We start from the raw sequence: 144,179 nt of genomic DNA on the forward strand, positions 1-144,179 counted from the left end.
CCTGGTGGCCACCCATTTCCCACTGATGTCAAAGTCACCACTGCCCTTAATTTTTTTGCCTTTGGCTCCTTCTAGTGTGTCGCCAGAGATATTTCCTGTTTCTCTCAGTCGGCTACACATAAATGGAAATGGCAGGTCAGGGGTGGGTCATTTACCAGGGCATTGATTTATGTCAATTTTTCTCCGATGCCAATAGCCAGAATGAGCACCTGGTTGCATTCACCATTTCTGGCTTCCCACATGTACATGGTGCCCTCAATGTATGCAAATGGAAACCTGAGGACCACCAAATCAACCAGGAGTTTTTAACAACTGTAAGCGATGTCTTTCCATCAATACACAATTGGTATGCAACCACAAGAAGAGGTTCACGCTGGTCTTCACAGGATTCCCTGGGAACTGTCATGATGCTTTAAAGTCCAAAATTCCAGACGTTCTCATTCCGGGAAACAGACCTAAAGGCTGGTCTGTAGGAGACAAGAGATAACTCCTTCAAATTTGGCTCATGACACCTTTATGGAATCAAATCAATGAGGCAATTTAGGAGTGCTACAATGAGAGTCATGTGACCAATAGGTGAGCAAGCCATGGGCATGTTGATGGTGTGTTTCAGGTGTCTAGATAGATCTGGAGGCACCCTTCAGTATTTGCCTCTGAGGGTGTCCAGAATGATAGTGATGTGCTCTGTCCTACATGGCATAGCACAGCAGGGAAGATTAGATCTGGAGGATGACCAGGGTGCTCATTAAGCATCTTCTGATGGGGAGGAGAACATTGAAGAGGAGGAGAGAGAGGAAGAGGAGGAACAATATAAAGATGAGGCAATCGTTGCTAGGCCAACTGTATGCCTCGCTGCCTGGGATGCCAGGGATTTCCTCAAAGTCCTTAAATCACATCTATCCCCTTCGTACATCTGGGCAGCTGGGGAAAAGTATGTCCCTCCTGCTCCTTCCTGCACCCAGCTGGATTTCAAGAGAAGCATCAACAAGTCTGGGGGCTGAATTTTACGGTCCGTAGGCGAGAGTCCGACCAGAAGTGCGTGGTTCACCCACTCCCACCCACGACTGTCAGCAACGTCCAATAGTACCGTAAGTGGCCAAATAATGGCTGCCATGCAGGTTGTCGGCCAACAGGGTTAGCGCAAGGTGGACTTCTCATCCAATGGGCCATTGAAGGTGGGATGCCCAAGCACTGAGCTGGCAGACTGTGACCTGGAAGGAGGCCACAGCCACTCATTTAAAAGGGCCTCTGTCACAGATCTGTGTCAGGCCCACCAGGAAGAAGATTTTGTTGCCATATATAATTATTTGGAAGCATTGCCGGAGCTGAGTGTAATTTTTTTTTGGCCTGCTTTTACTGAAGGGAAGATTTCTGGAACTTTGGCAAGGAAGAAAAAGCCATGTAATGCAGCTGAAACATAACTCTGTATAGGGAGAGATAGAGTATCAGGCTGTAACCTCTCCTCGTCACTCCACAAATGGCCAAGAGAAGGAAGCCAGGTGATGACCAGGGCAAAAGGACAAGGACAGCCCCAAGGTTCGACGATGACTCCCTGTGAGCTCTCCTCCAGTAAGTGACAGGCGGGAGGTCCTCATGCTGGCTGATGGGAAGAGGAAACCTCATAGACCTGACCAAAGCAACCTGAACAAAGGTCGCAGCAGAAGACAGCAGTCTTGATGTCATCCAAGGAACATGGATTCAGTGCCAAAAATGCCTCAATGACCTTTTAAGAGCTGCCAGAGTGAGTGTGGCTCACCGTGTGGAGGGTGGGGGGGGGAGGCGGTGGCAATGTAACTGGACTAGTAATCCAGAGGCCCAGGCTAATGCTCTGGGGGACATGGGTTCAAATCCCATCATGGCAGCTGGTGGAACTTAAATTCAATTAATAAATATGGAATTAAAAGCTAGTCTCTAGAAATGGTGACCATGAAACCACTGTTGATTGTCTTAAAAATCTACCTGGTCCCTTTTAGGGAAGGAAATCTGCTGTCCTTCCCTGGTCTGGCCTGCATGTGACTCCAGACCCACAGCAATGTGGTTGATTAAATGGCCTCTGAAATGGTCTAGCAAGCCATTCGGTTGTATCAAACCGCAACAAAGTCTAAAAGGAATGAGACCGGACAGACCACTCGGCATCAACCTGGGAAATGACATCGGCATACCCAATCCTGCAAAGTTCCCCTTACTAACATCTGGGAGCTTCTGCCAAAATTGGGAGAGCTGTCCCACAAACTAGTCAAGCAACAGCCTGACATAGTCATACTCATTGAATCATACCTTACAGGCAATGTCCCAGACACCACCATCACCATCGCTGAGTGAATTGAATTGGCTGAAGACTGGCATCACCATAGGTGACATCGCAGTGGTATAGTCGGGAGGAAGTTGCTTGGGAGTCTTCAGCATTGACTCCAGACCCTTGGGGCAGGATTTTCCCCTCGTCGGACGAATGTGGCGGGCGGGCCCGGGAACAACCGGGAAACTGACCAATCGGGCCCCAAGAGCGATTTCACGCTGGCTAGCCAATTAGCAGCCAGCCAACCAGCGTGAAAAGCATGCTGCAGTGCTCAGCGCTGCTGGGGTGGGGGTGGGAGGAGGGCAAGCGTGGAAGTTCACGCATGCGCGAGTGGGCACAATGAAAGCTTCCTGAGGCACAGATCTGCCTCAGGGAGCTGAAAATTTAAAAATTCAAAAATAAAAAAACTTAGCAATATTAAAAACATGTTCCCTCACGTGACTCTGTCACATGAGCAGGGACATGTTATAAATAAAATTTGAACATTTTTATTTAATTTTTAATTGCTCTTGGAAACCGCCCATGGATGAGATTTCCTAAAAAAACCTAAAAGCCGCTTAGCCTTTTTGCCTGCCCACCAACTGTAAGTTTGGATGGGCAGTGAAAAATTTAATTCAATTATAACTTTGATGGCCTTAGTGGGCCTGTTAATTATTGGCGGGCGTGCTGCCCGACTCCCTCACGCGCTCACCGACTGAAATATCTCGTGAGTGCGCCGTGATGTCGGGCGAGTGTCCCGATGTCATCGTGCGTCATTTTACGCTCGAGCAGGTCGGGCGCTTGCCCATCCGCTCAACACAAATTTCTGCCCATGAAGTCTAATGGCATCAGATTAAACAAGGGTGAGGCAACCTCCTGTTGATTACCACCGACTGCTTATCCCCACAACCCCTCAGCTGATAAATCAGTGCTCCTCCATGTTGAACACCAATTGAAAAAAACACTGAGGGTGCAAGGGCAGAGAATATTCTCTGGGTGGGGGACTTCAATGTCCATCACCAAGAGTAGCTTGGTAACAACACATTTGTCCGAGTCCTAAAGGACATAGCTACTAGGCTGGGTCTGTGGTAGGTGGTGAGGGAACCAACAAGAGGGAAAAACCTACTTGACCTCGTGTTCACCAACCTGCCTGCCACAGACGCATTTGTCCATGACATTATCAGTATGAGTGACCGCTGCACAGTCGTTGTGGAGATGATATTCCTCCTTCACACTGAGGATACCCACCATAGTGTTATTTGGCACTACCACCATGCTAGATGGGATAGACTTCGAACAGACCCAGCAACTCAAAACTGGGAATTCATGAGATGCTGTGGGCCATCAGCAGCAGCAATCTGTAATCTCATGGCCCGGCATTTCCCCACTCTACCATTACCATCAAACCAGGGGATCAACCCTGGTTCAATGAATAATGCAGGACAACTTGCCAGGAGCAGTACCAGGCATAACCAAAACTGCAGTGTCAACCTGGTGAAGCTACAACACAGGACTGCTTGCATGCCAAACAACGGAAGCAGCATGCAATAGACAGAGCTAAGTGATTCCACAACTGACTGATCAGATTTAAGCTCTGCAGTCCTGCCACATTCAGTCATGAATGGTGGTGGACAATTAAACCACTAACAGGAGGAGGAGGAGGAGGCTCCAGCAATGTCCCCATCCTCAATTATGTGCAAAAGATAAGGCTGAAGCACTTGCAATAATCTTCAGCCAGAAATGCCAAGTGGATGATCCATCTCAGCCTTCTCCTGAGGTCCCCAGCATCACAGAAGTCAGTCTTCAGCCAATTCAATTCACTCCAGATGATGTCAGGAAACAGCTGAAGGCACTGGTTGCTGCAATGGCTATGGGCCTTGACAAAATTCAGGCAATAGTACTGAAGACTTGTGCTCCAGAACCTGCCGCACCCATAGCCAAACTGTTCCAGTCCAGCTACAACACTGGCACTACCCAACAATGTGGAAAATTGCCCAGGTACGTGCTGTCCACAAAAAGGGCTGAATGGCCTGTTTTCTGTGCTGTAGTGTTCTATGGTTCTATGGTTCTGAATCCAACATGGCTAATTACTGCCCCATCAGTCTACTCTCAATCTTCAGTAAAGTAATGGAAGGTGTCATCAACAGTGCTATCAAGCAGCACTAACACAGCAATAACCTACACACTGACGTTCAGTTTGGGTTCTGCCAGGGTCACTCAGCTCCTGACCTCATTACAGGTTTGGTTCAAACATGGACAAAAGATCTGAACTCCAGTGGTGAGGTGAGAGCGACTGCCCTTCACATCAAGTCAGCATTCGACCGAGTGTGGCATCAAGGAGACCTAGCAAAACTGAAGTCAATGGGAATCAGGGGGAAAACTCTCCACTGATTGGAGTCATACCTAGCACAAAGAAAGATGATTGTGGTTGCTGGAGGTCAATCTTCTCTGCAGGAGACAAAGATAGGTAAGGTTAATTCTATCATCAACCTTTGATGTAAGTAAACAGAGACTAACTTCCGCCTTCACATCATTGTAAACATTGTGAGATATTAATCTGTGCATTCCACAACTTCCAACATGATTCACTCTTTCCTCCCTGATGCATGAGGGCATTCAAAATCAGAGCAGGAATGTGACGCTGCACCCTCTGAGGCTTCCTCTTCCTCTATCTCCTCATCTGAGGAATGGATTGTCTCCCTTGGTTCTTCGTCCGATAGTGAATACCCTCTCAGCAGCACAAGGTTGTGGAGAGCCCAGCAAACAACCAGCATGAGGGACACTCTTGAAGGTGCGTATTGAAGAGATACAGGTCAAGGCATCTGGAACTTATTTTGAGAAGACCTATGGTCTGCTCAATGATGGACCTGGTTGTGCCATGACTTTCATTATCTCGGTGCTCAGGTTGAGTCCTGAAACCTCATGAGCCACTTCTTCAGAGATACCCTTTGCCACCCAGCAGCCATCTTTCAATGCGTCAGGTCCACTAAACTTGCCTAACAACTGCGAGCTCCTCAGGATATGAATCATGGCTGCTTTCTGGGTACCTTCCACACACCTGCATTATACGCTATTGATGGTCACAGACTATCTAGACATTGATTGAGTGGTCACCCTCTCTGTTAATAAAAACCCCTGGCTGCCCTGTTGGTGCCTTGATGGTGACATGGGTGCAATGACACCTTGCACCCGTGGAAAACCTGTCTTGGCTGCAAAGCCTCTGGCTCTTTCCATTTGAAAGTTGTGGTCATTGGTGAAGGCAATGAATTGCTCTGCAGTTGAAACATGGCATCTGGCAACACCTTAATACAGTGGTGTGCTGCAGACTGGGTTACGCCACTCAGGTCTCCACACGCAGGCTGAAATGACCCTGGAGTAAAACGGTTTAATGCCACCATGACTTTCAATGTCGCAGGCATTGGATGCCACACACCCCCACCCCACCCTACCCCCACCCTTCCCCCATGCAGTTGGATGCAGCGAACATGTTACACAAAGATGTCAATGTAGCTTTTGAAAGGTGAAATCTCCTTAGGCACTGGCTCTCAGTCATCTGCAGGTAAGGCATGTGGACGATTGCCAGGATATGGCCTCCGCTTGAGCCTCTGTGCCTGCTGCAGCTTGCCCTCAGCAGCCCCTTGCCCTTCAGCAGGTTGGGCTGCTTTATGTACTTCCTGAAACTCCTGCCCCTGTTCATTTGGCTCCTCCTCCCTCTCTCTCTCCTTCTTCTCCTCCTCCTCCTCCTCTCCTCCTCACTATCTCAAGCAGAATAAACTACGCCCATATTGGACTCAGTAGCAATGCTGTAGTGATGTCATATTACCATGTCTACCAGTTTGAATACAGTGTAATGATCAATACTCCTGATGTACTTCAAGTATTTGCAAGTCAAAAGCCTGACATCAGCCTCTCCTGCTAAAGTCAGGCCTAGATCCAGCTCCAGCCTTTATATCTGCTCTCACAACCAACAGTGGGAAAAAGCAAGGTTCACACCTGGTATGTTTCATGTACTGCAAACCTATTATGGCATCGGGGATGTACTATTGCAGTCAATTAGACTGCTAACAATCTTAAACAATTGTTAATTGCTTTTTTCAAAGTGGCGGACAGGCTCCTGATTTCAGAGCCCACTTGTCCACCGTATTATTGCCAATCCATGTGATGACATTGGGTTTGTGACCACGCCGGTGACATCATCACGCCGGATATTGCGTTGCCGCAGGACTAAAAAGTGTCCCATTTTCAAAATCTGCTGTGTTTTACTCTTTGTGAATCCATCCTAAACATGTTCTGACTCCCCCGAATTCTTAGGCTGTTTTGGGCTATTAAACATTGAACTTGAGCTCATAGACATCAAACTCCCTGTGCAGCTTGGAAACCTGGGAAAATCTAATGATTCAATTAGAGTATCTGACTCACCAACTTTACTAATGGGTTTTGCTCCTACAACTCACTCCCACTGTCACTTAGAACCTGCAATAATATCAGAGCTTAAAAGTCCAGTTTCAAACTTTTTTTTTATTACTCTTCCATTGGATGTGGGCATCACTGGTGAAGCCAGCATTTGTTGCCCATCTCTAATTGCCCTTGAACTCAGTAGCTTGCTAGGCCATTCCAGAGGGCAGTTAGAAGTCAGCCACATTGCTGTGGATCTGGAGTCACATGTAGACCAGGTAAGGATGGTAAATTTCCTTTCCTAAAGAACATTAGTGACCCAGATATGTTTTTATAACAATCGACGATGATTGCGATGGCCACCATTACTGAGACTAGCTTTATAATTCCAGATTTATTAAATTCCACCAGCTGCTGTGGTGGGATTTGAACCCATGTCCCCAGAGCATTAACCTGGGCCTCTGAAGTCTGGTGACATTACCACTACACCAATGCCTCCATCTAAAACAGCTTTACCCCCATCCCCTCCTTTTGTATGGAAATTGAGCAACTTTATCTGGTTTGTCAGGAGTCCAGGCCTAGCCAAATGCACAATGACTATCCTGTGTTCAAGAGTCTCCAAAACTAAGTTAAAATCCAGAGATAGATTTTCTATTTGCTCATTCTGGAGTGTGCACGCTCTCCCTGTAAGCACGGATTGGAAAAAGAGGCCCCAGTTGGGCACAAGAGTACTGCTAAAATTTAATCAGCTAAACTGGTGCAGTATAGCAGCACAGAGCAGCTTCCCACTGCTTGTCTGGCTAAAGCTGTTTGTGCACAGGCTTACAGGATTATGTAAAGCTGAGTGAAAAGCATCTAGGGCTCAGTGATGGGTGTTTGGGTCCCATTAACAAGCAAGTAGGAACTTCAATTATCAATGGTGCCCTGGAATACCAAGGACTTACCTGGTCCCAATACCAAGTCTGCATAAAGAGTTCAAAAGCAAAAATCTGCAGGTGCTGGAATCTGAAATAAAAACAGATAACGTTGGAAGTACTCAGTAGGCCGGGCAGCCTTTGTGGTGAGAGAAACTGAGTTAACGTTTCAGGTTGGTGAGCTTGGGTCATTCAGTTTGAAGACTAAGCCATGTCTGATCAATCGAGTCACGTTTTTTGATGAGATCACTAAGAGGTAGATAGAGGAGTGTTATCTATTTTTCAAATTCCAAGATGCATTTGATAAGGTCATGCACAAAATTATTAGCAACAATGAAAGTGCATGGAATTGGAGGTAACTTTGTGATATGTGTTTGGAGATGGGAGATTAAGGATAAAGGGATTGTTCTCTGATTGGCAGGATGCAACAAATGGTGTTCCCCAGGGCTTTATACTGAGGCCTCAGTTTTTCATCACATATGTTAATGACTTGGATGAAGGAGTTGAGTTGTATTCAAAGTTTGTAGATGACACTATTCTATTAATTGTATCAATTGATGTTACGTGCATACAGATTGAGGGCATTGACTGGATGGTTACTTGCGCAAATATTAAGAGACACTTACCGACACAAGATTCAAGTGAAGTCAGGAGATATATACCCGCAGTTGCTTAGTAATACAGAGCTTGAATATTGCTGAAAAGAGAGACATGTCGCTGAGGTTTTTCATCTTGCACTCATCTGAACAAACACAAGAATGCAAAATTTCAAACAATCAACAACTTATACTATAGGAGAAAAGGTGCTGGTTTTTTGGCAAGCAGCTTACTACCTAGTGCCCTTCATCAGCTGATGAATATTAGTGGGGGATGGTGGCATAATGGTAGACTAACCAGAAATATAAAAACAGATTGTAAGAACTTTTATAAGTATATAAAGAGGAAGAGAGCAGCTGAAGTAAACATTGGCCCCTTAGAAGTAGAGACAGGAGAAATTATCATCGGGAATGAGAAAATGGCAGAGGCATTGAACAAATATTTTGTGTCTGTCTTCACAGTAGAAGACACAAGTTTCATCCCAGAAATAGACGGTAACCTAGAAGCAAAACAGAGTGAGGAAATTAGGGAAATTAATATCAGCAGAGAAAAAGTATTGGCAAAACTTGAGGGACTAAAATCTGACAAATCTCCAGGACCTGATGGCCTACACCCAGGAGCTCTAAAAGAACTGCAGAGTTCGTGGATGTGCTGACTAATGACTTCCTAAAATTCCAAGTTTCAGGAATGATCCTATTAGATCGGAAGTTAGCAAATGTTACACCGCTTTTCAAGGAAGGTGAGAGAGAGAAAACAATGAACTCCAGGCCAGTTAGCCTAACATCAGTTGTTGGGAAAATGCTGTAATTTATTATTAAGGAAGTCTTAACAATGCACTTAGAAAAGCATAGAACAAGTCAATAGCTGGTTTTACTAAAGGAAAACCATGTTTGACAAATTTATTGGCATTTTTTTGAGAATGTAACTACTAGGCTAGGTAAAGGGGAACTAGTAGATGTAGTATTCCTGGATTTCCACGAAACATTTGACAAGGTGCCACACAAAAGGTAATCAGCAAGATAAGGACTCATGGAGTTGGGGGTAATTTTTTAGCATGGGGATAGGATTAGTTAATTGAAAGAAAGCAGAATGGGCATAAACGGGGCTTTTTCAAGTTGGCACGCAGTGAATAGTGGAGTGCTGCATGGATTAGTGCTGGGGCCTTAGCTATTTACCATCTATATTAATGACTTAGATGAAGAGACAGAGAATAATATATCAAAGTTTGTTGATGATACCAAACTAGGTGGGAAGGTAAGCTGTGGGGAAGACACAGAGAGGCTGCAAAGAGATATTGACAGGTTAAGTGAGTGGGCAACCAGATGGCAGATGGAGTATATTGTAGGGAAGTGTGAAGCTGTTCACTTTGGTCATAAGAATAGAAAAGCAGAACATTTTTTAAAAGGTGTGAAACTTGTATGTGTTGATGTTCATGGAGACTTGGGTGTGCTTGTACAAGGAACACAGAAAGTTAGCATGCAGGTGCAGCAAACAATTAGGAGGGCAAATGGCATGTTGGCCTTTATTGCAATGGATTGGAGTACAAGAATAAAGGAGTCTTGCTACAGTTGTATAAGGTTTTGGCGAGACCACATCTGGAATACTTTGTGCAGTTTTGGTCTCTACATTTAAGAAAGGATATACTTGCATTGGAGGTTGTACAGAGAAGGTTCACTAGATTTGTCCCTGGGATGAGGGGGTTGTCTGATGATGAACAGCTAAGTAAATTGGGCTTGTATTTTCTGGAGTTTAGAATAATGAGAGGTGATTTCATAGAAACCTACAAAATCCTGAGGGGGTTTAATAGGTTGGACACAGAGATTGTTTCTGCTGGTCGGGGAATCTAAAACACAGGAGCACAGTCTCAGGATAATGGGTCAATCAGTTAGGACTGAGATGAGGAGAAGTTACTTCACTCAAAGGGTTGTGAATCTTTGAAAGTCTCTACCCCAGAGAGTTGTGGATGCTCCATTGCTGAACACATTTAAGGCTGGGATAGGCAGATTTTTGGTCTCACAGGGAATAAAGGGATATGGGGAGCGGGTGGGAAAATAGAGTTGAAACCCAAGATCAGCCATGATGGTATTGAATGGTGGAGCAGGCTTGATGGGCCATATGGTCTACCCCTGCTCCTATTTCTTGTCTTCTTGTGCTCGATTAGAATGACTGGTTGCATTTAAAATCGATAAGTTACCAGGACTGGGTCAGATGCACCTGAGGATACTGAGGGAGATAAGGATATAGACCATAGTCTTCCAATCTCCCTTAGATACAGAGGGGTGGTTTAACTAATTTGATTCAGTTTTTTGATGAGGCAATAGAGTGGGTTGATGAGGGTAATGCAGTTGATGTGGTGTACATAGACGCCCAAAAGGAAAGGATAAACTGCCACTTAACAGGCTTGATCAATAAGGGACACATGAGGAGACAGGAGAGTACAGCTGAGTGAGACGGAGACTGAGTGAGTAGCAAATTAGGTTCATGTGGTAATTCGGTGCACAGGGGAAAGAGATCTGGTATACATAGGAATTATTCTAAGTTATTTAAAAAGGTAATTAAATTAAGTTAAATAAATAACATAACTAGCAATGGCAGGACATGTGTTATGTTGCAACTGTGGAATGTGGATCCTTTTTGGACACCAAGGCAATCCATGACAAACACATCCGCAGAAAGTGTAAGCAGCTGGAGGAATTCCGGATCAGGATTATTGATCTGGAAGCTGAACTGCAGACACTGCGCAACGTCAGGGAGGGGGAGAAATACCTGGACACTTTGTTCCAGAAGATGGTCACACCCCTTAGAATAGAATTGTCTGTTTTGGTCAGCAGTGAGGGACAAGAGGATGTGACCATGAGTGAGGCAGGTAAAGGGACCGAGCAGACAGGAGAGGAGAAGCCTCAGACTTTGCAATTGTCAAAGAGGTTTGAGGTGCTCGCAACCTGTGTGGACAAAAGTGAGGTCTGCAAGGTGAATGAGCAGGCTGGCCATAACACCATGGTACAGGAAGTCATTCAAGCAGGGGGAGCAAACAGAAATGTAGTGGTAATAGGGGATAGTATATTGGGAGGGATTGACACTATTCTCTGCAGCAAAGAGCGAGAATCCAGAAGGCAGTGTTGCTGCCTGGTACCAGGGTTAGGGTTCATCTGCTCAGGCCTGGAGAGGAACTTGCAGTGAAAGGGGAGGGATCCAGTTGTCACGATCCATGCAGGTATCAAAGACATAGGCAGGACAGGGAAAGAAGTTCTGCATTGTCAGTATAAGGAGGTAGGTACCAAATTAAGAAGCAGAACCTCAAAGGTAATAATCTCTGGATTATTACCTGAGCCATGTGCAAATTGGCATAGAGCAAATAAGGTTAGAGAGATGAATGTGTGGCTCAAAGACTGGTGTGGGAGAAGTGGGCTCAGGTTCATGGGAGACTGGCATCAGTACATCAGCACAGTTTTGGTCCCGTTACTTGAGGAAGGATGTAGTTGCACTGGAGGCAGTTCAGAGGAGGTTCACTAGATTGATTCCAGAGATGCGGGGCTTGTCTTATGAGGAGAGATTGAGCAGTTTAGGCCTATACTCGCTAGAGTTTAGAAGGATGAGAGGAGATCTAATTGAGGTATGTAAGATGCTAAAGGGGATAGACAAAGTAGACATGGAGCAGATGTTTCCCCTTGTGGGGCATTCTAGAAGAAGAGGCCATAGTTTTAGGCTAAGGAGTGGTAGTTTTAAATCAGAGATGAGGAGGAACTACTTTTCTCAAAGGGTGCGAAATTCACTACCTCAGAGTGCAGTGGATGCCGGGACGCTGACTAAATTTAAGGAGGAGATAGACAGATTTTTAATTAGTAAAGGATTGAAAGGTTATGGGGAGAGGGCGGGAAATTGGAGTTGAGGCCGAAATGAGATCAGCCATGATCATATTGAATGGCGGGGCAGGCTCGAGGGGCTGAATTGCCTACTCCTGCTCCTTGTTCTTATGTTCTTATGTACTGGGAAAGTAGGGGCTGTACCATTGGGATGGTCTACACCTGAACCATGCTGGGACCAGCGTTCTGGCGAGCTGCATAACTAGGGAAGTAAAGAGAGCTAAACAATGGGGGGTGAGGGATCAAGCTTGGGTAGATGTAGCAGATTAAGGGGTAGAGTCAAGGCAGGAGAACAAAATAGTGATTTGAGAAATGAGGGTCAGAGAATGGCAGGAAGGGACAGAGAGTGAATACACCAACAAAACTATATGTTACAAAGATTAGAAAAAGACAAAACTAAAGGCTCCGTATATGAATGTGTGTAGCATTCATAACAAAGTAAATGAATTGATAGCTCACATTGAAGTAAATAGATAGCAGTATGAGAGGAAGCTAACTAGAAATGTAAAAATGGACAGCAAGAGTTTCTACAGGTATTTACAAAGGAAATGAGTAAGTAAAGTGAATGTCGGTTCTCTAGAGAGTGAGAATGGGTAGTTAATAGAAGATAATAAGGAAATGGCAGATGAAATGAACAAATATTTTGCCGCTGTCTTCATTTTAGAGGATGCAAAAAGCATTCCAGTAATATCTGTAAATCAGGAGGTGGAAGGGAGAGAGGAACTTGGTGAAATTACAATCACTAGGGAAGCGGTACTAAGCAAACTGATGGAGCTGTGGGCTGACAAGTCTCTGGGTCCTGATGGACTTCATCGTAGGGTCTTAAAAGAGGTGGCTGATGAGGTAGTAGATGCGTTGGTGTTAATTTTCCAAAATTTGCTAGATTCTGGAAAGGTTCCATCAGACTGAAAAGTAGCAAATATAACTCTTCTATTCAAGAAGGGCAAGAGGCAGAAAACAGGAAATTATAGGCCAGTTAGCTTGGCGTCTGTCATGGGTAAGGTGTTAGAGCCGATCATTAAGGAGGTGTCATGACCACAGCCGTTGTTAATAGCTGCACAAACCAAATCCCAGAGGGAAACTTGGCCAATGGGCCTTCTCGTTTTCAAAATGCAAAAAGGGTAAGAAAATGTACTGATCTCAGCAGTAAGAAGTCCAGTAACACTTTTGGAATTTTAAAAATTAAAAGTGAAAGTTTTATTAACAAAAATACAAGAAAACCTAAGCATACAAGATTACAGTTACACAGTTAAAATTAGTCTTATAAAACATTTCCCCAAAAGATGTCTACCTGGTCAGATCCACAAGTAAACCTTCTAGGCAACACTCCCTTATTGAACAAAAACAAAAATACCTGGAAAAACTCAGCAGGTCTGACAGCATCTGTGGAGAGGGACACAGTTGACGTTTTGAGTCTGGATGACCCTTCATATAGACATATAGAAATGAGATGAAATATAAGTTGGAAGAAGTATAACACTCCCTTATAGATGTTTAACTATAAAAATCCTGTAATATTACCCAAGGTAAACTGTTGTAGCTTTAATAAAGGCCTGCCACATAACCTCTTAAACTCTCTCCCACTCTGCTGTGGAAATCCAAGACTTTCGAACAAGACTGCTTTTTTCAGCCTAAGATTTTCCTGGCTTGACTGGGTGACTGATTGAAACTACAACTTCTCCCAGCTGAGAGCTGTTTCCAGAAGATCTTCCTCATATAGCCAATAGCCCACAGTTACAGCTAACAGCCAATCTCTACAGTTACCCTAAGTTCTTCACAGTAACTTTAAAATATCTCACTCCCTTTCATCTCAGGTTCCTTTGTTCTCACACCTCTTTGAAACTTAAATCCTTCCAAATATAAAATCTTCCATGTTTCTATTATGTCTCGGCTTTTGGGTCAATAAAATACACCCTAATACACCCTCTTCTGTTTACCTATGGAACTCCTGCAAGATGCAAACATGTTTCTTGTTACCTCTGACCTCCCTTTGATATTCAAACGAACTCTCAACTTATCTAAAAATGCAAATGTTAGATCCAACCTATTCACTTGTACCTCAAACCTAACACCTCTATCTGTTCATGTTTTAAACCCCCCAGATAATCTGTCTTCTAGTAACTTTCCCCCAGCTTAATTATGCATATGCGCACACACTAACACACACACACACACACTAACACAATATTCCACAAAAATATTAAATCTCACAGAGGTTATAGCTAGGCACTTAGAAAAACTCAAGGTACTCAGGAAGAGTCAACATGATTTTGTGAAAGGGAAATTATATTTAACTAATTTATTGGAGTTTTTTTAAAGAAGTAGCATGTGCTGTGGATAAAGGGAAACCTGTAGACATACTGCACTTGGATTTCCAGAAGGCATTTGATAAGGTGCCACATCAAAGGTTATTGTGGAAAATAAAAGCTCATGATGTAGGGGTAACATATTAGCATGGATAGAGGATTGACTGGCTGGCAGAAAACAGAGTTTGCATAAATTGGGCTTTGTCTAATTGGCAGGTTGTGATGAGTGGAGTCCCACAGGAGCCTGTGCTGGGACCTCGACTTTTTAAAATTTATATCAATGACTTTAGAAGAAGGGCATGAAGGCATGGTAGCTAAATTTGCAGATGACACAGAGAAGGATGTTGTGAAGAGGACATAAGGAGGTTGCAGACAGATATAGATAGGTTGAGTGCATGGGCAAAAATCTGGCAGATGGAATATAATGTGGGAAAATGTGAAGTTGTTCACTTTTGCCTGAAGAATAAAAAGGAAGACTATTACTTAAACAGAGAATGACTGCAGAATTCCGAGGTGCAGGGGGATCTAGGTGTTCTAGTGCATGAGTCACAAAAAGTTAGTATGCAGGTACAGCAAGTAATTAAAAGGGCGAATGGAATGTTTTCCTTTATTACGAAAGGAATTGAACATAAAAATAAGGATAAAAACAAAAAGCTAAAAGCTACTGCGGATGCTGGAAATCCAAAACAAAAACAGAATTACCTGGAAAAACTCAGCAAGTCTGGCAGCATCGGCGGAGAAGAAATCAGTCAACGTTTCGAGCCTTCATGGCCCTTCGGCAGAACTGCAGCATAGTTTCAACAAGGGAGAAATATAAATTGGTTTAAGGTGGGTGGGGGGGGGGGAAGAGACACATTGAGGGTGTGGTGTGAGCAGATAATAATCAAAAGATGTCACAGACAAAAGGGTCAAAGAGGTGTTGAAGGTGGTGGTCTTTGTCTGAGAAAAGTGCTAATTAAGAATGGAAAACAGGATATTCAAAGTACAGCTCTAGTGGGGGTGGGGTGGAAAGACTAAAACCTTTAGTCTTTCTACCCCACCCCCACTAGAGCTGTACTTTGAATATCCTGTTTTCCATTCTTAATTAGCACTTTTCTCAGACAAAGACCACCACCTTCAACACCTCTTTGACCCTTTTGTCTGTGACATCTTTTGATTATTATCTGCTCACGCCACACCCTCAATGTGTCTCTTCCCACCACCCCCCCCCGCCCCCCCACCCACCTTAAACCAATTTATATTTCTCCCTTGTTGAAACTATGCTGCAGTTCTGCCGAAGGGCCATGAAGGCTCGAAACGTTGACTGATTTCTTCTCCGCCGATGCTGCCAGACTTGCTGAGTTTTTCAAGGTAATTCTGTTTTTGTTTTGATAAAAATAAGGATGTTATGCTTCAGTTATACAGGGCATTGTTGAGACCACATCTCGAATACTGTGTGTAGTTTTGGTCTCCTTATTTAGGAAGGATGTAAATGCGTTGGAGGCATCTTCAGAGGAGGTTTACTAGATTGATACCTGGAATGAATGGGTTGTCTTATGAGGAAAGGTTGGACAGGCTGGGCCTGGAGTTTAGAAGTGTGAGGGGTGATTTGATAGAAGTATTTAAGATCCAGAATGGTCTTGACAAGGTGGGTGTGGAAAGGATGTTTCCTCTTGTGGGTGAGTTCAGAACTATGGGGCACTGTTTTAAAATTAGGACAGAGATGAAGAGAATTTTTTTTTCTGAAGGTTGTATGACTTTGGAATTCTCTGCCTCACAAGATGATGGAGGCGGGGTCATTGAATATTTTTAAGGCGAGGTTAGATAAATTCTTCTTAGGCAAGGGAATCAAAGGTTATTGGGGGTAGATGGGAATGTGGAATTCAAAACACAAAAAGATCAGCCATGATCTTATTGAATGGTGGAGCAGACTGGAGGGGCCGAATAGCCTGCTTCTGCTCCTATTTTGTATGTTCATATGTTTGTCAGCAAAGTTGAAGCCCATGGAATAAAAGGGACAGTGGATATGAAATTGGCTGAGTGACAGAAAACAGTGGGTAGGGGTGAATGGTTGTTTTTCAAACTTGAGGATGGTATATAGTGGGGCTCTCCAGGGGTGTGTATTAGGACTCCTGCTTTTCTTCGTCGATAATAATGGTCTAGACTTGGATGCTCAGGGCACAATTTCAAAATTTGCAGATGTGCAAAACTCTGGATACCACATGAGGTAGGAATTAAAAAGGGTGCAGAAAGGATTTACAAGAATGAGGGATGAGGGACTTTGGTTAATCTCTTCGGACTTTTGGGAAACTTGTTCTCCTGGTTTTTGTGACCTCACAGCAATACTCCCCACTACTCCACACCTCCTCCCCCTACCCCACCAATCCACCAACCCCTGCAGTCTCCTCCAAGCTGAAACCCAGTCCCTTGTGCCCATTAACCCTTGCTCACCCTTCCCCCATTGGAGAAACCCCCAGCTGTAGCCAAAGATTGCCAGCTCCCCTTACTTTAAGATGCGGGGAGAGGCATGAGAGGCACATCCACAGGGAAGACGGCTGCTCTGTCACAGGAATTTCCTGGATTGGATACATTGCAATTCCATGGTGTATTTATCTTAAAAATCCCGATTTGGACAAACCCATCTTAACATATTTGTATCTCTACCTCTGTGTGCAGTGGCATGTGTCAATTGTCTGAGAGGGACTGAGTGCATCTTCCCATACTATTATAATAACATTGCAAAAATGGGTTAAAAATGTCCATAGGAAATTGAATGTTGAATGATTTCTAATCATTTGAACCCAAAATGTATTGGGCACAACAGCTGCTCCAGCCTGTAATATCGCACAAGAAACCGAATGAAACCAAGACGAATCACTGAAAATGAAACAAGGGCATGACCCAGTTTCCTGACAAACCAAATCAGATGCTGGATATTGAACAAAAATAGAAATTCTTATATGCACCCAGACAATGTAGTATTCCCACTGTAGAACATCAGTCTCCCAAACCAAACAGTTTTGATGTTTGCATCCACATGATGGACAGACATTTCTGCCCAGTTAAGTTTGTTCTTTCAGTGCAATTCACCCAAAATTGGCCGAACATCGTAAAGATCAAACACTTTCAGGCACCTGTTATGTCCAGCGCAAATCCAGTTTCCGTAATCTTATATGTTTGTTAAGGGAACATCAGGCTGGAAGCCAACCCCACCCACAATACTGGCCACGCATCTCAAAGATTGAATTAACCACCATTGGGAGTTTCCACTAATTGTGGCCGTTTTTAGTCTCTCAATGAGGTTTTAAAAATTAAACTTTGCATTCCAGTATTAGGGCACTAATAGGCAAGTTTTAAAGCTTTTAAATACTTTTTCATTTGATTTACCAAGCAATTGAACACCATAAAGAACCATTTACTAGTTACAGTGGTGTATAATTTTTTAAAAATTGCTTTCAGTTATTTAAAGCCAGGTTACTCACAGGTGTTGGATTAAACAATGGTTAAATGCTTAATTTTTTGTGATAAACATGTTTCCAGCTGTATTAATAGAGCTGCCCCAGACTTTTAAGTATATTAAAGATGATTTTGTAATGCAAAATATCCTTTCAAAAAACTTAAGTTCTAAAATTTTGCTGACTGCACTGGTTCATGGAAGATCTTATGTTTAGAGATATACAAATAAGTTTTCATTCAAACACTTTGTGAAACCAACAGAACTTTGAGTGCAAAATGCACCTGCAGCGCTGAATGTACTGCAAGTGGTTTCAGCATCTCTGCTTTCAATGGTACTGATTTTAAGGTCAGTAGTAAAGAAACAACGCTCATCATTGACCTTCTAGAAAGCTGCCCACAAAAGAGCTAGTGGTGACTCTGGTATGCATACCTCCTTCCCTTAAAGTAGCTTGAATCTGGTGTCAAATAAAGCAGATCACAAGCAGCAATGATGTCATCAAGCAAGGTAAAAAGCCAATCACATTGCAATATACTCACAGACAGCAAACCAGGAAGTAAAATGCATTGATTCTAAAATTTAATTAGAACCAAGGGCAGAGAGATAAATACATTGGGACCCACATTCGGGTTAAGGTAGAGGCTGAAGTATTGTAAACAAAATTCATTTTAAAAAGTGGAGCTTTTTATCCTAATGGGGAATTTTGACATTTTAAAATTACAGAATTATTTTATTAGGGCCAGTGAGGCTGATCAGCAGTAGTTCTGAATGTAGTATGCTGTTAACAAGCCAGTTATACCTCATTCAACAGATGCAATTTTTTCAAGGGTTTTTACTTACGGTGGGGTTAACAGTGTAAAATGGCAAGTTCTCATCAGGTCAGTGATTTCTAATTGATTGTAAAGCATAGTGCAAAGTGTGGAATCACTGATTGCAACTTCTGGACATGTGCATGCTCTGGAAGTTGCTGACAGCTTGCTGTCATCACTCCCACAATATCAGCCATTACAGGTGAGGTCATAATTATTTTTGTCTGAACCACTAGATGGAGCAGTGGGTGATAATGGAGAGCTTCAGTGCAAGGGAGAAGAAAAAATATTGAATTTTAGACACATGAAATTGCTCTATTACATAACTAACAGCAGGATAGGGTGAGATTCAAATTGCATACTTCTGTTAAATAATAGTTTATACGTAGAATATCCAGACCACTGAATGTGATTTTTAATTCAATGAAAAGGCAGGATCTCAAAAGGAAGAATTTGTAAAGTGCAATCAATGATCTCACATTGCTTACCTTTGTCCTTCATTTTAAATTTACATGGGCAGCTGCAGCACGGAGTGGTCATTAATAGATCTATAGCAATAGTTCCCGTAGTTCTTCACAGTGTTACCTCATCATTGTCTAATGGCAGCAGTGTAAAGATACTCGCACCAGAGGCCTTGCCACCAATGGAGGTGGGTACAGACAGTTGTTGTGTGAAGAAGCAAACATGCCATTGCTAAAAAGAAACAAAATAAATCTGCGGCAGCTGGAAAAAGTTTTTTTTTTTAATTGCTGGGTTTATAGCATAGTTATTTATCCTTATCCTTTAATACAAGTTTTGAGAACAGGAAATATTGCGACATCTGATCAACAGCCTTATTGATCCTGTTACAAAGTTGTGCTTACTTCAAATAGTGATTTTTAATCCATTGGCTGGAAACCTGGACTTGAACTTTTAAGAACAGACTTTCTAAAATAACAGGTTAAAAAGGATGACTGGAAATCACAGTCAAAACCTGGCTGCCTCAATTTGAATCACTATGCATTTCACATTCCACTTCATTGGGATGGAGACATTGGGTCTGTGAAGACCCCACCAGAGACAATAAAACCCTAAAGAATGTGAAAGACCTTATCTCCTGTGCCATTAACAAGGCATTAAGACAAGCACCTGAGATTCAACTGTCGGAGATGGGACATTAAATCTAATCACTTGGGCCGTTAGACAATGTCTAAGGTAACTTTGCAGACATGAGCTAATCAAGCTACCTTTTGGAATACATGAACAGCAGCCTTCCCAGGATTCCCCCCTTCGACAGTGAAGAGAGGAAGTGACATGACTAGCTTTTTGCAGAGAATTGTTGCTGAGATGCTGATGAACTGAGGACAAGAGGCTGAAGCTGTTGAGCCTTGCTCTGTCTCTCTCTCCACCCTTCTTTGAACCCTGTTTGCTGATCGAGACCAACCAGAGGCAAACAGGCCAAACAGGCCTACTGCAAACAGAGACCTTTTAAAACCGAGATTCTGCTCAACACCACTGTCTCCAGAGGAACAACCAAATTAGCTGTCTGTAATTTTAAATTGAAACATCAGGGCCCACTGAAGGAGTGTTTGACCAACAGAGTCACCGAGCCACTAACTGTATATTCCTTTTACTTATGGACTCTAAATTGATCCACCTACCTTCGCTCACTCTGTAATCTGTATTTGTGTGTGTGCCTGTGTGTGTGTGAAAGATGGTGCATACTTGATTATTTGACCTAGCTCGGTGGAAGTCCCATAAAACCGACCTCTTCTTTGTTTAACTCAAGAAAACCTGATCATAGTGCATAACAAGTTAAACACTTACAGAATTGGAAAGTAGATCCTTTTAAACTAAAAGACCTTGTTATGATAAAATGAGGAGTGGAGAAAGAGGGGAGTCAATGGACCCTTCTTCACCTGGTCATAACACAAATTTGGGGGCTGCGACCATGATCGAACCCACAGACAAATGAGAGAATTGGAATTGGGAAATCAAATTCATTCCTAGGAGTACTTTTTAAAAGCTTCAATGCAGGCTTTCTTGGGTTTCAGTGCTAAAACTTAAAACATTCATATTTGACGTCCATACCTTCCTAGAATAAAGTGAAGTAACTTCGGACAGTTTAAAAGCCCTATCCCTTGAAGAATTAAAGAGAATAGAGAGGGGATTAGAGTTAGAAATCTGTCCTAAAGCTAGGAAAATGGAAGAGGGGCCATGACGGAGCACGTACCCCAGACCAGACTGTGCTCCAACTGGGACACTAAGTTCCTGTAGACGTACCACTGTGAGTGCAGGAAAGTTTAACAGAATCCCTGAGAGTTAACAGGATTTTGTGTCAAAAGTAGAAGTGATCCCATTCCCCTTGAGTGAGTTAAGTAAGCCCATAGTCATACTTAGGTATCCAGGGGCCACCTAGTCCTTCCTGCTGGGAAAAGGCATGATCTTTCCATCAAAGAGTGCATTGAATGCTGAAATTATAATGTGGTTTCAGGCAAAGCTATTTGCCATACCTTTATATCGGTGCACCTGGATTGTGACCTTATTTAAGGACCGTGGGGGTCGCCCCTAGTTTACCAGTGGATGGGATCAACCTGCTCCTCAGCAATGACCCAGGCAAAGCTGTGGAAAACAGATTTCAATGTCGGCAAATATTAGGACACCCACTTTGGACCTAAAAGACTACATACAAATCAATATTCATTTCACAGCCAAGTGGAGTAAAAAATTTGACAGAATTCATCAATGGAAAAATACATTTTGAACCACAGTCTTGTGCTATTGTAAGTAAATATTTGGCTTACTGCATCTAGTGTACAGAAAGTGTGGGTATTTAGCCTGGACTGAAGATGGAATGTGGGGTTTTAAAAAGAAAAAGAAAGTGAAGTCAACCTTGGGTACTTTTTAAATGGTGAAAAGCTAGAAACAGTGGAGGTCCAAAGAGACTTGGGGATCCAGCTACACACATCATTAAAATGTCAATGAATATAGTAGATACAGAAAATAATCAAAAAAGGTTAATGGAATGATGGCCTTTATGCTAAGAGGACTGGAATAAAGGGGTTAGGATTTATGCTACAGCTATATAAAGCTCTGTATTCTGTGAACAGTTCTGGGCACCACACATTAGGAAGGATATATATTGATCTTGGAGGAAGTGCAATGAAGTTTTACCAGAATAATACCTGATTCCAAGGCTTAAGTTACAATGAGAGATAAGACAAACAGAAATCATTTTCATTACCATTTAGAAGGTAAAGGGGAATTATAGTCTCCCCATATTTCTAGGAAGTTCAAAAAAGGTACAAGGCTTGAACATATTCCTTTTGTCTGCAGAGAATGGGTCCCTAAGTATGAATGTATGTCACTTCTAGCAAGCATAAATGAGCCATGTTATGAGCTTGACTGACAGTTCCCCATTGTTTTCTCCATGGTAATGCCTTGGCCAATCGGAGTCAACTTGCCAACCAATCAGCACCCTTTTCTCCTGTAGTATAAATTGTTGTGATCACTTAAAATTTTACATTCTTGCATTTATCCTGATGAGTGCAAGATGAAAAGCTTCAGCAACATGTCTCTCTTTTCAAGTTCTGTACTACAAAGCAACTGTTACTATTCTTTGGTCATTATTTTATCTGTGAGTGACCATGGCTATCAGTCATCATCTTTACTTCCCTACTGTCCTTCACTATTTATTACAGAGCCTGCCATGTGTCCCCTACAGTCCCCTTCAATACCTACACGAGTTGGCACAATTCCTGCTCATTAAAATGCCCTTCTTACATCTTCCCACGGTCCAGTGCTGACTCCTGCTCGTGTCAGAGCTCATTCTTATTAGGCCCTGCAACACATAGTGCTAGTTTAAAAGAAAGCATGAAAATCAGTAACAGTGCAATCCTGGTCATTATGCTTTCATAAGCTTGTGATATCTAGCATACTTTGCCACACAAGTATCATATACTGCAATTAACTTGTTCATCCCATGAGTGGAGACTGGATGTATATTTTCCTAATAAGTTCAATCAACAATAGGGTATTCACCAATTTTATATGCAGCATTCAATTTCTACACTTATATATGGGATTTGTATGATCAAATTAATCATTAGAAAACTTATGTGCCACAAATGGATCTTTATCAGGGGTGGGAGGGGGAAGGGCAGAATTAAGTGTGTTGTACAAAGTGTAGAGTGAAATGTAGTGATACTGTAGATTGTAGAATACTTAAAAGATAACTGTCAACTGGTACCCAGAGACTTGGGAGTGAGCAAGAGAGAGACCATCATTATTAGGACTTCACTTCAGTAGAAAGGTTGCTTTCCCTTATCATTGTGATATTTGTGGAGATCTTGTAGTGTCCCTACCTCTGTGCCAGGGGTTCTGGTTCAAGTTCCACTTCAGGTCTCGCTAGCCTTGGAAGATGTGTTCATAATGTGACCAAACAGGTTGATTATCAGCCTGTAAATCCTTCCAATATGCCTGATGGAAGGTGGTAAGAGTGGGAGAGTTTCCAGGTCAACCATACTGCAGAAGGCAACTGGAAACTATAATCATGGACCAATCTAATGGAAGTCCATGGTCGCCAATGCTCTCTTAGAGCATGGTACCTGAAGGAGGCAAAGGAATGGTATTTGCAAATTTTAAATTTTTTTTCTTTGATGGGATGTAAATGTTACTGGCAAGGCCAGCATTTGTTGCCCATCCCTAATTGTCCTTGAACTGAGTGGCTTGCTGGGCCATTTCTGAGGGCAGTTAAGAATTAACCACATTTGTGGATCCGTAGTCACATGTAGGACAGGACAGGTAAGGATGATAGATTTTCCTTACCTAAAGGACATTAGTGAACCAAATAGGTTTTTATGATATTTTCATGGTCACCATTACTGAGAATAACTTTCAATTCCAGATTTATTAATTGAATTTAAATTCCACCAGCTGCCGTGGTAGGATTTGAACCCATGGCCCCAGAGCATTTGCCTGGGCCTCTGGGAATATGGGGATGTTCTATTGGGAGAAAGTTCTGATCAGTTTGCCTCATGCTTGTACATGAAATGTAACATTTATTCCACATGAAATCCCAATGTATTCTGTATTATGCATGAATTATTGAACCACCTATTGTATAAATTGCTACATTGGTCATGAGAATGGATACATCAAATTATACCCTGTTGCATCCCCTCTGGGGCCTCATCAGTGGGTAGCACCCCCCACATCACTCCCAAGCCTCCCAAGGGAAACACAATCAAATCCTAATGAGAATTAGGTTCACTGCTGCACTAAACATAGGAACTGGAGGAGGTCATTCAGCCCCTCGAGTATCTTCCGCACCATCCAATCAGATGACGCCTGTTCTATATATTAACTCCATCCCCTTGCTCAGCTCTATATCTTTTTTATACCTTTGTCTAGGACGAATATATCAATCTTAGATTTAAAATTATTAATCGAGCTAGCATCAATTGCCTACTGTGAGAGAGTTCCACAGTCCCGCCACCCTTTGCGTGAAAAAGTGTTTCCTAACTTCTCTCCTGAATGACCTGGCTATGGTCTTAAGTCATGAGACTTAAGTCCGAGACTCGCCACTCCAAGCGGATAAAGTTTCTCTCTAGCTACCCTATCAACACCTTTCAAAGTCCTAAAATTCTCAATCAAGTACCCCTTAATCTCCTATAGTTATACAAACCCAGGGCGGAATTTGATCCAGCCCATTATGGCAGGAAATCTTGGTGCCCAGGCCCAGTTAGTCATGTGTATATATGAACATGGAGCAGGAGTAGGCCATTCAGCCCCTCAAGCCTGCTCCGCTATTTAATAAGATCATGGCTGATCTGATAGTAACCTGAAATCTGCATGCCACCTACCCCCGATAACCTATCACCCCCTTGCTTACCAAGAATCTACCAACCTCTGCTTTAAAAATATTCAAAGACTCTGCTTCCACCGCCTTTTCAGGGAGAGAGTTCCAAAGACCCATGACCCTCGGAGTGAAAAAATTTCACCTCATCTGTGTTTTAAATGGGCGACCCCTTATTTTTAAACAGTGACCCCTAGTTCTAGATTTTTCCACAAGAGGAAACATCCTCTCCACATCCACCCTGTCAAGACCCCTCAGGATATGTTTCAATCAAGTCACCTCTTATTCTTCTAAACTCCAGTGGATACAAGCATAGTCTGTCCAACCTTTCCTCATAAGACAACCCACCCATTCCAGGTATTAGTCTGGTGAACCTTCTCTGAGCTGCTTCCAATGCATTTACACCCTTCCTTAAATAAGGTGACCAATACTGTACACAGTACTACAAATGTGGACTCACTAGTGCCCTGTACAACTGAAGCATAACCTCCCTACTCTTGTATTCAATTCCCATCGCAATAAATGATAACATTGTGTTAGCCTTCCTAATTACTTACTGTAACTGCATACTAGCCTTTTGTGATACATGCACTAGGACACCCAGATCTCTCTGCACCTCCAAGCTCTGCAATCTCTCACCATTTAGATAATATGCTTCTCTTTTATTCTTCCTGCCAAAATGGACAATTTCACATTTTCCCACATTATACTCCATTTGCCAGATCTTTGCTCACTCACTTAACCTATCTATATCTTTTTGCAGCCTCATGTTACCTTCGCAACTCAGTTTCCTGCCTATCTTTGTATCATCAGCAAGTTTGGCAACCATCCCTTTATCCAAGTCATTTATATAAATTGTAAACAGTTGAGGTCCCAGCACTGATCCCTGTGGTGCACCACTCGTTACATCTTGCCGACCTGAAAAATACCCATTATTGAATACTCTCTGCTTCCTGTTAGCTAGCCAATCTTCTACCCATGCCAATATGTTATCCCCCAAACCATGAGCTTTTACTTTCCGCAATAACCTTTGATGTGGCACTTTATCAAATGCCTTCTGGAAATCTAAGTACAATACGTCCACTGGTTCCCCTTTATCCACAGCACATGTTACTTTTTCAAAGAACTCCAACAAGTCGGTTAAACACGATTTCCCTTTCACAAAACCATGTTGACTCTGCCTGAAGACTTTGAGCTCATCTAAGTGCCCTGCTATCATTTCTTTAATAATAGCTCCTAACATTTTCCCTACGACAGATGTTAAGCTAATTGGCCTGTAGTTTCCTGTTTTCTGTCTCCCTCCCTTTTTGAATAAAAGAGTTACATTTGCTATGTTCCAATCTAATGGGACATTCCCTGAATCTAGGGAGTTTTGGAAAATTAAAACCATTGCATCAACTATCTCACTAGACACTTCTTTTAAGACTCTAGGATGAAGTCCATCAAGACTCAGGCACTTGTGGACCTGCAGCTCCAACAATTTACTCAGTACCACTTCTCTGGTGACTGTAATTTTCCTGACTTCCTTCCCCACTCCCATTTCCTGGTTTATAGTGCTTCCGAGATGTTACTTGTATCCTCTATAGTGAGAGAGGTCCCACGTCAGTCTCCCAGTGGCGGAAAAATGTCTCTGATGAAGCCGGAAGGTGGAAGGGGTTTATGCTGGATTCCTGGCTGCTGGCAGTGGAATATCTATTAGGCTCATTATGAGCCAATTAACACCCATTATCTCTGAGCCCACTGCAATTCAGTGGTGGCTCAGGGATTAAATGGGTGCCTCATGGCTTTCCTGTGCCTGCCGAAGGCCACCCAGCAAACAACAGCGGCGATTGACTCTCCTCGGACGATTCAGCGTTTGAAAAATAAACACGGTACTTGAACATTTTGTGCAGCTCGTTTATTTATATTTACACACACAACCTTTTCACAGAATTAAATAACTACATAGACTCTGGATTCAGAACAGACAAAACTCCTGGACATTGAAATTCAAATTAGGTCAGATGGCTCCAGCCGTTGGAGGGCATACATTTTTTTGATCATAAGGAACCTTATCTTCATGGGAGAGTAGGAGCAAACAAATGGTTTGCCAAACACACAATAGAACAACATAAGAGCATAGGGTGTTGTTTACTGGACTAATAATTCAGGGAACATGAGCCCAAATCCCACTCTGACAGTTTAAAAAATTGCATTTGACCAAAAAGTGTGGAAGTTAAAAAGGCTGGTATCAGTGACAGAAGGGTAACAGCTGGTATAAAACAGAAAATATTGGAAATACTCAGGTCTGGCAGCATCTGTGGAGAGAGATACAGATTTAGCGTTCCAACTCGATTACCTTTCGTTAGAACTGACCTGAGTTCTGTGCGTCTCTCTCCCCACAGATTGTACCTGACCCGCTAAATATTTCCAACATTTTCTGTTTTTATATTGGATTCACTAATGGTAAGGAAGGAAATTTGCCATCTTTAATTGGCCTGGCCTAGGTGTGTCTCCCACCCCAACACCAATGTGGGGGACTCTTAACTACCCTCTGAAGTGACTTAGCAAGCAACTCAGTTGTATCAAAACCACTACCAGCGATTCAAGAACAAGGACCATCATTGCCTTCTTAGCGCAACTTGTGAGGAGCAATAAATGGCAACCTTGCCAGTGCCACTCTCATCCCAACATTAACACATAAGAAAATGTATTTAAACTCATATGGAATCATGTGAGAAAGTAGCATAGAACCCTTTTACTGTGCAAAGAAGCGAAAATTGCTACAAAGCGTTTTCTTTACAACATTAACCCATTAACGTTAACAGGAGTACCTCTCATTTGTTCATTATTCATTTATTCCTTAATGCTTTTAAGACTAAGTTGATTTGGAGTAATGCATGTGGGGTAGCTTCTCTGAAAGTTAACCTTTCATTTAAGACACTAAAGCAAGAATTAACTATAATGAAAATAGGAAATGCTTGTAATATTCATCAGGTCAGGACAGTGCTTATGGAACAAGACACAAAATTAACATTTCAGGGCAATAACCTTTGGTCACTGCAAAAACTTAGAGATATAACAGCGTTTAAGCAAGTACAGAGGGAAGGAAAGGGAGAGTGAAGGAATAATGAGGGGCGGCTGTGAGCCCAGAGCAATAAAATAATTAGTTCAGCAGCAGGTTCTGTTTTGACAACTGAAGTGAATTGTTGACTTTACTTGTTTGGCATCTTTTAATGGTTACAAGTTGGTTTTTCTATGTGATCTCTTTTGTCAATGTCTCAATGTTTATTTGGACAAGTTTGAGAGGTGTGAAGTGTCTGAAGCCTCTGTTGTTGACACTTTAATCATCTGTTTAATTGACACTCATTAGGTTGTAGGAACATCAGTTTTTTTCAAAAGAAGGTTTGTGAATTTTTTTTCAACAGTTTCATACTTGCCACAGTTATGATGTGGCTCATCAGTCACACAGGGTGAAAGGACATGGAAAAATCATGAGTTGGTATGGACAATATGAGAGGGCACGGGGAGTGGCTAGGGGCTTGAGTTAGTATGGAACGAACAAGGGGCCACGGGGGTGGATGGGGGTGAGTGGAGTGAGGGCTAGAGGGCCCAAAATCTTCTAACACTACTGGGACAAAGTCCTGGAAAACCGAGATGGGCCTTCTAACCAGCCTGCCTCGGCACTCACCATACCACCTTTCTAGAGCAAGGATTGTGTATCAGGGCACTTTTAACCAAGGCGGGTTTGGTGAGTGGGGAAATTTCCTGACTCGAGCTACCTTCCTCAGTAGCCAAAACCTGGCCCTATATGTCTGTTGTATCAGTAAAAAGCATCCAGGTAGGAAAATCTATGGGTGCTTTCTGGTGCCAAATGTTATAAAAATGGAGAAAGGAAATGACAAATATATTGATCATTTGTGTGTTGAGAGAAGTGTGCTGAAAGGGTCTTATGAGAGGGCAGAAGCCCTCATTGCATTTAAATAGTACTTGAATAGGCAATTTAAGTGCCATAACCTTCAAGGTTACAGGCCAAGAGATGGAAAGTCAGAATTGGGTGAACAGCTCTTTTATGGCCAGCACAGGCATGAAGTGCAGAATGGGCTTTTTCTGTGCTGTAAATTTTCTGTGCTTCTATATTTCTATCTGCTGGTGAGGAGTTTAACTGGCCAAATTAGAATTCCAAATGCTATATACATCACTCCAGGTAGACTTTAGACATTTATCCTTTTACAAGCTTTCAGGAATGATGCCTCAGGAGGTTGTTAGTCACTTGAAGCCTGTACAAAATCCAGAAGCTACACTTACCAGTGTCATCCAAAATCCAAACTGATATAAACTGGGAAAGTGGAGTGTGTTAATCAAGGGAGATGGGGAGCTGATTTTGGTGGCATAACACGAACAGGGCTGAATTAACTGCCCATTATACACTCCACCCACAAAATGTCCCTGGAAAAAAATTAGGCGGGGTGCCCAACGATCCACAGCTGTCAGTTTTCCACCCATAACCTATGTGAAAGTTTAACCACTCATTTTCATGACCCACTCCCATTGCCACCTGAAGGCTGGTCACACAACAGGTCCCTGGGCGAGGTCCCCAATTTGTTAACTTCCCAAACAGGACCCCAATTTTTTATGCTCCCGGGTGAGGAGGAATGAGAAGCTCCCCTTCTTTATTCAACCCCTCGGTTAGACATAACAAGGTTACTTTAAAAGGGATCCCTTCCCCCGTGGATACCTTTTCCCAGTCCAAATGTATTTATTTTTTAGGAATCTATTTAACCAGGCTTTCTTGTGTGAAGTTGGATGTTATTTTTTTAAAATATTTTTGGGAATATGTTGTTCTATAAAGAAGGCTGTGGATGTGTGTCCATGATTAATTAAACTGGGGGTAGGTTAGTAAAGACACCTTGTCTGTGGGAACTGAGTAACAAAAGGTAAAGGAGTGAGATGCATGCATTTGTAACAAGAGGCCATGGTGAAGTTAAATGTTCAAATAAATAGCTTGGGCTTTAACATTTGCGTTGGGTGATAAGTAGGGACTTGACTTTTCAGCTGTTAAATTACAAATGGGAGTTTAGAAGTGACAAGGAACTTTTACAACTTAAAGAGTTCATAAGGGAAGGTTATTATATTTTATTTGACCTGAAAGCAGAGGTAATAGGAAAACATGAAAATTTTTTATACTTTGTAAAAGTGGAGTTCAAAGAGGTGTTTAGGCCAATGGAATCTAAGATGAAATGGGAGAAAGCTATTTAAGGAAAGATGTTGAGCGGAGTTGTGTGGCTGTGGGGAAGGTGTGAAAGTTGTGGATTTGCAGCAGTTATCAATTTTTCAAGCCAGAGAGGTCTTTGTTTTCAGAAAGCAGTCTGTTTCTGAACCTTTCTTTTGGATTTCCACAGCAGAGTGGAAGAGAGCATGAAATCGTGGGGTACACTTTTACTAAAGTAACAGCAGTTTGGCTTGGAATAATATTACTGGATTTTTATGGTTAAAAATCTACAAGGGAGCTGTTGCCAAGTAGTTTACCTGTGCATTCTGACCAAGTGGGTTTTTTGGAGGGGATGTTTTGTGAGACTGTTAACTGTGTATCTTTAATCTTGTGTGCTTAAGCTATTTTTCTTGTGAATAAATCTTTTAATTTTAAAATCTTAAAAGTGCTACTGGGATTCTATGCTTCTGCGAGTAAGAGCACTTTGCATTTTGCTCGATGTCTTTGCTTGTATTTCTTTAAAAATCTTCCTTAAAAAGTTCAATATGTCCATAAGTAATTTGTGGCTGTAGTCTGCTTTTCATAACACTTGGCAGGACAGTACCAGTATGTATTCCTGGATAGATCCTCTAGGATTAGATAATCATCCACATCGAGGTTGCAAGATGTTATATCGTAAGGTATATATCTTGCCATTTAATGCATTCTTGTTAGGTACTGACATTCTATGAGCACTGACTTGAGTTATAATGCAGCCAATTCAAAGTTTAAATTTAAAATCCACGAATTGTGAGCAACAAGCATACTGCTTGGAGATCAGCGTAGATCAAAAGATCAGAGGCATCACTTCAGGGAACTCTCAGGGTAGCGTCTTAGTCTTAATCACCTTCAGCTGCTTCATCAATGACCTTCCCTCTGACAAAGTCAGAAGTGAGGATGTTCGCTGATGATTGCACAATGTTCAGTGTCATTCACGGCTCCTCAGATCCTGAAGCAGTCAGTGTTCATATGCAGCAAGACCTGGACAACATTCAGACTTGGGCTGATGTATAGTGCAAATATTACTTGCCATTTAAGTGCCAGGCACTGACCATCTCCAACAAGAGAAACTAAACATTTCCCCTACACATTCAATGGCATTACTATTGCTGAATCCCTCACCAACAACATCCTGGGGGTTACCATTGACCAGAAACTTACTAGGCCAACCATACAAAAGAGTAGGTCAGAGACTGGGACTTGTGCGGCGAGTAACTCACCTCGACTCCCCAAAGCCTGTCCACCATCTACAAGCCACAAATCAGGAGTCTGATGGAATACTGTCCACTTCCCTGGATGAGTCCAGCTTCAACAACACACAAGAAGCTCAATGCCATCCAGGACAAAACAGCCCACTTGATTGGCACCCCATCCACCACCTTCAACATTCACTCCCTCCACCACCAATGCACAGTGGCAGAAGTGTGCATCATCTACAAGATGCAATGCAGCAACTCACCAAGGCTCCTTCAACAGCCCCTTCCAAACCCACGACCTCTACCACCTAGGAGGACAAGGGCAGCAGATGCACGGGAACACCACTAGCTGCAAGTTCCCCATCAAGCCGTGCACCATACTGACTTGAAACTACGGATGGGATTTTCCGCATCCGCCCACCGCCGGGATTGTCCAGCCCTGCCGCAAGTCAATGGACTTATGGCTGGGGCGCGACCTCACCCATGGCAGGTCCTGCCCACGACAGTGCCAGAAAATCCCAACCAATATCTTTGTCCCTTCACTGTCGCTGGGTCAAAATCCTGGAACTTGCTTCCTAAAAGCACTGACGGTATTTCTACACCAGATGGACCGGCGTTCACCAGCAGGGCAACTAGGGGTCAGAAACAAATGCTGGCCTTGTTAGCGATGCTCACATTAAGAACGAATTTTAAAAAAGCACAAGTCCCAAAATTGTGATAATGTAAAAAAAATTAATTCTCTGGGTATAAGATCGCTAGCAAAGCTGAATTTATTATCTACACCTTGAGTCAACCATGTTGGCATGGGACTGGAGTCTCATCCAGGTAAGGATAGAAAGGACACTGGGCTTTTAAGCATCATTTTACTTCATTCATGTATAATAGTGAGCTATTCGCCCGGATTTTGCATGAACAATAATGTTAAGCACTGTCCTCACCCTTATTACGGAGCAAATCAGGCAGCAACTTGAGGTCCACACATAAGGAGTTAAATTTGTAGATTGCTGTCCAAGTTGTCCCGCTCCTCCATAAGCTTCACTACACAAGATACCTCAGCGAGAGACTCATCATTCACATACATGAAGGCCATGAATACCTTCTAAACCCACATATTAGTAAAAGTTAGAGCTTCTCCATTCAAGTGAAAATGAATTTTTACACAGCCCTGTAAGTCTCAGTTACTGCCAAACAACCTCTCTAGCACTGAACTTGTGCCTGTCCATAGAAAAAAAAGAATGTCATCCCTTCAGACCCTTCAGATTTTAATTATTGTTGGAAATTTTAAAAATGTATTCCTTTTATGTCACTCCCTTTATCTCATCTTAAATTCTGTGCATGATTTTATGTTACATTATATATTCTAACTTGTACTTTCCTGTTTAGGCTCTGTGCTACTCATTCAGAATTTTTCAATCTGATTGGTTAGGAGATATACCATTGCTTGTAATGTTCATTCTGGCCTCACATAGAGGACATCATACCCAAATGGTTCTCTAATCATCAGTCGCAGTGCAAAAACCCACACAGTCTTTAGGCAAGCGGAGGTGTAACGAACAGTAAGCACTGCTTATTTACCACTGACCACAAAATCGAGGCCAATTGCTTTTATTGAAGGGTTAAGGCTTGCTGTTGTGTAGCACCATAGGCTACAAGCGCATTCCAGTACCCCACCTAGATGGCTATTCCATGTCAGAATCTGGACACAGAACACTGATATTAGTAAGCTAGCAAATTATAGGGACTTCAAAACTAAAGTCCAATTTTACTGGGTTTACTGAGTATTGAGTTTTATGACTTCGACAGCAGCCCTGTTCTTTTAAATGGTAGCAACCATTCTTTACAGTGCTGCACAGCAAGATTAACTAGTAGGAGACAGTGACAACTTATTTTTAAACAATTGGTCCTCTTCAGGTCCTTATTTACAACTAAGAAAACTTCTCAATTAACGTAGGAACATAGGAGCAGCAGTAGGTCATTCAGCCCCTTGAACCTGCTCCACCATTCAATACGATCATGGTTGATCATCACTTCAATGCCTTTTTCCCCACATTATCCCCATATTGCTTTACGTCATTGGCATTTAGAAATCTGTCAATCCCTGCTTTAAACATACTCAATGACTGAGCTTCCACAGCACTCTGGGGTAGAGAATTCCAAAGATTCGCAACCCTCTGAATAAAAAAAAAATCTCATCTCACTCTTAAGTGGCTTCCTCCTTATTTTTAAATCGTGTCCCCTGGTTCTAGACTCCCCAACCAGGGGAAACATCTTCCCTGCACCGATCCAGTCTACCCCTTCAAGTATTTTGTAGGTTTCAATGAGATCACCTCTCATTCTTCGAAACTCTGGAAAATACAGGCCCAGTTTCCCCAATTTCTCTTCATAGGACAGTCTTGCCATCCTGGGAACAAGTCTGGTGAATCTTCGTTGCACTCCCTCTATGGCAATAATATCCTTCCTACGGTAAAAGGACTAAAACTGTACACAGTACTCCAAGTGCAGTATCACCAAGGTTCTAAACAATTGAAGCAAGACTTCACTACTCCTGCACTCAAATCCTCTTGCAATTAAGGCCAACATACCATTAGCCTTCCTAATTGTTAGCTTTCTGTGACTAATTGACGAGGACACCCAAGTCCTTTGTATATCTACACTTTCTAATCTTTTACCATTTAAGAAATATTCTGCACATCCGTTCCTCCTACTAGGTCATTTTATTTATATATTCAGTGGATGCAGCAATGTAGTAAGATAGACGAGATGACATTTGTTATCCCAATGTGTCCAATTAAAAAGTCAGCAGCTCAGCAAAAGTTAACAAATTGCAAGAAAGCGCTTGTATTTACATAGCCCTTTTCATAAGCTCAGGACATCCTCATGGATTTTACAGCCAGTTAATTATTTTTGAAGTGCAATCTCTAGGAAGATGCAGGAGTCAATTTGTGCACAACAATAAAGGTAATAACCAGGTAAGCTATTTCTAGTGTTGCTGGTTAAGGCCAATTATTGCCGATGACACTTCCCCTGCTCTTTTTCAAAATGAGCATGGAGACAGAGTTATACAGCACAGAAACAGGCCCTTTGGCCCATTGTGTTGGTGCCAGCAATCAAGCACCATTTTCCAGCACTTGGCCCATATCCCTGTATGCTATGGAATTTCAAGTGGTCATCTAAATACTTCTTGGAATCTTTTGCATTAACCCAGGAGAACAGACAGGGCCTCAGTTCAACATCTCATTCAATCTATGCTGAAGTACTGCTGTAACAATGTGTTCAAGTCTCTGGGATGGAGGTTTGGACCCACAACCTTCAGGCTCAGGGACAAGAGATCTACCACTGAACCAAAATGAAATTTAAATTAGCTACAGGAGCATGTTTGACAAATACAAATACAATTACAAGTTGAAATATACCCACAATTACCAATAAAACATTAGCAATAAAATTGCAAATATTAACTTCACAGTCTGACCTGCAGAGTATACAATTTCCAGGGTTGATAATATGTAACATATACTTAAATCCTCGCCTCAATGTCAATTCATTAAAATACACCATTTCTACTAACTTAAACATGGCACTCCTCATACATTTCTAGGCTGTATTATCCTGGAAATACATCATTAGAAACCTGTTTATTTTTAAAATTCTAATTCTCAACAACTAGTAATTTGCATTTATATAGTACCTTTGGAGTAGTAAAATGTCTCAAGTGTTTTCAGGTGTGCAAAAATACCATAGTTAAAAAACAGGAAGCAAATCAATGGGAATTACATTCTGACTTATAAAAGTTCAGGTCAGAGGCACTGCGACATCCGATCTCACATGTATCCAGGAAGGCATTGCTTTTAATTCATCAAGGAATTCCTCATAGGCACATGGTATTCTCTGTATACATAGTGGAAATTAATGGACTAGGCAAATTCACTGACTTGGAAACATCTAACTGCGCAATCCCTAGTGTCCACATCAACTTTAAAGCATTCGTGGATTGCCTGCCAATGTCAGGAAAATAGTAACAAGTCATGAATAATCGGTAATTCTGAAATATAAACAGACCTTTTAAGATACATTATCTGGCACAGAATGTCATAGAAGTAGATTCATTGATGGACAAAGACTGCAAACAGCACAGCCACTGCCAAAACCTCAAGAAACATTTCTTCATGTTCATCGTCTAGTGGTCAGATGGAGAGATGAGCAGAGGGGAAACTTGCAGTTTGTAGAATAGCTTTTTGCCCAGCACATTACTAATTTTTGAGATTGTTTATGAACATCATTTTGTTTCACGTGTTTTTCCAACTCCGTTGCCCTCACAGTGGTTTATCGTTTAAGTCATCGACATTTAATCTTTCCAAACAAGGCACTGAATCGCCATTCCAAGAATTCTTGATTTCAGGGATAATTTCAAACAACAGAAACACCAACACATTCTGCATACAAACACATGAAAAAACACCTCTGGTTAATCAACAATTTTACAGCAGAAAAGAAATACCATTGTATGAATGTCCCTTTATTTTACTGAGATGTCCTAATTAAAGCATGTTGACTGAGACTGTTCCCTGAAAAAGACCAAAAGTGCTCAAAGCAACTTTAAGATTTTTTTAATAAAAAAAGAATAAATGTTAATGCAATGCTATAATGAATACATCTTGGGAATAGTCAATGGAGCCCAGAGTCTAAATGATGATCACCAGGAACACAGCAGGCTAACAAAAAGGATCCTGGAATCTCAATTGAGTGGAAAAAAAAAACTAAAGATTAAAACCCTTCTCCTATTTGACAGTTGGCTTCCTGTAGTTAAAACAGGACTCCACATGTGCCATAGAACACTTGAATAGGGGTGAGATTTTTGCCATGAGTAAAAGGGCAGACATGTTGGGATCCAACAGTCTTTGCTTTCTAATCATTCTTATATTAACAAGACAAATATTAAACTTTAATTCTGAAGACCAGGTCCAGTCAACACCACTGCTACAGATAGCAGACAGCTATTAATCTCCTGAGAGAATGTTCTTTTTTTTTTATTCCTTCATGGGGTGTTGGCATCACTGACTGGGCCAGCATTTATTGCCCATCCCTAATTGCCCTTGAGGTGTTGGTGAGCTGCCTTTTTCAATTGCTGCAGTCCATGTGGTGTAGGTACATCCACAGTGCTGTTAGGGAGGGAGTTCCAGGGTTTTGACCCAGCGACAGTGAAGGAATGGTGACATATTCCCAAATCAAGATGGTGAGTGATTTGGAGGGGAACTTCTAGGGGGTGATGTTCCCATGTGTCTGCTGCCCTTGTCCTTCTAGATGGTAGCAGTCACGGGTTTGGAAGGTGCTGTCTAAGAAGCCTTAGTGACTTGCTGCAGTGCATCTTGTAGGTGGTAAACATTGCTGCTACTGTGCGTTGGTGGTGGATGGAGTGAATGTCTGTGGATGGGATGCCAATCAAACAGGTGGCTTTGTCCTGGATGGTGTCAAGCTTCTTGAGTGTTGTGGGAGCTGCACTCATCCAGGCAAGTGGGTAGTATTCCATCACACTCCTGACTTGTGCCTTGTAGATGGTGGACAGACTTCGAGGAGTCAGGAGGTGAATTATTTGACACAGGATTCCTAGCCTCTGACCTACTCTTGAAGTCACAGTATTTATATGGCTGGTCCAGTTCAGTTTCTGATTAATGGTAGCCCCCAGAATGTTGATAGTGGGGGATTCAGCGATGGTAATGCCATCAAATGTCATGGGGTGATGGTTAGATTCTTCCTTGATGGAGATGGTCATTGCCTGGCAATTGCATGGCACAAATGTTACTTGCCACTTGTCAACCCAAGCCTGGATATTGTCCAGGTCTTGCTGGATTTGGACATGGACTGCTTCAGTATCTGAGGAGTCACAAACGGTGTTGAACATTGTGCAATCATCAGCGAACATCCCCACTTCTGACCTCCTGATGGAAGGAAGGTCATTGATGAAGCAGTTGAAGATGGTTGGGCCTCAGACACTATCCTGCGGAACTCCTGCAATGATGTCCTGGAGCTGAGATGATTGACTTCCAACAACCACAACCATCTTCTTTGTGCTTTGTATGACTCCAACTAACAGAGTTTTCCCTGATTCCCATTGACTCCAGTTTTGCTAGGGCTCCATGATGTCACACTCCATCAAATGCTGCCTTGATGTCAAGGGTAGTCACTCTCACCTCACCTCGGGAGTTTAGCTTTTTTGTCCATGTTAGAACCAAACCCGTAATGAGGTCAGGAGGTGAGTGACCCTGGCAGAACCCAGACTGAGTGTCAGTGAACAGGTTATTGTTAAGTAAGTGTCGCTTGATAGCACTGTTGATAACTCCTTCCATCACTTTAGTGATTGAGAGTAGACTGATGGGGTGGTAATTGGCCAGGTTGGAGTGTGAATGTGAGTATGTACAGGACATGCCTGAGCAATTTTCTACATTGTTGGGTAGATGCCAGTGTTGTAGCTGTAATGGAACAGCTTGGCTAGGAGCACGGCAAGTTCTGGAGCACAAGTCTTCAGTACTATTGCGAGAATATTGTCAGAGCCCATAGCCGTTTCAGTGTCCAGTGCCTTCGGCTGTTTCTTGATATCATGTGAAGTGAATCAAATTGGTGGGGGTGGTGGGGGGGTGACCTCCAGCAGAGGCTGAAATGGATCATCCACTCAGCACTTCTGGTTGAAGATGCTTGCAAATGCTTCAGACTTATCTTTTGCGCTAATGCGCTGGGCTCCCCCATCATTGATGATGGGGATATCTGTGGAGCCTCCTCCTCCAGAGAGTTGTTTAATTGTTCCCCACCATTCATAACTGGATGTGGCAGGACTGCAGAGCTTAGACCTGATCTGTCAGTTGTGGAATCACTTGCTGCTTATGTTGTTTGGCATGTAAGTAGTCCTGTATCGCAGCTTCATCAGGTTGACACCTCATTTTTAGCTATGCCTGATGCTGCTCCTGGCATGCCCTCCTGCACTCTTCATTGAACCAGGGTTAATCTCTGGCTTGATGGTAATGGTAGAGTGGGGGAATATGCCTGGCCATGTGGCCATGAGATTGTGGTCGAGTACAATTCTGCTGGTGCTGATGTGCCACAACACCTTATGATTGCCGAGTCTTGAGTTGCTGGATCTGTTCAAAAATTAATCCTGTTTAGCACGGTGGTAGTGCCACATAGCACAATGGAAGGTATCCTCAATACGAAGACAGGACTTTGCCTCCTCAATGACTGTGCGCTGGTCACTGCGACCGATATTGTCATGGACAGATGCATCTGCGGCAGGCAGGTTGGTGAGGAGGAGGTCAAGTATGTTTGCCCCTCCTTGTTGGTTCCCTCACCACCTGCCCAGTGACACCATCACCTGCCCCTGCACAAATACTTCCAAATCCAAGCAAATGATCATGTTAAAATTTCATGATACTCATTCCATTCCTACATCTCAGGCTTGGGCTACTGACCACCTTAACAGTGTTCCCAATCTCCTCCCCACCCCGCAACCCACAAGTGGCACTCAGCACTTCCGGCCGAAGATTCTTGCAAATGCTTCAACTTCAGTTACCCCTTTCAATCTACTTTATTTGAGCCATATTTTAAAGGACTGCAGGGTTGTGGAAATTAATCTTAGTTACACTCCACACTACCCTCAGTATAATTGGGTCACTGATTTTCAAATCAAGAATACAGCAAATTTTTGAATCGAAAGAGAAATGACCACAAAGGAAAATGGATTAGATGGTGTCATTTGAAGAAAGGGCGTGCATTTCCATAGCACATTTCATGACCTAAGTGCATCTAAAAGTGCTTCATAGCCCATTAATTAATTACTTTCGAAGCCACTGTTAAGGGGATTCAGCAACCAATTTGCAGACAGCAAGGACTTTCAAACAGCACTGAGATAATAACCAGGTAACCTGTTTTAGTGATAAATGTCAGCCAGGACACCAGAACTCCCTTGCATTTCTTTACAATAGCACCATAGGATCTTTTACATCCACCTGAGGGGGCAGATGTAGCCTAGGTTTAATGTTTCATCTGAATGACTCCCTTAGGACTGCACTGGAGTGTCGACCTGGTATTATTTTGTCTCTGGAGTTGAGCTTAAACCCACAACTGAATCCAATTTAGTGAGAAACAACATTTTGAAGCTGTCCCAGTCATAAACTGTGGGCTGAATTTTACAGGGCCCCATGGTCCCTGCCAGCCAACTAAAATGTAAGGGTGGAGCCACCCAGCATCCCAATGGCTGCTCTGCAGCAATTTAACTTTGAGAGCAGCGTTATTGCTTTAAGGCGACACTTATGCCCCTAACATGGAGAAGTCTGGCCTTAGAGAGCTGCTGCCAATCAGATGGCCGGCAGCTCTGTACTCCCAGCAGCAGCTGACAAATGTGGTGGCCACCGCTGGGACTACAGGGAGTCCTACCACATTGAGGAACCCAGTTAAGTCTGGGGTTAGCAGTCTCAGTAAGGGGGAGGGGGTCCAGGTTCAAGCAGCCAGTGGGGAAGGTTAAGGGGGTGGGGATGACCTGGTAGGGGTCGCCTCACACCCCCCCCTCCCCCCGCCACTGCACTCCTTGCTTAAGAGCAGCCTGCACAGATAAAAGCTGCCAGGCTTCTCACTGAGCATGGGCTTCCCCCAGATGTGGTGGGGGAATTGGCCACTTAAGGGCTTTAGTAGGCCCAAGAGCAGTTGAGCCACCCAACGGTTCCCCTGTGCCCCCAACCAATAAAATTCCAGACAGTTCAGGGGCAGGCAGGATTTCACAAGCCCCTCCTCGTCTTCAAACCCACCAGCAGAGGGCGCAAAATCCAGCCCTGTATGTTGTAAAACAACCTGAAGAACATTTTGTGGTACTTACATATACAAGTCTCTTATTCATTTCTGCATCTTGAAACATGGATAACAAAATTTTCATATGTTCCTTACAATGTAAAGCACGGAGTTTTGAAGCTGAAATTAAGGAAGACATGCTCAGTTTCCACCGGTTATTCCAAACTCAATAAGAAAAAGGTCATAACGAAATCAAATCTTCATTTTGATTAACATGGTGCAGAGTTACTTCAAGTATTTTTGTTAATAAAAGCATATACACTTTAGCAATTTAAATGGACCAGTTAAGGCCATACAATAAGACCATAGCTGAGAAAGGAAATAATAAGGGTTAGTAAACAGATTGAGACCATAGTAATGACCAATCACTCTAAATCGACAGAATGGGCTGAATCTTAATGCCCAATAAACATTAGATATTAAAACTTTGAAAATGAGTTGCTTGGTAGTATAGGACTTGTTGAACAGAGAGACATGTTGTTGGAGCTTTTCATCTTTCACTCATTAGGACAAACACAAGAATGCTAAATTTCAATGATCATAGCAATTTATGCCGCAGGAGAAAAGGGTGCTGATTGTTGCCATGTTGACACTGATTGGTCAAGGTGTTGCCATGGAGAAAGCAACAGGGAGCTTGTAGTTCCCCATAGCAACGCCTGGCCAGAGTCGAGTTGCTAACCAATCGGCACCCTTTTCTCCTGTGGTATAAATTGCTGTGATCATTGAAATTTGGCATTCTTGTATTTGTCCTAATGAATGCGAGACGTCCCAAACCCAACCTTAACCCATCTACTTCTGGGTTTAACAAAGGTGGGGCAAGGAGCCAGCAACCAACTCAGAGGCGGCTGGTTGGCCAATTAATTATCTTAATGAAACAGGTAGCCTCAGGATTTAACCTGCTTTGCAAGTTTACCCCTAGCTGGGTGGCTTGACCAGGCCTCAGGAAACCCGACAACTGAAGGATGGAGAGGACAGCTTTATGGTAAACGCTTTCCCCTAGCCTTGCAAGCTCCTACCATAAACCCACTCACCACCCCCAAAACCACCTCAAGTCGGCGATTGAATTGGGTGGGGAATTTGACCCCCCCCGCCCCACCAACTATGCTCTCACTAGCAGCAGCACCCAGACCTTAGGCTTGTGGTTCCCTCCCTGACTGGGAGCCAATTCTGTCAATCAGCAATCAGACTAAAACAAAAACAGAAATACCTGGAAAAACTCAGCAGGTCTGGCAGCATCGGCAGAGTAGAACAAAGTTGACGTTTCGAGTCCTCATGACCCTTCAACAGAACTAAGTAAAAATAGGAGAGGGGTGAAATATAAGCTGGTTTAAGATGGGGGGGTGGGGGGGAGAAGTGGGGACCTTAAACCAGCTTATATTTCACCCCTCTCCTATTTTTACTTAGTTCTGTTGAAGGGTCATGAGGACTCGAAACGTCAACTCTTTTCTTCTCCGCCGATGCTGCCAGACCTGCTGAGTTTTTCCAGGTATTTCTGTTTTTGTTTTGGATTTCCAGCATCCGCAGTTTTTTGTTTTTATCTCTGCAATCAGACTAACCTCTGGGTGGGAAATTTGTCAAAGCAGAGCTGCGCACGAGAGTCAGAATCCGAACACTTGTGTTTCCCGAAGCAATCATGGACACTCCTATCCAATCTATCCCACCACATGTTGTCCACTCCTGTCAGCATTCAGCCTAGTGTCTCTGAAAATCATGCTTCACTTGAAATATTCAGCAAAAATTTAACTCTCCAAGAACTGAATATCCTCCCTTCCAGGGGTCAAAATTCAGATTTTGTCACACAGTGCCATCTTAATTTCTATAAATTCATGCTCTCAAAGGTCTGATAATAATGGGTGACTTTTGGAGGGGTTTGCAAAAGGCTATGGTGTGGGGGGGGGGTGGCGAGGTTGAGAATTTTGGCTGATATTGTAGAATATTTCTCTCCCGCTAATTAGGCTGTTCACTGGCATCATCCAGCGCTCTGAGGTAGGCCAGAAACCAGTCAGTTCCCTTCAGACTGCCCTGACTAAGGCGTCTCAGCTCCAACCCTCAGGTCAGTGTATCCTGACCATTCTAAACAAGACTGCAACTTTTTCACCCATTAGGTGACCAACACAGACCAATTGGGCTGAATGGCCTGTTTCTGTGCTGTAGATTCTATTTAACGATGGTTTGTGCTCACTGCACGGAACTAAATAGGAACTCAATACACCTAATAATTCCCTTCCAGTCAACAGAGCTTTTCTGGGCCGATTTTGAGCCTAGGCTGCAAAAGTTCCCCAGTTAGTAGAATAAAAGCATAATACCACTGAGACTCTCAACTACAACCGTCCAGAGCAACTGGGCAACAGAGTTATTCCCTGCTGAAAAGAACTGGAAAATGATAAACTGATCATCCTTATGATAACTCACTGAAAAACATTTAGCTGCCTTCTGTCAATTTTCAACTATCCCTGCACATTCAATTCTTCCTAGACAGAGGGAGCAATATGCGGAAGACCGAGGGAAGAACTTGCATCCTACCACTCAAGCAAAGCCATGGGTCCATCTAACAATCAGGCACCATTGTGCTACACTAACAATTTAAGCTTTTTAAACAAGAAACGGATGTCTGGCCTACTCCAATGGTTAAGTCAGTGAACACATGATGAAAATGGTCCATGCTGAATTTTTCACGTGTGTCCAGCTTCCCCTCCCCAGTTGCTCAAAATCTGTCCACTAGATCACATTGTTCTCTTGTTACTTGTTCATGATCAATGTTATGATTTGATTTAAACAGCAAGATTGGTAGAGTCTTGGGATAATAGACATGGGCTTGTTCTCTTGGTGGAGTATAGAATAGAAGGATTTAAAAAATAGGTAGGTTGGAGGAGGCAAAGAGAAGAAAATAAAATTCTGCATCGTTGACCTTTACCTGAAAGCTTTTTCTGTAGTAATTCTTCAGCTCTTTCTCTAGCAAAGGTTTTTGCTTCATTTGATCTTTCTGGAGGTGGCTCTGCAGGATTTCCATTGGGCCATAAAGTCTCCCTTAGACAATCTATGTACGCAATCATCTGTTCTTTACTGAAGAACTGATCTAGCTTTTTCTGAAGATGTCTAAGAAATACAATTTGATGGCATCAACTTAACTCACCCAAAATAAGTCATCACTCAAAGGATATATCACAACTATAGTTTAGAAATCAACAAAAGAGCAGATAAAGTGTGGAAAAGCATAGTTCATTATTTCAGTTGTCATGTGCATACAGAGACTTGCATATTTTGCACATTTTAGTTAGCTTTTGCCCCTACATATTTAGGATACAGTGTTTTACTTGCTCTATTATAGAAGCTTCCACTAGTTAGGAAATAGATATTTTTGTATATACATTTATATACAAATGATCTTAGCATCATTTCAAATACACCACCCACAACTGGAGATTATTTAATTCAAGAATCCCCAAAAATAATTTCCAACATATTTAAAGCTGCATAACAGAACTGATTTTTTTTTAAACTAAGGATACAGGTGTTCATTTTTTATTTTGAACAGAATGAAATTAAGTTTGATAATTTTGCCACAAAAATAAAATAGTCATGAATAATGTAATGTTAAAATGCAACAATTACTCAAATATAGACCATCACAACTAGAGTAGGACTTCAACTTCACTGCTTCAATATCTATTCCAGTTATTGGAACAGTGTTATAAAAGTAAGTGTATGATTTTAATCCAAACAATTTCGGTCATGGAACTGCATTTGAAAATAGAATTAAATTGTTGTGTTTTAAGGTCAGGGGCTTTTTTTTGGTTGCAATTTCCATGGTCATTTTTCATTTTATCCTCCTGAAAGTTGATGTGGAGAATGACTTAGTGAATGGTCCTTTGATTTTCCTTTCTCCCTCTATGAGGAAGTATCCAGCCTCCTTTGGAGCCTCACATGACAGCGTGGGCACATTAAAGGATTTGCAAGCACAAACATTGTGGGTCACAATTTGCTGTCAATTTAACAGTGAGGCTAATGGCACTTGCTGTTATTTACATGCAACTGCTACACTGTCTTCAGGCATGGGCAAATGTGCAATGAAATGCAGAAATCTAAAATTGGTGTCCAAGATGCACTCTTCCGCCATTAGCTTTGCACTGTCTGCCTCACCATGGAGAGATATGATATGTATTTGCACAAACTAAACTCATGACAGAAAAATTACAGCTGGTCTGAAGTGATGCCAGGAGCCTGTCTTTGAGCCATTTAAGATCCATGTATATTTTATTATGAACAAAAACAGAAATACCTGGAAAAACTCAGCAGGCCTGGCAGCATCGGCGGAGAAGAGCAAAGTTGACGTTTCGAGTCCTCATGACCCTTCAACTCGAAACGTCAACTTTGCTCTTCTCCGCCGATGCTGCCAGACCTGCTGAGTTTTTCCAGGTATTTCTGTTTTTGTTCTGGATTTCCAGCATCCGCAGTTTTTTGTTTTTATCTCTATATTTTATTATGCCTGGATTAGCTGTCAAAATTCTTTTCAGTGTGTTAAATGTTGATCACTGCCAATGATCTCCTTGGCATCGAAAATTAACTCTACAATTGTGGAGTCCCATTCCTTTAGGTATTACTTGTAAATTTTTTAAAAATTAAATTTTAAAAACTTCTGTTTCTCTATGTCTTTTCACTTAGTCCAAACTTTCTTTTCCTCTCTTTATTTCTCTTCTGTACCTGATTGGACATTGAATTCAGCTACTCTAATTTACACTTCCTTCTCAGTCCCTGTCCTGTTAATTTCATAACCCTACAATCCAATTGTTCACGTTACACAGCTACTTGCCCAGTTCACTCAGGTCTGTCACTGCCATGTTATCAGCTCACATTTATAGCAACTTGCAGCCTAAAATATCATTGCGATTAAACAGGCAAGGAGCAAGTTTGTCTAACGGCGGATGAGGTTCGTTGCCCTCCTACAGCAACTCACGGCCCTATATCAGGCCTTGCGCATTGGATCACCGACTCACACAACAGAGGCCCACTTGGACCATATTTTACATAGAATGTGCAGCACCAGCAGGCCATTTGGCCCAACTGGTCCATGCCGGTGTTTGTGCTCCACAAAAGTCTCCACCCATCCCTCTTCATCTAACCCTATCAGCTGTACCGGGCCTTACCAGTCATAACGTTGTTCACCATTGGTGGCAGACATAATGTGGCTCTCTCAATACCAGCTCAATAGGGGGAATGCCTAGTTCTAACTAATCTTAGGTTTTCTGCCCCTCTGTCCCAGTTAAAAGGGAACCCAGAGTAGTGACACTGATGAGGGATGGTCAATTTGGAGAAACAAGCAAATTACTCAATAATTAAGTGGAATGTAGGGATTATTTGTTTTCAAGTTAAGTCTGTTCTGTGCTCCAGAATTTAGTGAACTATAGATGTCCCGCATTGAGATGTTTTGTTTGCATCAGTATTGGATTAGAACCTACTGCTGGCCAACTTTTCAATACATTAATTATAAGCCACTTACTTCTTTATCCAAGGCAGGACATACTTTAGTGCAAATAGACATGCTTTGGAACTAAAACACTCTGCAACAAAAAGATACATTTATCACTAAAACAACAGAGAATTCCCATCATGCAATATCACAATAGGCTGATATGTTAAGTGTAGTTAAATCATAGAAGTGCACAAGACCAAAGGAGGCCATTTGGACCATTGCTGTGCTAACTCTTGAGAGCTAACAAACTAGTCTTATCCCCTTGCTCTTGCAAGTTTTTCCTTTCCAAGTAAATATCCAATTCCTTCCTGAAAGTTACTATTTCTTCCACCAGCCTTTCAGGCAGTACATTCCTGATCAAATGTTGCTGAAAACCTTACTCTTCTATCATAAGTAAGGGAACAATGTTAATTGTAACCTGTTTCCATATTCAAAAAAGAGTACAGAGGCACTGGAGAAGATGCAAAAAAGACTTACAAAGATGATACCAGAATGGAGAAGTTATAACTATCAGGAGGGACCGAATAATCTAGGGCTGGAATTTTCCACTCCCGTTGGCACGAGCAAGTTTGGCCAATATGGAGAGAAGGCCAAAAGTCGGTTTTGCACCGTTGTGAAACCAGTTTGAGATTGTCTGCTCTGCCTGTTAACGGCGGCCGCGTTTCCTGCTGCCACACGTCGAGAACCTAATTTCAATACTTTAGCATCTCATTATAAGCCCTGCTCACCGGAATCATCCCCTCACACTGGATCATCCGGGCATGTTGGTGTGATTGTATGCTGGCGTGCTTCACAACTGTACACATGTGATGTGCAGCTGGCAAGCTGCACTTCACTCGGACTTCGGGGTTTGTTTATCTACCTTGCTTCGGGCAGCGCTCGCAGTCATCAGCGCCAGGCTTCACAGGCAGCACCACATCACTTTCAGGAGGGCTCACGGGCAGGTCTCTACCTACCAGACCAGCCGTAAGGTGGGGTTGGCTTTTCAATAGCTGCAGGGCTAGGGTTTGCTTGGGGAAGGGGCAGAAGTGGCCTCAGGCAAGGGAAGAGGCTGCGGGATGAGGGCTGCAAGGGGAAATGGGTATCCCAGGGTGTGTGTGGGAGGCACATGATCTGTGCAAGTGGCCTCAAGATGGTGAGGGCTGAGGAGGCAGTCGCCAGAGGATGAAGCCAGATGGAGATGTGAGGGTGTGTGTGAGGTAGAGAGTGATGTCCCTTGAGCTGGCAGTGAGTGAGATGCCAGTGAATGTGTGATGGTCTTGAGTGTGAGAGAGTTTAGAGTGATGAGATAGTTGCCTTACCCTGGTGGCACGGATGAGATCATTCATCTGCGTTGGATGGCCAACCTCTTCTGTGCAACATTGGTACTGACCACCACATGCCACAGCAGAGCACTGACAGAAATTATTAATTGGGTGTTTCATTGCTTTCAGGTGATGGGTATTAACTGGGATTTACTCATGCTGCTATAGATAGGAGCAGATTGAAACTGTGCTTGCTGAGTTTGGAGGTGCAGGTTTGTCATGTGTCTCAGTAAATAAAAGGCTGTAAGTATGTAGAGTCTGGACTCTAGTTCCATCCTTCACCCTTGGCTATCTGAAACTTGCAAAAGAATGAAATGCAGGTTCAGTTCAACTGCACCTGTACTTTCATTTAAAAGATGCTGTTGGAGGGGCTGAGCACAGAGGGGAAAAAAAAGTAGCTAGCATTGGCTGACATGGTCTATCTGAACAATAGCACTAAAAGTAAGAACACCCACCCATTCCCAGAGTTGTAGGGGTGCTGGTGAGACCGCTACAGAGAAGGAAGGAGTGTGAGATTGCATACCTTCAACTAAATAAAACCAACTAGAGTACAGCAATTTGATAAAACTGAGTTTGCATTGTACACAACTTGCCACATTCTCCCTGTGTAGGTACAGTTACATTAATCGGGAGAAACATTCAATTTACACATTAAGGGTTAGTTAAAATGGCAGCCAGCTAAATGTGGCACCCTGGGATACTCCAAGGGAGTGCCTTATTCTGGAATAGTTCTTTAAGAAAAGAGGATCAAACCAGATTTCCGGATCGCTATTGATACCTATTGGAGAATGTATGTGTGAGCATCAGACGAAGGCAGGATCAGGTGTGGCTCTGATGCCCTCAACAGCTGTTGCACGCATGCACACACTATCTTTGCTCATGCATAGAGCCACCTCTTGATACAGGAGGCTCACTGCTGCCCAAATACTAGTCCACCACCAGGCAGCATCTTTGGGACAGAAAAGAAGGTCAGTTGCCATCTCATGGAATTTGTTGCAGGAACATAACAGTGAGCAAACTGCAGGACAGTCACAATAGTGAATCTGAAACAGTGCCGAGGAATCTTTCTCAGCGCTAAGGAACTGCAACACAGATGTTACAATACAAACACAACAACTACTCTGATTCTTCATCCTAGTTGTGGAACTGGTTTTACTAGTACATGATTCAAGTAGAGGACCCAGTTATTAGCTGCAGGTTGGGTCATAACACAAAATTTTAAAGTTATGCCATTGAGGAATTTTTGGCCCCTGGGCATTAGCTCCTCCATTAAAACTTCACCAGGCTTTTCTCTACAAAGCTACTTTTGATTGATCATAAGAAAGTTTTGCATTTATAAAATCACCCTTCTCTAGCCCAAAAGCTATTTACAGCCAATGAACTACTTTTGATGTGTAGTCCCTGTTGTAACATAGAAAATGTTGAAGCCAATTTATGTACAGCAAGCCCCACAAACAGCAATTGAATAATGACCAGATCATCTGTTTTAGTGATGTTGGTTGAGGGCTAAATATTGGCCAGGAGACCCAGTAGAACTCCACTGCACTTCCTCGAATGGTGCCATGGGATCTTTTGCATTCACCTGAGGGGCAGATGAGGCCTTGGTTTAACATCTCGCCTGAAAGATGTTTTTTAGGCTTACCTGATACCAAGTGGCCAATGACCCCCTCAGTCACCGGAGAGTCAATGCTGGAGAAATCAATTAAAGAGCCTTATCTTTGCACATGCTCACTTGGTCACTAACAAGCAGGAGCATCCAACTCTTGGGGAAAGCTTACTTAACAACATACACCCTGTTAACTTTTAAATACAGGCATGTAGAAACTGCAGAGATAAAATTGAATTGACAGGTGTTTACACAGTTTTAAACGAAATGCTAACCTTAAAGGATGTATTTGATTGGTTAGACTCTCTAAGGTCAGGATTTAATCTTCATCAGCTAAAGGGTTTAAATGGGAGGTTGTGCCATTCCAATTTATAATAATTGGGGAGCGTTTTAGATGTGTGAATAATGTTTTGAATATATTCAAAGGTAAAAGTGAATCGTAAAAGTGTGTAGTTAAGGTAGTAGTCCGGTCCTTGTTCAAACAATGTATTGTACTGAAACATAATATATTTTTTTTAAGTCAGGGGAATCCAACTTAGCGCACATCCTAAACCAGTTTAAGAATAATGAAGCAGTAGAGGTTTATGTAAGGCATTGGTTAGATGTTAGAAAAAGGTAACTGCTGACATACCAGATGGAAAGAAACATCTGCGGGTGGCTCTGCAGACTCATCCCTGAGGCAGGCACTTGAGCACCACACAGAGGCATTAACTTCAATGCTGCAGCCAATGGTCCATGGGGTTTACATATCATCATATAATCATGATGCAAACTATAGACTTAATATTGAAAAGACATGGGTGCTTCCTTTTAACGCACTGCACAAACTTCCGCTCATGAGAAATCTTTGTATTACCCATTTACTGACAAATATCCAATCAGTAAAATATACCTTATTATTCCTGTTTAAGGTGTTACATTTTCAGCCAACCTGTGCAGAGAATGGCCTCTTCCAAAATGCACAAAGGTCTGCTCTCCTACTGCACAACTTAATGTCACAGTAAAATCCATTGTGACAGGTACATGCACCGTGTGTGCTTCATTTCTTCCATATGAATTATAGCACTCAAATTTTTAAAATTGCTGTCCTTGTCCAATATTTAGGATTTTCTACATTCTTCCATTGAGCAGTAATGGGTGGAAGAGGAATAAAACTCAGGATGCTTTGGAAATAAGCTAACTGTCTACAACCCTTAAAGGAAGGTGCAAGCCAGACATAAAACTTTCTAATGGCTATGTCTTTAGCCTGATGTTAAAATAAAATTCATATAGTGCCTCTAATTACCTCAGGGTCTACCACTTTACAGCCACTTTGAACTTAGGTAGTGCAGTCACTTCATAATGTCAGAAAACAGCAGTCAACTTGTGCACAGCTAGTCCCACAAACAGCAATGTGATAACAAGCAGTGAATACATTGTTAGTGGTGTTGGTTGAGGAACAAATATTGACCAGGACTTCACTGATCTTCTTTGAAATAGCACCATGGGATCTTTTACCTGAGAGGGCTGACACAGCTTCCTTTTGAACATCTCCAACCAAAAGGCCACACCTCTGACAAAGCAGCACTACCACTATACTACACTGAAGTGTCAGTCTAGACCTCTGGTACGAGACCTGAACCCAGGCTGACTGGCTCAGAGCTGAGACTGCTACCCACTGAGTCACGACTGACCAATGGCATCTGAATGCCGGGAGTTGTCTCCCACCTCTTAACCATATTTTTATTCATTCATGGGATGTGGGCAAGGCCAGCATTTATTGCCCTCGAGAAGGTGGTGGTGAGCTGCCTTCTTGAACCACTGCAGTCCATGTGGCATAGTCCACTGTGCTGTTAGGGAGAGAGTGCCAGGATTTTGCGTGATTGACAGTAAAGGAACGGCGATATATTTCCAAGTCAGGACAGTGGATGGCTCTGGAATGACAACATCGATTGAGGGGAGAAAGAAAAATTGGGTCTTCTTCAAAGAAACTGGTTTACTCAGTAGGGGAGTACAAGCAGTTCACCGAAATGGTATAATTACCACTGTCTTCGGTTAATTCAGTTCCACCATATTTTGGGGCAATTGAATGAAACTTCAGAGACATATCCTTATTTATGAAGCTCATCAAAAGAGCCAGCTTCAAACAGCCTAATCAAAAACAAATATAGTGTATGGAGGGAAGACCCTAAATAGTAACACCACTAGTTTTATTTTGAAAATTAATGCAATTCCGCTTCAATAGAGAGAAAAAAAGTGTTCACCTGTACAAAATAATTCTCCCAAGAGTTCATGAAGCTGGCTTGTGATGCATTCTGGCTGTTCTGTGGTTCTTTTAACCTTTTTCTTAGACATTCTTTTTTTTCTTTTTCTGCAGTCATTGTCGACTGTATCTGCATCTTTAGTTTCAGAAGTGTCTGGCATGCACCTGAAGCCACAAGCTGCCTCCGAGTTTTCATGAAATATTTCGGAGTTCTGAGTCTCCTCGTCTTCTGGATCTGTTTCCAAAGGTTCAACTTCCCCTACAACCGTGTCACATGGGCCTTCTGAAGTCTCACTGCTGGCATCAGTTTCCTATGACATACAGATATGTGAAAAATGTGAAATTGTCATCCACAGTCTAAGGAAGGTTTTACACTTCCTTTTACAGAAATATTGAATAGCAAGTTAAGCAGAAATATCAAGCTCTGCAGCAAAGGCCTTACTTTGTCTTTTCTTATCTATCTCCTCCCTTCCAACCCTATAAAACTCCTCAATCTCAGTGTTCCCACCTCTTTTCTCCCCGATCTTCATCGCTCCAACAATCGTGGCAATGCCTTCATCTACCCAGGCCCTAAACTCTGGAATTCCCTCCTTAAACCTCTCCACTTTTCTAAATCTCTCCCTTCCTTTAAGACAGCACCTAAAAATCTACCTCTTTGACTAATCTTTTGGCTACTTGCCCCAGTGTCTACTTATGTGGCCCAGTGTCAAACTTTGTTCACATTGAGTGAAGTGCCTTGAGATGTTTTACTTTACATGAAAATGACCTTCACCAGCCCTTCAACCCACATCCCCGAAACAGATCCTTCAATTCTGATCTCTTTTGCATCCCCCATCCATTGACAACTGTACCTTCAACTACCTGTGTCTCTGTGCTCTAGGATTTCCCATCTAAATCCCTCTGCCTCTTCACCACAGCCCCCACCCCATCCCACCTTCCTTTACCACTTTTGCTATAACCCAGCTCTTTTGGCTCAGCATACACTTCTGCCTGATTTTTAAAAATTCATTCATGGGACATGGGTGTCACCACATAATAATGGCAAGGCCGACAATTATTACCCCTGAGGTGGTGAGAGCCACCATCTTGACTACAATGGCTTGGTAGGCCATTTCAGAGAGCAGTTAAAATTGAGCCACATTGCTGTGTGCCTAAAGATTTGTATAGCCAGGCTAGGAAAGGACAGCAGATCCTGTTAGTGAACCTGATGGATTTCTACCACAATCTGGAGTTTCAAGGTCACCATTACTGACACTACCTTTTCATTCCAGATTTATTTAATTCATTAATAATAAATTCCCCATCTACTGCAGTGGGATTTGAACTCATTTCATTGGATCATTACTCCCATCCTCTGGATTACTAGCCAGTAACATAACCACTATGCTAGAATGCCCCCAGTTTGGGGCATTATTATGTAGTGAAGTTGCCACATAAACTTGTTATTGTTTTGATTGTTGTTGTTGTTCTGTATTTAGGTTAAGTGACTAAGCTGAATGGAGTCAGTTCCAGTCACTGAGACAAATAGGAAGTATTCTAGTGCTAGAGGGTTAGTGCAGGGGAAAAGCCTGAATGACAGTGTCAAAAGGTCTCAATGATGAAGAATAACTGGAAAGAAACAAGCTTTTCATTCTTACAATATATGGCCAAATAACTATGACGGTCAATTTTTTATTCATGGGACGTGGGCATCGCTGGCTAGGCCAACATTTACTGCCCATCCCTAATTGCCATTGACAAGGTGGTGAACTGCCCTCTTGAACCTCTGCAGTCCATGTGCTGTAGGTATGCGCAGAGTGCTGTTAGGGAGGGAGTTTACGATTATGACCCAGCGATCGTGAAGGAACAGTGATATAGTTCCAAGTTAGGACGGTGTATGGCTTGGAGGGGAACTTCCAGGTGGTGGTATTCACATGCATCTGCTGCCCTTGTCCTTCTAGATGGTGACGATTTTGGGTTTGGAAGGTGCTGTCTGATTGCGTGAGTATGACTATATCTTGACTTGTCTGTGAGACAGCCCCAAGATGTTAGTAAGGAGGACTTTGCAGAGGGCAGTTAAGAGTCAACCACATTGCTGTGGGTCTGGACATAGGCCAGACTAGGCAAGGATGGCAGATTTCCTTCCCTGAAGGACATTAGTGAACCAGATGGGTTTTTACGACAATCAACAATGGTTTCATGGTCATCATTAGGCTTTTAATTCCATATTTTTATTGATCAAATTCAAATCCCACCCACCTGCCATGGTGGGTTTCGAACCCAGGTTCCCAGATTACTAGTCTGGATCACTGGCCTAGTGACATTACCACTACAAAAAACACTGATTGTAAGAGTGACAGTGATAAACACAAAGTCAGGGCTATTGATTTTCACTGTGCACAAATAAGAACTTCAGCTGCAGTTTCTTTTTTTCAAAATGAAACTCATTTCACTTGTTTGAACCGGTTCGGACCATAAACCAAAACAAACAGCCACATCGTTGGCACTTACCTCATCTTCCTCCATGAACAGAGATGTTAACAGTCCCCAGAACTCTCGAATCTGATCATTAGCTGAGAAGAAGTTAAGCGTTCTTTCATCATACAAAATAGACTCTTCGGACACCAGCTTCTGCAAGAGAAGATGCAATAGGTTTTAATTGTGTATTTTAAGTATTATTTTTACCTATAGGGGGGCTTCCTAAGATGGATCGCCTTCCATAATGTAGAGCTTAAGTGGCCATGTGGAAGCAGCTCACATCGTGATTCACTTGTTCCTACAGGGCAGCCTTCATGTGAAAGAGGAGGGAAAGAAAAGAGAAGTCCTGTTACTTGGCTGGCATAAGCCACTTGCCTATAGGTCTAAATGAATGGTTTTGCGTCTAAACAAACTGGCATCAAACTGCTCCGTGGGGTCTTTGCTACTCTGCACCCCAAGGCAGTCTGCCTTATTGTCCCTAACTCCATGAAAACTTGTTATTGGGCGTCTCCACCCTGACTTTGTTTAAAGTTGTTACTCTATTTAAGGAGGAGTGAACTCTTGCACCCTGTCATTATGCAATGGACATGAATTCTAATTATGACCAGATCAGGAATGAGTGTACCCAGCATCAGGAGGCCTGCTTATTCCTGGAACAACTTGCATTTAAAATAGCACCAGTAGTGTAGTAAAATGATTCAATGCAGGTGCACATGAGCAAAAACAGACAAACTTTGACACTGAGCTTCATAAGAGTGATATTAGGGCAGGTGATCAAGAGCTTGGTCAAATAAGGTAGTTTTAAGAAGCGTCAGGCAGAAGCTGGGACCAGCAAAAGAAAGCAAAGATCAACTTTTTCATAGGTCTATGATCCTGCCTTTGAGTAAAGGCATCTTGATTAGAAATGCAAGCTCTGGAGCTGGGCATGCAGATGTCATTTTCCATGATCAGAACTACAGAAATGTTAAATGTAAAAGCAATGTAAGCATTTAAAAAAAAAAATAATTGCCACTGTTGTAATTCAGATTTCGGGAGAGCAGCATACATTAGAAGCTCAGCATTCACACTGCTCAACCTGTTTCCCTTGTCCCCAGTTGTTGGAGGTCTATAGGCCTACCACCAGGATAAAAGAGTTGACTTAAAGGCATCAATCTCTCAGAAAACAAATTAAAATGGTGGCAATAAAAAAAAAACAGCTTTACCTTGCTAACTGAGGGCAAAAGATGGTGAGTGGCATCAGCTGGAGATTTAAAATGTGAAAAGCATCTCAACATTTGAGTCTGTTGCAATTCATTTATTTAACATTAATCATGCAATTATTTCAATACATCTTTACCACCTCAAGTAAGCTATTTATGATAGAGTTCAGCTTTTGGTAGTAATGTTAAAGATTCATAATTGTAGGCCTGGGGCCTGCAATTTAATTTTTGCAATTTTATATTTTTGCATTTTGCTTCTGCTTTGCTTTTGATTTTAAGAGAACCTATACTGAATTTTTAATTTGTAGACCATGATAAAAGTTAGTTTTGAGGTGTGATTTTGCTTTAAGTCAAATAATTAAATCAATAGTAATCAGTGCTGATTTTGTTAACTGTGGACTTGTTTTTTTGTCCAGGCTTTGTTTACTGGTCAGGCCATGTTCACAGCTGTTGTCTTGTCTAAACTACTGTTTTTCCTTTTCATGCCAGATTTGCTAAAATAAAAGTCGTTTTCTATTGTTTAACAGGAATCAATTCTTACTGCATTCGATAGCCCTTGATCTACAAGCCAAGACAATGGATAACCTTGCATATGGGGTGGTCATCTATGGTATAGAATCAGGAGATGGAGTTTGATTGATGGACAGCTTAACCTAATTGATGGAAGGTGGGAGGTGCCATCAAAGCGATGTGCAACTAGCCTGAGTACTGCTGAATCCTACGAAGTCTACAAGCCTTGCAGTACCTGTGAGAAGAATTGATATTTATAATATGTTTGATATTTATAATATATATAAATAAACATATATAAACACACATATGCAGTTTTTTTCTTCCTTTCTTTATAAAGAAGTTCTTTTTTTTAAATCACTAATTACTATTTAATAAAATGGTTGTTTTCACACATTTGGCATTGAAGCACTCATCCCTGTTCTCTCAGAGCATAAGTGAGACTCCGCAAGGGATTCTCACCCCTACAAACAGTCTAGAAAAAAAAAAGTCAAAAAAACATTTGTGCATCAGACAGGCTGTTCATACCCGATATTCATTTAAACAATCTGCATCATACACAGAATTACTGAATTATATTTGGTCCTTCTAACCTCTAAAAACTTATTCAGTTGACGTTTAAAGTCTTCCTTGAATTCATTGTTGATCTCATCAGGTGACATAGAATTGACTGATGGGAGCTTTGTTTCAACAAAAGAGCTGAATGTCTGAAAAATAAGAACAATAGATTTGGTGGGATAATGGATCAGAACATCATCTTTTTTTGATTCTGCAAACTGGGTTCAATTGCAGCCCAAACCTAAATGAAACTCTCTGACAATGCATACAGTACCCTCAGCTTTATTAATAGGGGAATAGAGAACAAGAGCAAGGAGGTTATGTTGAACTTGTATAAGTCACCAGTTTGGCCTCAGCTAGAATATTGCGTCCAGTTCTGGGCGCCAGACTTTAGAAAGCTTGTGAAGGCATTAGAGAGGGTGCAGAAAAGATTCACGAGAATGGTTCCAGGGGTAAGGAACTTCAATTTTGTAGATAGATTGGAGAAGTTAGGACTGTTTCCTTTGAGAAAAAGGTGGTTGAGAGAAGATTTGATAGAGGCATTCAAAATCATGAGGGGTGTGGACAAAGTAGATAGGGAGAAACTGTTCCCACTTGTGAAAGGATCAAGAACAAGAGGGCACAGATTTTATGTAAAAGAAGCAAAAAAAAAGATAGGAGAAACTTTTATTACACAGCAAGTGGTTAGGGTCTGGAATGCGCTGCCTGAGAATATGGTGGAGGCAGGTTCAACTGAAGCATTCAAAAGGAAATTAGACTAGTAACTGAAAAAGAAGAATGTGTGTGGTTATGGAGAGAAGGCAGGGAAATGGCACAAGGTGAGTTGCTCATTTGGAGAGCTGGTGAAGACACAATGGGCCAAATGGCCTCCTTCTGGGCCATAACCAATTGTTAAGAATAGAATCGAGTGAGCAATTGGTCCACAACAAAGGTTGGCGTGGGAATTAAATTCATAGTGGCACAACAGGGGAGCTCTTCTGAATCTTGACTCAAGCCACAATATTGGGGGATTAGGATTCCACACTCACTGCATGTTCTAAATTTTCACTGACACTAGAATAGGTGGTAATTTTGCTGCCCATTGTAGGGCTTGTCGATATTCCATTCCGTATGTGTGGAGTATCAGATCAATCAATTACCATATGCCAAAGAGAAATGCCTAGCTCCATGGAGTTTGTCAGTGTGAAGATGAAACCATGATGCTAGAGGACAATTTGAACCAAACTGACAGACAAGGCCACATGGGGTATCCCACTCTGCTGTTAGATCATTCACTGATTTCACTTTCAAACTGCAGTCACATTTTAGCTGGAGTACCACCAAAACCACTTGCAATTGTAATGTGAATGCACCTACCTATCTTCACCTGGACTATTATGTTCTCCTGGAGAGGCTTATAACAAGTTTCACTTTGGTGAGCACAAAAAGTATAATTATGGAGAAAGAGCACAACTTAGGGCAGAATGACTGAAAAATCCTGAACTACTTAAGCAGCTTTATTATTAATAAAAACTTTTTGCTTAACCATTCAAAGAACACATACTCTCTCCACAAATGCTGTCAGACCTGCAGAGCTTTTCTACCACTCTGTTTTTATTTCAGATCTCCAGCATCTGCAGTATTTTGCTTTTGATTGGTCTCCTGCTGTGCAATATCATACCATGATATTTTATAGCTAGTGGCTAGCATATTGGACAATGGTCTACATGGTTTTGGAAGCTAGCACTGTGGCTGTGTCAAGCCAGTCAAATGTAGACATTGACCTCTGCCCTCCATCCTTTGACCATGGCTCTTAAGACCATAATAATGTAGGAGCAGAAGTAGGCCATTCAGCCCATTGAGTCTGCTCCACCATTCAATGAGATCATGGCCGATCTGATAATCCTCAACTCCACTTTCCTGCCTTTTCCCCATAACCTTGATTTCCTTATTGATTAAAAATCTGTCTATCTCAACCTGGAATATACCTAATGACCCAGCCTCTACAGCCCTCTGCGATAAAGAATTCCACAGATTCACTACCCTCAGAAGAAGTTCCTCCTCATCTGTTTTAAATGGGTGCCCCCTTACTCTGAGGTTATGCCCTCTGGTCCTAGACTCTCCCACAAGGGGTAACAACCTCTCAGCATCTTCCCTGTCAAGCCCCCCTAAGAATCTTATATGTTTCAATAAGGTTGCCTCTCATTCTTCTAAACTCCAATGAGTACAGGCCCAACCGACTCAACCTCTCCTCATAAGAAAATCCCTCCATCCCCAGGATCAACCTAGTCAACCTTCTCTGGACAGCCTCCCATGCCAGTATATCTTTCCTTAGATAAGGGGACCAAAACTGTTCACAGTATTCTAGATGTGGTCTAACTAGTGCCTTGTATAGTTTTAACAAGACTTCCCTATTTTTATACTCCATTCCTTTTGAAATAAAAGGCCAACATTCCATTTGTTTTACCTATTACCTGCTGAACTTGTATGCTTGCTTTTTGGGATTCATGCAGGAGGACCCCCAAAATCCCTCTGCTTTCTTCAGTCTTTCGCCATTTAAATAATATTCAGCTCCTCTATTCTTCCTGCCAAAGTGCATAACTTCACACTTTCCCACATTATATTCCATCTGCCACTCACTTTTGCCCACTCACTTAACCTGCCTTTCTCCCCCTCCAGGCTCTTCCCTGTAATCTGCCAGCATTAACCATCTCTGCTCACGAGATTGGCTGGAGACGATGGCCAGAGGAAACGCTAGATGCGGCTACCAGTATTCATGGAATTGTAGCTCTGCACAAAGTTAGTGCCCTCAGGAGAAAATGGGGAGCAAAGATTGAATTTTTAAAAAGCAGAGCAATGATCAGAGGAAGATTAAACACATCGATACAGTGAAGCTTCGATTCTTCACTCCAAAACAGCAACTCATCCTACACCGGTTAAGTTGAAATTTCTAGACTGGCCAGGGTTGTGAAGCTTTATTTACCAATATTACAACACTTCCAAGTTTTAAGATGGTCTTCACTTAGAGCTCTCTTGACTTTTGTACTCAAGAAGCTGGTTACCTTACTAAGCTGTTTTTGAAGTTCCTCAAATTCATGGTATTTTCTACAAACAGACCAGCAGTCCTCTACAGCTTTATGGTTTTCTATGTCTATTACACAAGATGGATCATCTATTTCATCCCAAGATACCTGCAAAAGGTGCAAAATTATCGTCACAAACATTCCTTCACCCATTGCAAAAGAAATCAGCCAGGGCAGCAACTCTTCAATGGGAATTTCCCCCCCTTTATTCTTTCATGAGATGTGGGTGTCACTGGCAAGGCCAGTATTGGATGCTCATCCCTAATTGCCCTTAAACTGAGGGCAGTTAACAGTCAACCACATTACTGTGGGTCTGGATTTACATGTATGCCTGACCAGGTAAGGATAGCAGGTTTACAAGAATGTTGCCAGGGTTAGAAAAGTGTAGCTACGAGGAGAGATTGGATAGGTTGGGGTTATTTTCCTTAGAACAAAGAAGACTGAGAAGTGAATTGATTGAGGGGTACAAAATTATGAGGGGAATAGATAGACTGGACAGGATAAAATTGTTTCCCTTGATGGAGAATTCTAGAACCAGGGGACATAGATTCAAGATAAGTGACAGAAGGTGTAGGGGGCACATGAGGAAGAACATTTTTTTTACGCAGAGGGTAGTGGGTGTGGGGAATTCACTGCCCAAGCTGGTGGTAGAGGCAGAAACTTTAAACTCTTAAAAAGTACCTGGTTCTGCACCTAAAATGCTGTAAGCTGCAGGGCTATGGGCCAGGTGCAGGAAGGTGGGATTAGAAAGGGCACCCGGGTGTCCTCGGGCTGGCATGGACAAGATGGGCCGAATGGCCTCCTTCTGTGCTGTAACTTTTCTATGGTTCTATGGTTTCCTTCCCTAAAGAAAATGAGTGAGCCAGACGGGTCTTTAAGACAAATTGATAATAGTTTCATGATCATTATGGAGAATAGTTTCCTGATCATTATGGAGAATAGTTTCATGATTATTATGGAGACTAGTTTATATTTCAGATTTATTAATTGAATTGAAATTGAACCAGCTGTCCTGGTGGGACTTGAACCCCTGTCCCCAGAGCATCTGATTACTAATCCAATGACATAACCAATAGGGGAGATAGTGGCAGCGATAAAGGACAGGTTTGGCTCGGCTGTGATCTCTGCACAAATAACCTGCAGACACGCACTGTCTAGACCCATAGCGAAAATAGCCACTTAAATGAAGGGCAAAGTGCTGAGGCCAGCTGACTCTTTATATATTTCAGTCAGCACTTCTCTACAACTCTTTAAAAAGTATGGAGACATGCAGTGAAATTATACAGTACAATCAAGGCAGCTTTTCAATACAACAACTTACATTTATACAGCACCTTTAACATAGTAAAGCATCCTAAAGTACTTCACAGGAATTTGACACTAAGGCACACTGACATGCTAAGGCAGGTCATCAAATGCTTGGTCAAAAAGATAGGTCTAAAGGAGTGTCTTTAAGAAGTAAAGAGAGGTACAGATTTCGAGAGGCTTAGGGAGGGAAATCCAGAGCTTAGGCCCACAGCAGGTGAAGGCACGGCCGCCAATAGTGGAAATGATTAAAATTGGGGATGTACAAGAGGAAGGGCTCAGATATTTCAGAGGGTTGTGGCGCGAGAGGGCGCACTTTAACTGGGAGACAATGTTGGTTAGTGATACAGGGGTGATAGGGAACAAGATTTGGTGCAAGTTAGGGCACCGGCAGCGTAGTTTTGAATGACCTCAAGGTTATGGATGTGGGTTTCAGCAGCACATAAACGGAGGCAGGGGCAGCGTCAGAGTCAGGGTCAGGAAATGTTAGGGAGGTGAAAATAGGTGGTCTTAGCTATGGTAGGGATATGTGACCAGAAGCTCAATGTGGGGTCAGATATAACACCAAGGTTATATCTTGGTTGCAGCCAGTCTGGTTCTTCCTCAAACAGTTACCAGGGAGAAGGATGCAGTTAGTGGCAAGGAAACAGAGTTTGTAGTGAGGATTGAAGACGATAGCTTCAGTCTTCCCAATATTTAGTTTTTGCCCATCCAGTACTGCATATGTTGGACAAGCAGTCTGCCAACTTGGAGTCAGCGGAAGGGGCGGAGAGATGTGGCGGTGAGATAGAGCTGGTGTCATCATCATACATGTGTTTTGAATGATGTTGCCAAGGGGCAGTATGTAGATGAGAAATAGGGGCCAGAACCAAGGAAACTCCAGAGGCAATGATGTGGGAGTGGGAAGATAAGTCATTCTAGGTGATTTTATAGCTATCACAGGATAGATAAGAATGGAACTAGGTGAGAACAGATGGATATTGGAGGAGGATGATATGGTCAACAGTGTCAAAGGTTGCAGGCAGATCGAGAAGGATGAGGAGGGATACTTTACCATGGTCACACAGTCGCATAGGATCATGACGTTGAGGAGAGCCATTTCATTATTGTGGCAGGGAATAGGTTGCACAATAAGTTTCATTTCTTGGAAACTGTTTAAAGTTTCGTTTCTCTAGAAACTAACCAGTAGAATGGTTATTTTTAGGTGATGAGAGCTGTAGCTAACTCAAAAAGGGGCTCTCTAATCAACAAAGACCTCTGGAATAGTGGGAGAGCAACTGGGCAGATATGTAAAACAAATAACCATTCTCCAAAGCTCGGTTAGGCTTTTCATTTAACTGCAATCTGCTGGAATGTTAATTAGTGTATAAAAAGAGAAGCAACTTTAATGAATCACTCCATGGCTCAATAGTCTTAAGGAATTAGGACAAATTGACTGGCTGACTATTATAAACATTTTTGAGGGAGTTATAGAACTGACCTGTTGTGGTGTAGTGGTAGCATCCCTACTTCTAGGCTGAAATCCACTTCAGGACTTGATGGCTATGGAAGGCGAGTGACTAACATGGCCAAACAGGTTGACACCAGCCTGTAAATTCTTCCAATAAGCCTGATGGCATGTGGTAAAGAGGAGTGTTTCTTGGTCAACCATATTGCAGACGGCAATGGTAAACCACTGCTGTACTTGGCCAAGCATAATCATGGACCAATCCAATGGAAGGCTGTGGTTGCCAATGCCATCTTAGGGCATGGTAACCGAAGGAGGAGGATGGAACTGGCCACAGAGATAAGGTAAGGATGATGTAAACCTGATTGATCAAGGATAGAAGGCTCAAGAAGCTAGTGGCAGGTGAATGGCATTAAAGGTGGGTTTTCACGCTATCTTTTAAACAAAGAACTCAATATTTTACACGGTATTTCTAAGAAAGTACATCTTTATAGGGAGAAAATGGTTCATCAATAATCCATCCAGGTTCGTCCCTGAACACAAAAAAAAAACACGTATAAAGAAAAGACTGGAGTTCCTCACCGCAGAGGCCTCTAAAAGGGTAGATCTATGTTAACATTCTTTAGGTAGTTTGAGAAGTCATGAAGGCATGAAGCATTAGGAGGAGAAGAGGAAAAAGAAGAGAAAGCTGTTTGCGCATGCCAGTCACTCTGACCGATCTGGACTGGTGCTTACTGCTTGTCACGGTTATATGTTTTTGCGATATAACCGTATGCTATATTTCATTTCAAACTCTGATTCAACTCAACGTCCACCATATTGGTTGTACTTGATCCTGATTGAAAGATTATTGTAACAGGATTCAAACATGGAGTTCTACAAGGCTTTTATTTAACAGGTTATTCCTAAAAAGTGAATTTTGACAATCCTATCAACTTCTTAGTGGATATAACTTTGGGGATTTAAATAACACAAATTCACAATCTCTCTGAGATGTGCCTTAAAGATGGCAGAGGTGAGAAATATTAAAATTTACTCTGATGGACTAGGGGGCAAGTTGCTACACTGAGGTCAGGATTATCAAGACCAGAGCATGTGTATCAGGCTGTGCAATACTGTACCTCAAAGTAGGCGCCTAATGTAGGAGATTGCTCCTTTCAGTAGCACTGACACACCCTTTCTTTGAGTATTAAGAATTTTAGGAAATGAAGTGATTCGATAATATTACGATATAAAACAGGAACATTGAAGGCCGAGACTGCCAAACATCCACAGGCAAAGTCTTCATGAAGGATACGGTGTTTCAAGAAACCAATTAATAACATACCTTTGAAATAGTTATCTTACAATTTCTTAATGATGATTTTTCATTTTCAGTGGAAATGAGAATATGTTGTTTCATCTGTTCAGGCATCTAAAATGAAAATATAAAGCAACATAAAACATTCAAGTTAAGATACCATCATCATAAGCAGTACTTGCCTTTTGAATTTATTGATGGCAGATTCTTTGGTTTGGGTGAGACAAATAAAAAATACTATTTTATTAACGGGAAGGAAAACTCCCAGTCGCTAAAATAGATCTAATTGTGGCAACATGGGTCTGGGTGGCCTAGGGTCATGCCCAGTGATGTGCCAACATACTGAGCACATCACCACCAACAGTGAGTGGCATGAGCTACATCATCCTGAGGACTGAACAGAGATCACACACCCAGCCACGGGAAGTGGTGAGCACATAACTGGAGCCAAGTTTTCCTGGGTTACTTTGTCTCTTAAATACTCTTAGCCAGTGAATTAAAAAAGGTCAGAACAACAAAGGCCATCCTCTCAGCCAAAGTCGGTTAGCTGGTGGTAGACCAAGGAAGGTAAACCATCTTAATTAAGAACCAGGGTTGGGTGGTTGGCGCAGGGAAGAGGGAGTATGCTAAAATCAGGAATAGGATTACCTTCTTATCTCCCAATAAACTGATTGGGATTTACCATTATAATGAATCCAAATCACTATTGCTCATCAGTAAACTTTCATCCAGCAACCAAATGGAATTGGTTTTGGATAAGGTGTGATGGTGTGTTGGAGTCTAATTTGCAATGGCAACATGCAATTTTTATATGCATGTTGTAGTCAAGAAATCACTATTCATAGCTCCACATTCTTTCCATCACATAGCTGACCAGGAATCTCTCCCACTCTTATTGGAACGTGTTAAAGGGATTTGCAGGTTGATACTCAACCTGCTCAGCCGCATTATGAATGTGTCTTCCTTAGCTATCAAGTCCTGGGGTGGGACTTGAACCCAGAGGTTCTGGCTCAGTGGCAGGGATGCTACCCACTGTGCCATAACAACTCCCATAACAAAATATGACCAAATATATGCAACTATATCTTACCTATATCAAGGTCAAATGCTTCATGAATCACACCCTCGCAGTTGCTTGGGAACACAATGATTTAAAATTCTCTTGGAGTATCAAGGGCTAAAATCAGATTACCCATAAGTGAATTCACATTTCTATAACCTTGAAGCTGGTGATTAACTCTGCATTTAAACTTTGTGCTCGCAACACTCTCTGGAAAAGTATGGAGATATGGCCTGAAGCTGATATTTCATAGCCACGTCTTTCTAGTATAGATCTAGGATTTCTGGTTTAGGCAGCAGCAAACACTCTTATGGTGTAGGTTGTTGCATCTTTTATTGGGATGACAGTGCCGATAAAGCCATTCTCTTGATGTTTACTGTTGGGTATTATTTTAGGACCATAACGAGTCCAATTGATAGGTTTTCTGCAATTTGGGTGCAACTTGGGCTAGAATATTACATAACTGGTCATTTTAAAGCTTTGTAGAACAAAGTTGTTGGTGGTACCAAATAGTCCCAGGATTTCTTAAACGGCTCCCAGAACTAGTCCACAATTGTTCTGCAATGTGAAAATGGTCACTTATAATAAACCCGACTATAAAATGGGGTCAAGAAGCCTTTCTTTCCAAAGGAACACAGGCTACAGTTGGGGCCCTTCTAATGTATGTGTGTCAAAATCGAAATACATCTCTTTTCTAACACGCGGCTGCATCAAGCTGTGCGTAGACCCTCGGTACGCAAACCCCTAGTGTCACTACGTGCTGAGGTTCTACCTGTCCCCGGTGTTGCGAAGGATGGGTCTGGCCACGCTGCCGCGGAACTCTCCAAGTAGTTGGACCGTGCCGTACCACCTGTCCCTGGTGGAAAAATTTATGTAGAGAAACACCTTTGACCACAAGTCCATCAGGCAGTGGTCCGCACGTAATGTCTTAGAGGCCCTGCGGGAAAAGGAGAGGGTGGATCCTGTGGGATGGTTCCCCGAGCAGACTGTCAAGGTCATTTGGCAGAATGCCCCATCACCAGAATTTTCCAACAAGCACCAAGACGTAGCTTGGCTGGTGGTGAAAAAGGCTCTCCCTGTCAGATCCTTCCTACACGCCAGGAATCTCGCCCCATCTGCACATTACCCTCGAGGTGGCTGTGGTGGGGACGAGACCGTTGTTCACCTCCTTGTGGATTGTGCCTTTGCAAAGAAGGTCTGGAGAGAGATGCAGTGGTTTCTATCCCGAGCAGTTCTGTGACACAGGACTCTGTGCTCTACGGGCTGTTCCCAGGGACACACACCGAGACAAACATCAACTGCAGCTGGAGGATCACCAACTCGGTGAAAGACGCTCTTTGGTCTGCCCGAAACTTGTTTGTCTTCCAGCGCAAAGAGTTGTCCCCGACCGAGTGTTGCAGACTGGCACATTCCAAAGTCCAGGACTACGTGCTGAGGGACGCACTAAAGCTTGGGGCAGCCGCCGCAAAGGCGCAATGGGGAAAGGTCGCTGTCTAAGACCTTTCTGCCACAGTGCACCGAGGGGCTGGGAACTGTTGGGAGCCCCTCGGGCTGTACAGCTCAAAATAAATGTCTACATTGAATGCTAATTGTATTATAATTGTATTGAAGCACCTCAGAGTGCAACATGATGTATGTTGATAACTCCAATACCATTGTCTGCATTGACCATATTGAAATGATTGTAACATTCATTGATTGCATTGATGCACCTTGTGATCCATGTGTAAAAGTTGAAATTGATTGTACTTTTGTGATGGTGATTTTGAAATGGTTTGGAATGTTCTTCCAGATATTTTATGAATAAAGTATATTTTTCAAAAAAAAAATCTTTTCTAACACCCGCCCCCCAACTACCTCCACCCCAAACAGGATAATCTTGCAGGACAAAGAATTTAAATTTAATTTAAAATATTTTAAAAATCTAGTCAAACAAAAAAAAGGTATTCATGTTGCTCGTTACTGCATATGGCCAATGTTATCATAAATGTTGGCTCTAAAATTGCCAGTTATTTTTCAAAACTAATTCCAACAGACCTCATTGGAGGAATTGAAATCCTCTTCAGCAGAATCTTCAGCTCTATCGCTCGAGTTGCACTCATCGGGAGAAAGTGATCTAAAGCCCTGGCCGACACCTCGAAATTCAGGACCAAACTGTCCGTCACCTTCATCTGAGATGCATAATGTTGACTTGGCTTCAGGGTCTTTCTTCTTTTTCTTTCTCTTGAGCTTTTTAAAAAGGTTTACAAATCCTCCAATCAAAGTGAAAAAAAACCCAATAAAACTACTGAACAATTCCGTATTATAACAAGAACATCAGCATCTTCATCTGAAAAGAACTGTACAGTGCAACTGGAGTCAAATTGACTTCTGAGACATGCACAAAGAAACTGTGTTGCAACAAACAAGATTTCTATTGTCCCATGGAAATGATGAAGATGCAGTAAGGGAAGTGAGTTCGTGTGCATGGAGAGCATAAAATATGAAGGAAGTTGGTGAATGTGCAACAGAATCATTAGCAAGAGTTTTTAAGGTTAAAAAGGGACAGAGAAGGTTTTTGATATAGAGGGGAGTGAGGCAGAACAGAGACCAGGAAAATTCCTGAATTAAAGGCAAAGTTAGAGCATTAATACACTCCAGCATACATCAGGAAATGGAGTGTATCTAGATAACCATTAACAGAGCTTTTGGGTAAGATCATGCAATGGTTAATTGTATATATGTTCATGATGCCAGAACGCAACGATGTGGAGAGACCCAAAGTGATGACAAATGTATCACTGAGCCGTTTCACAATTAACTACGTTACACACTGGGGGAGGTTGAGCACCAGTGAAACGACCCCAGCAAAAACCGAAACAGGTGAATGTGAATTATCGAAGCTTTTCTTAGTTTGCTCTGAGCATGTGGCAGGGTCACATTTACTGCTCATTCCTGGATGCCCTGTAAAATGGTAATGGCCTTTCTCCTTGAGCTAATACAGTCATTGTGATAGCGCTGCTGCTTCCACAGTGGTGTTAGGTAGGAAACTCCAGGAAACTTGGAGGCAAAGTTACTCTCAACTTTAGGCGGAGTCGTCCCAGATTTACACTAAGTGTGGTAGCGGGCATGAAAAAAGACATTTTTTCCGCCAGCTACAATGACAGGTTTTCGCACCACATCATCCCCCTCATTAATAATGCATTCACAGGAAACACGCCAGATCGCTGGCAGCAGGCTTGGATTTGCCTGCCACCTCATGACCTCAATGCTTCTTCGCTCCGGGTGCCATATTTAAAAGCGCACCAGAGCGCAGCCTACTTAATGTCTACAGACCAGGACTGCGCCAGGCAACAAATAGCCCCAAGCACCAGGAAGATGGTAGCACCCAAATTTAGCGACGCCTCCCTGGGGTGCCTGCTGGATGGAGTGGTAGGCCACCGATGTTCGTTAGAAGATTTAAAGTTTAAAAAAAAAACCTAGTGACAATGAGAATTTGCATTCAAAGAGGGAAATATGTATAAAGGAAGAGAAAGCGGTTGGTAAAAAGGAGGGATTCTAAGATCTAAAGCCTCAAGTCTGTCTACAAGGATCCAGAGCTGAAAGAAACTCATTTTGAATGAGACTGTGCAGGGTGTGCTTTGCCAGGGGTCTGTTTAAATCTGTGCATTTTACTGTTGCCTTAGCGGGAGTTTAACTGAGATTCAGATTAATATGGGGATTTTTTCTTATTTATAGTAATTTTGTAGATATATGCATGTGCTTATAACCTTTGTATTAATAAATGTTCAATTTAGTTTTATAGGTGAGAATCTTCGGCCGCTCGCTGAGGCATAAAATGACGTGGGGTGATGTCGGGCGTGTGTCCCGAGGTCACTGCGTGTCATTTAGATTTTCAGTTTGGCAGGCGCACAGCCAATTCGAGTTGGCTGCGCATCCGAACTGTCAAAGGCCTATTAAGGCCATTTAACTAACCATTAAAATAATTAACGGAGCTGCCCATCCAACCTTAAGGTTGGCGGGCAGATGAAGAGCCCAGGCACCCTTCACGGGATGAGGTTTCATGAACAATTTTTAATTTTCTCAAATTTTTATTGAAATTAATGCACATGTCCTAGCTCACGTGGACAGTTTCACATGAGGGGACATGTCATAAAAATTTTTTCAACACTTTATTGAACTGTTAAAACTTAAACTAATCTCCCTGAGGCACTTCTGCGCTTCGGAGATTTCTGTGTTCTTTCGCGCGCATGCGTGAAAGAGTGCACTCCCGACTCAGGGAACACCCCCCCACCCCCGCACGGGGAGTGTATAGTGCTTCCGGGTGCGCATCATGCTGGGTGGGCCTTAATTGGCCTGCCCACGTAAAATGGCGGCGTGGATCCGATCGGGTCTGCACCCAACCCTGCACAACCCTCCCCGACAGTGGGGGGAGGGGGGGGGGGGACACAACATTCTACCCAACCAAGACTCGGTGGTCTTATTACTACTGAATTCAAAGCCTGCATCTCATAACATACAAGTTGCAAAAATGGGTTATGATGGTTGTTTCAAGTTACTCTGGGATTTCAGCAACTCAGCCTTTACCAGCGGCTGTGTCGTAATAGAAGGGTATCCTCAATGTGAAGGCGGGACTCAGTCTCCACGACGATTGTGCAGTGGTAACCCCTATAGAGACTGTCATGGACAGATGCACCTGCGGCAGGCAGGCAGGTGGGTGAGAGTGAGGGTGAGGTCAAGTATATTTAGCCCTCGTTGGTTCCCTCACCACCTGCCGCAGACCCAGTCTAGCAGCTATACCCTTTGGGACTCGGCCAGTAGTGGTGCTACCGAGCCACTTTTGGTGATGGACATTGAAGTCCCCCACCCAGAGTACATTCTGCACCCTTGCCACCCTCAGCACTTCCTCCATCATCAGCTGAGGGAGGGTGGTAGGTGGTAACCAGCAGCAGGTTTATTTGTCTCATGGCATCAGGTCAAACATGAGCTTCATGGGGTCCAGATCGACGTTGAGGATTCCCAGGTCAACTCCCTCCCGACTGTACACGGCTGCCGCCAACTCTGCTGGGTCTGTCCTGCCGGTGGGACAGGACATACCCAGGGATGGTGATGGTGGTGTCCAGGACATCATCTGTAAGATGTGATTCTGTGAGGATGACGATGTCAGGCTAGCCTGTGAGACAGCTCTCCTAATTTTGGCGCTAGCCCCCACGTTAGTAAGGACTTTACAGGGCTGATTGGGCAGAGTTTGCCATTGTCGTTTCTGGTGCCTAGTTCAGGTTTCATTCCTTTGAGACTTTGTAGGGGTTTGATACAACTGAGCGGCTTGCTAGACAAAAGGACATTTAAAAGTCAACCACATTGCTGTGCTCACATGTAGGCCACACCAGGTAAGGATGGCAAATTTCCATCCCTAAAGGACGTTAGTGAACTAGACGATTGTTTTTTTTTTAAAAAACCGACAATGGTTTCATGGTCATCATTAGACGTAATTCCAGATTTTCACTGAATTTCTATCGAATTCAAATTCCACCATTCAAACCCAGGTTCCCAGATCATTCCCCTGGCTCTCTGGATTACTAGCCCAGCGGCAATATCACTACGGTATCACCTCCCTTTGATGAATGCTCTCATCTATTTTGCCAACCACCTCATCACTCAACTCACACACTCACTAACCCATCACGCATCCACAGGGATTTCACACCTCAAGGGAGAACGCCACAAACTATCACACTAACCTTCACACCTCCAGACTCATATCCTCTGGAGCTCACATCCTCATCCTGTCCATGGCTCCGCTTACTACACAAACATGCCACGCAGTGCCATGTATCCTGTTCACACTCTCTCTCTCCTACCCTCATCTCTTTTCATACAGGACATGCTGGCGCAACAGCAGGGTGAGGTCCCAGACCAGGGGGCTGGAGTGGCGCACACTAGGTCTCACACTCAGAAGAAGCGTGCCATTGCACTGACTGATAAGGATGTGGACCATGCCAGAGGCAATGGTGAGGTTGGTGGGGAACACCCTCATGAGGATCTTGCACCACATCATTCCTCTCTCAACACAGCTGAGAGTGCTCTCTCTCCTGCTTTTGACTCTGCTGCCATGCACTAATTGTCTCTACTTTGGTTCACAGGGAGCTCTGCCAAGCGACCGACACCCTCAGCCAGCCAGCCAGTCCCTCAGCTCCATCCAGGTCCTCACCTCCAGCCAAGAGGGCAGCTCCTCCATTGAAGAGCTGGAAATAAGCAGCCTGGAAGACCCATCACAGTGCTTACCCACACCCTGCACCAGCACAGAGACACACCTTGGTGGGACCTAGATCTAGAGCAGGCTCTGGTTCACAACCAGGTGGTCACTGCCTGGACACATGTCCACAACAGGAGGGGGCAGGTTCAGCTGAGGTCCCTGACACGCGGAAGACTGCTGGGGAAGAGGAATCTGTGAGGTCAGAGTCAGAGGAGTCAGCAGAAGGCGAGGGAGCATCCTGCACAGCTGTTGGAAGCCCTCAACAGAGTGGCACATGAGTCAGAGGAGTGCACCCACCTGCTCTCTGATGATGTGGTGCCCACATGTGTGTATGAAAGTCTCCATGGGAAGCATGGCAGACACCATGGAAACCCTGGTCTAGCAGAATGCAGAGATGCGCACGGATCTGCACTCCATCGTGGGAGCCATGGGCAAGTTCCTGCAGTGGCGTTGCGAGGGGGGAAAACAGGACACCTCGATGTCCCTCCAGGTGCTCCTTCCACTCAAGGAGCCAGGCCAGGGCTCTAGGGCACACAAACGGAGCAGCAGCAGGACACCCATGGTTCATCCACTCAGGAATCTCAGAGGCTGTCTGCTCCCTCTGAGTCTCCTTTGCCTGTGACCCCCTCAACCTCTCCCTCTGTCACCACAGAGGGAGCAGCTGGCCCACAGGAGGACAGCCAAAGCAAGGCCTCAAGGCCTCGGCTCTCCTGAGAATGCATGCCAAGGTCAGAGGCAACAGGGCCAACCATTGCACAGGCTGTCTCCACCAGTGCTGCGGATGCCAAGGCAGCACTAGGAGTGGTGGCCTAGAAAAGTCAAGAAATCTTGATCACAAGCGGTTGCCGAGTGAACACATTTTGTCACTTTATAATCTGAAAATATATTACTTTCACTGAATGTGTAACATTATCTTTCAACTTCATTCACAGGCTTCGTGAGTCCTCCCCCTACATCCTGACTAGCAATTCAGCTGCACACAGCCGGACTGAGTGACTCTGGATGAAGAAGTGTGCACGCGGCAGGGCCTTTTGGAGCCTCGTACAAGCATTCTCCCAGCAAGCAGAGCTTTCATCCATCACACTCCTCTCACAATCCCGAGCATTTCCAATGCTGCCTGCTGGTTCTCTTTCAGTTGTCCATCTGAGCTGACCTGCATCTCCACCCACCCACTGATCACACTCCCTACAGCACCTGTGCCCACCCAACATGATGCTCCGCTCACTTTCAATTTGACAAACATGGTCGTCGAAAAGTTTCTGATCAGCTCCCCCATCCTTTCCCCTCCCCCAATCACCCATGTCCTTTCCCCCAATCACTATGGCACCCCCCACCCCCCTCCCCACCCCCCCGACATCATGTTCCACCTCCCCACCGTAACCTACCAACCTGAACCCCTTGGCATTCCAGGATGTCCAGGTGAACATGCACATTCCCCCCGGAGAACCCCACCCCCGTCCACATTGACCTTCCCAGACTCCTCCTTCACAACCCCACGGCCTGTGTCTGCCTCCAAGTCCCCAACAACCACCTCGCCACCCCTCCTTCTGTTACTGATGCACCCTCACTCTCCCCCTCCCAACCTACCAGTTCCCTCTGCCTTCTCAGTCACCATTCCCTCCTACCATGCCCACCCCTGCAGTTCGATCCTCAGGAGACAGTCATTGACTCCAGACCCTCCCCTTTCACGTTCACCTGGACATTCTCCCCCATCTACCCTTACTCCTTCCTTCCCCGCCCCCCCGCCCGGACTCCCACCTACCTTCGCAGCATTCTCCCTGTTAGACTATCCCTTGCACCCTCTTACCCCCTCCCAAATCACTCATTAGCGGGATGCAAATAGTATCCATGCCAGCCTCCAGCGGGATTCTGGTGTCCACAATGTATCGGATGATCCCGCTGTAATTTCACACCGGCGTGAAACTGATTTCTGCCCCTCACACCAAATTCACCCACCACCCCCGCCACCTGCCATGACACCCACTGCCAACAGGACCAGACGATTTCCACCCTTTTTCGCTTGTCCCCTTCTTGGTGGTAGAAGTAACAGGTGAGTGAGTGAGGTGTTGTTGAAACAACCTTGGTAAATTGCTATAGTCCAACCTGCAGGATTTGTGCATTGATGTGGAATTCTCTGTTAAAGAGGACTGAGGTTGTGCAGTCATTGAGTATGCTTAAAGCAGAGATTGACAGTTTTCTAAATACTAATGACAAAGGAATATGGGGATGTGTGTGGGAGGAAAAAGACATCAAAGCGAGTCATCAGCCATGATCGTATTGAATGGTGGAGCAGGCTCAATGGGCTGAATGGCCTACTGCTGCTCCTATGATAGTGAAGGCAACGGACATTGATCCTGTAGCAAGGACAGAAATTGTCCCATACCAGATGGTGTCAAGCTTCAAGTGTATTATTGCAATTGCACTCATCCAGGCAAGTGGCGAGTATAATGGCCACCTCAAGGGGGTTATGGTGGCATAACAGTAATGTCACTAAACTAGTAATCCAGAGGCCCAGGCTAATCCTCTGGGTACACAGGTTCAAATCCCACCATGGCAGCTGGCGAAGCTTAAATTAAATTAAAAATAAAATAAATAAATCAATCGGGAATTGAAAGTTAGTTTCTAACTTTCGGTAACAGTGACCATGAAAGTATCACCGATTGTTGTGAAAACCCATCTGGTTCACCGATGCACTTTAGGGAAGGAAATCTGCCATCCTTACTTGGTCTGGCCTACATATACTCCAGACCTGCAGCAATTTGATGGACTCTCAACTGCCCTCTATGGCCTAGCAAGCCACTCAGTTCAGGGGCATCAGGGATGGGCAACAAATCTGGCCTTGTCAGCGACACCCACATCCCATGAAAGAATAAATTTAATAAACATCCCTGACTAGATGTCGAATCAGCATTGAGGAGTCAGAAGGTGAGCCCGTTAGTCATTGATGTGGTCATCTATTTCAGCTTCTGGTGGTTAACCCCAAGATGTTGATGGTCGGGTACCCAGCCATGGTGGTGCCATTGAAAATCAAGGGAATATAGTTGGGTTTCTCTTTTTTGAGATATCCATCACTTGGTACTTATGTAGCATAAAGATTACATGCCATTTGGCAGCCCAAGCCTGGATGGTATCTTGCTGTTACACACATGAGCTACTTCCAAGGAGTTGTGAATAGAGCTGAATACAGTGGAATTGTCAATGAACAGTCCCACCACTGAACATTTGATGGAGGGAAGGTCATTAATGAAGCAGAGCTTTGTTGGCCAAGGATATTCCTTAAGGAAATCCTGAAACAACATCTTTATAAAGTAGTCTCAGGTATCCTTGTAACAGTCATGCTGCCAACTCTTGAAGGGTTTTTCCTTTGAAGTTTATTGACCTCAAAAGGTTTTGTTATGGCTCCTGGACCTCATATTCATAGGAACTTAGGGCTTAGGAGGAGTAGGCTATTCAGTTCTTTGAGCCTGCTTTGCCATTCAGCTGATCTTGTTGTGGTCTCAGCTCCACTTTCCTGTCTGCACCCCCATAACCCTCAACTCCCTTGCCAACCAATAATCTGTCTAACTCTGCCTTGAATAAATTCAATGACCCAGCCTCCACTGCTTTCTGGAGAAGGGAATGCCACACACTAACAAGCCTAAGCCAGAAAAAAAATTCTCATTTCAGTCTTCAAAGGGAGACCTCATTTTCAAACTGTGTCCCCTAGTTCTCGTTTCCCCCACAAGGGGAAAACATCCTCTCAGTATCCACTCTATCAAGTCCCCTCAGGGTTTTATATGTTTCAATAAGATCACCTCTCATTCCTCTAAACTCCAATGGTTATAGGCCCAGCCTGTTTAACCTTTCTTCAGAAGATAAGCCCATCAATCCCAGGAATGAATCAACGAACCTTCTCTGAACTGCTTCTAAAAGCAATTATATCCTTTTTCAAATAAGTTTGCCCATGAACCGTGTGTCACACTCAGCTATTTCAGAACAGCAGTTAAGAGTCAACCACATTGCTGTGGGTCTGGGGTCACATGTATCCCAGACTGGGCAAGGACAGCAGATTTCCTTCCCTAAAATACATTAGTGAACCAGATGGGTTTTAACGGCAATCGACAATGGTTTTGTGGTTATCATTAGAATTCAAATTCCACCATCTGCCATGGTGGGATTCGTCCCCAGAGCATTAACCTGGGTCTCTGGATTACTAGTCCAGTGACAATACCACTACGCCACTGCCTCCCACTTTTGGAAATTCAAGTTCACCACATCTACAGGTTCCCGTTTATCCACCTTGTTACTTCCTCAAAAACTCTAAATTAGTTGAACACAATTTCCCTTTCACAAAGCCATGTTGGTTTTGTCTAATCACATGCTGATTTTCTAAGCATCTTGATATAACTTGCATAATAATGGATTCTAGCAATTTCCCTATGACAGATGTTAGGCTAACTGGCCTATAGTTTCCTACTTTGTTTCCTTCCTATCTTGAAGGAAGGTGTTATATTTGCTATTTTCCAATCTGCTGGGACAAGTCTCTCAACTTGGACACTACCACTTCTTCCCCTCATCAAGTAATAGGTAATTTGAAAGTTAATATGGAGGGATAGAATTTTAGAATATATAGAGGGAAGCTATGATGTGTGCGCTGGACCTTTATCAATAACTTCCATAACTCTAGAAAGTAGAGGAGAATTGAAATACCGAGTCAAAATAGATGAAGCAAGATGAACAACAGGACAAGGTTGTAAAAAAAATTCAAAGACTTTTCTTAGGAGGATCACTCACGTTTTTTGTTTGATTCCTTTTTCTTGTTTGCCTTGGGAATATTACATTCACTGGAAGAGCAGAACAATAAAATCTGAACTTTTGCAGGTAGTTGCACAAACACAATTATGATTAAATCTGTCTTTCATGCACGATGTTTAAAAAAAAAATCCCACGGTCCTATTTCAAAGAAGAGCAGGGGACTTCTCTTCAGAGTCTTGACCAATATTCATCCTTCTACCAACATTGCTAAAAATTAGCTGCTGCGTTTACTACATTACAACAAAGACTACGCTTCAGAAATACTTCATTTGCTTTGAGGCAACTTGCAACATCCTGGAGGTTCTGATAGGTGCTATATAAATGCAAGTACTTTCTTTTAACACCACCAATGGTTAAATGAGTTTATTCGTTGAGTAGTGGAGTCAAACACAAAAGATTCAATGACTAATCTGCATGGAATTGTCTGATCCAGCTGGCTATAACTGGCCTAGCTGTTCCTGAATTAAGAAGAAAAAAATAAATCTGCCAAGAATGCCTCCTAGCATTCCCCTCCTGATTACTGTTCAGTGATTCCATATTTGTGGGAACATCAGGTAAGGATAGGTTTGGGTCCAGCTCTGAATCATTGCTGAGTCGGTTGACTGTAAAGGATTAACATCAGGAGCACCTGATACTGGTGTAACTACTAATGTAACTATGGTGCTGTGTCACGTGGTTAAGTAACAGTTCTGATGATGAACAGATGTAAAGCGTTGAGATGTACATATCTATCTGTAAAAAAACAGGGATGGTTTTTATGAATAACAGCCTACAGTAGTATTCTTGCGGTAACTAGCAAACCTTAAAGAAACCCCATCTAAGACCTGAACCAAAGCTGAAAGATCGACTTTCACGGGGTCTGATTTTAAGCCCCAGGCAGGAATGCAGCCTCATGAGTGGAGTCAGAGCTCGAAGAAGTTTGTTCAGAGTCTGCTGAGATTTCACCAAAAACAAATAATTTTTATTCTAGCCTCGGGAAGGATAGAAACTGTATCATGCATTATAGAATTGTTACTCACGTAGGGATTTCATCATTCGTCCCAGTTTTCGGGGGGGCCTCTGGAGTGGCTTCCACTTTAATTTCAGGTGAATCTTTATCCAAAAACTGGATCAACGCCCGATTGATAAAGTCAGCGTCACAGACTGTATTTATCACTTCCTCCAAAACTGGGAATGGGAAAAATGTTGGGAAAAAGAAATTGGTTTGACAATGAATGTTAGCATGCATCATAACAATATTAATACATTTTGAAAATGAATAACACCTCATCTACAATATTACCACCTACAGTCACTTTGCTCTCCTGCCCTGAAGCTGCCTTGTGCTGGAGAGCAGTTCCATGGACACTGCCTGCCCTCTTTTAGCTTGCCTGTTCTGCAGGTGGGAACCTGCAGAACAAAACGCGCTCGGCTGCACAACCATAGAGGATTCCCGCAACTAAGCTTGGTCCTCCTAGATTCCCACGTCCAGCTATTCCTGCATTCTTCCCAGAGAGTCTTTCGCGCCTGATGCATTATAGTACCCTTCTCTATTATTTTGTACACATTTTAAACTTAAACTTTAAAAATCTACCATTTCTAACCCCATGTCTCTTAATTCAACATCTAACCAGCACAGCATGAGTCAGGGAACTCCAGTGGTTGGGTATTGAAATCAGCAAACAATACATTTTACTTAAGTCACAGTTATCCTATTCCAAGAAGCTGCCAAGGAAATTTGAACTTGCACTTTCTCCCTACGCCTCAACCTATTAGAAATAGATTTTGACAAAATCTCAAGTTAAATATGTACAACAATTCCAATTATGAGCCAATGTGGTAATTAATATTTGGTCTGTTTCATCCTATAGCATAACAGACTCCAGTTATGGCAGGACATTAGACTTAATAGGGTGCTAAAGTCTCCAGCTTCTAACATGTAGATCTCTTACACCCGGCAGCAACCTCAGAGTAAACTTGCCAGATTACTGAGGCTGATCGCAGAGAAGGTCTAGCCCGAGATAAATGTCCTTCAAGCAGCCAATCCAACAAGGTTACCCTCAGATTGGGCAATAGCAGCATGTCAAGCGTTAACTAAGCATAATATAAGAGCAGCTATAAAAAAAAACATACAATAACGTGGATAAACAAAGCACAATTACTACTAGAGTGCTCTAGAGACAGCTAAAATAAAAAGCTCACAAAACTTTGAGGGCAATAGAGAATTATACTAAAGTCCGCTGATTTTGACTTAATGGTAGATTTTTAGTTGAAGGTCAGGAAGATTGCGGGTACAAGCAACAGAAATGGGATTTCTCCGCAGGGTTGCTGGGCGTACCCTCTGGGACAGGATGAGGAGTTCGGCAATCCGGGAGAGCCCCGGAGTAGAGTCACTCCTCCTCCAGATCGAGGAGGGGGCCAGTTGAGGTGGTTCGGGCATCATGATAAGCTTGCCTCCTGGTAGGTTCCCACTGGAGCTGTACCACTGGGCGAGACCTCGAGGCCGACCCAGGAAACACTGGAGGGATTGCATCTCTCGACTGGCCTGGGAATCCCCCAAGGAGCAGCTGGGATGTGTGGCTGAGGAAAGGGAAGTCTGGTCGGCGCTGTTCAGCTTGTTGCCACCGTGACCCTCACCAGGAGAAGCGGTGTGAAAACGGATGGATGGTTGGGGGACAACTGCATTTATTTAGCACTTTTAACACAATGAAAGATCCAAGGAACCAATGTAGTCCATTGAACACAGGGACAATGGGTAAGGAGGAGTTAGGACAAGGACATCAGAGTTTTGGATGAGCAGGTGTTTACAGAGGGCATAAGATAGAATGGCGATGCATGCTTCCACAAAGCGCATTAAACAAGAACCTCATCTTAAAAGTTTCAGGCTTTAGCTCAGCCAGTGCAGGTACCTGCCTTTCAGTGCAACAACCTCCTTCAGTAGGTGCCGGTAACAGTTTAATTTCCATAACGAATCCGGAAGTAGATTGCATATCAAGGCTTCTGAAGCCCTCCTCAGAAAAGACACCTCCTCTTGACGAGTTTGGAAAATCTTCTCTCTAGAACAATACACATCTGAGTTTTGTTAAAAAAAATTTTTTTTTTTTGTAACACTTCAAAATAGGTCTTCAAATCATTTAACTTAAGTGAGCAACTTGATACCTTATGGAAAATCTAGCATCGGGTCTATGTCATGTTTTAAAATTACTCCATTGAGGTTTCAGAGGTCAGATGCATTATATCTTGTGGTATTGCTCTGAACAGGCCCAACAAATACCCACTTCCATTTCTGACCTGCGTTAATTTAACTGCTCTCACCCAACAGATGGCAGGAGCCCACAAACAGGATCAATGCCCCAAAGTTAGGCCGTTATTTAAAAAAAAAGAAAATCATCCAGGACTTCTGTTCAATATCACTATCCAGCTTTTTTTTTTTCATTCTTTCATGGGATGTGGGCATCGCTAACAGCATTTGTTGCTCATCCCCAATTGTTCTCAAACTCAGTGGCTTGCTGGGCCATTTCAGAGGGCAGTTAAGAGTCAACCACATTGCTGTGGGTCTGGAGTCACATGTAGGCCAGACCGGGTAAGGACTGCAGATTTCTTTTCCCTAAAGGACATTAGCGAGCCAGGTGGGCTTTTATGACAACCGGCAATGGTTTCGTGGTCATCAGACATTTCAGATTTTTAACCAAATTTCCCTGTCGCTTGTCATTTCAAAATGCCACCCTGCTCTCATGCCCACATGTCCGTCCTTGGCCTGCTGCAATGTTCCAGTGAAGCTCAACGCAAACTGGAGGAACAGCACCTCATCTTCTGACTAGGTACTTTACAACCTTCCGGACTGAAGATTGAGTTCTTTAGATCATAAACTCTCTCCTCCATCCCCACCCTCTTTCCGATCCCCCTATTTTCCAATAATTTATATAGATTTTTCTTTTCCCACCTATTTCCATTATTTTTAAAATGTATTTCCATCCATTGTTTTATCTCTACCTTTTAGCCTATTTCAATCCCTTCCCCCCACCCCACCCCCACTAGGGCTATCTGTACCTTGCTCGTCCTGCTTTCTATCCTTAATGTCACCTATTAGCACATTTCGTAGCTAATATCACCACCATCAACACCTCTGTCTTTTTGTCTATGACATCTTTTGGCAATCTCCACCTATCACTGGCCCTCTATCCAGCTCTACTTGTCCCACCCCCCCCCCCCGCCAAACCAGCTTATATTTCACCTCCCTTCTATTTTTCCTTAGTTCTGTTGAAGAGTCATACGGACTCGAAACGTTAACTGTGCTCCTCTCCGCAGATGCTGTCAGACCTGCTGAGCTTTTCCAGGTATTTTTATTTTTGTTTTCCTTGGAGTAAAACTGGGCTGGAAATAAAGCAAGAACCTCAGTTCTCAAAATCATTGGCAATAAGGCGTAACTTACATTAGCAGTCATGAAGGCACCACTTTATATAAATAGTCAGGGTACATCCTCAGGGAAGGGAGGCTTCTTTGCTTTATCAGTATTCAGATCACTTTATTGAGCACCTCAGGATTGGAAAATACCACCTCGGGTTAAATTTCTCAATGTGACAATTGGCAGCACTTCAGGTATGCAGACCAAAGATAAGAGGGTGGGGGAGGAGAAAGGTTCTGAGATGCAGATACACACAGAAGGGGTGGGTATGCAATGCAGAACAAAAATGTGCCTGTTTCAGATGATGGAAAAATTCCTTGATGCTAAAGTTGAGGGAAGTGCAGTACATTTTAACTCACTGGTGCAGGTGACATTATAGGGACAAGGCATTTGCAAAGTCTTGTGGCGGACTTCATTGTAGAAAAAAAAAGTGTTTTACCAGATCGAAAAACTTGCTGAGGTTTAGAATATATTGACATACAAAAGCAAAAGCAGTCATTGCAGCACTAAGAATAAAATAGGCCTCAGTTCCCCTTGGGGAAGCAAAGGGGGATTCAACCAAGGTAGCTGTTCTCAAGTTCTACACAACTACCCCTGCTAGCTGTGTTATTCCCTGCAGGAAAACAGCCCGTCTTTATGGCTCACACATGAATAGCAGCCCCCTGGATAAGGTGCGAAGGGTAATGGACACCCGCCTCAGCAAGCAAGGGGTCAGTGCTTGCTTAGGATGGAACAAGAGGAGAAATTATTGATAAGAACAAAACAAAGAAAGAAAAACCAAGATCAGTCAAATCAGTCAGCACATCCCAACTGTAAGGGGAAGGTTCATAAACAGTGTGTTGGCCTATACAACTGAATGCTCAGTCCACCATAACAGCCATGACCTAGGTGTTGCTGCTGACTGGTTTTTATATTTACTGCTAACAGCATATAGCAATCAGAAGCACCCTGGAAAATCACCACCTAAGGGAAGTCTTAATGCCTCCATTGGCAGGTTTAGGATGGTAATCCCACCATTGGAAGCCTGTAAATAGTGAAAAGTAGTAATCAAAGGATTGCTGGGTTACTACATAAGACTACTTGCATTTATATAGTGTTGCTCACAACCTTAGAACTTTACAGCCAATGGAGTACTTTTGAAGTGTGGTCACATATGGACTTGAAACACCAACTTTGTTTTTCTCTCTCCGCAGATGCTGTCAGACCTGCTGAGTTTTTCCAGCATTTTCTGTTTTTGTTTAACATTTACACACAGCAAGTTCTCATAAACAGCAATGTGATAATGACCAGGTAATCTGTTTGTGATGTTGATCGAGGGATAAATAGCAGCCAGAACACTGGGGAAGACTCTTCTTCCAGTGTCACGGGACCTTTCACATTCACCTGAGAGAAAAGACGAGGCTTTGGTTTAATGTCTCACCCGAAATCTAGCACCTCTGACAGTGCAGTACGCCCACAGTACTACACTGGAGTGTCAGCCTAGGTTTTTGTGCTCAAGTCCTGGAGTGGGACTTGAACCCACAACCTTCTAACTGGGAGGTAAGAAAGCTACCAACTGAGCCATGGCCGACACAAATTGTTACACTTACTGGCATGGGCTGGTTGGGCCAAATGGCCTGTTTTTATGCCCTATATAAAAATCATGAAACTGGTGTTGGTTAAGTATCAAGATTAAAGGGGCAATTGAGAGGCAAACAATAGAGTATTAATACTGCATTAGAACAGAAAGCCCTATAATGAACCTCCAACAACTTGTATTTACACGGGATATTTCACTGAACAAAACATCACATGTTGCTTAATGGGAGAAAATGCAGGGGAACAGTTTTGGTAGATGTTTGCGAAAGAGGCAACAGAGACTGAACAGAAGAGGTTTAGATAGAGTATTGTAGAGTGAAGGGGCTCAAGACTGCGATCATGGGTGGGCAGGGACTTGTGCATGATAGAATAGAGGCTGCAAAGTTCTGGATCAGTTGGATGTTTGTTTAGAGTGAATCTAGGCAAGCAGGTGAGCGCAGCACTGGGAAATCAAACCTAGAAGTGACAATAGCATAAATGAGGGTTCGACAGCAATGCAAATGAGGTTGGCATGTGATGTTCCAAACATAGAAGAAAATGGCCCTGTGGGATGGACAGGGATTGAAGCTCCATTCAACTCAGGAAACATCAGGGCGCCATTGGGATTGCTGACTGGAATAACAAATGGATTCTCCCAATGTCTCGCCTTCATGGAACCCAGTATGTTTTTTTGCTGGTTTCAGGAGTATCCACACAATCAGTGGACTTAACCCCTACTAAACGCATTTCAAAACCAGTTGATACTTTAGTAACCTCCCCAGATAAGTGAATTCCACAAATTTCCCAAAAGGAAAACACGTAGAGCCTGGAAGTGAAGGGTACCAGTAAAACCTGCCCGAACTGATCTTGTATACCTTAAAATGGAATTCCAGTATTACCAATTTTTACTGGGGTTTGACAATTTTGAACTGGTTTTCCTTTGTTTATGCTCCACACAAGTCTACATCCAACAGTTTCAATCTAACTCCATCAGCAACCTTTTTTTGCTTTCTTGTTCATTTGTTTATCTAGCTTCCCTTTAAATACATCTATACTCTTTGCCTCAATTACTCTTTGTGGTAGCAAGTTCCACATTATACCACCGTCTGGGTAAAGGAGTTCCTCATGAATTCCCTTTTGGATTATCTTATATAGTTATGGTCGCTAGTTTTGGTCTTCCCCACAAGGAGACATTTTCTCTACATTTACCCAATCAAACCCTTTCATTATCATAAGGTGACCTCCAACAGGTGACCCATCATTTTCCTCCTTACTAGAGAAAGCAGCTGCAGTCTATTCAATCTTCCCAAATAGGTAAAACCTCTCAGTTCTGGTATCATCCTCAAAAACCCTTTTTGCACCTTCACCAGTGTGTCTATATCCCTTTTTATAATATTGTCAATACAAAACCCTAAAGATGACCGAGTTACAATTGCAGGATGGAAGAGGCCCTTTCCCTCAAAGCTAAACCCTCAAAAACCAAACAACAACTTGTTTTTTTTACTTAAATGTCAAGGTACTCAGTTCACACATGGATAAACTGATCAAAAACTATTTTGCTTCTAATTGCACCAGCTACATTACTGTGTGCCATCAATACAGTCACTGAAATGGAAACAAGGGGTGTAATCTTGTGCCCTCTCCAGTGGCGAGTTTGCTGGAGGGGGCATTTAATCAGGTGGGAAGGCAGCAGGTGGGGATCCCACCACATTCCCACCCCACTGCCAATTGAGGCCCTTAAGCAGGCAATTAATGCCCACTCAGTGCCTGATCAACGGCCCCAGCATCAGAAAGGGATGAGCCCTCTGATGGGCCATCTCCATGCCCTTGCTGCTAACCTCCTCCCCCACCCCCTCCCCGTGCCATCACTCACCTCTAGCCTAGGATCCAGTGGCGATTCTAGGCCTCGGGCGGGTGTCATACTGACAGCAGCCATGACACTGACACTGCTGCCCAAAAGAGCTGCTGGCCTCCAATTGGCCAGCAACTCTCGGTGGTGAGACTTCCACCCCCAGGGTTCTTGATGGCAGAGGAAGGCCTGCCACTGGCCTATCAAGTGTCCAAGTGGCACATGATGGAGTGGGCCTTCCCACAAAGGGGCGATGCAGGGCTTTTGTCACCTTCAAAGAATAGTGGCCAAAGTTTCTGTTCCTACATCAAACAGGGAAAGTGCCTCTATTTTGAGCTGTATTTTTTTTAAAAATTCACTCATGGCATGTGGGCATCGCTGGCTAGGGCAGAGAGAGAGAGAGAGAGAATGTCTTCCGTAGAAGAGACATACAGAGTTGGAATGTTACCTCTCTCTCTCCACAGATGCTGTCAGACCTGCTTGAGTTTTTCCAGCATTTTTTGGTTGATGGATCTGTAATTAGGCAGATAAAAGATAGATGGGTGGGATTAACAGAAGTTTATACCTGCTTTGGTTAAGTAAGCCATAGAAGGTGCCAGACCCAGATGCTGGCTATCAAATTGCACATTAGCATACAGGGAGGCAGCGGCATAATGTTGCTGGACTAGTAATCCAGAGACCCAGGCTAATGCTCTGCTTCAAATCCCACCATGGCAGCTGGTGGAATTTGAATTCAAATTAATAATTCTGGAATACAAAGCTAACCCCAGTGATAGGGACTATGAAACGATCATAAAAACCCATCTGGTTCACTAATGACCTTTAGGGAAGGAAATCTACCATCCTTACCTGGTCTGACCTACATGTGACTCCCGACCCACAGCAATGTGGCTAACTCTTAACCGCCCTCTGAAATGGCCGAGCAAGGTCCATTCGAGGGCAATTATCGATAGGCAACATCCCATGAAAGAATAAAGAAAAAAAAAAATACTCTACCAGCCCCCTGGTATTGGGTTATGGAACCTTTTTTAGAGGCCTAGAAAATTGCATAAATTTGCACCTTTATCTCCGTTTATCTTTCAATCAGACAGAAGTTAACTTGTGAAGAGGGCAGAAATGCTGCCTCACCCCTTTAGAAACACTGCTGTGGGAAGACCAAGAAAGTCCATCTCCTGTGAGAATCCTGCCAGTCATCGGAGTAAGAAACTCATTTCTGAAGGAGATACTTTACCTCCCTTGTGGATGAAGAGCAGAGAGTTCAGGATTTCAAACAAGTGGTTAGAAATTCTAGATGATGTTGGTGGTTCTAGGTAATAGCCCTATTTTAGCTAAAGTTCCATCCTTAACCATTGGATTTTTAAAAACCGAAACAAAATCATACCTCTTCTTTTCCTTCTTGGCAGTTCGCAAATGGCAAGTAAGGATTCGAATCAACCTACGCTCTATGCTGTTAAGGTTGAGATGCCTGATTTTCCCAACTGCATGATCCACTGCCATGTTAAACTCATCAAGCAGGACCTGGTAGAGTGGCTGATCTTCCCTGGGTTCAGGGGGATTGTACCACAACAAGATGAACTGCGAGTAACTACATTCAAACACTAAAAGGCAGAAAGAATACAATAAGACAACGTATTGGCAGAAATGGTCATACAAATCATGTTTAAATAAAATAACAGCTGGTAAATTGCTGAGTGAGACCACATACAAAAGCTGACCCTGTTACTATAAAGGAATTCAAAAAGTCTTCGATAGGCATAAATAGTAAAATGGTGGTAAAAGGAGGAGTGGGGCTGATTAGGGGCCAAATAAAAAGGAGAGTTACATATGGGAGATGGGACAGAGCAGGGGTACTAAATGAATACTTTGCACCTGTCTTTAAGGAATAAGGTGCTGGTAAAGTCTTCACTGACTTTAGGTGGAGGAGGTAGTTGAGATACCTGATGAGCTAAAAATTGATAATAAGGAGTTATTAGATATGCTGGCTATACTTAAAGTTGATAAGTCGCCAGGACCAGGTCAGATCCATCAGAGGAAAGTAAGGGTGGAGATAGTGGAAGTGCTAGCCATAATCCTCTATTCTCCTTAAACACAAGATGGTACCAGAGGTCTGGGAATTGCAAATGTTACAACAGTGTTCAAAAGAGGCTGCAAGGATCAGCCCAGCAACTACAGGCCAGTCAGTTTAACCTCAGCAGTGGGAAAGCTTTCAGAAATGATAATCTGGGACAAATAAACAGTCACTTGGATAAATGTGGTGTAATTAAGGCAAGCCAGCTCAGGCTTGTAAAAGGCAAATCTTGTTTAACTAACTCCATTTGACTTTTTTGATGAGGTAACAAGAGGTCGGAGTTGATGGGGTAATGCAGTTGATGTGGTGTACATGAGCTTCCAAAAGGTATTTGATAAAGTGCCACACATACAGGCCTGTCAGCAAAGCCCATGGAATAAAGGGACAGTGGCAACACAGATGCAAAAGTTGGCTAAGTGACAGGAAGCAGAAAGTAGGGGTGAAAGGTGTTTCTTGGAGATTGGAGGAAGACATATAATGGAGTTCCCCAGGGGTTAGCACTAGGACCACTGCTTTTCTTGATCCATATTAATCACCTAGACTTGGGTGTACAGGAAAATTTCCAGATGGCAAAACTTGGAAGTATTGTGAACTGTGAGGAGGATAGTGATAGACTTCAGGAAGGCACCGACAGGCTGGTAGAACGAGCAGACATGTGGCACATGAAATTTAATGAAGAGAAGCGTGAAGTGATACATTTTGGTCAGAAGAACAAGAGGTGATAGAAACTAAAGGGTACAATTCTTAAAGGGGGTGCAGGAGCAGGGGGACCTGGGGTATATATGCATGTCATTGAAAGGGACAAGGCAGGTTGAGAAAGTGGTTAAAAAGACATACCAGAATCTTGGGCTTTATTATTGAGGCAGAGAGTACAAAGAGGTTATAGTGAACCTTTACAAAACACTTATTTTGGCCTCAACTGAATTAGTCTCCAATTCTGGGCACCACACTTTCGAAAAGATGTGAAGGCTTTAGAGAGAGTGAAGGCTTTAGAAGTGCAGGCTTGAGAGAGAGTGCAGGAAAGACTCACAAGAACGGTTCCAGAGATGAGGGACTTCAGTGAGGTGGATAGATTGAGGAAGCTGGGGTTGCTTTCCTTAGCAGAGAAGCCAAGAGGAGATTTGATAGAGACAGTCAAAAGCATGAGGTGCCTGAACGGAGTAAATAAGGAAAAACTGTTCCCATTGGTGGAAGGGGTGAGATGGGGACACCAATTTAAAGCTGAATGGCAAAGGAGCCAGAGACGACACAAGGAAAAACATTTTCACCAGTGATTAGGATCTGGAATGCACTGCCTGAGTGCGGTGGGAGGCTGATTCAGGCGTGGCTTATCTAAAGAGAAAGAATTTACAGGGCTATGGGGAAAATGGCAGGGAAGTAGGACTTGCCGAGCAGCTCTTATACAGAGCCAGCATGGACACAAAGGGCCAAATGGTTTCCTGTCCTGTAATTTTATGATTTGCATACCCTTAAATAATTAGAACATCTAACTTATCCTTTAAAAAAATTAAGTATCAGGTTTAATTTTATAGAAGAATGTTCGCTCTTGCAATTTTTTTTTTTAACATCACCAATGTTGTTTAATGCATGAGGGGAGTCGAATAGTTCTCATCCTCCACCCCGAAATCTACTTTGGATACCAGTGCACATGATTTCAGTGAGAATTGCCGATATACAAGTCAAGCCTGCAGAGTCTAGTATGTGATTTAAAAACGTGCAGAGAATATAAAGCAAACATGGGCAGCAGATAAATTAGGAAAAAGCAGAAATGGTTAGGCCTGTGAAGACACACACAATGTCTCTGTTAATCCTGGTTAAAATCTTACTGACTGATTAAAAATAAAAACTAAAATCAACAGAAAAAAAAAATTGACTACAATTTTAATGCATGGTTCAAATTTCTATACAGTTTTCAGTGTCAACTTTAAAAAGTTTCTGTGGAATTCTTGCACCAGGATAATCATTATTTCTACTGGCTGAAAAGAGCGATGGCATTTGAAGCTTCCTTTACACTGGCCATGGCTGAGTACCAACCACCAGCTCCCAATACATGGGGCTCCAGTAGGCAGCAACTCCAATTAAAACCTACCAGATTCAGAAATCTGTCCATTGGGAAAACAAGGTAAAATAATCTTCCAAGTGGCTCCCCGCCAGATTTTAGGATGGATCATAGTTAATTGAGATCCTGCAGTGATAAGCTCGTGATCCATTCGGGTGTCTCACACCCTTGGACTTTCAGGCTCCTGGATATAAAATCACCATTCACATTAAATGGGCAGAAAAATCACAGGCTGCTAGGCACAGAAATGGAAAACCTCAGGCCAGAAAAGGGGTTAATTTTGTACAGTTTCACTGGACACAAGCTGATCATTTAAAATAGAAATAACCATAAAACCAGCAAGGGCTGGTGATTCCCACAATTCCCATCATATAAATAAAAAGCAGTATTTTTTCTTATTTGTTCTTGGGAAGTGGGCATTCATGGCAAGGCCAGAATTTATTGCTCAGCCCTAATGGCCCTCGAGAAGGTGACAGCAAGTCACCTTCTTGACTTGCTACAGTCTGTGCAGTTTAGATGCTGTTAGGGAGGGAGTTCCAGGATTTTGGCTCAACGACAGTGAAGGAAAGGCATTATAGTTCCACATTTACTGTGTATTGCAAACCACCTAGTTTGCAACAAATGCAACTACTGAATTTGGTACTTTGAATACTTACCTCTCCTTAGGGACTGATAAAGGGACGGATCAAGCACGAATGAATTCGGCTCTTTTCCATCAGCTTCATCCACATGATCGTTAGGTTGGTTTATTTCCTGTGTAGAAATTTGTTATGAGATTACAATCCTGATATTGCACATTATTTGAAACATAAGATCCTGAGGGGACTTGACAGGGTGGATGCTGAAAGGGTGTTTCCCCTGTGGCAGAGACTAGAACTAGGCATTACTGTCAAAAAATAAAGAGTCGCCCATTTAAGATGGAGATATGCAAGGAGATATTTGAGGGTTGAGAGTATCTGGACCTCTCTTCCAGAGATAGTGATGGGGGCAGGGTCATTGAGTGTTTTTCAGGCAGAGGTAGACAAATTCTTGACTAACAAGGGAGTCAAAGGGTAGCAGGGCAGGCAAGAATGTGGAGCTGAGGCCACAATTAGATCAGCCGTGATCTTACTGAATGGCAGAGCAGGCTCAAAGGGGCTGAATGGCCTGCTCCTGACTCATTTGTTCATATTTGATCAGGAATGGTTAATATGTGCAGGTTGAAAAGTTATGCTTTGCATCAGATATGTACTGAAAGTATGATGACTAATTCCTAAAAGGATTATCAATCTAGGAACCAATTTAACCACCACTTAGAAGTATTTCCGTATTTTGTGAGTTGCTTATTCTATCCAGCCAATAACCTTTTGGAAAATTATGCAATTATTTTCTTTTAATTAAAAAGGCACTGCATGTTTTACATGGGGAAATCATTTGCAATGGCTTTTCTTCCTGCTCTGGCACTTTTACCTCTGGTGTCCCCCAAGTATCTATCCTTGGCCCCCTGCTATTTCTCATCGATATGCTGCCCCTCAGCGACATCATCCAAAAGCACAGCGTTAATTTTCAAGTGTAAGCTGATGACACCCAGCTCCACCTCACCATCACCTCTTTCAACTCCTCCACTATTACTAAATTATCAGACTGATTATCTAACATCCAGTACTGGAGGAGCAGAAACTTCCTCCAATCAAATATTGGGAGGACTGAAGCCATTGTTTTCAATCCCTGCTCCAAACTCGATTCCCTAACCACCAACTCCATCCTTCTTCCTGGCAACAGTCTGAAATTAAGTCGGTCTGTTCGCAACCTTGGTGTCACGTTTGACCCAGGGATGAGCTTCCGACCTCTTATTTGTGCCATCACTAAGACTGCCTATTTCCACCTCCGTAACGTGGCTTGATTTTGCCCCATCACAGCTCATCTGCTGCTGAAACCCTCATCCAGGCCTTCGGTAGCTTACAGACTTAACTATACCAATGCACTCCTGGACCGTCTCCCACATTCTACCCTCGTCAGCTTGAGGTCATCCAAAACTCTGCTGCCCAAGCCTTAACTCAGGTGAGGTCCAGTTCCCCTATTACCCCTGTGCTCATTGACCTATGCTGGCTCCCATTCAAGCAAAGTCTTGATTTTAAAATTCTCATCCTGATTTTCAAATCCTTCCATAGCCTTGCCCCTCTCTATCTCTAATCTCTTCCAGCTCCACAACTCAAGATATCTGCATTCTTCTGCCTCCCAATTTTAAATCACTCTACCATTGGAGCCTACATCTTCAGCTGCCTAGTCCCCAAACTCTGGAATTACATTCCTACACCTCTCCACCTTCCTTTCTTCTTTTAAGACACTTCTTAAAACATACCTCTTTGACCAAGTCAATAGTCATTTGACCTAATTTCTCCTCATGTAGCTCAGTATCATACTTTCATTTATAATGTTCCTTGGGACGTTTCAATATGTTATAGGCTGTACAAATGCAAATAGTTGTTGAAAAGTATAATTTATGTTTACCAAAAAGCTGTTCTGAAATTTTTTTAAAAATCTATCCACACATTTGATTATTGAGCACCATCTAAAGCTGTAGCATTGCATCTTTTAAAGACATCACAACTGAAGGTGTGGCCTCAAAGGATGTCACATTCCAGGGTGATTGGCAACTTTGAATCAACCAAATAGGAACAAATCAAAAAACACCAAAAAGGCAGGAATGAGTAGCCAGCAGAAAACTGAGCAAATTCTTCAGTCTTTTATTCCTAAAGCTGCTATTCAGGAATAAATCAAAAAATTGACTAAAATCACTGCCATTTTACTCCTTCATTTTAAACAAAAAAGCAAATAATGCCACAAAACCCAGAAAAAAAAACTTAGCAAGCTTAACTATAAAACTCCATTATTAATATTAAAAACACCTACAGGAAGCTCCCCTGTAGCTGAAGTTGAATATTTCAACTGCGTCTTGGTTATTAGGGGATTCCAAGAGCAACAGTCAAATTCTGTCCACGAGAGACGCATCTGGGGAGTGTGAAGCAAGTCATGTCGCATAAGAGGCAGAAAAAAAATGACAAACAGCAAAACATTTTTTAGCATTTCAGACTGTTTAAAGTACTAAAATATTGAGAGGAAAGCAAAATACTGCAGATGTTGGAAATCTGAAACAAACAGAAAACGCTGGAGATACTCAGCAAGTCTGGCGACATCTGGAGAGAGAATCAGAGTTAACGGAAAGCTAATAGAACGTTATTGTTTATTGCGAGGGGAACTGATAGGGAGATTATGCTTCAGTTGTACAAGGCATTGGTGAGACCACATCTGGAGTATTGTGTACTGTATGGGTCACCTTATTTAAGGAAGGACGTAAATGCATTAGAGGTAGTTCAGAGAAGGTTTACTGGACTAATACCAGGAATGGGCGAGTTGTCCTATGAGGAAAGGTTGGACAGGTTAGGCTTGTATCCGCTGGAGTTAAGAATAATAAGAGGTGACTTGATTGAAACCTTCAAGATCTCGAGGGGTCTTGACAGGGTGGGGGTAGAGAGGATGTTTCCCCTTGTGGGAGAATTAGAGCCGGGAGGTCACTGTTTAAAAAATTAGGGATAGCCCATTTAACAGATGAAGAGGAATCTTCTCCCCAAGAGTCATGAGTCTTTGGAACTCTCTTCCTCGAAAGGCAGTGGAAGCAGAGTCTTTGAATATTCTTAAGGCAGAGCTTGATAGATTCTTGATAAACAAGGGGGTGAAAGGTTATTGGAGGGTAAGCAGGTATGCAGAGTTGAGGTTACAATCAGATCAATCATGATCTTATTGAATGGCAGAGCATGCTCGAGGGGCTAAGTGGCCTACGCCTGCCATTTCATGTTTGTATGCTTGTTTCAGGTCAATGATCTTTCACCAGAACTGAAATTTGCAAGGTGTTTGCAGTTTTGTTTTTGTTGCTGTTGAAGTACATTCATGAGGCTGTTTGATGCTGATCCTGGATATTGTAGCTGGGGTATTTATCCAGGTCTGGACTAAACCAGGGTCCTGGCAGACAGCAATCGGTTCATGTGCTGGAAACTTGACAGTAGGAGGAAACTCTTGCAGTAATGCAATACATCACTGACAGTTCAGAAAGAACTACAAATCTGGAGAGAGAAAGACAAGAGGAAAAAACCATTTCCAATCATGTAAGCAGAGAAAAAGGATCGTTTTGGAGGAGGATGGGGCAAGAACAATTGAAGAACCTGCACCTTAAGTGAACACCACACAGATCAAAAAAAAAGTGACTTTTTCATGAGGATAACTGGGAAGAAGAAATCTTGAAAATTGGTAGGCAAATACATTATGACCTCTCCAGTCCAGAAATCCAAAGCCTGGAAACACCAGCTGTCCAGAAACTTTATTTTGAGCAGACTCAGATTCACTACTCAACCGTTCACACAGCACAAGCAGTTCTAGCCCATTACAGGCAACTCCCTCACCAGAACAGAGGCTTCCAATCAGAAAGTACATCCAACTATTCTTGTCACTGCTGTAGAGTTTGACTTTCACAATCCAACTATTCAGGTCATTGACTTTCACAATGGGGGCATGTCTCTCGATGGTGATGGCCAACAGGCTGAGGACTCATGCTGCCAATGCAAACAAATATGGTGCCTTCACTGCAAAACCACTGCAGCAGGGTCAGCATCATGGTCCGGCTGCCCAAAAGCACAATGTTGAAGCTGTAAGCAATACCCACAAACAGGGCAGAGTGCGCCAATTGCCCCATGAAATAAAACATGGCCGAGTGGAACTTCTTATATCTACAGATGGCCACTGAGTCCAATAGACTTACAAGGGTAATGAAAGCACAAAATGATAATAGTCACTCGGTAGTACATAACCCGAGTGGCTAAAAATAAAAGCAACATGCTGCCAAAGCTTTTCATCTTGCACTCATTGGGACAAAACCAGAATACCATCATATCTCATAGGGAACAACAAATTATACTACATGAGAAGAGGATGCTGATTGGCTGGCAAGTGGACACTGCTTAGTAGAGGCATTACCAAGGAGAATGCGACAGGGAACAGTTAACTGCCAAGCTTGTGTTTAAATTCAAATCAGGTAAGTAGACTGATTGGTCAAGGCAAAAGCTTGGCAGTTATCTGTTCCCTGGTGCATTCTCAAAGGCAATGCCTCTACCAGAGTTTAATGTCAACCAATCAGCACCTTCTTCGCATGCAGAATAATTTTTTTGTTCACTTTGAGATTTGGTATTCTTGCAATTCTGTCCTGATGAGTTTTATGGCACAGCAGATGGTAAATGCTGAGCTGTTCAAATCCCAGAGGGGGACTTGAAACAACTGCTACAATTATTTTCAATTTGTATTTATTTCGAGATGCATGCTTTGAATTTAGTAGTAATAAAACCGAGTCTTATAGGTTTCTTACAAAACTAAATTAAACCTTTATTAATAAAAAATGATTTTAAGCACAAACATAGTAGTGATTTGTAAACCTATGATAACTCCTAGCTCCCCTAGTTAATCTAACTCCAGTTACACCTCCGTTAAGGCAAGAGCCATACACATTTTAAAAGACCCAGGCAAAGTAACACGATACCCTGAACAGTCTAATTCAAAGTGAGTTTTCTTCACTTCAGTTCGTGCAGACAGCAACTTGAGGCTTAGAGGTTGGGGGCTTTTCACATTTGTTAGATCTTAGAATTCTTTCCTCTTACACATAACCTCACCTCCTTTGTACAGGTTTCTCCCTTTTAATGTAAATCCCATTGTCTTTTCAACTCTACTTTTCTAATAATAAAGACGTATAATAGTACCACTTTTATCAGTAAGATTTGGGAAAAATAAACACACTTGTTTGGCTTCTTTTGGCTGTGTAACATTTCACCACCTCTTGAAATTCAAGTTACACTGGTTTATCTAAAAATGCAAATTTTCCCTTTTCACCACACATTCTAAAACTTCAGCTCTCTAACATTTCAAACCTAGTTTCTCCTCTGCTACATCAAAGCCTTCAGACCAGCTATCTTGAATTCAATTAAGTTCCACACACACTATCCCTACCTTACAATAAATTCCAACAACATTATGAAAATTATATTTTCCTGACAATGAGTACAAGATAAAAAGCTTTGACAGCATGTCTCTTTTTCAACAATACAAAATTATAAAGAAAACAGAATTGATGCTCTGGTCCTGGGACCTATACTTGGTGTTCTCAAGCTTCCCAGTTTGGTATAATGAAAACGTATTAAATACCAGCTGTAGCGGTTGTTAAAGGAGTATGTGGGCACAGTGCATGGCATTCTCCCCCATTTCTACAAATGTATATATATATGTATCTACGGTGATTTCCAGTTCACACACTTGTGGTTAGGCAATCTAATGTCACTCTATAATCCAGAAAATTCAGGAATCCAGAAACGACTTGGTCCCAAGCATTCCAGACTGGAGGTATGTCAGCGAGATCCTACATCTTTTGGCATTAGTAAGTTGTATGATATCTTTACTCATGTCAATTGTGTGATCAGCAAACTTGCTATAAAATAACAATAGGAAATGTCAGAGAGCTGGGAACAATGTCACAGGTGTAATAGGTAATGGTCAGAATACAATATTGAAACAAACACTGCAGTAAAGAAACAGAAACAAAAAGTGCTGGAAAAACTCAGCAGGTCTGACAGCATCTGTGGAGAGAAAGACAGAGTTAACGTTTCAAGTCCGTATGACTCTTCTTCAGAACTGAGTCATATGGACTCAAAATGTTAGCTCTGTCTTTCTCTCCACAGTTGCTGTCAGACCTGCAGAGTTTGTCCAGCAGTTTTTGTTTTTCAGATTTCCAGCATCTGAGGTATTTCGCCTTTATATTACTGCAGTAAAGAAAGTAAGATCTAATAATCTACCTGAAATTTGGTTTTGTACTCCCTCAGCTGCTCTAATTTTCTAGTCCTACTTTTCCCAAGGGTAGTGACTGATATTGTTGAAAATTTCATATCCTAGTTGGGATCAACAGCCATTCTTCTGTAACAGGCATCATAATCCAGCCAGACTATTCATTAACAGCACCTGCATATAAACTGTGTTAAAAATTACACATGCAACTTTGTAACAAACACGCCTTTTTCTGCTGCTGCCAAATCCTCCCACATTATACATGGTGCAGCTTAGGCACAACAGAATGCGAAACCCATTACTAATCTGATCCAATGGGTGGAACTCAATAGTTTAAAATCGTATCATCATTATCAGCCCAGGATGCTTCAATTGCACTCTCATACTATCCTCAAAACCACTCCCCTTGAACATTCATCTCCTAACCCTGCCTTATCTTCAAGTTGATCTTAAAAATTTTTATTTTCACCTGCACCTGAGTAAATGAGATAAGCATTCCTGATGGCAAGGCCTCTAGTTTAAGTTAAAATGGAAAAGAACACCAAGAGAATACAGTACACTCTGTAGCAGCCTTTCACAGCAAGGATAGACCAAAGGTGAAGCCAATACAATGACAAGGACCCAGATTTCATGGTGGTAATGACAACGAGACTGTCAGCGTTCGTCATTTCTCCTCTGAAATGGACAGCAACTTTGTGAGTCTGCACGTGCGCAGAGTACTATAGAAGCTGCTGTCAGAAATTCTACTGTCCTCCAAGCGGTGCACTGTTAAAGTCCTCCTTAGCTGCAATCAGTTAATGAACTGGTGAGAACTCGCCTTTTCACTCCATCAGCCTTGCTTGAAAAAGTTATACGTGGGCTCTTACTGCATACTAAGATCATAATTACTCAAGAATAAAATAATTCTGGCCTTGAGAAACTGTTATGTCAATTTCTCCATTTTGATGTAAAAAATCCTGCATGATTCAATAAAAATGGAAGTTTTCTCGTATTTCATCTTCCACCTTAATCCCATGAGAACTTCTTCAGTTCTGTGCTCAAAGGCAGGTCCAGCCCACAGCGCCACAGTCTCCACTAGGGATAGGACAAGGAAGCAGGTCCCAAGTCCGCCCCAGCCCGAATGGCGATTGAACCCCGTGTTGTTGGCACCAATCTGATCCACACCGACCATCCAGCCAACTGGCTCCCCAAGGAGTCGGAGTTGCTGTGGCAACATTTATTTTTACATGCATGCTGTAGTCCAGAGCCAGGAATAGTGATGGCAGAGGCTCCAATTTCTTTCCAGCACATGGCTGACCAGCAATATCTCCCATTCTTATCGCCCGCCATCAGTGTATGTCAGAAGGATTTGCAGATTGTTACACAGCCTGTATGACAGCACTGTGAGCACGTGTTCCTTGGTCATCAAGTCCTGGAGTGGGACTTGGACCTGGAACTTATGGCTCAGAGGCAGGGATGCCACCCACTGCACCACAAGTCCTCCCTGCAATTCCATGTGTATGTCCCAATTATTTATTTCAGTCTGTAAAATTCATATTAAAAAAGTGAAGGATAGTCAGTGCATTATACTTCCTGGTTTGCTGTGAGAATACTTCAATGTGTGCTTAAAAACAAAATGCTGCAGATGCTGGAGATCTGAAATAAAAACAAAAGCTGCTGGAAAAGTCTCAGCAGGTCTGGCAGTATCTGCGGAGAGGGAAACAGGATTAATGTTTCAAGTCCGTATGAAGGGCCTTCACCTGAACCGGTCTAATTTTGATTTATTCAGTACAAGTTAGAGGAAGTCTTGCTATGTTCAAGCTGCATCGTGAGAAGTATGTTCAGCTTTGCCCCCCATTGCTGACATGGACGTCTTTTTCAAAAAAAAAGTTACTCTCCACTCAGGCCACTCAAAGCCAAGTTGTACCAAGACACAAAAGCACCAAAATGGAAAGGGTTTGAAGAAAGGAGAACTTCAGGAACATTTTGCCATGAAAATCAACTAACAAGCAAACTTCTGCCAGACAAACAGCTGACTTGTGGCAAGTACTGAACACAATTCTGACGTGAGAATTCCCCGCTGAATAATATTCCAGGAAATAGTAAGTGAAAGTCAAGAGTCACAAATTGACAAATCAAGTGCTGACATAATATTTAACCTCTGAATGGTATTGGCAAAAAAACCTTTAAAGTTTAAAGTAGAACAACTAGTATTTATTTTGCCAGCCCTATTCAAACAGAACATCAAGAGTGTTTTAAACACAGGAGAGCATTGGCACAGAGTGGCAGATGGGGATGATAAAGGGTAGGGACAGAAAACGGTTGGGGCAGATGGTAGGAAAAATGGATTTAGGGGAGTTCCAAAGAGCAGGGCTGGAGTTATGGATGGGGGAGTCAAAGTGAGGACGACAGAAGGACAAGCAGAAATCCAGAATCAGAGAGGGGAAAATTGGCAGGTGATCACTCATAACTGGAGGCTGTAGATGGATTTGAAAATGAAAGGAACAGGGGACCAGTGATGCTCGCCTGGATGTCTTGTGTGCAAAGTTAGAGTTCATGGAATAAAATAGACAGTAGCAACATCAATACATTAGCTGAGTGACAGGAGACTGAGAGTAGTGGTTATTTTTTTGGGCTGCAGGAAGGTTTATGAGAGTTCCCCACGGGGGGTCAGTATTAGGACCTCTGCTTTTCCTGATATATATTAGTGACCTAGACCTTGCTGTACAGGGTACGATTTCAAAATTTGAAGATGCTACAAAACTTGGAAACATTGTGAACTGTGAGAAGGGTAGTGTAGAACTTCAAAAAGACTTATATGTTGGTGGGATGGGCAGACGAAAGTGTGAAATGATTCATTCTGGTAAGAAGAACGAGGGGAGGCAGTATTAAATAAAGGGAACATTGTACAAATCATCAAAGGTGGCAGGACAAGTTGAGAGGGTGTTAGTAAAGTACACAGTATCCTAGGCTTTATTAATAGGGGCAGAGAGTATAAAAGCAAGGAAGTTATGTTAAACTTGAATAAAACACTGGTTCGGCCTCAGCCGGAGTATTGCATGCAGTTTTGGATGCCAGACTTTAGGAAGGATGTGAAGGCATTAGAGAGAGTGCAGAAAAGATTCATGAGAATGGTTTCAGTTACATAGACAGATTGGAGAAGCTGAGACTTCTCTTTGGAGAAAGTTGACAGGAGATTTGATAGTGGTGTTTAAAATCATGAGGGATCTGGACAAAGTAGATTATAAAGAAGCTGTTCCCATTGTTGGAAGGATCAAGAACTAAAGGGCACAGACTTAAGGTAATTGGCAAAAGAAGCAATGGCAACATGAGGAAAAACTTTTTGTGCAGTGAGTGGTTAGGCTCTGGAACACACTGCCTGAGTGTATTGTGGAGACTGGTTCAATGGAGGCATTCCGGAGGGAATTGGATTATCATCTGAAAAAGGAAGAGAATGCGCAGGGCTACAGGAGAAGGCAGGGGAATGTTTTGAAAGTCTAAAATATGGAACGCCTCAGGAATTTGCGTGTCATCCTTGCACAGGGGCCATGCTAATCTTCTCTGTATCGTTCCAATTTTAGTATATGTGCTGCCGAAGCAGAGTAGCACTGGGTGAACTGCTCTGTCAAAGACTGAACGAGTTTCAAACACTGACCCCAATCTAACCACAACCATAATTCTTATCCCCAGCCCCTAACGCCAATGCTTTAATACTAACAGCAATCCCTTAACCACGGACCCCGGTATTAACCCTAACCCTTAAATGTAAATCCTGAATCGCATAGGATCAACAGCTGTTCCACCTAAACTACTTGAAACTCTATCAATGGACGGAAGCTCCGACCACTCCAGAGACATTTATGTAGCCTGCGGTTGTCATGTTTTGGCATTGGAGGTTTTGAAGTTAAGGGGAAATGAGTCTAGTTATGTTCACATATATAGAAAGCTTGCTTGCTGCTGGCTCTGGGCAGTTAGGCACTATTATTGAGCAACGGACTCACCGCCATCTCCGCTGTCCTCTCCGATAACTGCTGGTTATCGGGATCCGGCCCGACGTCCTGCTCGTCCCGGCTCTGCTCACCGACCTGAACACCGGGACACCACCAAAACCGCAGCAGCAGCAGCAGATTTAGCGAAGCGCCGCCCCAGTAAATGAGAGGGGCGATCAAAAGGAGCCCAAGCAGCACCTGTGCCATGTCCATGACTGGGTGAAGAGAGGTAATAAGAACCAGGAGGAGGAGGAGAAAGGATTGGGCACCTCCTCCTCCTCCGAGAGAGGAAAAGCACAGCCACCATTGGCTTACTCTTACACAATGCCAATTACGATATAGGTTGTCATCCAAACAAATTCAGCAAAGAACTCGGACAAAAAAACCCTCCTGCAAATTGTAACATGATGTTCGCCCCCTCCCCCCAAACAACAAACAAAATAATAGGAAACTTATCAAGTTAATGTTCCTGTCATGTCGACTAACACATTCCAACCCCTCTGCTTGGCCATCAGCTGAGGAATTATGTCTCTGCGGGTCCCATGTCCTCATTCCCCGGGGACACCGGACGCTGACATAACACTGGAAATTCCGATTGCGAAGGATGGGTCTGGCCACGCTGCCGCGGAACGCTCCAAGTAGTTGGACCGTGCAGTACCACCCGTCCCTCGTGGAAAAATTTATGCAGAGAAACACCTTTGACCACAAGTCCATCAGGCAGTGGTCCGCACGTAATGTCTTAGAGGCCCTGCGGGAAAAGGAGAGGGTGGATCCTGTGGGATGGTTCCCCGAGCAGACTGTCAGTCATTTGGCAGAATGCCTCATCGCCAGAACTTTCCAACGAGCACCAAGACGTAGCTTGGCTGGTGGTGAGAAAGGCCCTCCCCGTCAGATCCTTCCAACAGGCCAGGAGTCTCACCCCCTCGGCACGTTGCCCTCGAGGTGGCTGTGGTGGGGAAGAGACCGTTGTTCACCTCCTTGTGGATTGTGCCTTTGCAAAGAGGGTCTGGAGAGAGATGCAGTGGTTTCTGTCGAGGTTCATCCCGAGCAGTTCTGTGACACAGGACTCTGTGCTCTACGGGCTGTTCCCAGGGACACACACCGAGACAAACATCAACTGCAGCTGGAGGATCATCAACTCGGTGAAAGATGCGCTTTGGTCTGCCCGATACTTGTTGGTCTTCCAGGGCAAAGAGTTGTCCACGACCGAGTGTTGCAGACTGGCACATTCCAAAGTCCAGGACTACGTGCTGAGGGACGCACTGAAGCTTGGGGCAGCCGCCGCAAAGGCGCAATGAGGAAAGGTCGCTGTCTAAGACCTTTCTGCCACAGTGCACCGAGGGACTAGGAACTGTTGAGAGCCCCTTGGGCTGTACAGCTCAAAATAAATGTCTGCATTGAATACTAATTGTATTATAATTGTATTGAAGCACCTCAGAGTGCAACATGATGTATGTTGATAACTCCAATACCATTGTCTGATTGTCTGCATTGACCATATTGAAATGATTGTAATATTCATTGATTGTATTGATGCACCTTGTGATCCATGTGTAAAAGTTGAATCTGATTGTACTTTTGTGATGGTGATTTTGAAATGTTTTGGAATGTTCTTCCAGATATTTTATGAATAAAGTATATTTTTTTAAAAAAACACTGGAAATTCCAAAAGCACACGAAGAGGCAGGAACTCAAAATCTGTTGGTCTGGGTTACTGGGAAGCTGGAGGTCATATGGTTAACCACCCACCTCCCCAATAGGTCAAAAAGTCGTTTGGTTGTACAGAATTTGAGTATTGTTGAAAAAAGACATTGTGTCAAAGCTTTTCATCTTGTACTCAACAGGACAATCGCAGGCCTACCAATGTCAGGGGAAGCAACAACTTCATACTGTATGAGAGTGCCGATTGGTTGGATAGTGGACTCTGACTGGGAGAGGCATTGTCATGGAGAATGCACCAGTTAATGGTGACTGACAGTTAACTGTCAAGCAATGTTTGAAATTTAAACCAGGCAGCTTGACTCTGATTGGTCAAGTCATTGCTCTGAGGAATGAATCAGCAAATGGCGATCACTTATTTTGTTTAGCTGAAACAGGTGTAATGTGTGTACATGTTCTTTCTGTCTGCAAAGAACAGGGCCCTGTGGATTAATTTCAAACAATTAGTAATTGGTTACTAATTTACGCCATGCCCTACATTGCACTTGGTCTGAGGTGCAAAAATTTCTTTCAGTTTTTGATTTGATCAATTTATGCCACTGTATTGCTTCAATAAATGACTGCAACATAAACAGTACCTGTTTGAATCACGTCCGCACCGTAAACTCACTTACTCAGAAGGGGTTTGGCAATGCAATTAACAATACCCCTAAACATGTAACAAATCTCCCTGACCATGCACTCTCATAAAGTTGGGAGTTTGTTCTTGCTCTTGGGTTCAATTTTGGTGTGCCTTCAGCCCAAATCAAACGGGAAGAGGTATTTGCTGAGTTTGAACTCCTCTACTCCCTGCTATCCAGCCACAAACCTGCGTCCACTGAAGATGCTGAATCCTTGAAAGTGCACCTAGCTGATCTAGCACACACATATTGCAGGATTTTGAACGATCTGTCTGGTTTTCACATGCAACGTAAATGTCTTACAGCATTGTGAGGCCTTAAGACCAATCCAGACATACACATGTATGTCCGTTTTTCTGTGCTGGAAAACAGTGAGAGTGACGGTTCCTCTGCGGAGTGCAGCCACGCTCATGGCAATGTGAGCGGCTCAGTGCTCACAGAGTGCAGGAAAAAGGGGGGAAGAGCAGAAGGACTGTGATATAATTAAAGAATTTAGCATTGAAAGGGAGGAGGTTCTAAGTGGTCTGGCAGGCTTAAAAGGAGATAAATCTCCAGGCCCGGATGAAATGTATCCTAGGCTGTTGAGTGAGGCAAGGGAGGAGATAGCAGGGGCGCTGGCAACAAATTTCAATACATCTCTGGCCACAGGAGAGGTGCCAGAGGACTGGGGGACAGCTGATGTGGTAGCGTTATTGAAGAAGGGAGGAATGGATAAACCAGCGAACTACAGGCCAATCAGTCTAACCGCAGTGTTGGGGAAACTATTGGAAGCAATTCTGAGGGACAGAATTAATCTACACTTGGAGAGGCAGGGATTAATCAGGGACAGTCAGCATGGTTTTGTTAAGTGGAGGTCAGGTCTGGCCAATTTGATTGAATTTTTTGAAGAGGTGACCAGGTGTATAGATGAGGGCAATGCATTTGACGATGTCTACTTGGACTTCAGCAAGACTTTTGATAAGGTCCCACATGGGAGACTGATAACGAAGGTAAGAGCCCTTGGGATCCAAGGCAATTTAGCAAATTGGATCCAGAATTGGCTGAGTGGCAGGAAGCAGAGGGTGATGGTCAAGGGGTGTTTTTGTGACTGGATGCCTGTGTCCAGTGGGGTTCCACAGAGATCAGTGTTGGGTCCCTTGCTGTTTGTGGTATACATAAACAATTTAGACTTCAATATAGAAAGGTTGATCAGTAGTTCGCAGATGACACAAAAATTGGTGGGGTGGTAAATAGTGAAGAGGATAGCCTTAGATTACAGGAGGATATAGACGGGCTGGTCAAATGGGCTGTTCAGTGGCAAATGGAATTTAATCTGGATAAGTGTGAGGTGATGCACTTGGGCAGGACAAACAAGGCACGGGAATACATGATGAATGGTAGGGCCCTGAGAAGTACCGAGGATCAGAGGGACCTTGGTGTGCATGTCCACCGGTCCCTTAAGGTAGCGGGACAGGTAGATAAGGTGGTTAAGAAGGTATTTGGGATACTTGCCTTTATTAGCCGAGGCAAAGAGTAGAGAGGTTATGCTGGAACTGTATAAAACGCTAGTTAGGCCACAGCTAGAGTATTGCGTGCAGTTCTGGAATCCACATTATAGGACAGATGTGATTGCATTAGAGAGAGTGCAGAGGAGATTTACCAGGATGTTGCCTAGGGTGGAGAGTTTTGGTTATGAGGAGAGATTGGATAGATTGGGGTTATTTTTCCTGGAGCAGAGGAGATTGAAGGGGGACATGATTGAGGTGTATAAAATTATGAGGGACATAGATAGGGTAGACAGGAAGGAACTTTTCCCCTTGGTGGGGGGATCAATAACCAGGGGGCATAGATTTAAGGGAAGGGGCAGGATGTTTAGAGGGGATGTGAGGAAAAGTTTTTTCACCCAGAGGGTGGTGGAAATCTGGAAATCATTGCCTGAAAAGGTGGTAGAGGCAGAAGCCCTCATAACATTTAAGAAGTATTTGGATGTGCACTTGTGGTGCCATGGCATACAAGGCTATGGGCCTAGTGCTGGAAAATAGGATTAAAATAGTTAGGTGCTTGTTTGACCAGTGCAGATTCGATGGGCCGAAGGGCCTTTTTCTGTGCTGTAGCCCTCTATGACTCTATGACTCTATCAGTAAACCTGACAAAGGGAGGAAAATAATCATCCTTAACAAGTGTGACTATATCAACAAAATGCATGCCTTTCTTAATGGCAGGTCCAAGTTCGTATCCATTGGACCTGCCGCTCAACATGACTGGACAGCCTTGCTCAAAAGTAAGCTAAAAAAAATGCTTGCTGGATTTATGTAAGAGCGATGAGCTGCTGTGTGATATATATGACAGGGTTCATCCTTGCCGCTCACAGCATCTGCGAATGTATGGGATGCCCAAGACACACAAAAGTGATGTCCTTTTATGCCCCATTTTATCAATGACCGGTTCTGCACAGCATGAATTGGCCAAATGGTTGGGTGAATTGTTGCAACCAGCTTTGACCAAGTTTTCCACATACATGATGAAGGACTCCTTCACATTTGCGAAGATCATACAGGACTTGTGCATCGATATCAATGCAGTGTCCATGTGCTCATTGGGCATTGCTAGCCTATTCACCTATGGCCTAAGGAAACCATTGATATTTGTACTGCAGCACTGTATCATGGCGATCTGGACCCATCACCATTGTGTGAATCAGTATTCATTGAGCTTATGAACTCGGCAACTCGCACAGTTGAGTTCAGTTTGAATGACACCATGTATGCCCAAATAGATGGTGTTGCCATGGAATCCCCTCTAGGCCCAGCTCTTGCAAACACCTTTGTTGGGTTCCATGAGAAACGTGTCTTCAATGGAATGGCTCCTACCCCTTCATATTTCCGATATGTGGGTGATAAGCTTGCTATATTTAAATCTGTAGCAGCATGTAATAATTTCATTGCATTTCATTAATCGGCTTCATCCTGCACTCAAATTCACCTTTGAAATGGAACAGTCAAATGAACTCCCTTTCCTTGACATATTAGTTGAGAAATCTGCCAGGGGGTTCTGTCCCACAGACTACCACAAACTTACCTTCACTGGTCAATATCAGCATTGAGATTCCTACAGTTCCACACGCTATAAGGTTGGCCTTGAGCCATTTTCTAACCATGCAAGTTTGGTGCTGAAATGGGGTGCAACAAAGACATCCTGCAGGATAACGGCTACCCTGACCAGATCATTTCACATTGTATATTGCGCAAACTCATGAACAGGTCTAAGGCCATCACTCTCGGCGCTGAAAATTGCCCAGTCTACCTCAGGTTACCTTGGAAGGGCAAGGTATCTCAAAAATTTGAGCAAGAGGTGAAGCTAGCTGTTTCATACTGCTACTATGTAGTAGCAATACGTGTGGTATTCACCACTAACAGGATGCTGCTGTTAAGCCAAAAAGACGTTCTGCTTATCACACAAATGAGTAATGTGGTATATGAATTTCAGTGCCAGTGTGATGCTAAGTACGTAGGCTGTATGTCCCAAAGACTGGTGGATCATATCAAACAGCATGTCCCAGCCACTGTTCACGATGGGCAAGGTTCAGACCGTACCCAACCAGCCCCTGGTTGCAAAACTCAAAACACAGCATTCAACATTAGATGTGATTCTGCAGTTGGACAACATTTGCTAAATAATCCTCAATGTGCAAAAATTACACTGGCAACTAATTTAAGATTGTCAGCCGGGCTCACAGTGTAGGGCATATACATGTACTGGAAACTATATATATTAATACACAGGGCCCTGTTCTTTGCACGTAGAAAGGACATGTACACACATTGCTCCTGTTTCAGCTAAACAAAATACGTGATAGCCATTCGCTGACTCATTCCTCGGGGCAATGCCTTGATCAGTCAGAGTTAAGCTGCCTGGTTTAATTTTCAAACAATGCTTGGCAGTTAACTGTCAGTCACCATTAACTAGTGCATTCTCCATGGCAATGCATCTACCAAGCAGAGTCCACTTACCAACCAATCAGCACTCTCTTCTCATGCAGTATGAAGTTGTTGCTTCCCCTGGCATTGGTATTCTTGCAATTGTCCCGATGACTGCAAGGTGAAAAGCTTTGACAAAATGTTTTTTTTCATCAATATTCAAATATATCAAACCAGAGTTGGGAACATCCTTGCTTCCAACTTTGTTCAAGAACAAAACAGGAAAAGTTGCTGACAACTCCCAGTCTGTCTGTGCGGGAAAAAGGGAAAGAGTTGAAACATTTCAAGGGTGTAACTCTTTCTCCAGACTCAGCTTCATTCAACCTCTTCACATTTTGTCTCAGTCCTTCTTGCCTCCGAGTCAGAATGTTCTGGGTTCTCCCCACTATCCTAACCAATATTTATCCTTCAGCTTGTACAAAAATACAAGTTACTCTCTTTGCTGTTTGTGGGAGCTTGCTGTGCACAAATTGGCTGTGGTGTTTCCAACATTACAACAGTAGTGACACTTCAAAAGTATTGTGTTGTTTGTAAATAGTGTTGGGACTGCCTGAGGTCATGAAGGGCGTTATATAAATGCCAGCCCTTCTTATAAATTGGTTTGCAACTTCAAAACCAGATTCCACCACAAGATTGTCCCTTTTTATTTGTTAGGGCACAAATCCAGAAATCCAACAGCCTTTGTTGTCTAGTGCATCAATCCATCAATGGAGCCAAATGAAAAATTCAGCTTTGCATTTGCCAAACAATACACTGGAAAGTTGAAGTTAAACTCCTTAACTGCGTTCACACTATAAATCTGCACCAGTCTGTTTGAGCTTTGAGGCATCTTTCAGCTTCAGGTTGATGCTAAACTTATATCATGTAAATGAAGCAGTGAGACACAAACTAATTCTGGAGAAAAGGGACATGAGGTTGACTCCCTCAGGAAGACCACCTCCTTTATGAAATCAGATTCCTCTTCATTCCTTTCATAAGGACATAAGAAATAGGAACAGGAGTAGACCGTATGGCCCATCGAGCCTACTCAACCATTCAACTGGATCATTTTTAAAATTCTTTCATGGGTGTCGCTGGCAAGGCCAACATTTGTTGCCCATCCCTAACTGCCCTTGAATTGAGTGGCTTGCTAGGCCATTTCAGAGGGCAGTTAAGAGTCAACCACATTGTTATGGATTACGAGTCACATGTAGGCCGGACCGGGTAAGGATGGCAGATTTTGTTCACTAAAGGGTATTAGTGAACTAGATGGGTTTTTATGAAAATCGATGATAATTTCACGGCACCATTACTGAAACGTGGCTGATCTTCGACTTCAATTTCACTTTCCCACCTGTTATCCATATCCCTTGATTCCCCAACAAATCAAAAATCTGTCTATCTGTCTTAAAGTTATTAAGGGTGAGGTAATTAAAATGCTGGGTTTTAGAGGTTGCCAAAGCATCTCAAGAAATGGCAAGCCAAAAGGTGACCCATGTTTGTTTAATAAAGTCAAAAGGGATAGAGCTATAAGGTGGGCTTGCTTAGCTGAAGAACTGGAGGTGTGATGTTTATACTGTTTGCGAAGAAATGCAGTCCAAAGAGATGTTTTTGTTTTGGAAGTTAGCGCTAAATTAGTTTAAAAGCATTCAGTGAACCCTGAATGATTATAAAACCCATTTTCTTCATCAGATCCAAAAAAAAGAAATTGCTTTGCTGTGCCTGCATGTTGACTTTTTGTGTTCCTTGTAAGAGTGCACTGAAGTCTTTCTGACTATTAACATCTAGAAGTTTCACATCCTTTAATAATATTCTGTTTTTCTGTACTTACTACCAAAGTGAATAACCTCATGCATCCCCAAATTAAACTCCATCTGTCACCTTGTTCCTCACTCACTTAACCTATATCTTTTTGCAGTCCCTTTGTGTCCTCCTCACATTACATTTCCACATAGCATTGTATCATCAACAAACTTGGATACACTACTCTTAATCTCTTTGTCTAAGTCATACATCCTTGCGCCACTCCACTAATTACAGCCATATTACAACTAATTACAACTCCATAGCAAACTGAGAAAGGGTGAACTCAGAGGGTTAATTTATTCACACATACTTAAAGCACAGGAGAAGGTGTCGCTACGTCACTCCCTGTGCATTCAATAATAAAAGAATGGGATAGAGAAAGAAGAATTTACAGGCAAAGACTACAGAATAAAGAATCTTGAAAATTCCCCATTTATCCCTACTCTCTGCATCCTGTTAAACAATCCTCTATCCATGTTAATATAATACCCCCAACTCCATGAGCTTTTATCCTGATGGATATCCTACTCAAGATATTTTACTGTAACAATAATTGAATTTAAAAACTGGATTCCCTAGAAGTAGGATTGTATTTTCTCTCTTTTCCTAGAACTTTTTAACGTTGTGATTGACAGTTTTCACCACAACGTGAATTATAAGTTTGCTTCTTTAGTAAACATCTATATGATATAGAATTTATATGTCTCACATAATCTTCTGTATTGTGTTACGGACAGGAGGGTGTTTAATTTAAACAGCCCTGATTTCTCCTGTCACCACCTGTCCATAAACAGAAAGGTGTTTTGGTTTTGATTTCCTATTTTTTAAGTTGTGGTGTATTCCCAAACCCAACCCCCACCCCAGTTTTGGTGTGATCCAATTTCTATTAATAACTCCATAGCAAACTGAGAAAGGGTGAACTCAGAGGGTTAATTTATTCACACATACTTAAAGCACAGGAGAAGGTGTCGCTACGTCACTCCCTGTGCATTCAATAATAAAAGAATGGGATAGAGAAAGAAGAATTTACAGGCAAAGACTACAGAATAAAGAATTATTGTTTCACATGAGTCCAGAGTCCAGAATCAAAGTCCAATGGTGTATTCCTTCACAGAGGTCATCAGGCTAAAAACCGATGTTGGATAATTCACATCTCCAGTAGAGATGACTTCCATGATGAGAAAGGCATGCAGAGATGAATTTGTCTTGTAGGCGATGGTACAGAAGCTCAGAAGTTCCAGTAGAAACAGTGTAGATGGGCAGGGCCAACCATTCAAACCTGGATGGAGGCCCCCTTTCTGTGCTCCTGTTATTTAGATGGAAAAATGGCAGACTGATTTGCAGCTCCACAAGGCAATATTATAGGTTCCACCAGCTTGCAGGGTCATGTCACATGACTCCCACCTTTGCACTTTGTCTTTGTATGTCCTTTTGTCTGGGTTCCTGAGCTTGTTAATGTTCCAACCATTAAGAATCTGAAAGGAAGGTTGCAGGGCCCTTTGTCCTAGCAGACAACTCGGCACCAGTTGGCCAGGCTTGGCTTATGAAATGGAGTTGGCCTTTTCTATAATTCCCTTTGAATTTGATCTCTGCAGTCCACAGGGGCCATTAGCATCTCTTCAGAGATAATGAGGTGTAAGTCTCTGCAATACTGCCATGATAGCTCTTATTGTTTGGGGTCACAGCCATAATAGCCTTAGTCATTGATTTTAAAAAGGTCATTGATCAGCTTTTTTTAAAACTAGAAATTAGCCATGAGGATATATATATTATAAAAACATAAGAGTGTGAGGTTTTAGCCCCATTACAATTGTTAACTTGTGAACCCGACTCCGTATCCTGTTTGGTGGTGGGGGTTGCATTACTGAGGAGTTATTCCCAGACCCTAATAATATCTGGGATATTATAATCTGGCTGAAACTTGTTAGAAAGGCTATCCCAAAGATAACAGTACTCTCAGTGGACTCCTTTTCTTTGGGAAGAGATGGGTCAGTCCCTCAGACCCATTTAGCATCTAAAGCATCTGTCTTTCTCAACCTAAAATTGAGAGGAATCATCTGAGAGGTATTCCTAATCTGGGACTGTCCCAAAAAGGGGATATGGTTAAGTTCTACCGTGAGCTGATCTCAGGCTGGCTATCAACTGGGGCAGTACAATTTCCTCAGTGCTGCTGGGCCAGGGAAAGGGAAAAAGATTAGCCATTGATGCTTCTGCTGATTGTTATCTAAAGACATCTGCTGGAAAATGTGTACCTGATTCCCAGCTGAGAACTCAACTCTGCTCAACTGTGATGCATTCCATGGTGGCATAACCTAAATCATGTAGTAAAAGAATCAGCTGATGTCAGCACCCCTAGCAACATACCCTAACAACAATTTCAGATGGAGAGAGGAAATTGGGGGAAAAAAATAACATATAGCAGGAAACTGAAACTGAAACTGCAATTCAATTTTGCAACTTGACAACCGTAATGTTTCTAATAGTTTGACCCTTGAGTGTGCAATGAGTATTTAAGGTCTCATAAATAATATTCCCCAGGACTCTTTAATCAGACCACAGCTTTCTGCCACATCTATTAATGAGTTGGATGAAGAAATAGAGAGTTGTCATCTGCAAACTTGAATATACAGTACATTAGGAGGAGTAAATTGTCCACATGGGAGCACGAAGTTACAAAGGAAGATAAAAAGATTAAATTAGTGGGATTCCCATTATGGGGTCAGGAACCTGACATTGGGATCAGTTCCAGGTCCTGACTCCGCACAATGTGATCTTGACACGCCAACTGCTATTGTTAAAGTGTCAGCCAGTTAATAGCCAGAGAGAGGGCTCACAATCTAATTAAGGGTGGCGGGTGGGCTCCCGAGGCTGGGCAGCCTGCTTTCTGAGAATTGGTCAACAGACAGAAAGCAAAGGGTAGGAATAAACAGGTCATTCTCAGGATGGCAGGCTGTTACTAGTGGGGTACCACAAGGATCAGTGCTTGGGCCACAATCTATATAAATAATTTAGATGTGGGGACCAATTGTAATATTTCCAAATTTGCTCATGACACAGAACTAAGTGGGAATGCAAGTTGTGAGGAGGATGCAAGGAGGCTGCAAGCGGACTTGGACAGGCTAAGTGAATGGGCAAGAACATGGCAGATGGAATATAATGTGAATAACTTTAAGTTATCCATTTTGGTAGAAAAAACAGAAAGGCAGAATAATTCTTAAATGGTGAGAGGCTGGGAAGTTTGGGTGTCCAAGGAGACCTGGGTGTCCTTGTTCATGAGTCACTAAAAGCTAGCATACAGGTGCAACAATCAATGAGGAAGGCAAATGGTGTGTTGGCCTTCATTGCATGGGAATTTGAGTACAGAAGTAAAGATGTCTTGGTGCAATTGTATAGAGCCTTGGTGAGACCATACCTGGAGTATTGTGTACAGTTTTGGTCTCCTTATCTAAGGAAGGAAATACTTGCTGTAGAGGGAGTGCAATGGAGGTTCACCTGACTAATCCCTGGGATGGCGGGATAATTTTATGAGGAGAGATTGGGGAAACTGGGTCTGTATTCTATAGAGTTCCAAAGGATGAGAGGTGATCTCATTGACACTTTAAAAATTCTTGACCGGGTGGATGTAGATAGGATGTTTCCCCTGACTAGTGAAACTAGAACCAGGGGGCATAATCTCAAGATAAGGCTGAGATGAAGAGGAATTCCTTCACTCCGAGGGCGGTGAATCGTTGGAATTCTCTACCACGGGGGCGATATTCAAAACAGAAATCAATAGATTTCTGGAGCCTAATGACATTGAGGGATATGGAGATAGTGCAGGAAAGTGGCGTTGAGGTAGATGATCAGCCATGATCTAATTGAATGGTGGAGTAGGTTTGATGGGCTGAATAGCCTACTCCTATGTTCTAGCACTGACACATTGGCAGCCCCAGGACAGAGATTCAGCCCTGAACATGGAGGCGCCCTCTGAAGAAAAGATCAGATTTTAAATATTTAAAACGGCCAGAGCTATCTGGTTGTGATCGTGGGGCAACCCGTCCATCCAATGGCAAATAGCCACAGCTATGGCTGGTAGCGATGATGGGTCTGGGTTGGGGGAGGGGTCCCTAGTAGGGTTAATCACAGCCTCTCCCCCACACCTCATTCTTGATATGAGCTGCCTTGATGCACTGACCATTTCAGCTCAATGTGCAAAACCTGCATGCTGATTGGAAATCCCAGTCCATAAGACTCGTAAGAGCATAAGATGTAGGAGCAGAAGTAGGCCATTCGGCCCATCGAGTCTGCTCCACCATTCAATGAGATCATGGCTGATCTGATAATCCTCAACTCCACTTTCCTGCCTTTTCCCCATAACATTTGATTCCATTACTGATTAAAAATCTGTCTATCTCAGCCTTGAATATACTTAATGACCCAGCCTCAACAGCCCTCTGCAGTAAAGAATTTCACAGGTTGACTACCCCCTGAGGGAAGAAATTCCTCCTTATCTCTGTCTTAAATGGGCGGCCTCTTACTCTGAGATTATGCCCTCTGGTCCTAGGCTCTCCCACAAGGGGAAACAATCTCTCAGCATTTACCCTGTCAAGCCTCCTAAGAATCTTATATGTTTCAATAAGGTCGCCTCTCATTCTTCTAAACTCCAATGAATATAAGTTCAATACGCAACCTCTCCTCGTAAGAAAATCCCTCCATACCTGGGATCAACTACTGGCCCTTCTCTGAACTGCCTCCAATGCTTATCTTTCCTTAGATAAGGGGACCAAAACTGTTCACAGTATTCTAGGTGTGGTCTAACAAGTGCCTTATATAGTTTTAGCAAGACTTCCCTATTTTTACAGTTCATTCCCTTTGAATTAAAGGCCAACATTCCACTTGCCTTCCCTATTACCTGTTGAACTTGTATGTTAGCTTTTTGGCCTTTTGATATTTGTTTCTAACACAAAATCCACCACACCCCAGATGGGACTTGAACCCACAATATGTTAGCTTTTTGGGATTCTTGTATGAGGACCCCAAATCCCTTTGTGCTGCAGCTCCTTTATTCTTCCTGCCAAAGTGCACCTCACACTTTTCCACATTATATTCCATCTGCCAAGTTTTTGCCCACTCACTTAACCTGTCTACATCCCTCTGTAGACTCCTTGTGTCATCCTTACCACGTGCCTTCCCACCTATTTTTGTGCCATCTGCAAACTTAGTGATATTACATTCACTTCCCTCATCCAAGTCATTAACATATATTGTAAATAATCGAGACTCCAGCATTGATCCCTGTGCACTCCAGGTTGCCATCCTGAAAATGACCCCCTTATCCCAACTCTCTGTCTTCTATTAGTTAGCCAATCCTCTATCCATGTTAATATACTACCCCCAACACCATGGCTCTTGTCTTGTTAAGTAGCCTTATGTGCGGTACCTTATCGAATGCCTTTTGGAAATCCAAATATATTACATCTACTGATTCCCCTTTATCTATCCTGCTTGTTACTTCCTCAAAGAATTTGTCAAGAAGATTTCCCCTTCATGAAGCCATACTGACTCTGCTTGAGTATATTATGCATTACTAAATGCTCTGCTATTACATCCTTTATAATAGATTCTAACATTTTTCCAATGACAGATCTTAAGCTAACTGGCCTAACGTTATCTGTTTATTGTCCCCCTCCCTTTTTGAATAAGGGTGTTACATTGGCAGTTTTCCAATCCTCTGGGAGTTTTCCAGAATCTAAGGATTCTTGGAAGATTACTACCATTGCATCCATTATCTCTGTAGCTACTTTCTTTAATATCCTAGGGTGCAACCCATCAGGTCCAGGGCACTAATTGACCTTTAGCCCTTTTAGTTTCCCTAGTACTTTTTCTCTAGTGATAGTTATTGTATTTAATTCCTCCCCCCTTTTGCCCCTTGATTATTTAGTATTTTTGGAATGCTATTAGTGTCTTCTACCGTGAAGACTGAAGCAAAGTATTTATTCAACTCCTCTGCCATTTCCTGGTTCCCTATTATTATTTCCCCAGCCTCATTCTCTAAGGGGCCTATGTTCACTTTGGCCTCTCTCTTCCTTTTTATATATTTAAAGAAGCTCTTACTGTCTGTTTTTATATTACTTGCTTGTTTACCCTCAAAGTTTATTTTCTTCCTCTTCATTACTTTTTTCATCATCTTTTGTTGGTTTTTAAAACTTTCCCAATCCTCTGGTTTACAACTAACCTTAGCCACATTGTATGTTTTTTCTTTCAGTTTCATACTACCCTTAACTTCCTTGGTTAACCATGGTTGGTTTACCCCCTTCCTAGAATCCTCCTTCCTCACTGGGATATAGCTTTGTTGTGAGTCATGAACTATTTTCTTAAACATCTGCCATTGTTCATCAACCATCTTTTCTGCTACACTCCTTTCCCAGTCCACTCCAGCCAATTCTGCTCTCATTCCTTTGTAATTGCTTTATTTAAGTTTAGCACAGCTGTTTCTGACCCAAGTTTCTCACTCTCAAACTGAATGTTAAATTCTACCATATTATGGTCACTGTTTCCCAAGGTATCTTTTACTCTGAGATCATTTATTAAACCTGCCTCATTATACATTACCAGATCCAAAAAAGCCTGGTCCCTGGTTGGATCCACAACATATCGTTTTAGTCGGCACAGGAAAGGAGCCATAGAAGGCTCTTTAATTGCTCTCAATTAGCTATCTGCCACTTGCGGGTGTGTAGCATTCCAACTTCTACCTGCCTCTCTAAAAATGGCTCAGGAATGGGATTGTGGTGCCAAACCAGCACAATGGCCAGAGGTGTGAGTTTGTGGGCCCACCCGCCTCAAATACCAACCCAGCAGCCAACTGAAAATCCTGCCCAATGACTGAGCAAAACTATGGCAAATAAAATTCAATGTGAGGAAGTGTGAAGCCATCCACTTTGTGACTAAGGAAGATAAATTGGAATATTGTCTTAATGGTGAGAGACTCGGAGATGTGGAGGAACAAAGTGATTGGGTGTCAATGTTACTAGTTACTAGTACTAGTAACTAAAAGCTGGTAAATAGGCACAAAATCTAATGCGAAAGGCTAATGGAATGTTGGTGCCTATCTCAAAGGGGCTGGAATCTAAAGGGGAGGAAGTTACACAGAGCTTTGATCAGATCCCATCTGGACTACAGTCCCCAACACCTACACCTCACATTTAGGGAAGCAAATGGTGCTGACCATTGGTCCTCACCATAGGCATCCATTCCAAATCCGCCACTTAAAACGTAGACTATTTTGTGCAGTTCAGTTCCTACCTGACTGAAGTTGCCTGAAGTCTTTGCTTTCCAATAGTAGTTGTTAAGAGTTAACATTGCAAACAGCTGATAGAGGGTTCAGGGCATCTTCATTCAAATGATTTTATTGCCACCACATGTGGTGAGCAAATCGTGTTATCACAAACATGTTCGGCAAACGGGGTGCAAGCTGTATTGTGTTTGGTTTCGGACATCGCACCTCAGGAAGCATAAACTGGCCGGGGGAGGAGGGCGCTGTAGATTGGCTTAGAACGATACCAGAATATAAAGAATTCAATCATGAGGACAGAGTTGTATTAACTTGGGGCAGAATTTTGACCTCGGCGGGTGGGCTTGGCGGTGGAAGTCAGGAAGCCGCCCGCCGCCCGCGATTGATGCCGGAAGGTGATTTCACGCTGGAGGGCCAATTAAGGCTCGCCCAGTGTGAAAGCAGGCTGGAGAACTTCCGAGAAGGGATGGGCGGGGGCGGAGGCCTGTTGTCCGCTCGGTCCAAAGGCAGCCGGGCAGCCGATTTAAAAGTGGCGCGGGCAGCCCCTGCTGCGTCAGAGTTGCAACAGCGATCTGGCTGCAACCCAGGAAGGGGAACCCATGTGGAAGGTGAGGTCGTTGGGGCACTCAGCCCTGCATTTCTCTGACGAGTTCTTTGCTGCCCTCCAGGAGGAGGTGGCTGCCAGAAGGGACACCCTTGTCCCCAGAGATGGGAAGAGGAGGCTGTCGCACCTCACCAAGAGGGCATGGGAAGAGGTGGCATCCCGGGTGAACAGCCACGACGTGGCAGGGCGCACCTGGCTCCAGTGTCAGAAGCGCTGCGCTTGGGAAGTGTGAGTACCATGTTGGCATGGGTCAGTGTGGAGAAGTGTTAGGGGCTGGCCATCCCCCCATGGAGCTCAAGGGTGCTAGAGTCTGAGTGCCACCTGTCAATGATGCCGGAGATGGCCAAGGGGATGAGCCCTGGCCGCTTGGACTGAGCGCCTTGCGACTCGGACGTGCTCTGAGAGGTGCTCCTCAGCTGGGGTTGGCCAGGCTGCAATGGTGCTGTAGGTAGAGAGTGAACTAATCAATGCTCCTCTATCCTTTCAGGAGAAGACATCCCATTATAGTATTGAGAGGAGGCGGACTGGTGGAGCACCCCCACACCTCCTCATCCTCTTCCGCTATGAGCAGGAGGCCTTGGAGCTTGAGAGGAGACATGCGCCTCGGTCAGCTGGCTGCGGTGAGGTTGGGGTGTCAGCCGAAGGTAAGAGTGCAGTGCACTGGGGTGAGAATTTTGGTTTGTGCAACCATTCTAGTGTAGTCTCTTCATTGATGTGAGCCTCGAACCTGGAGTCCCCATTGATAATCGAAAGACGAAGGCACCATGGTGCAGATCTCTGTTGCCTCACCAGGGTGCCTGGCAAGCACAGTGACAGTGTGATGACTTTAACTAATGATATGTCCTTCTCTCTTTTAGGTTCACCAGCAAGTGTTCACACTCAGGATCCTGAAGGCCCATCCCTGACCCCAGAGGCCCACCATGCTTCCCACGCACCTCCATCACACCCGCTCTCTCAAGCAGGCACCAGCATATATACCAGCACATCACTGGCATTAGATCACCGTCTAGTCTCTCAGTGCACAGCGGTGAGGGCACTTCACACTTGCCTGGTGTGGGGTGGGGTGAGTTTTCATGAAGTGTTTATAAATTAAATAAATTTTTTCATTAGTGTTCATTCACATGTCCCAGCTCATGTGACACTGTCACATGAGGGGACATGTCTTAAATTTTTTTCTTTTCTTTATTTAAATTTTTAAAACTTAAACTAATCTCCCGGAGGCACCTCAAGGAGATTTCTGTGCTCTTTCGCGCGTATGTATGATAGAGTGCAGGCCCCGACTCAGGGAAACTGCCCCCCCGATGCCCACACAGGGAGCGCTCCCAGCGCACGTCACGCTGGGTGGGCCTTAATCGGCACGCCCACGTAAAATGGCGGCACCGACCCAATCGGGGGCGCTGTTCAGGTCTGCGCCCGCCCCTGTACAACCCCTCCAACGGGGAGAAATTCTCCCCATAGAAGTTGAGGGCAGATGTGACCTTCAGAGCCACTGGTGCCGGGTGTCCACCCGTACAGTCGGAGCTGATCTCAGGCCCAATCATCTGACAGATGGAAGTCACAGTCTTCCTGGAGAGGTGGAGCCTCCTTTGGCATTGCACCTTGGATATATTGAGGTAGCTGCATCGCTGCCTGTAAGCCCTGGCAGCAGAGTAGTGGTGTCTTCTGTGGCCCCTTCTGCCTTGGACTCTCTACTGGCCCTGCACCCCTTGTGCCTGCGCCTCTCCTCCCACAGGTCACTCCCCTGGAAGCTGCATTGGGACACCTGGCCTCCTCTCCCTTCTGCCCCTCACTTCCTCCTCAGAGGAGGTGCCTCCAGTGGAGACCACCATCCCCATTACCACGGTAACAGAAGGGTGTCTGATACTTGGAAGGGTCCACACGGTCTGAATCCTCCGGAAAACACCAATGAGTCCTTAAGTGAAGCCTAGAAATGCTCAGAATGAAGCTCTGAACTGAGATGGTTCAAGGGCAACTAGGGATGGGCAATAAATGCTGCCAGCAAAGCCCACATCCCGTGAATGAATTTTTAAAAATGAAGCTGTCCAGTTCAACTGAGCAGCCAGCAGCGCACGATCTCCAAAACTCCTCATTACTCACATTGACATTGCTGCTGACCCTTCTTATCCTGCCCGTGGATAAACTTTTGCAAATTGTGGCCTGCCCACCTGCCGAGAAATCGCACGGGCAACGTTAAATTGCTGACAATTGGGGTGTCAAGGACCTTAACAGGCCTCTTAATTAATGGCGGGTGCGGCTCCATCTCCCACGCGCGCGCCCACTGACCCTATCGCACGAGTGCGCGGTGAGGTCGGGATGCTGGCCCAACATTAACGCGCATCATTTCACGCTCGAGCGGGTCGGGCACGCACCCACCCTCGCGGCCGAGGTGAACATTCTGCCCTTGGTGTGTATTCCTTTGAGGTTAAAAGGCTGAGTGGTGATCTAATTGAGCTGTTTAAAATGATAAAAGGCTCATAGAATAGACACAGCGAAGTTACTTCCTCCCATGGGGGAGTGAAGAGCAAGGGGACATAACCTTAAAATGAGAACTAGGCTATTTAAGAGTGAAATCAGGGGGAAAAAAAAGACTTGCATTTATATAGCGCTTTTCACGACTACGGCTAAGGAAGTACTTTTTGAAGTATAGCCATTGTTGTAATGTAGGAAATGTGGCAGCTATCTTGTGCACAGTGAAGTCCCACAGGCAGCAATGTGATAATGACCAGATAATCTGTACCTTGGTGATGTTGATTGAGGGATAAATATTGGACGGGACACCCCTGCTCTTCTTCAAAATAATGTAGTGGGATCTTTTACATCCACCCAAGCAAGCAGACAAGGCCTCAGTTTATCATCTCATCCAAAAGACAGCACCTTCACCAGTACAGCATGCCCTTAGTACTGCACTTGAGTGTCGGTCTTGATTTTTATGCTCAAGCCCGGGAATTGGACTTGAACCCAGAAACTTATGATTTAGATGTGACAGTGGTGCCAACTGAGCCACAGCTGATGGTACAAATGGTAGTGGAAATCTGGAACTCTCTCTCCAAAAGGCCGTGGATTAAAGTCAACAGATTTCTGTAAGGTAAGCGTAAGAATCAAGGGCAGGTAAATGGAGTTCTGGTGCAGATCAGCCATCATCAATTCAATGGCGGAACAGACTCAAGGGGCTGAATGGCTTTGGGTTCCCATATTCCAATTTTAGCTATGCTAACCTTGTGACTTCACTATAGCTTAAGTATCTCTCCACAAAATTCACATTGTGGCAACACAGTACCTCCTGTAGTTCCAGGTTTATACTGCTGCAGTCCCTCTGGTGCAGGTATACCCACAGTGCTGTTAGGAAGGGAGTTCCAGGATTTTGATACTGTGACAGTGAAGGAACAGCGATATAGTTCCAAGTCAGGATGGTGTGTGGATTGGAGAGGAGCTTGCAGGTGGTGGTGTTCCCATGTGCTGCCCTTGTCAGGTGGTAGAGTTTGAAGAATTAGAAGGTACCATCGAAAAAGCCTTGGTGAGTTGCTGCAGTGAATCTTGTATTTTTTTAAATATTCTTTCTTGGGATATGGGCATCACTGGCAAGGTCAGCATTTTTTGCCAAACCCTAACTGCCCTTGAATTGAGTGGCTTACTAGGCCTCTTCAGAGGGCAGCTAAGAGTCAACCATATTAATGTGGATCTAGAGTCACATGTAGGCCAGACCAGGTAAGGATGGCAGATTCCCTTTCCCAAAGGGACTTTAGATGGTTTTTTATGCCAATCAAGATAGTTGTCATAGTCACCGTTACTGAGGCTAGCTTTCAATTCCAGCTTTTATTAATTGAATTCAAATTCCACCAGCTGCCATGGTGGGATTCGAACCCTTGTCCCCAGAGCATTATTCTGGGCCTCTGGCTTACTACCCCACCATCTCCCGCCTACCCATAGTACACACTGCTGCCATTGTGTGTCGGTGATGGAGGGAGTGAACGTTTAAGTTGGAGGATGGAGTGCCGATGAAACGGGCTGTTTTGTCCTGAATGATGTCAAGCTCCTTGAGTATTGTCAGAGACACACTCATCTGAACAAGTGGAGAGTATCCCAACACACTTCCGACTTATGCCTTATGGATGGTGGACAGGCTTTAGAGAGTCAGGAGGTGAGATCCTCACCACAGAATTCCCACCTGCTCTTATGGTCACAGTATTTATATGCCTGGTCCAGTTCAATTCAGTTCAGTTCAATGGTAATCCCCAGGATGTTAATGGTTGGGGATTTAGCGATGGTAAAGCTGTTGAAGAGAAACAGGTTTGATTCTTTCCTGTTGGAGATGGTCATTCCTTGGCACTTGTATTGTTCGCAAATTACTTGCCACTTATCAGCCCAAACCTGAATATTGTCCAGGTCCTGCTGCATTTGGACATGGACTGCTTCAGTATCTGAGGAGTTGTGAATGGTGCTGAACATTGTGCAATCATCAGTGAACTTCCCCACTTCTGACCTTATGATGGAGGGAAGATTATTGTTGAAGCAATTGAAGATGGTTGGTCTGAGGACACTACCCTGAGGAACTCCTATAGCAATGTCCTGGGACTGAGATGATTGACCTCCAACAACCACCTTCTTTCTGCTAGGTATGATTCCGACCAGTGGACAGTTTCTCCCCTGATTCCCATTGACTCCAGTTTTGCTATGGTTCCTTGATGCCACACTCTGTCAAATGCTGCCTTGATGTCAAGGGCAGTCACTCACACCTCGTCTCAGATCTTTTGTCCATTTTTGGACCAAGGTTCTAATAGGGTCAGGAGCTGATTGGCCGTGGCAGAACTCAAACTGAGCATCAGTGAGCAGGTTATTACTGAGTGAGTGCCGCTTGATAGGACAGTCAACAATCCCTTCCATTGCTTTGCTGATGATCAAGAGTAGATCAAGGGCAGTCATTGGCCAGGTTGGATTTATCTTGCTTTTTGTGGACGGGACATACCTGGGCAATTTTCCACATTGTTGGGTCAATGCCAGTGTTGTAGCTATATTCTGTATTCATTTTTTAAATACAAGTTGATGTTATTGTCACAGCTCTTTTCACATGTCCTTCAATAGTAATCATATGATAAACTGGTTGGCCTTAAAAGTTCTACCCAGTAATGTGCATTCTGCTCTCCAGCTGGAGTTGTACTTACTTCAGATAATCAGCAGGAGAAATTGGAAAAACAAATATGTATTCTTCTGAGTTATACTTCTGAACAGCCTCTATTGCAAGTAAGTGAATACAATTGGTTGCATTCCACCCCATCCCTTTCTGGAAGTTGGGTTAATTATGGGCCTACATAGTCCATTCCATTCTGCCCCTGTTCTACCCTGGTTACTCTCCTCTGCTTGTTTGCTACTTTTAGTGAAGGTGAAAATCTCATCTCCTCCTGATAGCTGCATGCATTTTGTAATGACTTGCAGTGTACAGATATCGCATCATGACCACCAATGCTTTTTGGCTGCATGCAGTTGCACTTTTACACAAAATAAAGAATTCAGTGAGAATCACTTGTCCATTTGTTCACTGAAATAATCAGGGAGTAATTGACCCTTAGAAAGAAATGAAGACTTGCATTCATATGGTACCTTTCATGAACTCAGGATGTTCCAAAATACTTTGCAGCCAATGAAGTACTTTTGAAGTGTGGTCACTGTTGTACTGTAGGGATTACAGCAGCCAAATTGCACACAGCAAATATCCACAAACAGAAATATGATAATGTTTCAATCACATTAGTTGATGGATAAATATTGGCCAGGACATCAGGGAAAACTTAAAAAATAGGGATCATTTACATCCACCTGAGAGGGCACATGGGACCTTATTTTAATGCCTCATTCAAAAGGTGGCACGTTCAACAGTGCAGCACTCTCTCAATCAGTCTGGATTTTAGCCTCAAGTCTCTGGAGTGGAAATTGAACCCACAACATTTTGATCCAAACCGAACTAAGCCATAGCTGACACAGATAAACCAACAGGGCTTCAACCCTGGAGTACACTGCCTTTGCTGCTCTCCTCAGCAGGGACGGTGATAGGGGTATGAACATTGCCTGCTCAGAAGCTCCGCATTAGTAAGAGGAAAAATATCCCTTGCTAGAAATCCCCATTAGGCAAATACAGATCAAGTCCAGTAGGTGGAAAACCTGTGAATGAGCAATGGCCAGTACTGGAGTGTGATTGGTGACAATGGAATGTACCTGAGCAGTCAACAGTGCAGAAAAGGAGAAGACAGAAACGTTAATTTGTCTCCTAGCTTTACAGATACTGATGGAGCTGTTGGGCTCTTTAGCATTTTTATTTCAGATTTCCAGTGTTTGCCCATTTATTCTATTTCTTTTTGTCATCCAGATTTCCCTTGCCACCTCTTTAATTGCTGCAACCAGTGTATTCACAGTCCACAGGCTTTTTTCTGTTGCTGTCCTACAATAAGACTCCTGAATGCTGTAGTGGAGAGATTAGTGGCAGAGCAGAAAAAGTAAGCGTTAAACTTGTATCGAACCTTGGTGAGACCACAATTGGAGTACTTGTGCCATCCGAATTATGAAAAGGATATAGAGGCAGTGAAGTAGGTACAAAAAGCAATTCACCAGGATGATACCTGAGCTAAGTGGATATACATATCAGGAAAGGCTGAACAGGCTGGGGATTTTTTTCTCTCTTAAAGAGAAGGCTGACAGATAGAGGTCTTTAACATTAAAAAAGGATTTGTTAGGGTAAGTAGACGAAAAATGTTTCCACTTGTTGGGGAGACGATTTCATAAATATAAGACAGTAACTAATAAATTCAACAAGAAAAACTTATTTACCCAAAAGAGTGGTGAAACTGTGGAACATGTTATCACAAGGAATGATTGAGGCAAATAGCATAAATGCATTTTAGGGGAAGCTAGATAACGTGAGGGAGAAAGAAATAGAAGGACATAGTGATAGAATTAGATGAAGAGGGGTGGTAGTGGGAACATAAAAAATGGCATTGACCAGTTGGGCTGAAGACTCAGCGTTGAGCACTTGGAAAATAGGAGCGAAATAGCAAGCAGCATCTTTGTCACAAGGGGGCTCTGTAAGTCAATGAGGAGCTCTGACCCCGACAGAAATAAAAGCTATGATAGCCTGTGTCCAGCTGGTGGCGCCCTCATAGCAAGGCTCTAATGAATTGAACAGCTGCTATGGAAGGAAATGATTGCTAGTGGGCAAGAACATAAGAAAAAAGACGGTAAGGCCTAGAGATACTTCAGTCCAGTTACTAACTAAGAAACATCAATGTTGTTTGAAAGGTTAATCAACTGAATGACTGATGGCAAACATAGAGTCTCCACCAACTGAAGCAAAACATAACGTGACAATCATACCATTACTCTTAGGAACAATCGATTAAGAGGAGTTAGTGAGGTTACCTAACATTTTACAGCCTCGGTTAATTTATTATTAATAAATCACTCCATCATCCTTCAAATTCTTATCTTCCTGTGCAAACTTAAGGATCAACATAGAAAATAAGGTCTGAGTTGATTGATATCTACTTACATAGAATTAGATAAAATTCACAGAAACAGAATATTCAGCCCAAACAATCTATGTTGGTGTTTGCACTACGCTAGCGGTAGTGGTGGGGAGGTTTGTAGTGTAACATAGTGGTAATGTTACTGAACCAGTAATTGGGAGGCGTGGACTAATGACCCTGAGACACGAATCCAGATCCCACCGCAGCAGCTGGAAAATTTAAAGCATTTCGTTAAATAAATCTGGAATAAAAAGCTAGTATCAGTAAATACCATGATACCACCAGATTGTCATAAAAACTCATCACGTTCGCTAATATCCTTAAGGGAAAGAAATCTGATGTGCTGACCCAGTCTGGCCTAAATGTGACTCCACACCCACAGCAATGTGGTTGACTCTTAACGGCCCTTGGAAACAGCCTAGCCCTCAGCTGTCAGGGAGGTGGCTCACTACAGTTAAGGATGCCAAGCTGCACGACGTCTTCAGCAACCCTGCAGACGGAGCGCAGCGTAGATACACCTGGTCGCGGCCAGACGGGTCCATTCGTTCCAGGATAGACTTCCTGTTTGTGTCCCGTGCATTCACAGTCAGATCCACCGAGGTCAAGCCGGTGTTCTTCTCTGACCACTGCCTCCTACTGGCGGACTGCCACTTGGAGGAAGACCTGAGGGTGGGCAGGGGGGCATGGAAGCTAAATGTGCAACTGCTGACCCCAGAGAACATTGAGGAGCTCAAGAGGGATTACAAAGGTTGGAGAACCGTGAAACCCCTCTTTGAGTCCCTGACACACTGGTGGGAAGTGATCAAGGGAAGCATCAAGAGGTTTTTCATCCGCAAAGGCACCCAGAAAGCTAGAAAGGAACAGAGGGAAATGTCCCGACTCCAGGAAAAGATGCAGAATCTGCTCCGGCTGCAGTCGATGGGGGTCGATGTCAAGGAGGAGCTCCAAGAGGTGAAGGGCCAGCAAGCCTCGCACTTTGCCTCGGAGGCCTCCAAGATCATCTTCCGTTCCAGAGTCCGCTCCGTGGAGCAGGATGAGACGTGCTCACGTTTCTTCTTCCAAAAGGTACACAGAGAGCGCTCTGTGATCAGCAGCCTGAAGGAAGAAGACGGCTCAGTAAAGTCATCACGGTCCGACATTCTGAGGATCAGCAAATCCTTTTATGCCGGTCTGTATGACGTGAAGCCCACGGACAGCACGGCCTCCCAGTCCTTCCTGTCCTCTATCACGGAGGTCTTAGACCACAGTACGCGGGAGAGCCTAGACAAACCGCTAACTCCTGACGAACTGACTAAGGCCCTCGAGTCCTTCGAGAAGAGTAAAACCCCCGGAAGCGACGGCCTGCCGGCGGAGTTGTATTCGGCTCTGTGGGACTTGATCGGCCCAGACCTGCTAGAAGTGTACGAGAGTATGCTCCTGGCCGGCAGCATGTCAGAATCCATGAGGAAAGGCATCATCACCCTCATCTACAAGCACAAGGGGGAAAGGGAGGAAATTAGAAATTGGCGACCCATTTCACTGTTGAATGTGGACTATAAGATTCTGTCCAAGGTCATCGCCAACCGGGTCAAATCCGCTCTGGAATTGGTGATTCACCCTGACCAGACCTGCTCTGTGCCAGGCAGGAAGATCTCTGACAGCCTGGCGCTGCTCAGGGATACGATTGCCTATGTACAGGACAGGGGTGTGGATACCTGCCTCATCAGCTTGGATCAGGAGAAGGCCTTTGACAGAATATCGCACACCTACATGGGGGATGTGCTCTCCAAAATGGGCTTTGGGGAGGGAATTCGAAATTGGATCCAACTGCTCTACACTAACATCAGTAGCGCAGTCTCAATCAATGGGTGGGAAACAGATAGCTTTCCGATTAAATCTGGAGTCAGGCAGGGCTGTCCTCTCTCGCCTGTCCTTTTCGTGTGCTGCATAGAACCCTTTGCCGAGTCCATCAGGAAGGATCCGGGCATAAGAGGAGTGACGATCCCAGGCAGTGGAGGCACTCAGGTAAAAGCCTCCCTGTACATGGACGACGTCGCCGTCTTCTGCTCGGATCCGCTGTCGGTGCGCAGACTGATGCACGTCTGCGACCAGTTCGAACTGGCCTCGGGAGCCAACGTAAATCGTGGGAAGAGCGAGGCCATGTTCTTTGGGAACTGGGCTGACCGATCCTTTGTCCCCTTCACTGTCAGGGCTGACGGCCTGAAGGTGCTGGGGATATGGTTCGGAGGGACCGGGGCATGCGTTAGAAACTGGAAGGAGCGAGTGGCTATGGTGAAAAGGAAACTGGGCATGTGGGAGCGACGCTCCCTCTCCATTGCGGGTAAGAACCTGGTCATCAGGTGTGAGGTACTCTCGCTGTTGCTGTACGTGGCGCAGGTCTGGCCCATTCCACACTCCTGCGCGATGGCGATCACTCGAGCCATCTTCCGCTTTATCTGGAGGTCGAAAATGGATCGTGTCTGCAGGGACGCGATGTACAAGCCTCTAGATAAAGGGGGAAAAAACGTGCCCAACATCGCCCTCATACTGATGGCCACCTTTGTGTGTGGCTGCATCAAGCGGTGCGTAGACCCTCAGTACGCAAACACCAAGTGTCACTACGTGCTGAGGTTCTACCTGTCCCCGGTGTTGCGAAGGATGGGTCTGGCCACGCTGCCGTGGAACGCTCCAAGTAGTTGGACCGTGCCGTACCACCTGTCCCTGGTGGAAAAATTTATGCAGAAAAACACCTTTGACCACAAGTCCATCAGGCAGTGGTCAGCACGTAACGTCCTAGAGGCCCTGAGGGATAAGGAGAGGGTGGACCCTGTGGGATGGTTCCCCGAGCAGACTGTCAAAGTCATTTGGCAGAATGCCTCATCGCCAGAACTTTCCAACGAGCACCAAGACGTAGCTTGGCTGGTGGTGAGAAAGGCCCTCCCCGTCAGATCCTTCCTACACGCCAGGAGTCTCACCCCCTCTGCACGATGCCCTCGAGGTGGCTGTGGTGGGGAAGAGACCGTTGTTCACCTCCTTGTGGATTGTGCCTTTGCAAAGAAAGTCTGGAGAGAGATGCAGTGGTTGCTGTCGAGGTTCATCCCGAGCAGTTCTGTGACACAGGACTCTGTGCTCTACGGGCTGTTCCCAGGGACACACACCGAGACAAACATCGACTGCAGCTGGAGGATCATCAACTCGGTGAAAGACGCGCTTTGGTCTGCCCGAAACTTGTTGGTCTTCCAGCACAAAGAGTTGTCCCCGACCGATTGTTGCGGACTGGCACAATCCAAAGTCCAGGACTACGTGCTGAGGGACGCACTAAAGCTTGGGGCAGCTGCCGCAAAGGCGCAATGGGGAAGGGTCGCTGTCTAAGACCTTTCTACCACAGCGCACCGAGAGACTGGGAACTGTTTAGAGCCCCTCGGGCTGTACAGATCAAAATGAAAGGCTGTAAATGATTGTAATATTGTTTGTACTGATGCACCTGGTGATACATTTTGTAAAAGTTTGGCCTGGATTGTACCCTTGTAATGTTGTTTTTGAAATGGTTTTGAATGTGATTGAAGATTTTTTATGAATAAAGTACCACCTTCTCAAAGGGTGATTAGGGCTGGGAAATCAATGCGGCGGGTCTTGCCAGTGATGGCTGCATCTTGTAGATGAATTTTTAAAAAAACCTTGAATCTCTTCTCATTCCATTTAGATCCTTTCAGCATATCTTTCTATTCCCTTTTCTCTCATCCAGTCATCTAGTGCATGGGCATTGGGAGGTGCTGCTGTGTGGGGAAAACCACCAGGTAAACCATGGTGGCCTCTCTAGCCAGTTCCTGGGGTGGGCCATCTTTAATGGCCAGCTCATGGCCAATGGAAGGGCTCCTGTGCGGCACTGGCCTCCCTAGCCACCACCACTGTAACATGCCCCCTCACCCCCACCAATTGCCAGGGGCTGCCTGTCGGCCCCTGCAAGGTAAGCAGAAAAAATGACCTCTTCTGCGAGGGCACCTTGGCATGGAGGTGCCTGTCCTGCAGCCCCAGCAGTGGCCACTGCTAGCGGTGGCGCTGCCAAACTGCCAACCCTATGATTGGGCCGACAGCTCTGGGAGGTTGGCCGCCAACCTCAACAGGACAGTGGTCCCGGCGGCAGCCTCTTAGTTGGCCACTGGCGGCAAAATGCCGCCTCAGGGTTCCATTACCCGCTGTTGTGGTGTTGGTTCCGGCTTTTGGTCCCAGTGGTGGGCCTTCTTTGTGGATGATAAAATGAAGCCTATTGTCTCCGTGTCTGCCTATCAAACTCTTTCGAAATGTTAATGACCTCTATTAGGTCACCCCTCAGCCTTCTCTATTTGAGAAAAGGGAGCCTCAGCCTGTTCAGTCTTATCTGATAGCTGTAACCAGTCAGTTCTGGTATAATCCTTCCAAATCCCTTTTTGCACCTTGTCCAGTGCCTTAACTATAAAACGGAGGCCAGAAGTGTGGAAGTTTAATGTCACTTTACTTTTTCAGTTCTGGGGTGGGGGCGGTAGAAATAATCGCAGAGATGGGTGCATTTTCTCTCAGTTCGTGGATTTGATAGCAGGAGAATGGAAACAAGACTGGCAAGTTCTCCTGCCAGAACACGAGAGCAGTCAGCTGATTACACGGCTTGTTGTCATGTCAACAGTGACCAAATACTGCACAATGATTCAGCTTTCCAGAGGACGGGCCTAGGTCTTATTGAAGTGAATGTTGGGCATTCCATATAAGGAAATGCTGCATCTACTATCTACCCACTCTCTCAGGGTGACCTTAAAGCAATCGAAATAATCAGAGAAACTTTCCCCAGTCGTCCTCCCTTTCAGAGCGAGGCGGTTTCCATTGTTTTGCCAAACTATTATCACATGTAATTGTAAGTGTATTGTTACACCACAGTGTATCACATTGTGTGTGAAAAGAGCTTGAACTATATTGCACTTTCCGAAATGTCTATTTGAACTGGTATGGAACATAATTTTATAAATTTTCATGAATGAAGTATATTTTTGGAAAAAAATATATCTATTAACTCCTTCAGCCCTACAATTCTCTTTCTCTACTCTCTTTCTCCTTTAATTCTCTACTCTTGGGCCTGAATTTTTTGGTGGTTGGGTGCATGCGATTGGCGGGCCCAGAAGCGGCCAGGAAACAGACCCCCGACCGCAATTTCACGCTGGCTGGTCAATTAACGGCAGCCAGCGTGAAACGCGCGCTGAAAAGCTCAGCGCTGTCGGGGTGGGGGGGGTGGGAAGAGGGCAGGCGATGATGTCAATGTGGGCGCGGGTGAGCGCTGAGAGAGAGCTCCCTGAAGGCAGACAGCTGCCTCAGGGAGCTGCAGACCCGCAAATAATGAAATAAAGCTGCAAACAAAAAAAGTCCATGCATCACAATCAAGCGCCTGAAAGCACACCTCATTAAAAATACTGCCCCCAGATATTTATTTTTATTTTATTTCCTAATGGAAATTTCATCCTGCCCTTGGATGAGATTTGATGAAAAATGTAAAGGCCGCCTGCCTGATTCGCCCGTCCGCCAGCCATAAGGTTGGACGGGCCATGAAAAATCGCAGTCAATTGCACTGTTAATGGGCTTAATTGCCCGCTTAATTGTTGGTGGGTGCGCTTCCAACTTTTGCGTGCGCCTGCCGAGTGAAATATCGCCCGAGTGCGCAATGACATCGGGACGCTCGCCTGATGTCATCCCGCGCGTTTTTGCGCCCGATCGGCTCAGGCTTGTGACCGCCTGCGGGACATAAAATTCTGCACTTGATCATCTTTGACTTTAATTGCTCCACTATTGGTAGCCGTGCCTTCAGTTTCAAAGGCTCTAAGCTCTGGAATTCCCCCCCCCCCTAAACCTCTCCACTTCTCTACTTCTCTTTCCTCCTTTAAGATGATCCTTAAAATCTACCTCTTTGACCAGGTTTTTGGTTATCTGACCTAATATCTCCTATGTGCTTCGGTGTCAAATGTTGTTTTCTAAGGCTCCTGAGAAGTGTCTTGGGAGTTTTTACTATTTCAAGAGTGTTATATATAAATACAAATTATTCTTGGTAGCAGTAGCTGAACAGGAGTTTGCCTCAGTGTGCGCACATGTAGTCAATGGTCATTAACTGATCCCAATCTGGCTACCTGTGGGCCGTACAAATAACTTGAGATTCCTTGGGCTGGGAGAAGGAGAAAATTCTGGCAGGCTTACGGCCCTTGATGAGCGCGTTGATGTCAACTTGACAAATGAGATCTTTCCATTGAACGGACAATTAACTTGGTGAAATATGCTCTTTGGTATGCCCGAAACCTGCTGGTTGCCCAGTGCAAGGAGCTGTCCACGACCAAGTGTTGCAGACTGGACATTCCAAGGCTCAGAAGCACCTGCTGAGAGACACACAAGGTCTTGGGGCAGCTGCTGAAAAGGCTCAATGGGGAAAGGCCACAGTCTAAATCCCTCCCAGTGTAGTAAGCTGAGGTGCTAGAAACCGGTGTAAAACCTCTCAGGCTGTACGCAACAGGGTGCCATACAGTGTATTGAACTAAATTGACCTGTTCTGTACTTTATGTAATGTCGCACTTGGATTATATTAACATGTATGTTTATAAACGTCATGGATAAAGTATCTTTTTGGGAAGAATAATCCTTTGAAATGTCGATCCTCACAAAAATAAATCAACACAGCACCAATACTTTATAATCCTCACTATCGACACGTTTCATTAGTTATTCAGAAGTCCACAATGCACCTTTGCAGGCCGAGAAAAATAACATTGGGACAGGTTTCATCTTGCCTATTACAACAACAACCACTTGCATTTATATAGCATCTTCAACACAGTAAAATTCCCCCAGGTAATCCACAAGTTTGTAATCAGGCACTGAGTCAAAAAAATGGGACATTAGGATAGATGCAAAAGCTTGCTCAATGAGGTAGATTGTAGGGAGCGTCTTAACCTGGGGGGAGGCTGCAAGGTTTATAGGGAGGGAATTCCAGAGTGTGGGGACTCTGCAGCTGAAGGCATGGGCACCAATGGTGGGACAATGAAAATCAGGGATATGAAAGAGGGCAGAATTGGAGGAAGGCAGAGTTCTTAGAGGGCTGTAGGAAGCGCGAATTGGCTGCTGTGCTTCCCACATCACAACAGTGACTACACTTCAAAAGTACTTCATTGGGATGTACTGAGGTCAAGAAAGATGCTATATGAATATAAGATTTTGTTGCTTTTTCTTTGTTATGAATCCTTTCCAGAAAATTTCTTGAGCACTTTAAATCCTTCTGCCTTTAACACTGTCACCAAGCAACACTTCCCATGAACATAATTTACGTCCAGCGTTAGTGAGGCAGAAAATCAGTCTTACAACATTACCATTAAGATAACTGCACATTCCTGGGCAGGTGCTCCTGACGTTGTGTAGAATTGGAGGAAATAAAATAGTCTGCAATCTTACAGCTAGGGTCTCCATTCATTGTCCGAAAATGAGGTGGTCTATAGAGGAAGGCGTGAGCATTAAACTGTAAGCACCGATAGCTGTCCGAAGGTGTTACCATCACTTGTCTATCCGGGGTCATCGAGAGGCCAAAGAAATGCTGTTAACAATGAGTACCACACAGAATCTGATTAAAAATAAAGACTGAAAATCTGATGTAAAAATAAACTAGATGCTGAAAACACTCAGCAAGTCCATGGCTAACTGGTAAGCGAAAGATCGGGTCAAAATTTCAGAACTGGTAGAGTTAACTAAAGGTTAACTAATTTTGTTGCTCGTGATGGATATCTTTTTATTCTCAATCTGATGGGAACGCTCTTTATTAAAATCACAATCGTGTCTAAAGTTAAACAAAGAGCTTGCGTTTATACATCACCTTTCATGACCCTAGGCTACTCCAAAGTGCTTTGCAGCCAATGAAGTACTTTTCTTGAAGTGTAATATATACAGCAAGACCCACAAACAGGAATGTGATAATGAACAGATAATCTCTCTTAGCGATGTTGATTGAGGGATAAACATTGGACGGCACAACAGGGAGAAGTTCCCTGCTCTTCTTTGAATTAGCACCAGGGATTTTTTATGTCCACCTGAAAGAATAAATAGGGCCTCAGTTTAACAACTCACCCAAAAGATGACACCTCCCACTGTGCAACACCCACTCAGAACTGCACTAGAGTCCTGGACTCAATCCCACAACTAAATCTAAGAACTAAGTCTGATCTCTTCCTCCTTGACAACTGCAGAACATAGATCATTTGATTATAAATGGGAGCAAGAACTTGGAATGCCAAGGCCAGTTATAGTTGTCCACTACAACAGCAATGACTGACATTTATAATGTGCCTTTAATGGTAGTAAAACATCTCAAGGTGCTTCACAGGAACATTATCGAACCAAATTTGATAGCGAGCCACATAAAGTGATATTTGGACAGCTGAGCAAAAGCTTTGTCAAGCAGGAGCGTTTTGAGGAGTACCTTAAAGGAGAAAGAGAGGCTTAAGGAGGGAATTCCAGAGCTCGGGGTCTAGGCACCCACCACGCACCATCAGTGCTGTCCTGTGAAAAGCAAACTTGAATTCAATTATGTTATTCATTTTTGAAGCGGTATTCAGCTTGGGTCTGAAAGTTTTCCTCAGATTTCTGGACAATAATGACAGCCTTTAGACGTCTTCTTGTCAGTTTTTTCTCCGCTTTCCCTGACAGCATTTATTCTTTGCCCAGCCATATGCAACGGTGCTCTGCAAAAGTGACAATTTTTCAGGAGTGAGTCTTGACAGAAAGCTCATATCACGGCAAGGGTGCATGGGGAGTGGGCATCATCCCATCCTCATTCAGTAACCCAACATGCACATTTCTCGTATGGATCACCAGAGATGGAGCAACAGGAATTCTGGTCAATTTTCTCCTCTATAATCCAGAGGTGCTCAGTACTAACTGTATCACTGCTAAAGCAGCCGCATCCGAATTTACCACACATTGGGGGTTGACCTTCCTGTTCAGCATAGCTGACACAAATTGCTGAGCCATCAAGGAAAACCCAAACCATATTGATTAAACAGCAATTCTTGCTAAAGAACAGCCTATTCAAAGAACTGGAACAAAAACAGAAAAAGCTGGGAAAACTCAACAGGTCTAACAGCATCTGTGGAGAGAAAAACAGAGTTAACGTTTCAAGTCCGTATGACTCTTCTTCAGAGCTCTGAAGAAGAGTCATACGGACTTGAAGCGTTAACTCTGTTTTTCTCTCCACAGAAATTGTTAGACCTGCTGAATTTTCCCAGCATTTTCTGTTTTTTGTTTCAGGTTTCCAGCATCTGCAGTATTTTGTTTTTATCTATTCAAAGAACTGCTGGAAGCAGGGAGGCATATTCGATTGTTAGGCTATTTAAAGGCAAATAATTAGTTAAAGAAAGAACTTGCATTTATTTAGAGCCTTTCAATGACCTCAGGACATCTCAAAAAGCTTCACAGCCAAGGAAGTACTTTTGATGTGTTGTTATGTAAGCAAATTTGGAACCCAATATGTGAACAACAATGAGATAAACTACCAGGTAATCTGTTCTGAGCAATGTTGGTTAGGGATAAATGTTGGTCAGGACACCTCAGCTGTTCTCCTTTGAATAGTGCTAGGGCATCTTTCACATCAAACCTGAAACAGCAGAGAAGATGATTTTATCATCTTATCTTAGGGATAGTACATCCAACACTGCTGCACTCTCTCAGGGCTGTATTGAAATGTTAACCTAGATTTGGCAAGTCTTTAAAGTGGGGCTTGAATGAGAATTTACTGACTCAGAGCTACTACAGAGCAAAAGTTAGCATCTAATCAACACTTCTTTTCATTATGACAGCCCTTGTGATTATTGCAAAATAAGTTTTACAGTAATGCAGTTAGATTAATTTATATCATTAGATAAGTAATGGCAATCATATGTGGAAAAGTTGGAAGTATCCTTTATAGTGCTTCAATTTTAAGTTCACCCTCTAAAAGACATTATATTTTGTGGTAGGGATTGTGTCTTTATCTAGAACATAGCAACATAGGACTTAGGAGCAGGAGTAGGCCATTCAGCCCTTCGAGCCTGCTCCACCATTGGATCATGGCTGATCTGATTGTGGTCTCAACTCCACTTTCTTTCTGCCCCCCATAGCACTTGACTCCCCTAATCATCAAAAACTTGTCTAACTCTGCCTTGAATAAATTCAACAGCCTAGCCTCCACTGCTTTCCAAGGAAGAGATTTCCACATACTAACCACTCCCTGAGAGAAAAAAAATTCTCTTCACCTCAGTCTTAAAAGTCACCTCAAGAGATAAATCATGGACCCAAAGTGGAAATTTCCCTTCTCCCTTTCTTAAGTGCAAAAAATAAGACTTAATGTTTGGTAATCAAATTACATAAACATTAGGACAGGGGAGATTTTGCCGGTGGTAATCATGTTTATTTTTCTCACCTTTACCTGTCAGTCATGGTGGGCAAGAAAGTTTTAAAGGATTAAAGTATTAGGAGCAATGAACTGAACAAAGTCCTTGACTCAGAGGTGCTTTTGAAAGAAGTAATTTGACCCTTATCGTATGCAGTTGGGAAACACTGTATTTTGACTCTGTGTTACACATTAGCAGAGGGCAAGTAAAGCTAACCAAAATCACTCATTGCTGCTGATGTGTCAATGAAACTGTTCCCTTGGCAAAAGTACAAATTGCTGTCCTGTTTAACAGCCGGAAATGGCATCTCAATCTCTGTCCTGTCCCTGTGTTCCATTATTTACAGAGGCTGTTTTGATAGGCATGGTAAATATAGAAACTTGTGGAGTGCTTTTTCTGCTGAAACAACAGCCCAAGCTGCTAAAGGTTTCACAGATGCTGATATCTTCCAGCTTTTCATTCCAGATTTCCGACAGCTGATCAGCTACATGTCATTAATCATGTGACTAGTGTCATGTGACTTTGCAAATATCTCTTCAGCTTCGTTAGGAATTAGGTCTATTCACTTTTAACAGCTAGCAACAAGCAGGGAATAGATATAAATGGAAAATTAGGTTTCCCAGTTTACAGACCGCATTTTAAAATGCTTTCCATAACTAAACTGAAGTAAGCCTCGCACTAGACCAAACTGGAATGTGCAAAGGGGGAGGGGGGAGGTGAGTCCTGGAGGACTATTGAAGGACACTTTGCCACATGACTTTTATGAATTCACCTGTTCTGAGATGCAGTGCAGATTGTACTTTGCAATATTGTTGTTCAGTTCTTTTACCTTACATGGCAGGCGATGGCTTTACACATCCATCAGGAACCTTAAACAGAAATGTTAATTCAACAAGGGCAGCAGCAGCAAGGAAAACCTATACCCCAACCACTTGCTGCAAACTGCTTGAGTTAAGTTATACTCCAAGGCAAATGCCTTGACTGAAATCACAATAATTTATAATAATCTTCACAATTTTGATCCATCTGAAGTAAAATGATTCATTAAAATCAGGAGGGTCAAGCAAAGGGACTCTAAAATAAATTAATATAAGGTTAAATTCACCAATCCCTCATTCCCACCAGGCAGCTGTGTTTGAAAGGCACATCTGTCAGAGACAGGGCTGCAACACCAATCACAATGGCTTTGATTGCAATTATCCACTGAGATTGGTGGATTTACTCAATAATCAGAATGGAATACTTTAATTAATATGTATCTTGGTGCATCACCAAGTCAAAATGTCACAGAGCACTTCCTGTATCAAATTACCATGAAGTGTGCTGACTATTGTCTATAGTCAAATGCAGCAGTCACTCTGCACCAGTAATCTCCCACAAACAGCAGTTTGTTTGCAGGTTTCCCATTAGTCACACACCAGGTGAACTTTCTGCTTTAAATAGTTCATCTGAAACATCCAAGCAAGTATATAGGGCCTTCCTCAATCAAAGGACACATGCTGGAATGATCCTCTGCTCACTAGCTGGTTAGTTGGACGTACGTCATTGAGAAATTTAAAATGGAGCCGTGACTTTAATCCTGACAAATCTCAATATTTCCAAATTTTATTTAGCCCTAATTAAGGAATTAGCTATCCTTTAATGTCTTTTTCTAAGATTTAATTATTCTATAAGAAACACACTAGTATAAAATATAAATGCAATGTACTCCAGCTAGTGCAAATGTCACCTAACACAACTTCTGCCCATAAATGCATTCATTTTTCTTAAATATTTACAGGTGTGATGGCCCATATACTGGGAAAAGCCTGTATTTTTTTGCGCACACCAAAGTGGGCAGGGGAGTATTCTGAAAGAGTATCCTGATTATGACATCGTTAGGTTCCATGAAATGCTCATATGCTCTGAGGTTGCTATGGGGATGAACAGCTAAGAAGCAAAGAGTAAATAGAAAGCTAATTGCAATGGGTCAGCCAGTGTTTTCTGTTTCACAGTTCAGAACGCACTGAGAATTCATGTAAGGAGGAAACAAGCAAGGCTGTCTATGATTAGAATAGTTTTCTGCTTGGCAGTCTTCAAACAGATCCTGGTGGTGAAGCAGATCTCTGAGAATAGAGCAGAGACTGTATGTGATGCAGTTGAAAAGAACAGAGAGCTGAAGCAGGAAGGGCAATGTATTATGGATTGGACAAGACTCTTGCTGCTGTTCCAGTATTATGAGAGCCTACCAGACCACTTAAAGGGGTCAGGCAAGGGTGTCCCTGGAGGTTCTGTGCCATTAGGACTGTCATGACCCAAGTGAGAGAGGTGCATCCTGTCAGTGGTAACCATGTCCAGGGATGTTGGGTGGAATATGGCTGCTGGTGAACGCGACTCAAAGGCCAAAACGATTGAGTGGGAACTGAAAGACCCTACCAGCAGAGGCCGAGTTGGAAAGACTGAAATTGCGTGTGGTCCCACATTTGTGTGGTAGATAATGCGAGTCCTTGTAACCGTGTGAGGTATATCTTTGTTGTACCGACTACTTAAAGTGAAATTTACCTTTTTATTTGAAGTATCCTTCACCTCTTAATTAATGTTTGAATTATGTTGATTTTAGTTAGTTGGTTACCGTAAAAGTTTTAAAAAGTGAAAATTTGTCCATCGGTTTTCTCTCCATTGGTTTGTAGGAATTCCTATTTTATAAAAATGTTATCGGTCTCTACGGGGATCACAACACAGGATATCTGCAATCTGGCTTTGCATAAATGTACCATGTGGTATATACCGAGTGATGCCAAAACTCATTCAAAACTTTGCTGGCTGTGTCCTAACTGACACCAAATCCATTTATACATCACCCCTGTGCTTACTGACCTACATTGGCTCCCAGTTGAGCAATGCCTCTATTTTAAAATTCTCATCCTTGTTTTCAAATCCCTCTATAGCCTCACCCCTCCCTATCTCTGAGACCTGCCCTACAGGCCTCAGGGTCTCTGTGCTCATGCACATCCTTGATTTCCATTCTTCTGCAATTGATGGCACTGTTTTCAATTGTCTTGGCTATAAACTCTGGGATTCCCTCGCCCTAAACCTCCACCCCTCCATCATCTCCCTCCCTCCTCCCTGATTCCTACCTCTTTCACCAAGTTTTTGTCCTAATATCTCTTTATGTGCGTTGGTGTCAAATTTTGTCTGATAATGTTTCTATGAAAGATGCTTTACTATGTTAAAGGAATTGCTGAAAAAAGACACATGTTGTTGAAGCTTTTCATCTTGCACTCATCAGGACAATTTGCAAGAAAACCAAATGTAAAGTGAACAACAATTTAAACTTCATGAGAAGAGGGTGCTGATTGGTTGGCAAGTGGACTCTGTTTTCATTTCCTTTTCATTTCCAAGCGTATTGATAATGCTAAAGTGAGACACAGTCTCACGATTGAGTGAGCATTTATGCAAGATGAGATTGAACAGATTGGTAATAAGGTTACTAATTTATGCCATGCCCTACACTTAGCTTGATCTGACACGCACAAATTTCTTTCATTTTTTGATTTTATCGGTTTATTCAACTATATCGCCTCAATGGACGACTGCACCATAAACAATGCCCTTTTGAAACACACCTGCATTGTAAACTCACTTAGTGGTTTGGCAATGCAAACAGAAGTGGTTTGGCAATGCAATTAACGATGCCACCAAACACATAGTAAAGCCTCTCTGACCATGTATGCACTGAAAGCGAGGAGTTTGTTCTTGCACATGGTTTCAATTTTGGTGTGCCTTCATCCCAAATCAAACAGGAAGAGGTATTTGCTGAGTTTGAACTCCTCTACTCCTAGCTATCCCCACACAAACCAGCATCTACTGAAGCTACTGAATCCTTGAAGCACGCCTAGCTGACCCAGCGCTCGCATATTGCAGGATTCAAAATGATCTTAGCTGACGCGGATGTCTAGTAGTTTTGTGAGGCCTCGTATCTGACATACGTATTAGTATTTAACAAGCGTGACTATATCAACAAACTGCATGCCATTCTTAGAACCATAGAAAAGTTACAGCACAGAAGGAGGCCATTCGGCCCATCTTGTCCATGCCAGCCCGAGGACACCCCGGTCCCCTTTCTTAATGATGAGTCCAAATTCATATCCATTGGACTCGCCGCTCAACGTGACCAGACTCAAAAACAAGCTAAAAGAAACGCTTGATGGGCTTGTATAAGAGCAACGCGCTGCCGGGTGATACATTTAACAGGGTTTCTCCTCATGGCTCACCGTGTCCATGTCTGTATGGGCTGCCCAAGATGCACAAAAATATGTCCCTTTACATCCTATCTCATCTATGACTAGTTCTGCACAACAAGAATTGGCTAAATGGTTGGGCAAGTTGCTTCAACCAGTTTTGAACAAGTCTTCCACATACACAGTGGAGTCCTTCACATTTGCAGAGACCATACAGGACTTACATATCAATAGCGATGCCGTATCCATGTGCTCATTTGACATTGCGAGCCTATTCACCAATGTACCACTCAAGGGATCCAAAGGCATTTGCACTGCAGCACTATATCATGGTGATCCAGACTTGTCACCATTGTGTGAATCTGTATTCATTGAACTTGACATGCTAGTTGAGAAATCTGACAGGGGTTCTTTACTACTGTCTACTGCAAGCCTACCTTCACTAGTCAATGTATGCGTTGGGATTCCACACACTATAAGACTGGCTTTATTGGCAACCTTGTAAATAGGGCCCGAACCATTTACTTGCCATGCAAGTTGGATGCTGAAATAGGGCACCTCAAAGGCATTCTGTGGCATAATGGCTACCCTGATCAGATCATTGCTCGCTGCATATTATGCAAACTCATGAACATGCCTAAGGCTGCCACTTTCAGTCTTGAAAAATGTCCAGTCTACCTCAGATTACCCCGGAAGGGCAAGGTATCTCAAAAATTTGAGAAACAGGTGAAACTAGCCTTTTCACGCTGCTACTATGCAGTAGCAACACGAGTGGTATTCGCCACTAACAGGATGCTGCTGTCAAGCCAAAAAGACGTTCTGCCTATCACACAAACGTGGTGTGAATTTCAGCGCCAGTGTGATGCTAGGTATCTAGGCCATATGTCCCAAAGACTGGCAAATCGTATCAAATAGCATGTCCCATTGGCTTTTTGCAACTGGCAAGGTACAGACCATACCCAACCAGCCCGTGCTTGGAAAACTCAAAATACAGTGTCCAACATTCTATGTGACTCCGTGATTGGACAATATTTGCAAAACAATCCTGAGTGTGCTAAGAATTACACTGACAACCAAAGATTATCAGTCGGGCTTGCATGTGGCTCACTTACGTGTGCTAGAAGCTACATCTATTAATACACATGGCACTGTTCTTTGCAGACAAAAAGAACATGTACACACATTGGCCAGTTTCAACTAGACAAAATAGGCAACAGCCATTCTCTGCTTCATTCCCCAGGGCAATGTCTTGGCCAATCAGAGTCAACCTGCCTGGTTTGAATTTAAACAAAGCTTGGTGGTTAGCTATCAGTCATCAGTTAACTGGCCTTTTAATTGTCGGCGGGCGCGCTACCGGCTCTGGCGTGCGCCCGCCGACCGAACGATCGCACGTCTGCACGTTGACTTCGACACGCTCGGACAACGTCAACGCGCGTCATTTCACGCCCGCCTGCCAGGCGAAAATTTCTTCCCCATGTGTCTTTTTTCAGCAATACTCAAGTTCTGTAATAGCAAATAACTATGGGCGGGATTTTCCGCACCTGCCTGCCGCTGCGATCTTCCGGTCCCGCTGGTCAACGGGCTTCTGGCTGGGGCGCCGCCTCGCCACAACGGGGCCGGAAAGTCCCGGCTTATATATTAAAGATGTTCTATAAATACAATTGTTGTTGATGTAGATTAATGGGGCAACGGCAATATTTGGGGACGCAGTACATGGAAAAATAGCTCTGGAGCTAACTGGGTTATTCCTGATTTGGGAATGCTTAATACTAGAAGCAGCTATAAGTACCTGAAACAAAAAGTGTTGTTATCCAGCGATAGCATCGTTGACTTTGATAAGTAAAATAAAATTGACTTTAAAATATCATTTTAAGACTGCAGCATTGGGGAGAATTTACTCCCTGTAGGGTGGGCTGGGAGGGAGCGGGCGCAAGCAAGCATGCAGCTGATCACCGCCGCCGATCGCCACCCCCGATCGTCTATGCGCCAACATTTTGCGTGGGCGGGTCAATTAAGGCCCGCTCAGCGTGACGCACACCCGGTAGCGCACAGAGCTGCCTCAGGGAGATTAAGGAAAGTTATAAAAATTTGATAAATAAAAAAATAAAATTATTCAGACATGTCCCACCTCATGTGACATTGTCACATGAGGTGGGACATGTTTATCAATTCAGATGAAACAATTTATTCAATTAATAAAGCCTTCATGAAACCTCACCCTGCCCGTGGATGAGGTTCCATGAAAAATGCGAAGGCCGCCTGGGCTCTTCGCCTGCCCCCCGCCAACCTTAAGGTTGGACAGGCAGCCCTGACAAGTGCCTTAATTAGTTGATTAATGGCCTTAATAGGCCTTTGACTGTTCGGTGGGCGCACAGCCGACTCCAGTGCACGCCCGCCGAACTGACAATCGGAATGATACGTGGTGATGTTGGGACGCACTCCCAACGTCACCGTGCGTCATTTTACGCATTGGCGTGTGGGGCCTGTCCCCACACACCGATCAGAAGATTCAGCCCATTGATGTGATCTTCTCACTGTTGACTTATAATTAACCTAGTGGTATGTGTAGAATGCATTTGTAAGTCTTATTTACATGGAGATATTCATCTTTGGGAACAGCTGACCTCAAGAGGATGGTTATAATAGAAACAAATCCAAGAAATAGGATTTTCGAGACCAGACTGAAAGTTGACTGAAAATAGCTTCCCACCCTCCGGCAACTGCTGACACAAGTTTGCTTTTTTAATGAAGTTTGACTGAATACTTGATATGGTTTGTGGCACCTTTCATGACCTCGTGACATCAAAAAACAAGAAAGTACTTTTGAAGTCAACTGCTGTACTGTCAGAAATGTGGCAGCCAATTTTTGCACAGTAATCTCCTACAAACAGCAATGTGATAATGGCCAGGCTATCTGTTTCGGCAGTGTTAATTGAGGGATAAATATTGGCCAGGAGAGAACTCCCCTGCTCTTCAAAATAGTGCCACAGGATCTTTCACATGCAACTGAGGGGGGTGATCGGGCCTCTGCTTATTCTTTTTTTAAACAGTACCCAAAAATATTTTTTCTTTACCAAATCATAAGAGGACGACAGTTTGTCAAGAAATAGGAACTTACCTGATTTCTGAGCGGAGGTCAGGATCTACAAGTCCCAACCTGCCCCCGGGGTTTCTGCACGTGTGCAGATTGGGAAGGGGCTGTGTACGCGCAGTTCAGTGTTGTGAGATCTTCAGGCCAGGGACAAATGCCCAGTGCGCCTGTTTGGGGGGAAAAAGGCGCGAAAACCCGGTCACAGGACCCAAGAGTGGGATGCCATAACGACAGGAGTCCCAGAACAAGACACAAGGAGATGGGACAGGGAGGAGTCCCAGAGAGACAGAGGACCGGGTAAGGAGCAACCAGGAGGAGACCACCAGGAGGAGGAGACCAGAGGGAGGAACCACCAGGGAGTGAAACCACTGGGGAAGGGATCAAAGAAAGAGACTCCAAGCAGTAGAAGTGCTGCAGTTTACAGGCTCCAAGTAGTAAGGGCTCAGGAGAAGCCTTGAGAACTGAAAAGGCAGCAGAAGGTTGCAGCAGAAGGCCCTTGAGGCAAAGGTAACTCTTTGGGAAAGATGGCGTTCTCCTCGATTTGACTGGACAGCTGGAGTAGTGCCTGTGAGTTGTTGCTGGAGTACAGACTTGGGAACCCAGGGGAATGTAATCTTGGGAGACAAGATTGAAATGCTGGGTGGTGGGCAGTCATTGAGGCAGACTGAGTTGGAGCGACTTATGGAGGGAATTCCTAGATCTTTGAAAGGGAAGAAAGAGGACTTTCAATTCATCATAAGGGAGAGAGAGTTTTAATGAGATTGTGCAACGCACAGTGGGTACCGACACCTGGGTATGTTGCTGAGAAATCTGTGGGATCTGACTTGGTCGCATCTGCCATGTATTGTGCAGTGTAGTTTGTCCGTCCACAGTGTGGTCTGTCCGTCCACAGCTTGCCTAATTCACATGTGCCTCAAGTTAATTCTGAATGTTAGAGGATAAGACAGATATTGTCAGAGAAACAGAATTGTTACAGCGCAGAAGGAGGCCATTCAGTCCATCGTGTCTGCATCAGCTCTCCAAATGAGCATTATGACTTAGTGCCATTCTTCTCCCCTTTCCTCATACCCTTGCACATTGTTTCTATTCAAATAATCATCCAATGCCCTGTTGAATGCCTCGATTGAATGTGTTTCTGCCACATTTTCAGGCAGTGCATTCCAGAATTGAACCACCCACTGAGTGAAAGAGTTTTTTTCTCACTTCACACTTGCTTCTTTTGCAAATCACTATAAATATGTCCCTCATGTTCTCGATCCTTTTACAAGTGGGAAGTTTTTCCCTATCTACTCTGTTCAACCCCCTCAAGATTGTTTTACTTTCTTGACTTTCCATAATAAAGTTTATTTTGTTAGTTTAAAAACCTTGGAATATTGTAGCTTTATTCTTTTAGTAAGTACCTAGGATCTCAAACATTCTCTACTTTAAACAATAAGCTACTGGTTCCTCATTGGATTGTACCAAAAACCTGGGGGTCTGGTCCAGGGTCATAACAAGTGACTTAGTTTAAACACTTTGCAACAAAAACAAAAATACCTGGAAAAACTCAGCAGGTCTGACAGCATCTGCGGAGAGGAATACAGTTGATGTTTCGAGTCCGTATGACCCTTCATCAGAACTAAGAAATATAGGAAATATATTTTCTATATTTCTTAGTTCTGATGAAGGGTCATACGGACTCGAAACGTCAACTGTATTCCTCTCCGCAGATGCTGTCAGACCTGCTGAGTTTTTCCAGGTATTTTTGTTTTTGTTCTAGATTTCCAGCATCTGCAGTATTTTGCTTTTAAACACTTTGCAATTCATTATGATTCATGCATAAAGCATTTCAAGAGGGAGTCACACACCCAATGTGTGTCAATATTGGCTCCCTCACTTTGTTGTGAGTTTGTTCTCCATGTAATGAATATGTATAGGACTTTCAACTGTAGTAGTTAGAAAGACACACCTAATCACATACATGTACACACCATTTCCAACAGTACCCTGAATTTTCCTATAAAGTGTGTGGATAAATTAAACCCGCTCTGTTAAGTAGAAATGAATCCTATATGTTTACCATAAATAAACACTCGATCAACATTATTAATGGGAAAATAAATTAATTGGATGCTTCTGTGTGGAGAGCTCTGACTAAGTATATTGGTATATATTTGTTACGGTATTAGATTTTGTACAAAGAAGGCTCACCATCACCATCACAAAGCAATCAGGGATGGGCAATACATGCCGTCTTTCTAGCAAGTTCACATTCCAAGAACAATAAGAGTTAAGTAAGTAAAATTATTTTCTGTTATTTAAATTCAAGTCCAAGTACAGTATTTAGTTATAATTTAAGTTAAGTGAATAAAATATTGAAACAGAAGACGCAGAAGACATGGGGGGAAAGTAGGGCATCAGCATTAATTTCAGATTGTGGTGAAATCCTAGCACAAACATGATGGGGCAAAGGTCTCCTTATATGCAGTGAACCTCTACGGTTCAGTCACACACATTGTTACCCAGACAGCAACTAAGGTTTACAAAATGTCTCCTGAAGCACTATAAATGTACAGAATGAAATGATGTCTAATAAGCTTGTCAGAGTGTTAGCTTTACACTACACAGAGAGTAGAGGAGTTGGTGCTCATTAAACCCACCTCTCTCATCTTCACTTGTAATAGAAAATAAGTTTTACAAACTACACAGGACTTTGCAAAGTAACCAGGTGGCCATCCAGTCAGTGTACATGACAACAGTGCAAGTGATAGCAACAGCATGTATTTACATAGTGTGTGTAAAAAATGAAATGTCCCAAAGTGCTTCAGAGAAGCATTATAAAACAAAGTATGACACCGAACCACATAAGGAGAATTAGGTGAGTTGACCAAAAACTTGGTCAAAGAGGCAGGTTTTAAGGATTGTCTTAAAGGAGGAAAGTGAGGTGGAGAGGTTAAGGGAGCTATCCCTGAGCTTGGAGCCTAAGCAAATGAAGATGCGGCCACCAATGGTGGAGTGATTAAAATTGGGAATGCACAGGTAGCCAGATTTAGAGGAGCACAGATATCTCGGAAGGTTGCAGGCCTGGAGGAAACAGAGATCGGGAGGCACAGAGGCATGGAGGGACTTGGAAACAAGAATGAGAATTTTAAAATCAAGGCATTGCTTGACAGGGAGCCAATGTAGATCAGTGAGCACAAGGGTGATAGGGGAATGGGGCTTGGTGCAAGTTAAGACCGGCAGAAGAGTTTTGAATGACCTCAAGTATATGGAGGGTAGAATGTTGGAAGAGAGAGGGATGGAGTCGGTTGCTAGGGGATAGAGTTTGCAGTGGGTCCAAAAACAATGGCTTTAGTCTTCCCAAAGTTCAGTTGGAGAAATTTCTGCTCATCCAGTACTTGATGAAGGATAAAAAGTCCGATAATTCATCAACAGTGGAGGTAGAGCTGGATGTCATCAGTGCACATGTGAAAACTAACGCCATGTCTTCAGCTGATGTTGCCAAGGGGGAGCACATAGATGAGAAATAGGAGGGGGCCATCCTTGGGGGACACCAGGTTTAACGGTGCAGGAGCAAAAAGAGAAGCCATTGCAAGGGATTCTCTGGCTATGATTAGGTAGATATGAATGGAAGCAAGTGAGGGCAGTCCCATCCAGCTGGACAACAGTGGAGAGGTGTGGTTAACTGTGTCAAAGACTGCAGATAGATTGAGAAGGAAAAGTTCACCTTCTTCACAGTCACATAGGATTGTGACTTTGATAAGAGGATTGTGACTTTGATAAGAGCCACTTTCGGCACTGAGGCAGGGGAAAAAACCTGATTGGAAAGATTCAAACATTAGGAAAGAAGAGAACCGATTTGGGAAACTACAACACGTTCAAGGACTTTGAAGAGGAAAGGGAGATTGGAGATGGGATGGTGGTTTGCACAAATGGTGGGGGTCAAGGGTTGGTTTTTTTGGGGAGCAGTGTAATCACAGCAGATCTAGAGGAGAGAGGGACAATCTGCAGAGAGAGAACCATTGACGATATCAACTAACATGGAGTCCAGGAGGGGAAGTTGGGTGATCAGCAGTTTAATGGGAATAGGATTGAGGGAACAGGAGATGGATCTCATGGTCAAGAAGAGCTCAGAGAGGGCATGAGGGGAGATAGGAGAAAGATTAGAGAAAGATAACATCCAAAATGCATTGGAATCCTTTCCACAAAAGTAGACTGCAGATTATAGTCATAGAGTCATTATACAGAAACAGGCCCTTTGGCCCATTATGCCGGTGCCGGCCATCAAGCACCTATCTGTTCTAACCTCACTTTCCAGCACTTGGCCCATAGCCCTGTATGCTATGGCGTTTCAAGCGCTCATCTAAATACTTCTTAAATGTTGTGAAGGTTTCTGCCTCTGCCACCCCCTCACGCAGTGTGTTCCAGATTCCAACCACCCTCTGGGTGAAAAAGTCTTTCCTCAAATCCCCTCTAAACCTCCTACCCCTTATCTTAAATCTATGCCCCCTGATTATTGACACCTCAGCTAAGGGGAAAAGCTTCTTCCTATCGATGCCCCTCATAATTTTGTATACCTCTATCAGGTCCCCCCTCAGCCTTCTCTGTTCTAAGGGAAATAACCCTAGCCCATTCAGTCTCTCTTCATAGCTGAAACGCTCCAGTCCAAGCAACATCCTGCTGAATCTCCTCTGAACCCTCTCCAGTACAATCACATCCTTCCTATATTGTGGTGACCAAAACTGCACACAGTACTTGTTAGGAAGGGGGGGTGGATATTAAATATATTAAACGAAAACACAGTAAGAATTTGCTGATCACACTTAAATCTCCAGGCAGCCATTGATGCTAAACTTATTAACAGTTGAGGAAAACCAGATGGACATTGCACAGAGATAAAAACAAAAAACTACTGCGGATGCTGGAAATCCAAAACAAAAATAGAATTACCTGGAAAAACTCAGCAGGTCTGGCAGCATTGGCGGAGAAGAAAAGAGTTGACGTTTCGAGTCCTCATGACCCTTTGGCAGAACTGAGTAAAGTTAGGAGAGGGGTGAAATATAAGCTGGTTTAAGGTTGGGGGCGGGGTGGGGTGGAGTAGGGGGAGAGAAGTTGGGTGGGGGGGTGGTTGTAGGGACAAGCAAGCAGTGATAGGAGCAGATAATCAAAAGATGTCACAGACAAAAGGAACAAAGGGGTGTTAAAGGTGGTGATATTATCTAAGAAAATGTGCTAATTAAGAATGGATGGCAGGACACTCAAGGTACAGCTCTAGTCGGGGTGGGGTGGAAAGACTGACAACGGGGTATTACAGTTATAGATTTAAAAATAATGGAAATAGGTGGGAAAAGAAAAATATATATAAATTATTGGAAAAAACAAAAGGGAGGGGGAAGAAACGGGAAGGGGGTGGGGATGGGGGAGGGAGTTTAAGATCTAAAGTTGTTGAATTCAATATTCAGCCCGGAAGGCTGTAAAGTGCCTAGTCGGAAGATGAGGTGCTGTTCCTCCAGTTTGATTTGGGCTTCACTGGAACAATGCAGCAAGCCAAGGACAGACATGTGGGCAAGAGAGCAGGGTGGCGTGTTAAAATGGCAAGCGACAGGGAGGTTTGGGTCTTTCTTGCAGACAGACCGCAGGTGTTCTACAAAGCGGTCACCCAGTTTGCGTTTGGTCTCTCCAATGTAGAGGAGACCGCATTGGGAGCAACGAATGCAGTAGACTAAGTTAGGGGAAATGCAAGTGAAATGCTGCTTCACTTGAAAGGAGTGTTTGGGCCCTTGGACGGTGAGGAGAGAGGAAGTGAAGGGGCAGGTGTTGCATCTTCTGCTTGGGCATGGGGAGGTGCCATAGGTGGGGGTTGAGGAGTAGAGGGTGATGAAGGAGTGGACCAGGGTGTCCCGGAGGGAACGATCCCTACGGAATGCTGCTGGGGGGGTGAAGGGAAGATGTGCTTGGTGGTGGCATCATGCTGGAGTTGGCGGAAATGGCGGAGGATGATCCTTTCTTGCGGTCTGTCCGCAAGAAAGACCCAAACCTCCCTGTCGCTTGCCAT

At 43.4% G+C, this 144,179-nt stretch overlaps 1 protein-coding gene and 1 non-coding gene across 4 annotated transcripts; both read right to left on the minus strand.

Annotated features, from left to right (window-relative positions):
- Nucleotides 1-31,302: 31,302 nt before the first annotated feature.
- LOC144683972 (uncharacterized) lies at nt 31,303-97,203 on the minus strand. Of its 3 annotated transcripts, none has more exons than XM_078547613.1 (16): nt 96,985-97,203; nt 86,806-86,902; nt 83,404-83,620; nt 77,125-77,267; nt 75,252-75,399; nt 74,212-74,261; nt 65,241-65,374; nt 62,171-62,257; nt 58,071-58,199; nt 55,065-55,178; nt 52,796-52,915; nt 50,307-50,616; nt 45,181-45,241; nt 42,598-42,779; nt 39,712-39,803; nt 31,303-35,287 (listed from the first exon to the last, which is right to left on the minus strand). In XM_078547613.1, exons 1-16 carry the CDS (start codon nt 97,183-97,185, stop codon nt 35,168-35,170), a joined length of 2,205 nt encoding a protein of 734 aa, XP_078403739.1. In that variant the 5' UTR covers nt 97,186-97,203; the 3' UTR covers nt 31,303-35,167. The 3 variants fall into 3 exon arrangements, with proteins under 3 accessions (XP_078403739.1, XP_078403737.1, XP_078403738.1); XM_078547611.1 differs by having other exon boundaries at nt 65,241-65,455; XM_078547612.1 differs by having other exon boundaries at nt 55,065-55,151; nt 58,047-58,199; nt 65,241-65,455.
- Nucleotides 96,482-96,592, minus strand: LOC144684110 (U6 spliceosomal RNA). Its single transcript, XR_013577394.1, has one exon. It is a non-coding gene; the product is annotated as a U6 spliceosomal RNA (small nuclear RNA).
- Nucleotides 97,204-144,179: the final 46,976 nt, after the last annotated feature.

The sequence above is a fragment of the Cetorhinus maximus genome, chromosome 8 (assembly GCF_964194155.1).
Source record: "Cetorhinus maximus chromosome 8, sCetMax3.hap1.1, whole genome shotgun sequence".
NCBI lineage: Eukaryota > Metazoa > Chordata > Chondrichthyes > Lamniformes > Cetorhinidae > Cetorhinus > Cetorhinus maximus.

Bases quoted from the DNA above. Each gene is read 5' to 3' on its own strand.
- LOC144683972 (XM_078547611.1), bottom strand. From the start codon at position 97,185: ATGGACATGGCACAGGTGCTGCTTGGGCTCCTTTTGATCGCCCCTCTC. The intron at 58,200-62,170 runs GTATGTTATTAA...CACCTTTTGCAG, and splicing joins GTAAGATAACTATTTCAAAG to GTATCTTGGGATGAAATAGA. The intron at 39,804-42,597 runs GTAAAGGTCAAC...CCTTAATTTCAG, and splicing joins ACTACAGAAAAAGCTTTCAG to CTTCAAAACTCCGTGCTTTA.